At 48.2% G+C, this 144,179-nt stretch overlaps 1 protein-coding gene across 1 annotated transcript; it reads right to left on the bottom strand.

The window, feature by feature from the left end:
- Positions 1 to 27,891: 27,891 nt before the first annotated feature.
- LOC149343959 (uncharacterized) lies at positions 27,892 to 90,773 on the bottom strand. The gene is made up of 15 exons (XM_089547110.1): positions 90,493 to 90,773; positions 89,684 to 89,751; positions 88,529 to 88,958; positions 85,910 to 86,364; positions 80,472 to 80,597; positions 77,563 to 77,805; positions 76,977 to 77,057; positions 75,794 to 75,967; positions 71,654 to 71,988; positions 70,133 to 70,320; positions 67,409 to 67,582; positions 63,853 to 64,111; positions 60,610 to 60,760; positions 29,462 to 29,575; positions 27,892 to 28,205 (listed from the first exon to the last, which is right to left on the bottom strand). Exons 1-15 carry the CDS (start codon positions 90,771 to 90,773, stop codon positions 27,892 to 27,894), a joined length of 3,393 nt encoding a protein of 1,130 aa, XP_089403236.1.
- Positions 90,774 to 144,179: the final 53,406 nt, after the last annotated feature.

Raw genomic sequence — 144,179 nt, forward strand, 5'->3', positions numbered from 1 at the left:
GCACATATGTCGAAATCAGCGCCGACGCACGTCGAATCGTCCCTGGCAGCAGCAGACGAAGTTGCGTTCCTTGATCCGTCGGCGCATATCCCAGACGAAAAGGGTGAACTCGTAGGCGATGAACACTATAAGATAGGATAGGATAGGATAAGATAACTTTATTTGGCTCTAGCACAAGTGTTTTTTTGTGTGGTCAGATGAGTCCATCCGCAACGGTCGGTTGCCCCTATTCCAGGGCTCCGCTGGATGCTGCCGTCAGCTGAGCTCGCCGTATCAAACCGATCTGGTCAACGCGGCAGTCGCTGGAGAGCAGACCCTCCCATTGTTCCACACTTGGGTTTTGTATAACTGGGACGGTGTCGACTTTTTGCAATGCCCATGTGATGTGATACAGTGTAGGTTTTTCATGGCACCACGGACAATTATGTGCGTAAAGCGTGGGGTGAATTTTACTTAGTGTCTTTAGATTTCGATATGACCCCGTTTGAAGTTGTCTCCATGTGACAGCCTCTTCTTTGTTTAAAGATTTGTGCAGTGGTGGGTACCGCATCCTGCTGCCTTTGTAGTTGTTGAGTATGCCGAGTATTCGTGAGGTACTGGCAGGGATTCCGCAAGGTCGTTGACGTTGGATGCTCGGTAGTTAGTATATCCTCGAGCTATCCTGTCCGTCTCTTGGTTTCCTGCCACCCCCGTGTCCCCCGGTACCCAGGTGATCTTATGTTTGGTCGGCTTGTGTGGTTTTGCATGTGTTTGTTGCGTCTTGCAGTCTACAGAGCGGAGTGTGCGGAGCGCTCTGTGACCGACTCTGCCGCAAAGATAGTTGCGGCAGGCTGCTTGTGAATCAGTGAGAATTGTCAGTGACCGCCCAGTCCGATAGCCCTCCGCTGCCGCTAGAGCGACGGCCGCTTCTTCAGCCTCACCTGTCGAGCAGTCTTGCAGTGAGGCGCTGGTAATCTCGTGTAATTCCGAGTTGACTACAGTTGCCACTGCGTTGTTGGTGCCTTGTCCCCTTGTCATTGCATATGTGGCAGCGTCCACATACTGTGCATCTGAAATATTTTCCCGGACGAGCCCGACCACCACCTTATCCTCAGCTGGTTCACGCATACCTGCTGTTGTGTACATCGCTTCAGGCGCAACACACTCTGGCTGAACGCAACAGGACAACTAGTTTTGATTTTTTTGCTTTCTTGAGGAAGAACTTACTTCATGTCCTGTTTTCCGGCAATAAACGCAATAAAGCTGCTTTGGCTTTCAGCGACAGTCTGCAGCCTTGTGTCCTAAACGATTACAAAGGCGGCACCTTACCGACTGTCTATTTGATGGAGCATCGTGCTCTTTCGGAATGCCCATCTCGAACGGATCTTTGAACACAGACAAGTTTCTCTGCCGCTGGGCCTCTAGAAAGTTGTCTGCTGCCTCAGCCAATTTGTCAAGCGTCTTGCATTCTCTTTCTCGGAGGAAAATCGCCAGATGAGTATGGCAGTTCCTCATGAACTATTCGGCCACCACCAAGTCCCGTAAATAATTGTACGTTGTGGCCGTTCCCGACATATCGACCCATCGATCGAAAAGTCTGAGCAAGCACGCTGCGTATTGCTTGCCTGTTTCTTTATCAAGCGGCTTACTTTCACGAAACCTTTCGCGATAACCCTCTGCTGTGAACCGAAAATGTTGGAGCAGGGCTAGTTTTGCCTTATCGTAATCCATTGAATCTGCTGGAGATAGTCGACCGAACACACGGAAAGCCTCCCCAGTCAAACACATACTGAGTGCTGTAGCCCATTTTTCTTAAGGCCAGCTGTGCCCTTCTGCGATACGTTCAAAGCGTTTCAGGTATGAATCCAAGTCATCCCTGCGAGCCTCGAAAGGCCGGATCAACTTATGAGGGCTAACCGCTGCTGTGGGCCCCGGTGCGGATTCTCAGTTACCTCCACCAGCTTCTGCAAGCCTTAATTGGAGCTGCAATCTACGCTCCTCAGCCTTTGCTGCAGCGTGTTGGGCTTCTGCTTGGGCCTTTTCGTGCTCGCGTTCGGCTTCACGTGCAGCACGTTCCTTCTCCTGCTCAGCGGAAACCCACGAACGCAGCTCGGCATCCCTCATCCTCAACTTTTCGCCTAACTCAATCGACTACTTTAATGTTGCCATCGTTTCTTTTTACAGACTCAAGAAAGGAAAGGAAAAAAAAAAACACGGCTTCGTCCTGTCGCGTACGCGAAATTGTCGCGAATCGGATGGACGCGTCCCCGACTGCTGAAGGGGGACGCTTTCGCGTGCAGGTTCGAAGAAAAGAACAAAGAAATCAAACGAAACAAAAACGAAGCCGTGTTTATATGTTAAAGGAAAGGGAGCTAATAGAAAAAGCGAACACACCAAGGAAAACAAACACTATAGGCACGCGTAAGACACTACAGATAAAAAAGAGAGAGTTCACCGGCTACAAAGAGTCCCAGGTGGTGCGGGAATGCCTTGCAGGTAGCACAGACGCGGGCTGGCGAGTTGCGATGCGTCGCTGGCGTTGCGTTCAGTGAGGCGATGGCAGAGAGCCAGGAGATGAGGAACGGAGATGGATACGGGCGACGCTGACAAAACTCGTGTCAGGAGGAGGAGGAAAAACTTTTATTCCTATTTACAGTGAGAGGTCGATGGGGCGAGCCGGAAGGGCCCGCCCCTTACAAACACTAGGAGGGATCCCTAGTCCGGGATCCCTGTAGCTTCCGCAGCGGCCCGGGCTCTAGCTACCAATGCCTGTTGGGCATAGAGTTCGGAGCAGCCGCGCAGGGCAGCTTCCCAGTCCTCTCGAGTGGGGTGGAGGTGGGGTGGGTAGGCAGGATTGGAAGGGCATGCCCACACCATGTGGTAGGTGTCCGAAAACCCTCCTCACAGTGTGGGCACGCGCCCGAGAAAGAAGAATTGAAGTGCTTAAGTACTGCCGGGCACAGTACAGTATTGGTATAGAGGCGGAGAAGCCAGCTCTCCTCCACCCTGGTGAGGCCTTTACAGGGAGGGGGATAGAGACCATGAAAATTTTGATAAAGAGAGGTGATCTCTTTAAAGGTGATGGCCGGATTGAAATTGAATTCTGGATCAGGCTGCGGATGAGGCGACGCCCGGTGAGTAAGCGCACGGGCGGCAGCGTCGGCTGCCTCGTTCCCCTCAAGACCCGCATGAGCCGGAGCCCACACGATGGTACGATGAGTCGGAAACCCTGTGTATTCGCATGCGTGGAGAATTTTGAAAGCAAGGTCTGGAATATAACCTTGCTCAATATTGCGGCAGGCGCCCCTGGAGTCCGTAATAATGACTCGGGACTCTGGATCTGCGGCGGCCAGTGCAATGGCGATCTCTTACGCAAATATAATGTTTGGGGAACGGAAAGTAAGGCCCTGAACTGTAGTGTTTTGGTGGATGACGGCCGCCGTGTACCAACCCCCATGGTGTGGGCCGGCCGCATTCACATAGAAGACACCTGGCTTATGGCCATATTGTTGAGAAATAGCCTCCGCCCGCGCGAGACGGCGACCATCATGGGTGTCTGCAGTCATGTTCTTCGGAAGGGGTCGCACCTGGAGTGCAAAGCGCCAGGCTTCAGGGATGCGGACCCGTTCTTCTGTATGTGTTGCGTAGGATATGTGTAAGCGGGTCAGAAGGCGGCTCCCCGCAGGTGTTTTGCTTAGGCGCAAGTATTGATTGTTCAGATGAGCTTCTCGTAACTCCCCAAAGGTGTTGGTCATCCCCAGACCGAGGAGACGCTTGTTGGACGTCGTTATGGGGAGGTCGAGCGCTCTCTTATAAATCTTGCGGAGAACTACTTCTAAGGCATTCTGATCGCATTTGCGTAGGTGGAGGTAGGGAGCCGAATATAAAATCCGGCTGGTCACGAATGCATTGGCCAGCCGCAGGGCATCTTTGCATCGTAGTCCCCCCCTTTTATTGGACACCCGGGGGAGCATCCGACCCACCTGGTCCCCCACCTTACGTAGCTTGTTCAGGGTAGTGTCTATCTTGCGCCTATGATGAATGAAAAGCCCCAGTACCCGGATCTCCTCGTGTTCAGGTATCGGTCCGCTAAGTAGGGAAAGGGCAATTTTGGTTGTGCACTTTGAGTTGGGGCGTATGTGCACAAATTCAGATTTGCTCGGGGAGCATTCAAGACCACAGCAACGAGCGTATTCGTCCACAATAGCTGCCGCTTGTTGCAGGTTGCTCTCGATGTCTCCAACCGATTGTTGTGTTGCCCAGAGGGTGAGGTCGTCCGCATACAGAGCGTGCTGCACACCGGCGACCTCTGCCAGCTGGGTAGGGAGCTTCATCATGGGCAGATTAAGTAGTAATGGCGAGAGGACAGCTCCCTGTGGGGTCCCTCGTGTGCCAAGTTGATATGGGCCATATTCTGTGTCTTGCAGCCGGATATAGGATTGGCGATCTGTAAGGAATTGTTTGATATAGTTGAAAGTATTGCGCCCACAGTCTGTGTCAGCCGCCCCCAAGAACTGACCAGCTGCAGCAGGAAAACTGTAGCCAGGTTCTGTCGACGGCGTTCCACAAACACCGTACGCTTGTGCAGCCTATTCCAGGAAACCTTGGCTGCTGCCTCTTCCGACCTCGAAATGGATGCAGTAGGCCTGCGTCGTTGATTCAGAGAGGTCCACGGCAGCACAGACCCGAAGTCTGACGGCTGCCACCTCCACGCTTGAGTGAGGCTTAATGGTCTTGCGTCGGTGATCCAAGGGAAGTCACTGGCAGCTCGAACCCAACGTCCGACAGCTGCCACTTCCACACTTGAACCAACACTTGTGCTGCGGTGTCTTCCTCAACACCTCGGTTTGCTGACACGTCAGCCTTCCGCTCCTCGTGCCTGGCTCGCGCACACCATAGGCACGCGCACACGCGCAACGCGGGGCTGGCACGCACGGCTCTCCGCTGTCCGACGCATCACTGCCGACACGCCGCGTTCCAAAAGTCCCTCGACAGTGTGGTGTGAACATCACAGATGTATCCCTTAGCGAGGGGGAAATGTTCATGTTGTACATATTTACAGCTTCTTGCACAAATTGCACATATCCCTGATTGCGTGAAACATTCACAATGTACAGTCTTTGTCAAATGTAACCAGGCTGCATGGTTTACTTCTAGCTCGCGCAGTGGAGTCCTTACAGCTTCCCTGAAGCTGAAATGGTTTGGTTTGGTTTGGTTTATGGGATTTAATGTCCCAAAGCGACAAAGGCTATGAAAGATGCTATAGTGAAGGGCTCCGGAAATTTCGACTACCTGGGGTTCTTTAAGGTGCACTGACATCGCACAGTACACGGGCCTCTAGAATTTCTCCTCCAAAGAAATTCAAGCCGCCGCGGCCGGGATCGAACCCGCGTCTTTTGGGTCAGCAGCCGAACACCTTAATCACTGAGCCACCGCGGCGGCCGAAGCTGAAATGGTCGTTAAAGGTAAGGACTGGGGGTCTGCTTATCTTCCAGCACCTTTTCATATTTAGGAAAGCCACAAGGGCTCCACTATACAAGTTAGAAGCAAACCATGCAGCCTGGCTACTTTTGACAAAGACGGTACGTAATCACAATCACACAAAAACTGCAACCCTGGAAATTATTTACGAAAATAAAGAGAAATGAACACACATCTTGGACCGGTAAAATTTATAACTTAATGTGCGAAATTAACCTAAATTCCATCACCTTCATGTAAACAAAAATGCATTGAATGTAGATAGCCCCCCGAGAACACAAAGTAAGTTACTCGTTTGGACACCCAGGAACACGCTGAGTGGCAGACACTGTGAGCAGCCGGCAGTCAGTGAACAACAACGTTTATTGCTGATAGGAAACGGGTTTATGAAGAGACATGAGGGTGACGTAACAGGTCACGATGCTAAGCCGCTATCATCGTGACGTCAGAGTGACTCAGCTGTGCTACATCTTTCGTTTCCAAAACAATTAGTTTCACGTCCCTCTGGCAGTGGGTAGCGGCAGGGCTGGAGACGTGTGCTTCGCCGTACCTCTGGGGGGTCGTGTGTGACCGCTGGGTCGTCAGACGCTGGAGGATCGTCTGGCCGAGGGGTTACGTCACGTATATTCTCTCGTGTTCTCCTCATTACCTTGTCGTCTTCCGTTTTGAGGATCGCGGAACGCGGTGTCTCCGCTGGCCTTAGGAAGACAGCAGGTGCCCAGGTCCGTTGAAGCGTGTCGTACGTTGTTATCTGCTGTCTCTGCGACAGGGGAGGGCCGGGAGGCAGGTGTCTGGAGCTAAGGTTGTAGTAGGTTCTCTAGCGCTGGCGAATTTCCTGGAGTCAGTTCACGGTTCTGCTGGGCACCGTCTCTGCAACCAAGTGTTCTGCCGGTACCGGGAGCTGAGTTCTCGTCTGCCTTCCCATAAGCCTCTGCACAGGAGACTTCAGCACAGGATCCCTGGCGATATTGCGCCACTCGAGTAAAGCCATTTTCAAGTCTGGCGTCTTGCACGAGCACTTTTTCAGTAGCTTCTTAGCCTCTTAAGGCTCATTCACACTTGCGAGTCGCAAAGGGCGTGCGACTCGCAGTCGCTTGCGACCAAGCAGCAGCTCGACAACACCGTTGTTCACACTTGCAAGCGCGACCAGCGGGTCGCCTTTTCGTTAGATTCTCGTTTGAAGCGAAAACTGTCGGGAATGACGTTGTTCGCGCGCTTTCGAGAGTTTCGCCTGTTTTGGCCGCGCCACCTGTACTCGCGCTCGATAGTCTAAACTGCTATTCGCAATGTAATACAACTACCCGAGCGAAGATTAGGTTGTCGTGACGGTTTTGATGTGCACCGAGGTCGTACAAGCGTCACGATGACAGAGGCGCGCTTCTCTGTAGGGCCGGCCTACCAGCCTGCAGTATGCCGGCCGCCGCGGCGTCACAACAATGCGCAAATATCGCTTGTTCGCGTTCATACCAAGCCCTTGGGTACAGGAATGTAAGAAATGAATCATTTTTGAAGATGGCTGGCCAGTACCGAGTTGCTGGTAGAAGGGATAACAGCGACAAAAGCAAATTTCTTCCCAGAGCCGCTTTGCTGCTGCTGCACCATGCGGCTCGACTGTTGTCTGCTAGCTCCGCTGCTGAAGGCGTCGCGGAAGTCGAGCATGTCTTGATATTATTATGATACAAGGTCCACAATAAAGTGGTGACAAAAGCAACATCTTAATTACTAGCGCTGGCTAGCATCCGATGCGCCCTCAGTTGCGACATCGATATGAAACCGGCTAGGCTTAGCGACGACTACGGCAGCCCGCTGGGAGCAGCGCAGGTCGTCGCCCGGCGCGCCCGCGAGAGGTGTCGTTGCCGGAAGCTTGGCTCGCTCGCTGATTGGTTCAGAGGTTTGCGACTCGCAGTCGCGAGGCTGAAAAATCGAGCACCGAGCGACTGGCCCGCGACTGTCGCTTTTCGACCAGGGCGACCGTTTGCGACTGTCGTTTTTCGACCAAAACAGTCGCGCGACCTCTGCGACTCGCAAGTGTGAACGGGCCTTTAGACTGCCCTCTCAGTCATTCCGTTAGAGCGCGGATGATACGGGCTCGAGCTGACGTGTGCAGTACCCAGCGTGGTTAGAAATGCTTTGAATTCTGCGCAGTGGAACGGTAGGTCGTTGTCACTGCACAGCTTTAAGAGCATTCCATGAACAGCGAAAATTTCCGCACACCATGATTTGAGCAGTTTCGCTTTCACATGTTGGAATTCACGTACTTCAAAGAGGAATGAATAAAAGTCAACGATTATGGCGTACTGCTGGCAACCGTGAAAGAACAAGTCCATTCCCACGGCTTCCCATGGTTAGCAAGGTACTTTGTGGCTCAAAAGTTTCATCTTCGCATTGCGTACTTGATGCGTTTGGCAGATTTTGCAAGCTTTGTAGTACTGGTAGATCTCTGCACACATGCTTGGCCAGAACAAGACACTTCTCGCCCGCTCTTTCATTTTATTCGCTCCCGAATGTGCGGCGTGAAGAAGGCACAAAATTTCTGCTCTCTTCGAATGTGGTATGATTACCTTATTAGTCCGAAATAACAGGCCGTCCTTGGTGTGTCTCTCCTCCCGGTATGACCAGTATGGGCGGACGGCTTCGGGGACATCACGCTTTTCGTCCCGCCAGCTTGTTTCCGCATATACACGTAGCTGGAGCTGAGCAGGATGACCATTGGTTGCTGCAAGGAGGTCCCTGGGACGTTCATTTGAAGCCGAAACACAATCTAAGAGATTTATTTGAAACCGCTTGGCAGAAGCACCTGTGCTATCGTCCTTTCTTGAAATAACGTACCAGTTCGCCCCCGTGTCTCATGTGCCGAGCCCTTTCAAGACTTCTGCAAAAGGCTGTGCTGGCGGGTAGAGTTGGTCATGCTGAATGTCCTGCAAGCGGCTGATAAACCCCAAACGTTGGGCTGCTGTACCACTCAGTGTTGCCCGCACGTCCTGCTCCACAATGAAAAATGTTTCTTCGTGAGCTTTGTCGTTTGCAGAAAGCAACAGCCGTACTTTTCCACGGGAAGTGGTTTTGTGCCCCCAAAAAATGCCGTAAACGTGACCAGCAAGTCCGTTCTGGCTCATCTGGCAGTTTTCTCATGTCCTTTCTTGAAATAAAGCAGCAGTTCGCCCCCGTGTCTAATTTGCGCTTCACAAGGTGTGCCTTAAATGTCCACAATCGCACTCCAGTTGTCGGCCGTCAGAGTGTGCACTGTCAAAGTTTCCAAGAAGTAATCCTCGTCTTCTACATGCAGCTCCCGCAAAACTTTTCTTACCTGTATCGCACCGTGTAAATGCGGCAACGACTTGCATGCTTGTGTGAAGTGGTTCCGCCTGCCGCATTTCTTGCAAGTTTTGCCGTTCGCGGGGCATATTCCGCTATGCTGCGTCTGATAACCGCATCTATTGCAGACGTAATTTTTAGCCGCTACGGCTTGAACTCGTTTCTTGGGTGGTTCCTGCCGCTTCGATTATCTCGCGGAACTGTACTTTCCCTTGTTCTAGGGCACGGCAGATTTCGACAGCTTTTTGATAGTACAGGTTCTGAGCGACCAACTTTTGCTGCAAGTTTCTGTCTCGGATGACCAAAATAATGCGGCTGCGCAGCATGCAGTCTTCTAGCTCTCCAAATTCGTAGTTTTTTGCCAGTATTCGTATTTCTGTCAGGCATACACTGAAGGTTTCATCTTCCATTTGGTTTCTTGAGCCCAATCGGAATTTGTGAAATGTTAGGTTGGTTTCGGGCTTATAGAAAACCTCAAACTTTTTTAGCAGGACGTCGACATCGTTTTTGTCTTCTCCTTCTTCAAACTTGACCTGCTGTACGCCTTTGTAGCTTCTTCATCAACCGTCACTAGCAGTGTGGCTGCCTGCACCTCTTTGCTGTGCTTGTTCAGCTGGGTAGCGGTAGAAAACAACGTGAACTCCCTCTTACACGTTTGCCATCCTAGCCAAGCGTTGCCTGATGTGTCCAAGGGCTTCGGTGGCGGAAGAAGGGACGCTCGCGTCGACATACCGACTCAGGACCGCTGCCAACATGTGAGCAGGCCGGCAGTCAGTCAAAAACAGCGTTTAATGCCGATAGGAAATGGGTTTATGAAGAGACAGGAGGGTGACGTAATAGGTGACGATGCTAGGCCGCTAGCAGCGTCACGTCACAGTGACTCAGCTCTGCTGCAGGCACAAGCCTCTCCAGCAGAGCATTTCACTCCCTGCGATGGCGGTCGCGCAGCTCTTCTGCCTGCCTTCAAGCAGCAAGAAGCTCCTGGTGCCTCCTCTTTCTGTTCATTTCAGCATTGCCCATTCGTACTACCAAGGAGGCCAGCATGTCCTTGCTTGAGCTGTAACGCCTTCTCTGAGCAAGAGGGGATTTTGAGGTCCGCTGGCAAGAATGGCGACCAGTGCTCACTGGATCTACGTCGTCTTCTGTCTCATTTTCCTCCAGCAGCCCTCGCTATCTCTGCTCGGTCCAGGAACGGCCTGTAGGCTAGTGGAAGCAGATTAACATTTTCATGTGCGTGAGACGACAGCGTTGCACACTGCGACTACATCAAGTGCTTTTGGAACAAAGTCCTTTGTAGCGCATTGGCAATGTTACAATACACCAGCAGCACATGGATGATTCCTCAGGTCCTTTGGTGTTATGTCTGCTCAGAAGGTCTATAATGTGTTCAGCTTTACGTAGCATCAGTGGCGCAATCTTGATGAATTCGAATTCAGTTCTTTGTGACAAGAAGGCTACTATAGTTGTGCAGTTATACCAGCATCGTTCTTCAGGGCATGCAACAGGCGTACATGAACAGAACTTACTCTTCTGGTGTCCGCACCAGGCCCGGTCCAAGAAGGTACGGAGGATGCACTGCATGGCTTCTGTCAAAGACCTCCGCCAGTATGTAACCACACAAGTTTCACGCTGCTCTTGCTAGCACGCAACAGACAGTGATCCTGCTGGCTTGGCAATTTGTACACTGTTAAATGTTTTTTACACTCAAACTTTCGATATATCTAGATGTTTTCTGCCTCACTGGGGGGTTATAGTATTTTCTATATCATGTTTCATTGCCAGTGTAATTTACTTATAAATAAGCAGAAGCAATTCACTTGTGTCAAGGTCATCGTTTCGAGAAGCACCGAATTTCTTTCTCTCGACCGAGAAGAATATACCCAACGCAAGTGTTAATTTCTGCAGGCGTTACGTGGTTACATATTCAAGACCGCATGCCACTCAGTCTTCAAAGGGACATGCCGCCTGTCATGGCCTGACTGCCTGTTGTGGTGGCGCAGTTTGAAAACGCCCTCTTCAGAGTGCGCCACTTGTTCTCGACATGACAGGTCACGATGCTGGCCGGGAAATCCTTATTGAGATTCCAGGCCAGCTCCTCCCACATGACGCACTGGGGCTTCAGGCGGTTCCTCCTGTCTGCTCAAAGCGTTATGTATGCTTCGATCAGTCGGAGTACTTTGGCCCTCGCCCACAGCTCCTCGGGTGGCTCTACGTCAGCCGGACAAGCAACGTATGGCTCAGGCACCTCACGCATGACGTCAACCGGTGGCTCCAGGGGTGGTGGGCCGGCAACGGTGTCTGCGACGGATGGCTCGGTCGGCTCGGTGCTCTCCTCTGGCCTGTCGTCTACACAGACGCGGAGGCCGTCTGCAAACCAGAGCCCCAGTCAAAGTGATGCAAACATATGCACACATGACGAATGATTCCAATCTGCTTTACACACATCGCTTACCGTCTGTTCCATACAGCGGCAGGCCGTTCTAGAACAGCTGTCTACCGTCCTCATCAACTAACGGGTGTACCGCCGTCTGCACGCCGGCAATAAGCACAACTTTCACCATTTTTTTTCTCTCGAAAGAAAAACGAGAGTTAAATGCGAGCATACGAGACCTAAAAATCCCGCCCAAAATGCGAAAACCTCGCGAGACGTATCGCGTGCATAGCCGAACACCGTTACTGAGGAAACATCTCCAGCACACTACTCACTTTACTTGGGGATACAGGTTTTATATTCCGCTATATTAGACTCCAGATGAATTAACACTTTGCTGATTAGGCTACAGACGCTGCGTCGCTCGTCCCTGTCTGTTCTCTCTGCGTCCTTGTTTTAGCACTTCAAAAAATGTCAATTCCTATCACCGAACTGTACGTCTGTCATGCTGTCACTGGAGCAAGAAGTCATCATGATATTTAAATCGGGCTGCCGAAAGCATGTCGTCTGTGGACGTTTAATAAATGTGGACATGAAGAGTGCGATGGAAGTCCACTTATATGATGTCGATCGAGGTGCCGCTCCAGGCTGTGTGTATGGATGTTTGTTCAAATAGGAAAACCAACCACTACCATACCTTCTTTGCCAGCATCACTGCAGGACAAACTAGGTGGAATACATGACTGACAGTGGGGATTACCTAGGCGAGCAAGAAGTACAGAACAGAGGACGTGTCCAGGAAGCTACTACTGTGTTCCTTGAAACTGTCAACTTGGCTATGAGAGCTTTCTGGGGTCCCATGAGGTCACCAGATAAGGCGAATTTCCGTGCTGGTGCAGTTGAACCCCGAATTCAACATCAAGTACAAAAGTTACAGTCAAAGGTCGCATTCCTCTACACTGAACGGGCTGAAGGTCCGTGTGCACACCTGTTAATCTAACGCTGCCTGACTCAAACAAATATTTTGTCGACCCTGTGGTTTTTTTACACTTTAATGGCGGCACCAAAATATTTTTTCTTTTTACTACACACGTCATTTCATTTCATGCCAGAAAACCGTGGCGCGCGGCACAGTGCGGAAGGTTCCCTTTGAGCAGGGGCCTCTCGTTGACACCCCCTTAAGCAAAGTCACGGTCGAAAACATACGTGGAAAAGATAATGTCGGTGCTGATTACCTCAGCCGGGTTTCAGAGCTCAGCACTCGCCAACAAGTCGATGTTGATCTCTAACGATCAAGATGCTTTCGCTTTAAATTGTTTATGGAGTCAGTTCTTCCATGTGTGTCTACATATTTCTTATGCGCGCCTGTATTCCCCAGTATTATCTCAGTGTGTTTATGCTTGTATTTCTCAGTATTATCTCAGTGTGTCTGTGCTATGAGACATTGGAATGTTCTCGTGTCGCATACGGCGAAGCATGCGCGACTTCTGTTTTTGGAGTGCGGAATGTTATCAGTGTAGAGCGGTTTATTGGCACCTTCAAGCGCCGGCGACGAAGACCCTGGCGCAAGAAGTCTAAGAACGAGCGAGGCGAGGGACCGGCACACAAGCGGCAGTTCTCCAGCACGAGCCTCCTACGGGCGGCGCTAGCGCTTCGTCGTCGTTGGTGGCGGTGCTGTATCATCTTCTTCATTCCAACTGCCCCGGCGGAAAGAGGGAGCCATCCTGGCGACTCAGGGCGAGGAGACGACGAGAGGGCTGTAATAAGGCTTCAAGCGGCTGACATGAACGACGTCGCGACCACGGCGGCGATGGTCCAAAGAAGGTGTCACCGGTTCGATGATATAGTTGACAGGTGACGTACGCTCTAAGATACGGTAGGGACCAATGTGCCTGGCCGAAAATTTGGACGCAGCCGGAACAGAGAGCCAGACCAATGATCCAGTGGAGAAGTGTGCAGAGGGCGTGTCTTGATCGGACTCATGTTTGCGGAGTCCTTGACGTTCGGCGGTGAAAGAGCGAGCCAACTGGCGGCACTGCTCAGCATGGCGGGGAATGTCAGAAAGGGAAGTATATTCTGAGCTGTCGGGGTTGTAGGGAAGGATGGTGTCCAGGAGGCAGGAAGGCTCGCGCCCGAATAAAAGAAAGAAAGGGGAAAAGCCGGTGGTTGCCTGAGATGCGGTGTTATATGCATAGGTCACGAACGGAAGGACTTGATCCCAATTAGTGCGGTCGGAGCTAATGTACATGGCGATCATGTCCCCAAGAGTTCGGTTGAATCGTTCAGTGAGGCCGTTAGTATGAGGGTGGTAAGCAGTAGTGGTACGGTGGACTGAGTGGCACGCATCGAGAAGCTCGTGAACAACTTCAGACAAGAAAACACGGCCGCGGTCACTGAGAAGTTCTCGTGGAGCGCCGTGACGCAGGACGAAGTGATGAAGAAGGAAGAGGGCGACGTCGCGAGCAGTAGCCGCAGGTAGGGCAGCGGTCTCAGCATACCGAGTGAGGTGGTCCACGGCAACTATAATCCATCGATTCCTGGAGTCGTGAAGGGGAGCGGCCCATATAGGTCAATGCCCACACGATCGAAAGGGCGAGCCGGGCACGATAATGGCTGTAACCGGGCAGTCGAGGGTCGAGGTGGCGACTTCCACTGCTGACAGGCTGTGCAGGAGCGAACGTAGCTACGAACGAAGTTGTACATGCCTCGCCAGTAGTACCTCTGCCGTAGTCGCTCGTAGGATTTTAGTGATCCAGCGTGAGCGCTCTGAGGGTCGGCATGGTAGTGCGCACAGATCTCAGACCGAAGGTGTCGAGGAATCACGAGGAGCCACTTTCGGCCGTCCGGTCGATAGTTGCGGCGGTACAGGAGATCGTCGCGGATGGCAAAATGGGAAGCTTGGCGACGAAGAGCTCGAGGGAAGGAGGACGTAGAGTGGGCACGAAGGACAGCGAGCAGGGACGAAATCCATGGATCCTGGCGTTGTTGATTGGACATGTCGATAGCAGTGAGCGCTGCGAGTAGGGAATCAGGTAAGGGGGAAGAGGGCGCAGGAGAGTGCAGTGGCGAGCGTGACAAGGCGTCGGCGTCGGAGTGCTTGTGGCCCGACCGGTAGACTACGGTAATATCGAATTCCTGAAGACGGAGCGCCCAGCGGCCAAGGCGTCCTGAGGGATCTTTGAGGGAGGCCAACCAACACAAGGCGTGGTGATTAGTAACGACGGTAAACGGGCGGCCATATAAGTATGGGCGGAATTTCGTGAGAGCCCACACTACGGCCAGACACTCCTTTTAAGTCACGGTGTAGTTCGACTCTGCTTTGGTGAGAGCACGGCTGGCGTACGCAACAACGTATTCAGAAAATTCGGACTTGCGCTGGGCCAGGACAGCACCGAGGCCGAGTCCGCTTGCGCTGGTGTGCACCTCAGTAAGAGCAGTGGGGTCATAGTGCCGAAGAATAGGGGGCGAAGTAAGAAGGCGACGGAGCGTAGCAAAAGCTTCATCGCAGGCAGAGTCCCACGTAGACAGGTCGGCGGGACCATTGAGGAGTTTCGTAAGGGGCGCGACGATAGAGGCGAAATTAGGGACAAAGCGCCGAAAATAGGAGCAGAGGCCCACAAATCGGCGCAGCTGTTTCGTAGAGGTCGGTTTAGGGAAGTCAGCCACAGCACGGAGTTTGTCAGGATCAGGTAGGACGCCATCTTTGGATACGAGGTGGCCGAGTATTGTCAGTTGCCGGGCGCCAAAGTGACACTTCTTGAGGTTAAGTTGAAGGCCAGCACGGGTGAGGCAGCTCAATATCTGGCGCAAGCGCTGGAGATGCGTCGGAAAATCGGGCGAAAACACAACAACGTCATCTAAATAGCAAAGACAAATGTTCCACTTGAGGCCGCGCAAGATGTTGTCCATCAATCGTTCGAACGTGGCGGGAGCGTTACACAGACCGAAAGACATTACGGAGAATTCATAGAGGCCGTCAGTGGTAACGAATGCCGTTTTAGGACGGTCGGACGCAGACATCGGGACTTGCCAATAGCCGGAACGAAGGTCCAGAGATGAGAAGAACTCGGCGCCTTGTAAGCAGTCAAGGGCGTCGTCAATTCGGGGTAGCGGGTAGACGTCTTTGCACGTAATTTTGTTGAGCCGGCGATAGTCCACGCAAAATCGTATCGAGCCATCCTTCTTTTTCACCAGGACAACTGGGGATGACCAAGGACTGGCAGATGGCTGAATAATGCCGCGTTGTAGCATGTCGTCCACTTGCTCAGCGATGAGGCGGCGCTCGGGAAGGGACACACGGTAGGGGCGCTGGCGGAGAGGAGTATGTGTACCAGTTTCAATGTGGTGTTCGACAGTGGTCGCACGGCCCAAAGAAGAGGACTGGTGGTCAAACGATGAGCGAAACTGATTGAGCAGGACAAGAAGCTGCGCGTGTTGAGCTGTGTCGAGGGCGGGATCAATAGAACGGTCGAAAATGTCCGAAGGCAGTGGGTGATCGGGAGGAGCGCCACGTGGGGTGAGGGCAGCGAGGTCGAGACTGGAGGAGGGCGCATCGGTGTCTAAGGAAGAGATGAAGTCAGCGGTTTCAAAATGACGTAGGCACTCGCCACGAAGCAGGGGAAACGCAGAGAATGAGGTGTTGGAGACTAGGATTGCGGCAGCACCGTGGTGAATGTCGATGACGGCGAAGGGAAGAGAGAGACGTCGGCGAGAGGCAAGGAGGGTGGAAGGCTTGAAGAGAACGGTGGCGTCAGAAACAGAGGCGGCGCACACAGGGACGAACACAGCACTCTCAGGGGGAATATCGGTGTCCTCGGCAACAACAAGCTTATCATCACAGCGAATCGGTGGTGCGTCGAAAAGTGTATCACAGAGCGGAGAAAAGACGACATGCGCACGGGCACAGTCAATGACGGCGCTATGGCGGGATAGAAAGTCCCAGCCAAGGATTACGTCATGGGAGCTCGCACGGAGGACTAAAAATTCGACAACGTATAAAACATCGGCGATGACGACGCGGTTTGTGCAAGCGGCAGAAGGATGAACGGGCTCGGCGCTAGCTGTACGGAGGGAGAGTCCAGAAGACGGGGTCGTAACTTTTCGAAGCGAACGGCAGAAGTTTTCGTTAATCACAGAAACGGTGGCCCCAGTGTCCACAAGCGCAAGTGTCGGTACGCCGTCCACAAACACGTCAAGAAGATTTGGCGGTGAAAGGCGAGGACTTGAACAGGGCGATGATAGCGCAGTTCGTGCCCCAGGAACTGCGGCTGCTAGTTTTCCGAATCGGCGGTGACGGTGCGACGCCTCATGGGCGACAAGGAGCGGCGGCGAGGGGACGGCGATCGGTGGGAAACGTAGGGCTGACGACCATGAGCGCGATCAGGTGAGGTGCCCCGATGGGGTGGTTCGAAAGATGGGCGAAAGGTGCGATCCGTAGCGGGGTAATCCGGCATGGGGTGTAGGGGTGCAGGCAGAGTACGTCGACAGAGGCGGGCGACGTGGCCGGGACGACCGCAGGCGTAGCAGATAGGTTTGTTGTCAGGTGTGCGCCAAGGATTGTAGGCAACGGGCGCGAATCGGTGCCGGGGAGCAGCAGGCGCAGACATCGCAGGAGGAGCGTATGCATAGGCCTGCGGCGGCGGTGGTCTTCTGACAACGTCGGCATATGTGAGAGGCACGGGTGCGGGCGCAGGCGGCACTGTTACTGCAGGATCGTAGCTCAACGGGGCGGCAACAGGAGTGGGCTGGATTGGGAAAAGACCGGACTGGGGAGCCAAGGGTGCCGGTTGCCGAAGACTAGGAAGTGCATCGGCGACCTCCCGCGTGATGGCGTGCCGGATCTCAGGACTGATGACGGGCGGTGACGGGTGTTGATGCGATAGGAGCGAGAGTTGCCTGGCTACCTCGTCCCGCACGAAGTCTTTGATGGTAGCGAGTAATTCATTGTTGATGCCCAGGCCGGAGATGGAGTCGGCAGGTGGGGAAGAGCGACGAGCGCAAAGGCGTTGTTTGCGCAACTCATCGAAACCTTGGCACAGGGTGTACACCGAGGCAACGGTGGTGGGGCTCTTCGCCAACAACATCTGAAAGGCGTCGTCGTCGATGCCTTTCAGGATGTGCTTGATCTTCTTAGCCTCGGTCATAGCCGGGTCAACACGCTTGCAAAGGTCTACTACATCCTCAATGTAGCTCGTGAAAGTCTGATTGGTGTGCTGAGCTCGGACACGCAGGCTTTGCTCAGCGCGCAGCTTCCGCACGGCGGGACGACCGAAAACCTCCGCGAGGGTGGTCTTTAGAACGGCCCAGGTGGGAATGTCGGCCTCGTGGTTTCTGAACCACAGGTTAGCGACGTCGCTCAGGTAGAATATCACATTTGTGAGCTTGACGCGGTCGTCCCAGTTGTTATGGCGGCTCACCCGTTCATACGACTCCAGCCAATCTTCCACATCTTGATCGCTGTGGCCGCTGAAAACAGCGGGGTCTCGCTGCCGGACGGCACCGGAACAGATGACTGGCTCCGGCGGGGGGGCTGGCTGTTGACTGGGGGGCTGCTGACCGGCCTTAGACATCGGGATGGTGCGACTGCGAAGGTCCACGGTGATGGGAAAAGGTGACCGCAGCAACCTCCACCAAATGTAGAGCGGTTTATTGGCACCTTCAAGCGCCGGCGACGAAGACCCTGGCGCAAGAAGTCTAAGAACGAGCGAGGCGAGGGACCGGCACACAAGCGGCAGTTCTCCAGCACGAGCCTCCTACGGGCGGCGCTAGCGCTTCGTCGTCGTTGGTGGCGGTGCTGTATCATCTTCTTCATTCCATCAGGAATAACATTCTTGACGCGGGGGTGGTGAAACAGAATTCGCGCCAGTCCCGATTTTCCCCAGCGGCGGTTGAGCCCGGCGGCGGGGACTCCGTCTTAAACATCCCCACGCGCAACCCCCCCCCCCCCCTCCTCACGCACACATTTCTCGCTGTCTGGTCTCCGACGTTGAGAAAGCAGTTGTCTGGCCAGTGACCTCCTGTACGCGGAATTCCGGCTCGGGCGCCAGCGGGGCCGGCCGGCGCTCGGCGAGGGACGTTTCGGCCCGATAGTTTACGTATCGTCGCCGCCTCTGATTCGTCGGTATCGGGCCCCGGGCTTTCTGGGGATGTTGGGGGAGAGAGCGGGACACTACGGGGGGACTGTGGAATGTGGCGGAGAGCAATCAAGGTGGAGATCTTGAATGTGGCGGTGTGCTGGCTAACCGCACATGTGTGTGAAGTGTCAGCCGAGAGGTTGTCGGCCTGTCGCGAAGTGTCTGGGCGACAAGTAGCGACTCCGGGGACCCGACATCGACAGCCCGACGCCTATCTCGGACCGGACCTCAACCACCCGAACAGCTAAGCCCCGCGACTCCCACTTTTACGAGCTATACCCTAAATTCTTTCTTTTAAAAGTGACTTGCATTTGTATTTCCTCTCGCCTGTCATACTTGATACTGTGTGTCAAAGCTAAAATTTCTTCCGTCTGCCCTGTGTTTACGCTGTGCTATTCTTGATGATGATGAATTGGTGAAAGTTTTGTTCTCCTTGTTAATTAAATTATATTCTCTCATTTCCGACTCCTGTGTCGTGCCTCCGGTCAGCAGGTGGTCAGTCCGGCGATAGGTCAGGACCTATCGCCGGTTAGCCACTCGGACCTGCATAAGATCTGGCACCTGGGTGGAGGTGTTTGTCTCTCCGCCCCTAGAATTGGTAACAGAGAGTGTGGAGCCCATTAGTGGCGTGCTTCCACTTCGTGACATACACATCCTGGAATCGCCTGTGCATTTCGCACGCCAGCGCCGATTACGTGCGCCAGCGCCGATTTTTGGGCCCACTTCCCAGAATTTAGGCATCATCGCTCTTTACTTCGAAACAGTGGCAACCAGTCATTTCCGGTGAAGGCGTCTTGATTTTAAAATTTTTAAAATTATTTCTCCCAGCCTTAAATGCATATTCTTATCTCGGGCAAATATTCCCATTCCCAGAAAGGCCAGGAATATCAATTTCGACTTCAAACAATAAATAGATGCTGTTTGACTTGGAATCCTGTAAATACGCTACAATAAGGAGTCAATCTTGCTGCCTAGTGGCCACCTCATAACACACCTTGTGGTGCGCGCTGCAGCGTTTTCCACATCTTGGCCAGCAATGCACTCACCCAACTGTGAGCATAGATTTTGATTTCGCAAGCCTGGTACCGTGTTAAATGTGTACTTGTGAAGTGTCTTTGTGTGCGTGGTTCCACATAAAAGCAGCCCCTGCATTGACAGCTCCCCTTCTGTGCGGAAGAACAGCACTGTTGCTTTTATGAGGTCATGTGCCGATTTTACTGGACCCAATTTCGTAAAACTCAGTCACCAATGGAGAGTGAGTGTACCTAACATCTTTCACTTCTGCCACATTGCAGCCCACTCACCCTGAAATTGTCCTCACCTTAATACTTGCTTGGCTCTAAACCTCTGCATTTGTAATTGCTGGCGACAACTCATTTGCAAGCAAGCCAATGCGCATGTCGATCGCTAGCTGCAGAATTAATCTGTTCACGAGGAAAGAGCGCTGAAAATGCTTTGGCCGAGCTGGCCAAGATGCCAGCAATGAAGACATGAAATGTATCATCCAGGAAAACACCATACAATCGACATCACGCGGTAACTTTGTCATGTTGCCTATGACATGAGACTCCGTACACCGCAATTACTCTAGGATGTATGTCTCGGGTGATCTCGCCATTTTTGTGTAAACTTTTTATTTATTTATTTATTTGGGAATACTGCACAGTCGCCTGACTCCAAGCAGGAGTGGACACCAAAAACAAATACAAGAGTCAAGAATACACAAATACAAGAAACAATACAAGAATAGAAGTACAACTTTACCCCAGCATTTTCAGGTTTGTAACGAACTCTTGCGCACTGGGACTGTCGACAATATTCCTAGGTAATTTATTCTAAGCGCGTATGGTTCTCGGAAAAAATTAATACTTTAAGGTATAGTTTTGGAGGCTATATTCACGAATCATTTTCCCGTTATCAAAACGCGAGCTTGTGCGTAGAGTGTGAGGGGTAATAATGAAATTATGATTGTTGATGTCTGTTATATTGTTATATGCTAAATACAACTATTTTAATCTGCATTCGGAACGCCTCGCCCGTAGTGTGTCGAGACCAAGATAAACAACCATTTCTGTCACGCTGTCAGTGCGTTTATATTTATTGCAAATGAATCTGGCCGCGGTTCATTGAACCCTTTCTAACTGGGAAATATTTTTCTTTGTATAAGGGTCCCATAGACGCGAGGCATACTCCAGATATGGCCGGACCAACGCTTTATAAGCTGCTAGTTTCACGTGCATGGGGGCTTTTGAAAGCTTGCGTCTAATAAACCAGAGAGATTTAAAGGCTTTGGTGCAGACTGTATTAATATGAAAATCCCAACTGAGATTGTGTGTAACTCCGAGGTATTTAACAGACGGTGATTCCTTAAGTGCAGTGCCATTTACAGAATAAGAATGTGGTAAAACGGTTTTGTTCCTGGATATACAGAGGACTAAGCACTTATCAGCGTTTAAAACATGTTACAATTTGCGCACCAACCTGAAACGTCAGCAAGGGCTTTGTTAAGTTTAATTGGGTCAGTTGCACATTTAACCGAGGTGTAAAGAACGCAGTTATCTGCGAATAGCTTTATCTTAACATCACTGTGTATGACTTTCACGATATCGTTAACATAAATAAGGAATAAAATCGGTCCCAGAACCGAGCCTTGTGGTACCCCTGATGTCAACTGCAGTGCCCCCGAGCAGTACTTGTCAACTTGGACGTACTGATACCTATTTTCTAGGTAAGCCCTAATGACCTCGATAGTCTGCTATGTATTCCCATGTCGTAAAGTTTCTGTAATAATTTATTATGAGGCTCTATACCACATGCTTTCGCACAGTCCAAAAATATAGCATCAATCTGTTCTTTGTTATTAATCGCGAGTGAGATATCATGGCATGCACTAAGCAGCTGCGTTAAAGTCGACAAACCACGCCGAAAACCGTGCTGTGCGTCTGATAACAGTTTTTCTTCGAGAAATACGGTCAAGTGTGGGCAGATTATATGTTCCAATATTTTGCAACTAGTTGAGGTCAAGGAAATTGGACGGTAATTGGATACAATCAGGCGATCACTTGACTTGAATATGGGAATGATGCGAGCACCCCTCCAGTCTGCCTGAAGGGAACACTGTGCTAGTGACGCGTTAAAAATGAGGAACAAGTAATGCGAAATCCATTCCGCGTAACGGCGCAGGAAAACTGTAGGAATGTTATCGGGGCCGCTGACTTTTTTAGCGTCAAGGTTAAGGAGCAAGTTTAAAATACCTTCCCGACGCACAATGACATCAAGCATAGAAGAAAAACACCCAGCAGGCTCGGTAACAAGATGGATATTCTTCTGGGCGTATACGGATTGAAAGTACCTGTTAAATTCATCGGCAACTGGTTTTGCCTCTGAGACTGGGCAGCCGACAACCACCAACGAAATACTATTGGATTTGCTGCCACCTATATACGTTCAAAATTTGCCTGGTGCTTCTTTCATGAAATTGCCTAAAGTTATAGTGAACAAAGTGTCCTTACCTTTTTTGACCTCAGTTTTCAGCGCTGCGCTTAGAGTGTCAATAGCAGGGTCTCGAGACCGACCTGATCGTCTCATTCTCTTAAGCTTTCTTTTCACGTGTATTATCTGTCTCGTAACCCAGGGGTTTTGTTTCTTTTTCTTAATCCTGTCAGGAACAAACATGACAATACAATGAAGACAAATTTGTTTGAATTTACACCACAAAACATTCACATTTACGTCAACATAAAAACCGTCTAAATTCATTTCTAAATAGTCTGGGATGCTCCCATCGTCTGCCGTGTTGAAATCTTTTACAACAATCACAGGCTTGCTTTTGCCAGAAAACCTTTCAAAGGAAAAGGTGCAAAATACTACGTTGTGATCAGAGAGCCCGTTCATGACATCAACAGTGTCACATTTGACAGCGGAAGTTATAAGCAATAAATCAATAATATGCCTAGTGGTTGCAGTTATTCTGGTAGGGTTAGTAACAATTTGAGCTAGACCACATGAAAATGCAGTGTTCAAAAGAATCTCTGAGTGCCTAACTTTCATGCCCATCGTATTCACGGTTGACCAATCGATGTTCGGCAAATTAAAATCCCCAGCTAAGAAAAACTTTACGTGCTCGCCCCGGAAACGTTGTACATAATCGTATAGTTGCTCGAGAAATGCAAGATCTGCCGTAGGAGGGCAGTATACAACACCTAAAGCTATAGAATTGCCGTAAAAATCAATTTTACAAAAGATGCTTTCGTGTTTAGGAATAGCTGGCAAAATTGTCACATTAATGTTCTCCTTAACTACAATAGCAACTCCACCATCTCGGGATTGTCTGTCACATCTAAATATTTTATACGATGGGATGATGATTTCATTATCGAGCACACCGGCGTGCAACCAGGTCTCCCTCAGCAGCGTGACATGCGGGCCGAGGTCATAGAGCAGCGCTTCAAATCCGACACTTTTATTCACGATACTCTGCACATTTAAAGAAAGTAACCGTAGATGACAAGTGTTATTTCCTGGTCATTTGGATGCCCCGTTTGCGGCCATTCGCCGGGTTCTCACTCAATTATTTTCAGGCAAAGCCTGTTTTCGTTATATTTTGCAATGCGGTCGTCTGAATCTGCACCGGGCCCCACAAGCTTCCGTCTTTCGTTTCTTTCCTCATCCCACACGTACGTCACCTTGTTGAGAACTAGCTTATCGTACTTGAGATACACTTTATCTTCAGGCGGGAGACTGTCTTTAACGGGCGACCATAGCTGCTTTCTTATTTTTTGAATTTTGAATGAATAATCCTCCGACAACGAATAATGAGTGTCCTTTAGTTTCTTTGCATTTCTCAGAAGCTCCACTTTTTCATTGTAATCAAAAAACCGCATTATCACTGGGCGCGTTTTGTCTGGCCCCTTTCTTCCCAGTCTGTGTATGCGCTCAAGACTGTTTACTTTTATTCCTAGTTTCGTTTCAAATATTTCTGTCAAAACAACATACCTGAGCGATACCACAGTTTCGGATGCAGATTCAGCGATTCCGTAAACGATCAAATTATTGCGTCGATTTCTGTTCTCAAGATCATCTATTTTTTTTTAGAAGAAATTCAGTCTGCTCACTGAACTTCGAAACCCGACGCTCACACTCTTCCACCCTTTCTGTGGTCTCTGAAAATGACAGCAGCTTCTACTCAACAGAAGCCAGCCTTCTGTTCAGCAACATGACTTTCCAAGCTTTCCCGCATAGACTTAAGCTCATTTGAGGCCTCCTGTTGTTTGTCAAGAATAGCTGCCAGCTGTTCAGAAACCGCAGGGCCAGGGCCAGGGTTCATTTCAATATCCCCACTTAACAGAAGAACAATAAAGCACAAGAGTCAAAAACAACTCGCGACACATTCACACAACACCCCTGGGCAAGGGAGTATAACCAGACTCAAGGAATCGCTCTTAAACTCGTGACTACTTCATTTTCTACTAACCTGCGCAAAAAACACGACCCAGGTTAGCCGCGTCTGCATTCTTTGGTTGGTCCCTTGCCCACTGATGAAAAAAGCTTGAGGGGCGGTGCCGGACGGCTCGGGTGACGACGATGTTGCTCCGACGTACCTTTGCAGAACAGGAAAATGTCCGAAATTCGAGGCATTTCTTCGAGCCCGCAAGCTATCACTGCCGTCGAGCGACGCAACTTGTACTTGCTGAAGCTTGAAGATTGGTGATAGATTGCCAATGTGGAATTCTTGAAATGTCACAGGCTCATTGCACGCAGCAAGAACCTGCGCAAAAAAGACGACCCAGGTTAGCCGCGTCTGCATTCTTTGGTTGGTCCCTGGCCTACCAACTTGACCTTCCACTAAAGGGCATTCTTGGTCGAGGCTCTATGCACACATTTTTACTTAATTTTTGTCTTATATTACGCCAACTTACAAATAAGAGGCAGTAGTTCAGTTTGCTTATCAGCATTGTGTCCATGTGTTCTGTATTTTGGTTCGCTTCGTACTGTTTACAGCAAAGAAACATTCCATTTAAGAGGCGGACACTGGTCTTTGAGACTAAAAATTGACCAAAAAATAATGTTCCAAAAATTACATACCTCTGTACAGTTTTTCCTTCAGGCAATCATTATTTTCAACATAATATTAAATTCAGATAATGGTATAGGCTAAATCTGTGCGGGGCCACAAAATTTAACAGCATGAAAACATGGTAGTCTTAGTATGTTTATATCAACATCTAGGACAGATAGAGACGTCATATTGTTTGTTAAGGGAAGCTGAAGGCACAGTGTATCAATAATCAAAGCAAAATTGTTCAATCGCGCTTCAAAAATTTCTAATTTGCAAAGTTTCTGGATGCATGACATTTACACCTAGAATGTTGATATTCGAAGTGCTGTAGAGTTACTAATTAGGGTAAAATGGAAAAATGGCTTTGATCATTGCACTCCTCACGTAACATACTATGCAGTCAACGATTAAAAATTAGTTTTTATGGACGCGTTCTTTTGCGCTGAGGTACTAATAAATGACTAATTAAAACGATTTATATTGGGAACTCTGTAATTTATGAATAAATTGAAATTGGTTTAAGAAAGCGAGCAAAGAGAGTTTCATTAGGATTGGACTAAACAAAGGGACCTTAAGGGTCCTTAAGAGTAACGGGGTGGATTCCAAGAGAAAGCAAACGTAGCAAGAGACGGCAGAAAGATAGGTGGGCGGATGAGATTAAGAAGTTTGCGGGGATACAGTGGCGGCAACTAACAAAGGACAGGGTTAATTGGAGAGACATAGGAGAGGCCTTTGCCCTGCAGTGGGTGTAGTCAGGCTGATGATGATGATGAAATAAAGTGAAAATAGGCCTAAGACAGTGCCCCCCCCCCCTAAAACATATGTCAGATGTGAAACAAGTGAACAACACTATATATTTTTCCCACGAGGGCGTCTTTTGTGGAAATGGGACCATTGTGACTATCTCATTTAGTGTATGCAGTGGTGCGGAATTTTTTTTGTGGCTGTGTATATAGAGCCAGTGAATGAAAAAAAAAGCACTCAATTTTTATTCATCATCAACCTGACTACGCCCACTGCAGGACAACGGTCTCTGTCATATCTCCTCAATGAAACCTGTCCTGTGCCATCTGTGGTCACTGTATCCTCACAAACTTTCTAACCTCATCGGCCCCCTTCTATGCTGGCCTTCTATTCGAATCCAATCCACAACCCTTAACGACCATCACCTTTACTGTCTCCTTATTACATGCCCTGCGCACGCCTGTTTCTTTTACCGTGACTTGACTACGTTGTTATTAACGTTTGTTCCCTCACGCACTGTGCTCTCTTCCTGTCCCTTACCGCTAGACCTATCATTTCCCTTTGCATAGCCTGCTGTACTGTGCTCAATTTAGGTTCAACCCTTTTCGTTACCCTCAGCGGCTCTGCTCCTCAGGGGAGTAACAGCAGTGGGACTGCTGAACTGCCATTCATGCTTCGGAGTGCCTGCGAAGTGCACTCCATCTCGCTATTACGTTTATATACGCCTAAAAATTAAACTACTTTCACTGCACGACAGCATGCAGAGCTTAGACAAAGTATGCACATCTATTTTCATGAATGCATTGACCACATAAGGACACACATCATAAGCACACCAGCGTTACTGCAATATGTGCATGCCATATCTAGAAAGCAAACTCACACGCACATGCTTACAATGTATTGGATAACCACAAGTAGGAAGAAAGCTGCTTTCAGCTCATGCAAGAAACCATGCAAACAATACACTGCACAAGTGGCATACGCACCTGATCTAGCAAAGCAGAAATCTGTAATTACATGCTAATAGTGCAGTGGTATGCAAGCAATGAAATACCAGGATTCCAGTTCCTGAGTGCTGTGGGGAAAAAAACAGTGAAAAGGTCACACACTGCGATGGTTAGTCACTTCATGTATTTTTTAGTCGTATTAGACAGTATCATGCGAGTACAACGATAGCTTGAGCGCACATTTATGGCAGCAATAGAAATGTATGCCAAAGAAGCATTTCACGTACATTGGCGAGGTTTAACGTTGCGAAGCAACACGTACGTTATGCGGGACGTCATAGTTGAGGTCTTTGGGTTAATTTAGACCATGTGGGGTTCCTTAACGTGCGTTGATACCGCGCAACACATGGGAGTCTCTTACGTTGCAGCTTCATTGAAACGCGGCCGCTGCAACCGGCATTGAATCCGACTCCCTTGGTCGAGTAGGCAAGCACCCTAACCGCCGAGCCAACGCGGCAGGGTGCATTACGTCTACACACAGATGCTCAAATGTATATCGCAGCAGCTTGCTTTAGAATGCTGTTAAGCATTAAACAATTATACACACATGCAAACACAGACCTTCGTTCTAATTGTAGCGATGACTACAGCTGATTAGTGAACGTTGTTTGTGACAAAAATACATTCTGTATTCGCACTCGTAACGTTCTCTACCTCTGATATGTAGCAGTGAAATCCTCACCAAGTAAACGATACTTCCCTAATAGCACTGCTCATATCGCACAAAATAAATACAGTGAAAGTCCAGGTGGACGAAAGAAACATATATCCGACACTTACGATGGACTACGTCGTCAGTAAGCATTTCTTGTACTCGGCTCCGTATAGACTCTCGGTCCATCGGCGACACTCGGTATTGGTGCTGGGATATTGGGCTTATATCCTCGTCGAAATTAATGCGGTGTTTGTCTACTGGGATCCGCCGTACCTTTGAGGACGTGGCGAAGCACTCGGCAAAATCCCGAAGGAGGTCTAACAGGCGCTGCCTCTGACCCGCCGACAAGCCGGGATAGATGTTTACGGCTGACAGAACGATGGCTGTATCTAGTCCTGCTGGCGACGGCGATTCCAGAGCACATATTTCAGCAGGCTGAACAAAGCCGGTAACCTATGGAACGGCCGTTCCTTTCGCAATGGGCTGAAACTTGGTCCCGAAGCTAGTAAGCACGTGTGTCGCACAGCGATTCCGTAAGCGAACAAGCACTATTGCAGCGCAGATAACCTTCACGAGCAGAAGGCTCACGTTTCTTTCCGCCAGAACATTGCGGTCACCGGGTCACTTGCGGTCACTTTGCACTGGTACCATCATGTTTCACCGCTGCGGCACGAGTAATGCCGCGTGCTCACGAGTAAGAGCAGACGGCGAGGACAAAGTGGGCGTGTGGACGAGCCAGCCATCTTGTGCAGTATTCTCTGCTGTGCCAGTGCGCATGTGGCAAGTCTTCGGTACAATATTAACAAGGCACGGCTGCATTTACACAACTGAGATGTATCCAACAGCGTGGGGGAGATGTTCATGATGTACATATTGACAACTTCTTACACAGACCACATATATTTCTGTTTGCGTACAATAATCAAAATGTACATAGTCATAACAATACAAGAAGCCTCATACCTAGAAGTTATTTTAAAAAAACTAAACACAACTGAACACATATCTTCGACCTGCAGAATATATAACTTAATGTGCAAAAGGAATCAGAATTTCATCTCCTTCATGTAAACAAAAAATGCATTAGATGTGGATAACCCCCTCCGAGAACATAAAATAAATTGCTCCTTTGGAGACCCAGGAGCCTACTCAATGGCAGACACAACCCTCTCCAGCAGAGCATTATGCTCCCTGCAACGGCAGTCGCGGAGCTCTTCTGCCTGCCTTTGAGCAGCAAGACGATCCTGGTTCCTCCCCTTTTTATTCCTTTCTGCTTTCTCTAGTGGTAGCACCAGCGAGGCCAGCATGTCCTGGCTTGCGCTGAAACGCCTTCTCCGAGCAGGAGTGGCTTGTGAGGGCTTCTGGCTAGATTGGCGACCAGTGCTCACTGCATCGGCGCCGTCTTCTGTGTCATTGTCCTCAGCAGCCCCTCGCCCTCTCTTCTCGGTCCAGGAATGGCCTGTACGGCAGTGAAAACAGAATGACAACATTTTCATGCGCGCGAGATGGCAGTGTCGCACACTGTACAGTTGTCACTACATCAAGTGCTATAGCCTTTGCATTGCTTTGCCAATGGTAGCATACACCAGGAGCACATGAATGGTGCCTCAGGTCCTTTGGTACTATGTCTGCTGTGAAGGTTGGTAATGTGTTAAGCTTTATGTAATATCAGTGTCCTAATCTCGATGAATTCAAATTCGGTCCTTTCTGACGAGAAGGCTACTATAGTTGCGCACTTACACCAGCATCGGTTTTCAGCGCGCGCAACAGGCGCGAATGAACAGTAAGTACCCTTGTGGTGTCCGCACCAGGCCCGGTCCAAGAAGGCACGGAAGCTGTACTGCGTGCCTTCCGCCGAAGGCCTCTGCAGCTATCTGGACATAGGAAGTAGCAGGTAACCACCCAAGTTTCATGCCTGCTCGTGTTAGCACGCAACAGACTGTGATCCTGCTGGCTTGGCAATTTGTGCACAATGAAACGCTTTATACAGCGAAGCTTTCGATATATCTAGATGTTTTCTGCCTCAATGGGGGGTTCTCATATTGGCTGTATCATGTTCTACGGCCAGTGTAATTAACTTTAAGCACAAGCGATTCACTTGTGTCACGCTCATCGGTAGGGCAAGCACAAAAATTCTTTCTGCCGACAGAGAAAAACATACCAAACGCAAGCGTTAATTTTTGCAGACATTACGTGGATGCATATTCAGGGCTGCATACGACTCACTCTTCAAAAGGACACCTCCGCTTGTCGTGGCCTGACCGATTGTTGTGGCGACGCACTCTGAAGAGGACATTGTTCCGACGGTGCCTCCAGAACTTGGGAGGAGGTCACGATGCTAGCAGATAAATCCTTGTTGAGGGTCACGGGTCATGATGCGCTGGGGCTTCAGGCGGTTCGCCTGGTCTGCTCGAAACGTTTTCTACGCTTCAATCAACCCGAGGACTTTAGCCCTCGCCCACAGCTCCTCGGGTGGCTCGAGATCAGCCGGACCGGCAACGTTTGGCTCCGGAAAGATTGGTGGGACGTCACGAATGGCTCCAGTGGTGGTGGGCTGGCAACGATGGCTGCGTCGGAGGGCTCGATGCTGTCCTCTGGCCTGTCGTCTATACAGACGCATAGGCCTTCTACAAACCTCAGCCCAGTCTAGGTGATGCGAACAAATTCACACATTACGAACGATTCCGATCTGCTTCACATATGTTACTTACATACCTTCTGTTTCATACAGAGGCAGGCCGTTATCAACAAGCTGTGTACCTTCCTCGTCGACTAGTAAGTACACCGCCGTCTGCACGCCGACAATAACCACGGTCTTCGACGTGATTTCTTTTGCAAGAAGGTGGAGTTAAACCTGAGCACACGAGACCTGAAAATCTCGCAAAAAATGCGGAAACCTCGCGCGGCATGTCGCATGCATAAGTAGAAAACCTTAATTCTAACCCAAGAGGATTCGAACTAGTGACCTCGGGATTCAAAACCTATTACTATATCCACGACGCCACGGAGGACGGAGCGATTCAAAAGGATTCGAACTAGGGACCATGGAAAACCTAGTACTATATGCTCTGAGTACTATATGCTCTGAAGTCCGCTCTGAATATCGCTTTGCTGACCACAGCATCACCTCAAAATTAACTAAGAAGTTGGAGGACGCATAAGCTTCGCCTTTAAGAGTGGGACGCGACAGCCGGTCGCAGCCTGTCAGGGAGTCCGCAGAACGCCATTGCCCATTCGGCGCGACGCCTAGCCCGTTGAGTCTCCAGGCTCTCAACAGACTCAATGCCACGAACGCCATCATAGCTTCTGCGCCAAACGAAGGGGCAGCAAGCCACAAGCTTCGCGGTGAACGCGCCTTCGGTGTGCGCTACGTTCGCCGCTCACCGCGTGATTCCTGCGTCCCCGCACGGCCCCAGTGCGCCCGAACGAGACGAGCGGGAGGCGCTGCCGTCGCGTGCTGTTGAGGCAGTGGCGTACATTGCGAGGAGGAGGTTTTAGTTGGCGCCGTGTGATCGGGTTACTTGAGCGCCAAGCGAAGAGGGGTTTTTCACTCACGGCCAAAGCCGCCGACGACGACACCGGCTTTTCTTTGACACGGGGCCCTTAACGCTGTCGCGTTAAAATTATAGTCAATTTCCGCGTCGGCGTCGGCACCGGTTCTAGCGGACCGCTGCGGGCGCCAGGCAGGCCGCACCGCTACGGTGGGCTAGCGGCAGCTGCGAAGCGATTCCGGCTAGAAATTTGCTCGTATCACAGCAATTACTTCTACGAGCAACTCGGTATTGATCAATGATCCCCAAAAATGAAATGATTTTCATAATTCTCTATTCCAGCGTTTATGATTTACGTCAAAAGCAATCTTAAGCTGATTTTTATGACGCCGCCGGACGGAATTCAGGCTGGCCGACCGGCCAGCAGGCTCGATCTACTTCCCGTTCGCACCAGAAAAGACGAAACAGCCATGCTATCAGAAAGGCTGCTTCTTATATTCGAGCAGCGAAAGAATGCCTGCGCAAAAGCCGAGCTTTCGGCAACGACGACGTCTGCGGGAGCGCCGGGCGCCCTGGTCGTCGCTAAGCCTAGCTGGTTTTGAATTGATGCCGCAGCTGATGGCGCTTCGGAACTATCCAGCACCGTAATAAAGGAACTACTGTATGGACACCCCTTTACTGCGAACCCGTCCCATAATAATATAAAGTTATGCTCGATTTCCGCGACGCCTTCAGCAGCGGATATAGCAGAAGCCACGCGAGCCGAATCAAGCAGCAGCATGATAAATTTGCTTGTATCGTAGTTATGACTTCTACTGGCGCCTCGGTATTGGCCAACGACTCTAGCAATGATACATCTTTGACACTCATCTATCCCAAAGCTTCTTTCATCGTAAAAAATCAGTACTATAGCGGAAACGAGCTCGCGTTTGGTGTATGTTTGGCAATAATGGGCAATGGTAAGTTGGAGATTTCGATTGCTGGGAGTGCTGTCAGGAAGCAATAGCCGCGTCAGACTCTTTTCGGGCATTTTGTTATCCCTCCTCAAGCAATTGTACCCGTTGTCTCGAATAAGGAACAAGGAAAGAAAATAACCGTGTGCAAATGTTTGGTCTGGATGCCGTAAGTAGCAGGAAAGCGCCTACACCTCAAAGTATCCGCTGACGCCGGCAATATAACTCTGCGAACTTTCTGCATAGGCCCTGAGCCCGCCGGTGCCCTCATAGCTCCCCTTACTACTGATCACACATCACCAATGCACCGCTTCAGTGCGGTGTAGCTTTCGCACTCGGCACGGCTTTTGACTTTTCAATAGCCTTATACAAAAAATCGAAACGGAGGCAGTAAGGCGAAAGGGTAGGCAATGACATGTTTGCGAAAAAGTTGTGCAGCCAATTTCGGATCCTTGTAAAGTATTCAGCCGTAACCCCGTCTAGCTTAAATATGCAGACCCCCGCACATTTTTCTCCTCCATTTCGGGAAGGAACTTATTCTTGAGCATTTCAGAATGCAATACTGCAGTGACTGTCTGTTAAAGAAAGTACCGGCGAGTCCTCCCCACCTTCTACACAAAACCACGATGCGCGGGGAGTGAATATTTCTTGTGAAAAAATTTCTGGTTGCTCTACAATGAAATGCTGTGCTCTACTTCTTCATTCGGCAGTCTAGGTCAAAAAGGCTTCGTCTGTGAATAAGACAAACACAAGATGTCATCTGCCGCCTTCTTGTTCGTAGGGACTTAATGGAGAGAACTCTGTGTTGTCGGAATAGAGCGGCCGTCGGAGGCACACGAAACCAAAAACCTGTGAAAACATAGGCGACGATTTATCGTTTATTTCTGTGTGCACCACTCTTTATGTGATAATTTCACTATGGGTTTTACTGCCAGGAGCGATGAGCCTTCCTTGTGTATTAATTTCAAAGATCAGAAAGCATCTTCGAACTAAAAGCGTTACTCCCTCATCGACTTAGCCGGGACGTTCCTTGTCAGGCTTAATGGAACGATCAATGTCCTGCGTGTATGCTTCCCGCCTTGCTTTAGTGTGATTGAATACACGAGCAGAATACTTTTGGTATCGCGACCTGGGTAAATTGGAGTGTGTTTTCGAAGGCAATGTTTTTCCAAGCCCCGATCAAGACACAAAAGGGATCGTAACAAGCAGAAACGCTGTGCTTAGATGTGTATGAATTGTGGTTTATTTTCCCGTTTAAAAAAACGTTATGGAGGCGGCAGGACAACACTCCGCGGCCTGCATAGTTAGTGAGCCGTGAAAAACGCAGGTCTAGAGATTGCTTTATTTGCGGCTCCGTGGTTTTGTCGGACTGATGAACGTGGCTCGGCAGCAGCCGACGCAAGGCCGGCCGTTCTTCTTCCGTCCAGCACCTCGAAGAAGTCCTCTGTGGACTACAGCGTTCACACACAAGGATTCTCAACGAGAGTCGCGCTCCCGCCGGACGTCCACCTCTTCCAGATTCTCGCATCCTCGAACCAGAATCTTCAGCGACTCGGCCTTGTTCACGGTGCAGGAAGGGAGTTCCAGTGCCCGCAACGAGATAGCGTTTATCCCAAGTCAACTGAGTCGGCAAGTTGCATTTAATGTGCTGCCACGGCAGGCAAAGCTCGGTAACGTGGTATAGGAAACAGCCATGAAAAGGGGTTGGATAGTGTGTGTGAGGATCGGCACTAAAATATTGGGAAATGGCAACTGCTGGATGAGAGCAGGGCTATTGAGATAGACATGACATGTCGCCAGTTGACCAAGAGCCTAGTCGACTTGGAGAACAAGGTGGCTGGGCTCTCGTGTGTAGCCTTCAAAGGTTAGAACTGCTTCCCAGGTCCTCCGGAGAGGAACCTCCTGGAAAAATAGATCGAAAAATGTAGACAGACTTGCCTAGGAGCACACTGTCCTGGTACAAAAGGTTGGATGCGCAGATAAAGCTGGATCATGCTTTCGGCTTTAGGATGTATTTCACATGCAGCACTGTGCGTCGACGATCTGGAAAATTGGGCTACGCTTCCACCGCCTGGAATTTCGAGCGATTCTGGCTGCGAGAAACGTTGGCACGAGTACTGGAAGGTCGTCAATCCTGGTCGGAACAGCAAGAGTACTCCTCTTCCCGCTTGTTTAACGACGGCGTAAATGTGGAGGTGGTATAGCTAGCGGCACATGTGTAGGCAAAGTTACAAGGAGCCGGCTTTTTGACGCGTGGCAGCCACCTTCACGTACATGTCTTCGAGATTGAATGCTCCCAACGTGGGCCTGGCATCCATCTCCCTCGCGGCGTTGTTCAGCCTGGATACGTTAAGCGCTCCTCGTGAAGAGTTCGTTCTAGCTTCCGCACCCCTCAGAAGTTCACTGCGAGCAGGTGAAGCATGTAGATGAGCTTGACGACGCTGCCAGAAATGTTCAACTCTCGATGTTCTGCCAGATGGCGACGAAGCTAAGGACGGCACTGGTTGGCAGGACTAGACAGCTGGAGATACTTACGAGACAGTGACTGGCTGAAAATTGTGCACCGAGGGCATTATCCCAGCTTCCACTCGTCCGTGTGACACTTCAACGTAAACATGCGGTCACGTCTGTAGGGTCTGCTCGCGGGCAAGTCAAATCCCGCGCCGCTCACCGCGGGTAGTCTGGAACCCTTCTTCCCGAGTGGTGGGGCGGGGGGAGAGAGGCGAGGAGAAAGCCTTTATAAGGCGAGACCGGAGAGGCTCGCGGTCTCTTGCTCTTGGACCAGCCCTGCCGAAAGGACCACCTGACCCAGCTGCCACGACGACGACCGGCCCCCCTGATGTGAGAATAAACCCTTTGTACAAAGTCCTGCCTCGAGTGACTGCCTGTGCGCCCCCGCGCAGAGGAATTGCCCACAAATAATGGCGCCCAGCGTGCGGCTTTAATTAACACCTTGTGGACGATTTCTCTGCCGATTTTGGGACGTGCAGCCAGACTCGTGGCAGGCCCTCTTTGTTCAGGGCCACGCCGGACCGATAGGGTTAAGGAGCGGGTCAGGCGGAATGTTCGCGGGGTAGCGACTTGTGTAGTGTTGTAAATTTGTTAGGGGTTTTGTGTTATTTATGTAGTTTTCGGGCGTTTTGTGTTGTGTATTTCCGCGTGTTTGTAGATAGATTGTTGTGTATGTGAATGTTCTTGTTGCCATGAGCAGTTAGCCGGTGCGGCCGGACAGTTAGCGCGAACTATGCCTCCCAGAAAGGATGTTTCAGCCACGGCTTTGGATGGCGGGGCAGCCGGTAGTGAGACGGCCGACGCGGCGGCCGTAATGGGGCAGGTGACTGAGATGTTTGCCGCATTGGCCCGTCAGCTCGGTTCGGTGGCTGGCGCCAACCAGGCCGCAGCATCGGTAGCATCGGCGACAGCATCGCGCCCGCGGATAAATATGGAGGTCCCCTCCTTTTCCGGGTACACGGACGCGAAATCAGTCCACGAGTTTTTGCAACAACTCGAGGACTACCAGACGGCTCTGGGCGCCCCAGATGACGTAATGCTAGGGCAGGTCCTGCCTGTAGCACTCGTCGAGAGCGCGGCGCGATGGAGGCGCTGCCAGCCGACTTTTCAGTCGCTGGCGGACTTCAAAGATCGTTTCCGCGCCGAGTTCTTGCCGCCTGATTATGAGCGCCGGATGCTGGATGAGCTCGCGTTGCGCACCCAACACCCAGAGGAAAGCCTCCTCGAGTACGTACGCGCAATGCAAGAGCTGTACAAGAGGGCAGACCCGACGGCAACCGACCGAGATCAGGTTGCGCGTGTGATCAGGCAGTGCCATCCACGCTTCAAGCCGTATCTGCGGGGCCGCAGTTTTACAAACCTCGAGGCCCTAGCGCAGGAGGCCAAGACCGTGCAGGCGGATTTACTCGCCGAACTGCGCTACCGGCCGCCCCCCAGGCCGGCCGAATCGCTGGAACCGGGATGCGCATGGGATGGAGGCCGAGAATGCGCGATGAGGGCTCGGCGCGATGAGGGCTCGGCGCGCCGAGGTAATGGCCGTGGAAAATCAGGCGGAACCCCCTGTTGTCCCTCGTGCGCTTGACCCGTACGCATTCGAGCAGCGGCGTCGTGCCGATCTCACAGGCCACGCGCGGAGCGAGCGTCGGGAATGCGCGGAGAAAGGGGAGAGCCGTCCCCAACCGCTTCGTGGAACGAGGGGTCCTCCGTCTACGCGGCGGGTGAATGACCGGCTTTGCTGGAATTGCAACCAGCCCGGCCAAGTGGCACGCGAATGCCAAGCTAGGCGTATGCAGGGAAACGCCAGGCGCTGGCGGTGATGTCTGGTGGCAGCGGCCTTTCATCGTCAGCGGGAGAATTTCATGGTTGTCAAGGCGCTAGTCAGGAAAAGAACTCCCGCGCCGGCGACGGGGAGGCCTTTGTCCCGCTCGCCTGTAGAACTGAGGGAGTCGTTCCGCGCTCAAGCCCTTTTATGCTAGTGCAGTTAGCGGGTCGATGCTACTCTGCACTCGTAGACACGGGCTCAACGCTGTCACTGGTCGGTGACGAGGTGTACGAGGCCTGCCGGATAGGTAACATCCGTGTCAGACCGGCCGAAACCCCGTTAAGCTTAGCAGCTGGGGCGGCAAAGGCAAAGGGAGCAGTGCGTCTTACGATGCGTTTTGACGGCAGAAAGCGGAGACATCGCTTCGTCTATCTGCCTGGCTTGTCGATACCAGTAATTCTGGGAAGGGATTTTCTCTCGAGCGAAGGCATTGTGCTCGACATGGGGGAGAACGGCTATCGTTACAGCCAGCTCGCCCCCCTCATTCCCTTCGAAAGCGCATCCTTGCCCGGCTGTCCGGCACAAAAGGTGGTTGTCCACACCTGTGCGACAGAAAGGCAGGTGAGCTCCCTCGAAACGCTGAGAGACGGTGGCCCGTTAGAAGCGATTATTGCGTCTTTCTCAGGACCCAGTAGTCAGCGCCGAAGGCTCGCGGAAACTTTACTCCCGTTTTCGGATTGCTTCACGGAGAAACCGGGCAGAACCGACCTGCTTCAGCACGAGATTCAGACGGGTGATACGCGCCCTTTCAGGTGTAACCCGAGGCCGTTAAGTGCGCATAAGAGGCAGCTTCTCGACTGTGCCCTTGACGAGATGATTGACACCGGTGCGGTGAGACCCTCACAAAGTCCCTGGGCGTCACCAGTGGTTCTAGCACCCAAGAAAGATGGATCGGTCAGGCTGTGTGTTGATTATCGTAAGCTCAACTCACTGACGCCTACGGTTGCGTACCCTTTTCAGTCGATCGAGGCTGTGATGTACGCGTTAGGGAACGCGAGGTTCTTCACAGTCCTAGATGCAAGCAGAGGGTACCTGCAGATTGAGGTGGCCGAAGGTGACATTGAGAAAACCGCATTCACCTGCCACCGCGGGCTCTTCGAATTTACTCGACTCCCGTTTGGTTTGTCTAACGCCCCGAGCACGTTCATGCGACTGATGGACATCGTGCTGGGCGATGCAAGGTTCAACTACGCCATGGCGTACCTCGACGACGTTGTGATATTCTCACAGTCGTTCGAGGAGCACCTCATTCACCTGAATTCCGTTCTCGATAGAATGAGACGTGCCGGTCTAACCATCAATCCAAAGAAAGTGCAGTTGGCATCGAAGAGAGTGAACCTCTTGGGCTTTGTCGTGGATGATGGCACACTGAGACCAAATGATGACAAACTGCAGGCAATTCTGAACTACCCCTGCCCCATGGATGTGAAAAGCTTGCAGAGGTTTTTGGGGATGGTTGCGTTCTACAGGCAATTCATCCCGCGCTGTTCGGAGCTTGCAAGGCCGCTGAACCTGCTGTTGCGTAAAGGCTCGAAGTGGGTCTGGGGCAAGGAACAGAGTGACGCATTTGTTGCCTTGGCTCGCGCGATAGCGAATACCGCTAGTCTGCGCCTCCCCGACCTGAACAAGCAGTTTGTCTTGCAGACAGACGCTAGTGACTACGGTGTTGGAGCTGTTTTGTTGCAGGAACACGAGGGCAAACTGCGCCCTGTCGCGTTCGCTAGTCGCACGCTCACATCGGCGGAGCGGAATTACTCCGTGACCGAAAAAGAATGCCTGGCGATCATGTTCGCATTGTCGAAGTTCGACATGTACCTAGACGGAGCGGTCTTCACCGTGCAGACAGATCATCAGGCATTGTCTTGGTTAAAGAGGCTCAAGAACCCCGCAGGCAGACTCGCGCGATGGGCGCTGACGTTGCAACGTTACGCGTACGCCATCGAGTACCGCCGAGGCAGCTTGAACAAGGTGGCCGATGCTTTATCGCGCGCACCATGGAATGCTGGCGGAAGCGCTTCAGAGGCGCAGCCCAGCTTTGTAAAAAGCGGCGTCACCGCTGTTGGAGAGGAAGAGAGGGCGGACGGGAGTGTCGCGCCCTGTTTGGAGAGAGAGGAGACGGACAAAGGTCCCGCACGGTGCTGTGACGGAAGGGAAACACAGCAGCTCGTGGCGGCGACCGCTCGCCTGCCTAGGAGCGAGGCAGAAAGAAATCTGTCTTGGGGAGTAGCGGTCAGTAGAGAAGAGCTGATCGAGGCCCAGAAAGCAGACGGTCTTTGCCAGCGGGTGCTGAAGGAGCTTGCGAGCAGCGCAGCTTGCACCGGGAACGCTGAGGGCAAGTACGACGCGTATCTGCTGGGCGATGATGGCTTGCTGCTCCGCTATATTCCCCAACTTGACGAGGAAGCGGCGATAGCATCCCCTTTCCGAGTCGTGGTCCCGAGAAGGTTGCGGAAACGGTTCCTGCAGTACTTCCATGACTCAGCGCTGGCAGGCCATGGCAGCGGCAGTAAGACTTACGACAAGTTATGCCGTGTCGCGACCTGGCCAGGCATGAGAAAGGATGTGCTGGGATACGCCCGTACCTGCCCGGTATGCCAGGTAGCCAAGCCGCGGGCGGGCAAGCCCGCTGGCATGATGAAGGCGGTAGTTAGCAACTACCCGTGGCAAGTGGTCGCGTGCGATATCATGGGACCCCTCCCTCGGTCCGCGCGCGGAAACCAATTCATCCTGGTAATAACGGACCACTATTCCAAGTGGGTTGAGGTTTTCCCCCTTAGGAAGCTTGTGTCGGAACGAATTTGGGAAAAACTGTTGGAGACTTTCACTCGTTTCGGTTTCCCTTCCGACCTGATTACAGACAATGCTTCGTATTTCACAAGCAAAGTCTTTGTAGACTCCTGTCGGGCGCTTCAAATCCGCCACAGGAGAACGAGTCCCTACCACGCTCAGAGCAACATAACCGAGCGGGTGAATCGAAATCTGAAGAGCATGCTGGTCGCGACGACCGAGCAGCACAGAGATTGGGACGCGCGGCTGTCCGAACTGGCGTTCGCTACAAGGACAACCGTGAACAGGTCAGTGGGTATTACACCCGCTTACTTGAATTTTGGGAGAGAGATCGCTTTTCCGCTAGAGAATGCCCTACTCGACGCGGCGGGGCCTGCGCCCCCTCCGCTTTCGCAGTACGCGGCAAGGCTCCGGGAGCGCTTGGAGGTAGCGCAGCGCGCAGCCCGCGAAAACCTCGATGTCGCGCGCATGGAGCAGGCGGATCAGTACAACAAAGGTCGCCGTCACGTCGTTTTCAACACGGGCGACTTAGTACTCAAGAGAACGCACCCACTTAGTAACGCAGCGCGCGGTTTCGCCACGTCGCTAGCGCACAAGTGGGCTGGGCCGTACGAAGTTACGGCACGGACTACGCCGCTCACCTACCAGTTGCGGTTGTTGACAAACGGCGAAACCGCCGGTCCGGTGCATGTCGCTGATTTGAAGGCTTTCCACCTTCGCAAGGACGATGGCTGCGAAGCGGTGGAAAATCAGCGCGATGCGGCGATCTCACCCCCGGGAGGACGAGCAGGTAGCGGTGCGGTTCGCAACCGACGCTACAACCTGAGGACCAGGTAGCACCCGTGTCTCTCGATCAATTATCACTCGCAGTGCTCTCGCCCTCTCAGTATGTCTTCTAGGAAGCTCCAGCGGACCGACGCCCGTGGCTCGGACTCCAGAAGGCAAGGCAGACCTCCGTCGAACGGTGGCCGCCATCAAGGCGCGCCACCCGGCTGGCGGCAGGAGCCGCGCGAGTAGCGCAGGTTCCACGGCCGCGGTGGCCCCCACCGCCAGTCTAACCGCGCGCCTGCCCACTGGAGAGAACCTCCCAGTGGTGCAGGACAACGCAAGAGGGCCGGTGACGACCAGGCGCAGGGCCCCCCTCAGCACCCAGCCGGCGCTTCGGCCGCCGAGCAGCCGCAACCCAAGCGGCCCAGGGTCCTGCGGCACGTGGCCACCTGGACCACGGTCGCCAACGGAGCGGCCATTTCCTACTGCGCGCGGTCCAGGTGGCGGGACCAGGCGCAGCCCCTTCGCGGCGGTTACCTCGAGGAAGTGCCGCTGCCTTTGCGCGGCCTGACCCTGGAGGAGAGGGACCAGGAGCCCCCGGCCGTGTTTAGTGACGAGGAGCGGGCCGGCCTGTGTTCCCTCTGCGGCACACTTGTTGTGCACCGGCCCCGCCACGAGGCCGGTGCGCTGCATAGAGCGCGCAGGGAGGCGGCGGAGAAGCTCTTGGCGGCTGCAGCGCCTTCCCCCGCTGCGCCACTGCAGAGGGGCAGCCCGGAGGAGGCGGCCCTCCGCATCCTCCAGTCCAGCCGCCCAGACCTGCTGTCCCCGGCGGCCGAGGAGCTGTGGAGGGCGCTGCCGGCAGGGCCCCCAGCGGAGCCAGGCGCCTCGCCCCCCCAGGCGGCTCGTGAGGAGCCCGTCCAGCCAGCGGTGAGCGGCCCCCCGGCGAGCACCCCTCCCCCCTGCGACGACTCTATGGACCCGGACCCGGAGGTCATCGAACGCCTGCTGGCGGACCCCGGGACGGACGTTTGAGGGGGGGGGGAGATGTAGGGTCTGCTCGCGGGCAAGTCAAATCCCGCGCCGCTCACCGCGGGTAGTCTGGAACCCTTCTTCCCGAGTGGTGGGGCGGGCGGAGAGAGGCGAGGAGAAAGCCTTTATAAGGCGAGACCGGAGAGGCTCGCGGTCTCTTGCTCTTGGACCAGCCCTGCCGAAAGGACCACCTGACCCAGCTGCCACGACGACGACCGGCCCCCCTGATGTGAGAATAAACCCTTTGTACAAAGTCCTGCCTCGAGTGACTGCCTGTGCGCCCCCGCGCAGAGGAATTGCCCACACGTCTTGCCTGCAGGTCTTGAAGGTGGGAGCGGCTTGACCAAATGCAAGCAGGGAGACTTCGTCAAGAATGCTGAATATTCCCTCCCACTGGACGTCCGGCAGGGTGTGGATGCACGCCATGGCAGGGGACAGCTCTGGCATATATGCTGCGTAATTTTTAGCAAGGAAGCTCCTTCACACCAACGAGATGTGGACAATTTATGGCAGCGAGGAGCATGGTTTCATCCTGAAGATGGTTAGCAGAAGGACGTCAAATAGTCGACGCTCTGCTCAACCCGATGACAACTTCCAGTTTCACTGAGTACTAATACAGCTGCGGAAAGAGCGAGCGCGGGGACAGCGGTGCAGTGCAGCGACTGGCTATCCGGGCTCGAAGTCTCTGTTCTTGTAGCCGATGCAGGTGGAAAAGGAATCTGTTAACCACACGAGCAGCCCGGAAGAATACGAGTATATGCTTTTTTAGCAGCTTAGCTTCATTTAAGGACGCTTGCGATAAGCGCGGTGCGCAAGAGACATGCGCAGTTGTTGTATTCGATCGCGAGCATGATAGCGCTTTGACATCTTCCCTTGTTTGAAAAAAAGCGCAAACAACAAAACAAAAACAACGTGCGAGTTTTATGAACTTCTGTAAGCTAGGCTAGGTTTGCTATAATTTACATTATGGTAGTGGATAAAGCAGCGGCTGTAGACATATCCGTTCAGTTCTTGGAAGGGCGCCTTGAATTGTGTCCGCATGCGAGCCACTTGACGTGGCATTCTCTACGGGTTCTGGTTGGGGTACAGGGGCATGTGCCACGATATGCTCTCAGATGAGGTGCTCTATCGTGCGGTGTAACTCCTGTCCGCTTCTGTAACGTTGGCCCTGCAGGGCCAACCACTATGGCTGGAGCCCACGTTCTGCTGCATTTGTCGAACACGGACACCCGGTTTCCAGAGCGAAGGTCTAGTAGACTGCGTGTCGCCCTAATGTAGCAACGCTTTGTATTCAGAATTCAAAAGGGAAATGGGTCGCCATGCCTTCGGGTCAGACGGCACGCCACTACTTTTCAGGAAGAGTACGATTCTACTCTTCTGTAATGTTCCCGGTTGAATCCTGTAGGCAAGTAGATCATGAAGCACTGACAAGCGTTGAACATGTATCTCAGCGAAACAGGACTTGTAGAAAACAAGTGGTAGCCCGTCAGGACCGGCAGCAGCGAAGTCATTCATCCCTTGTAGTACCAGGCGAAGCTCTCAAAAGTTTACTGGGGCCGCATAGTCTGCCACGGCGCTCTTCAGGTATACATGGTGTGCCTGAGCAGTATTCACGCAGAGCAGTATTAAGGTTGTCTATCCCTGTGCTGTCAGCTGAAAACAGGTGCGTGCAATGCGTACTGAAAATAGCCTTGATGTCCTCAGCGCTGTCAGACTGCAATCTAATCGGTAATTCTACAAACGGAATCGTTGCGAGACCTGGCACGGAACCGCAGCGGACTCTGCGAAGCACTGCGGGGTCCACAACTGGTCTACCATTGACATATGTCTGTGCTGCTGTTTGAGAGCTGAGGCGGAGAAAAAGTTCATTGCGCGCTTGCAACTGATTCAAGTAGCCCTACGTGGTGAAGTAAGAGGCCTACCACGGCGCACAATGCGTGTTATTCGAAGAATGTCGTTGATACCTGCGGGTCTATCCCTGCCAGCTTTAATTAACTCTGCGCGCCAAATCGCTCTCAGAGCATTTGTGATATCCAAATTCCACACTTCACTGGACGGGGTAGGCTGCTGAAAGTGCAGCCTCACCGATCCTGAAAAGCGGTCAGAGATGCGTGGAGCATCATGCGGAAATGCTAGGACATCACAACTAGGGGCAAGCACATCCGGCAAACAAAAACCCTCAATCCAGCGCATGTTCCTGCCACGTTGCCTTGTGGCAACGAACTCTCGCGGTGTAAATCGGCCCACGCGTCCCTAGCCTGAAATTACGAACAAGCAGCTTTAATGCTCGTGCCCCTCTGTAAGGTCTGCCTTGTCTGCGACCGCTTACATCCCTGTAGGGATATTCAACACAGTTGAAATCCCCGCCTATGAAGGTTGCATAGCTGTCAAACATGAAGGAATCAAGAGAAAAAAAAACTCGGATTTGAAATAACGCTGCGCAGGAGCATACACAACAAGCGCTCTCACACGCCTGCCATGCTGGTTGAAGTCCACTGCTAAAGTGAGTTCATCGGAGCCGCAAATGCAGTGGGCACCGCCGTGGAAATGTGGCTTGAAAAATACGACTCCAACGCCAGACAAATCTATCTGTGAGTGTGAAATAGGCATCAGCACAAAAGCGGGAACAAAAAGACTGAACATCGTACGGCGAACAAAAATTGCACTCTTGTAGGAAAAGAATATCTGGCAACGCCCACAATCTCCCTCTGCTTGTCCAGATTTCTTAGGCCCTGAGCAATCCGGGAGAGAAAGTGGACTCCCTTCATTGTAAGAAGAGCGCACGCGGATAATCTAAAACTGAGGAAAAAGAAGAAGAAACATAACTAAGGCCGTTTTTCTAAGGAGAATTGTGCCCCGACTGCGCGGGGCACTGGAAAACTTGTGGGGCTTCCTGCTCTCTGGAGAGCTCTCGCTCTCCGATGTCTCAGGGTGGCCCCTTTTCATTGTCGGACGATCACAGTCCATGGGACTGTTACCCGTAAGCGGGCTAACGAGGAGGCCGAGTAGATTTTTCAGGTCTATTTTGCGAGGATCAGTTAGTAGTCTATTCATTCGGACGTCCTGTTGTAAGCTCGCAGGCATGTCGTAGCCAGCAGACGAGACATCGCGTCCTGCTGCCCGGAAACCGCGTCCAGATGGGTGGTGACGGAGTCGATGGGGACTGGAGCGCTTCCATCGCTGTAGCTGGTGGTCTTCCGCGATGACGAAGCTGCGCCGGTCGGTTCCGGGGAGCTCTGGTCTGTGCCCTCTACGCTCGACTCTTTGGATGTAGTGGACTGATGTGCACGAAAGTTATTGATTCATCGGTGTCCTTATTTTCTGTTCGGCTTCATCGCCAGTCTTCTCATCGATAGTCAATTCGTCGGTCTCAGAAGCTTGTTCTGAGTCACTGTTAATAGTGTAAACCGGCGCCTCCGCTGAAGGTACGGATGCGACTTGCTCGTCAGCAGCCGCCGCTGCTGCGAATGACCGTGATCGCGCGCAGTCGACGGTAGCGTGGTACAGCTATTTGCACACCTCTGAGGCGTGCCCGAACACGCCGCACCTCGAGCAGCGGGGGGTGTGGCAATCTCTTCCAATATGGCCGGCAAGGCGGCGCCTAGAACACAGCTTCTGCACCCCTCGATAATCGCACATGGCCATGTATCCTTGAACCGAAAGAAAGTTCGGAATTCGTTTCTTCATTTCAATTCTTGCTACTCGAATGCCCGTGCCAGTTTGCGGACGGCCCTTAAATGCGGGTTCATACACTTGTGCATTGCGTATGCTGAAAAGGGCGCTGCACGCGGCGCATCAACCACCCATAGGGTCACTCGGAAAAGAGACAGACAATTTTCGGGCCTGCACTCACAAGCCGACCGAGACGCCGTTGAGGATAATAACGCCCCAGGTCTTGAGCTTCGAATCTGCGCTGGTCGAGGCAACGGCCATGCCAAACTTTATGCCTCTTATGTGCTGGAGGGACTTGATACCGGCACGGCCGGTCAAGGTTTCTTGTGCATAGATGAAATCTTCAACAGTGCTGCCCTCAGGCGCTCTCAAGATGAAACAATACGCCTTGTCCGGGGGTGGAGCGTCCCAGGCAGCACAACAACATTGGCCGAACGTCGCGCAAGTGTTGGCAAAACTTGGCACGAACATCGGTCCTACACTGGCATTTGGGCCGAGCGCTACCACTTTACACATTGGCCTTACTTTCATGCCAGTTTTGGGCCAACGCTCGGCCGATCAAGCGGCCAACGCAGTCCCGATGTTCGTTCTGCAGCATGGACCAGCAAAGGTCTCATACTGGCATCCAACTTTCAAACATTGGTAGCCAACTTTCAAACGTTGGTAGCCAGCTTTCGAATAACGGTTTCCAGCTTTCGAATATTGGCATCCAGCATTCAAATAATGGTTTCCAGCTTTCGAATAATGGCATCCAGCTTTCGAACGCTGGCACATGCAATTAACCCACTCGCCAATGACCGGCACTGTGGATAGATGTACATACATAACATTCTACCTAGCAAATATTTATAAATGAGGGTGCGAAGAATTCCAGAAAAAAGACCCGTTTATTGCTTTGAGTTACAAGAATCACGCTTCTAGCGCACACAGGATGGTTTGCGCTACCACCAGCCACCCTGGGGAGTAAAGAAAAGGGGCCCAAGAGCATGGTGGCAGAGGCTGTGGGAAAACAATTTATTTTCAAGTTTGGTGAGTGCCGATCAGGTTGGACAAAGCATCTCGGCAAGCTGCTGCGGCACGGCTAAGGCATCCATAAAGCGCTCAACGGAGCTGTCCTCCAGTGAACTGATCAGTCATATCCGAAGTAATCGTTGCACTCCACTTGCAAGGGGGCTGCTGGACTGCATTCAAACAAATTCCTTGTCCAGTTCTTGCACGATGGCCTCACGAAGTGCCAAGCCTGCAAAGAGAAGCATGATGTCATGGTAAGTTGAATTATGGCCATCACAGAACAAAAACGAACATAACATAACAAAAATAACACCCAATTTTGTGAAAAACAGTCATCGTGAAGACACTAGCAACATATTTTACAGGATAATTTTTAATTTATTCTTAAGAACCAGCCCCACATTAGTTGCACAAAGTGGAATTTAATTTACTAAACTTCCCTTATACCAAATGGTTTAATTTAGTTTAATGCGTCGTGTCGCACTCCCAGTAAATATATTCAATGCGAGATAAGCAAATTAATGTGATATTGAAAACAGATTAATGTATTATTTTGTTTTAATATCATAACTCGTATCTCTAAATTGCGAGGTAATTTTTTATTCCAGTAAATATGCACAGGTTGTAGCGTCTCTTCCACATGGACGTCAAAACAACATTTTTGATTAGTTTTATTTAATGGGGTCAAAAATGCGGCTTGCGACTTTTGACGAAATACGCTGAACGCAAGGAACTCAGGGCACCTTTGTTTTACCTTAGTTGCTTCGCATGCATGCTATAGTTGGATTCGAAACTGCAACTTGAAAACCACACAAAAATACTAGTCTGATAGTCCAGAGTAATGCCCTTTTTCATTGCGAGAGAACTTGGGTAAAAGCTTTAACCAGTAATTGCGGATTTTCTATTGAGTCTGCAAGAGTAGAAGGCAAAAAGAAACACTACGGAAGTATTACACATATCCTTACCAACTAGTCTGCAGTGGAAAATTAATTAAGCGGTTCTGATTTCCGTCGTGCATAAGCGGTAAAGGACATATTCCCGAATGCATCCTATGTCAATTCATATGAGTTCCAACCCGCTGTTAGCCAAAGTAGTGAATCTTTAGTGAGTTCATCTCACCAAAGACGAAAAATTAAATTCTCACCATTCGGCCACAAATCCACTGCGCACGACGTCAAGCAAGCCATTTCGCAATGAGAGTGGGTACACAGAAGTCGTCCTCGTGCTTTTTGGCCCGCTCTCTTCTCCTGCCGAAAAAATAAAGGCGCATGTAGTCAAAGCAACATTTACTACAAAAACCACTTCAACTTCCAGACGTATATCAAGATAAAAGAGTTTTAGTACTTACAAAAGATCTTGCAGGCGGTACGAACAGCGTCGGAGCTCTCCTAATATATGAGTGTGGCTTTTCGCGTGCGCAGACTATGAACGGTGCTAGCTCGAGTGTGCATGCATTTTCGTCGCGTTGGTTTGCACGTGGTTGAGCTCCGCCGTGCAGTCAAGAATGTCTTTTTGTGATGAGTCGCGCGGTTCCAAGACGAGCAGTGGAGACGATGGTGTGGGGGGGGGGGGGGGGTTGGCTGGAGGGGAGAGAGTAATTTTCCTTTACACAGGTTTTGTGGTTCCGAGAAAAGTCCTCGAGCTGAAAGGTGGAGACAGGGAGGTGGAGGAACAGCGAAGCGCGTAGCTGCGTGCGAGGGAAAACAGGTTTGAGAAAGTGACAACCAAAAAGAAAAAATAGCGCTTCGCGGGGTGGGGGGTTAGCCCGCTCCCTGGAAAAGGGCACGGCCGGGAGAACAGGTGGGGAGATATTGGACTTGAAGACTTGAAAGAGAGAGGGAAAGAGGCCAAAACACGTGAAAAGGGTTTGGAATTTTTGGAGAATGAGTCACATGGCCACAGGCAGTACAGAAAGCAATATCTACAAGAGAGAAGTGGATGGGAAACACGGAAGCGTCAAAGTATTGCTACAAAGCTGCAGCAAAAGCCTGAAAATTTTGAAGTGAAAAACTTGGAGCTTCAAGATGCATTTCGCCAAAACGACTTGAGACACTCGCGTATTTTGTGGGGCCGTATGATGTGGCTTCTGTCAGTTCAAGATAGCTTAAAATGTTACCACATAACAAAAATATAAAGCAAAAAAAAATATCCAAGCAGAATGCGCGCTCTTTCATAGTTTCATGTACCGTACATGCGCCAAACAAGCTAGGTTAACATGCGTCTAACGCCAGTTGTCAGTCCATTTATTCAGTGGTCGTCGAAAAATCCTCAAATTGTTTGTTGGGGTGGAAGTTTCGCGCAAAAAAGCAAAAACAAACAAAGGCATGTTGAATTGTGGTTCGCAACTACTTTCGACGGTTTTCATCAATAAAGGTCATGTTCGAAAGAAAAAAAAAACTTGCGAGTAAATATGCAAGGACGTGAGCAAGAGCTATAATGCCCCCAATGCAAATTACGCAACAGAAGTATAAAATGGTCAAAAACAACAATTTCCAACACAACGATTTGCAGAAAAGGAAGGAAATAGCAAATCAGAAAACACGGGAAAGGCGCGATCACAGGGCACGACGTAGGGAAGCGTAGGAATCGCTTAGCCCGTGTCCGCGTGCGTTTATGAAGCACCCGCCTAATATTTCACGAGCGCAACGCATAATTCGAAATTACGAGGCGACTGCTTCGTTTCTGGACGTTGCCAAAACTGAGCACAATTTCGGTTTAGCGAATGCACTTGCGCTAATCTATTACGTTTGTATCGCGATCTCCCTGAAGCAGACACCAGCTGCGCACTGCGGCAGTGAATTCCTAGAGCAAATAAAAAAAAGTGATTTTTTTATTCCAAAAATTTAATCAAATGAAACATTTGATTTTTGTTGAAGGCACCTGTTCACAATTTTTGTTGAAGGCGTCTCGGGTGTAATCAGAACGTTAATTCTGATCAACAGGACTTCGATCGCAATTCTAAACGTATTATTGCTGCTCACTGCGCAACCAGAGTGCAGCTTTTCCAACGGAATCGCGGGTAGCTTTGCTCACAAACTGCAAAAGTGTTCGGTTAAAATATAATACTAAATAAAACCAAATCTTTGAACTCGCATGTTTTAGTGCGTTCGAAAATTATGAACTGCCGATATGGTACTCGACAATAAAATTAATTTTGAACCCATTTTAATGGATGACACAATGTTTACCAACGTTTGCCAGTATACTTTGAACACTGGATAAGCGGTGGTAATCCTAGGCCAATATAGCCAGCTCCCGGAAATGGCATAGCCAATTCTGGCAAAGAGTGGAACAACACTGGCTAACATGGCCCATGATAGCCATGATTCGATGATGGCACAGCCAGCAATGGCAAACAGTGGGGCAATCCTGGCTAACCTGGCCCATGATAGCCAGGATCTAATGAGGGCTCAGCCAATACTGGTAAAGCGACGGACAACCAGGGCCATTGTTGGATGTGCTAAGGAGTGGCACAACCAATATCGGATGCTCACTGGCAACTCTGGGCCTAGTTAGGGCCACGCTTTGCCAGTGGATTTCAAATATTGGCCCGCCGTCGTGTGCTACCTGGGGTATGCCATTAGATGGCAGAGCGGAGCCCTGGCTCCCACGTCGTAACGCTGTCGTGCCCGGGTGGTTGGCTGCTGGACGGAACTCCTGGACGGTCCGACGGGCAGAATTCAGGGTCCGCCTTGAGGCTGAAGAGCTTGATGCAGACGGGCAGAATAACGGCGCTCGTTTGAGCAACAGATATCGCAGGTGCAGACGAAATCCTAGCGATGTCATTATTGGTTGACCTCAATATGGTGGCAGTATTTCCCAATACATTCACCAAAATTTTGAGCAACCGTTCGTTGTATACCATTCCATATGGTGTCATAGCACTTGTCTTTGCTTATAATTTGCATGGTTTAGTCAAGTTAGAGGCTAGCTTGCGACAGGAGTTTCGACCGATCACATATGCACCTTCAATTGTGTGCCTTGTGAGACTCCATTTTCCCTTAAGGTGCTGTTGAGGTGTCCACCGAGATGTGAAGTTGTGTGTCGGTGGTAGTGGTAGTGGTGTTAGGTGCCTTCACACATAACCACAGTGATGGTCTTCATCTCCTGGGTGGGAAGTGAGTGCTGTGCGTGCCGAAACAACAGTGTATGCAGACGCGCCCACCGGCTGCTGTTGCTATCGCTACGTCGAAATGCATAAAAATTGGACGGATCAATTAAGCTCTGTCCTAAGGGTAAGACGCGATAGCGTAATGTGTTAATTCCCATATATGCAGAAGGTCATTCTCTACTTTACAATTATAGATCACTGGGAGTCCTCATTCCCCTCCTGGTGCATTGATGGAGCCGGTAAACGATGAGCCACTGCCTTGCGATGGCAGTTTCACCAAGTGGCGGTACTTGTGCCGCCAAGCTTGCTCTTCGCCAGCGACCAATCTTTACTTTAACTGCCACCTGCCACGATGGGCAGGTTAATGTTAAGTGGGCAGCTGCAACCGGGAAGTACAGCTGGGAAAGAAACGCCGTGGAACGACGAATACCACGTGAATGGGCTTCGTAGCCAGTTGAGGTCGTATAGTTTGTGCGGCGCGAAGTTGAAATTGGACGCCAAAAGTCTTGAACACGTCTTTCAAGTGGTCACAAAAAAACTCACCGAGCATTGGAAGATCGAGCTGTTGAAACAGATCGGCGGGAAGATACGTCTTCAAGAAAAGCTATTGCCAGATCTGTAGCAGGGCGCTATTCATGCACAGGTAATCTTCCACTTGCAAAAATCAAGCGATGGGTATGGGCGGGTGGAATACCGACAGTTAGAGACGCGAACTCTCCTCAACGTCAAATGGCTGCTGCTCGTCCTAAGATGCGTCCATTACGAAGATGCTGGAAGTCGAGGGTATGGGCTTCGGTGGGCCGGTTCCATGTGTGTCATGTCCTCGGTCACCAATAGCGGGCGGAAGGCTTTGGTGCGGAGTGCAGAAAACGTCCTACTCATATTAGGGCTCGAAACGAAGCCCTCTACCGAGGCATCGTATGCGCAAAGCCACCTGCGTTTTGTTTTTATCTTCGGATGACCGCACTTTTAGGCGCAGCCGAAGTGCACTATACAGGAGCTTGGATATCACGTGTGCTTTGAAGCCGTAGCCTACGAGCTAACCATCCTCAAATATAAGCACCATAAGACGATAACCAACTACCAACGCAATGGCATGCAGGTAAAATGCGTTGCTTGCATTCGGGAGGTGGCGTGTGCAGCACCCACCGGTGAGATATGTAGCCCAGGTTGGTCTCTGCCTCTAAGGCAGGCATGTTATGGACCAGGGCAGGACACTGCGCCCCAGCTGCCGCACCTAGGCCGCAGTTGGGCTGGGAGCCGGAGGGAGAGGGCAGGTCAGTGCAGTCTCACTTTATATTTTGATCTTTTATGATATTTTTTATACCAGAGATTGTCCCCGAGAGATTTTGCGTGTTTTATTGCGGCGTGCATGGATGCCACCATTGAAATGCGTGTGCATGACGTCACAGCCAATCGTGCAGCCAGGGAGCGATTACAAACGCCGTGGCACCAACGGCCGAATATTCTACAGCGGCAACTATGGCTTGACGTGTTGTGTTCCATAGCGCAGCAAGAAGTCAGGGGACAATCACGAGCGCTTGCGTTCGTCCCATGAGCTCTTGCTGCGCTATGGAACATAACGCATATCCACTAGCCCGAATTATCACCTTGTTCACGTGTTGGTGGCTTAATGGTGCCAAATTGCAAGCGTTAAATGAATCACAGTAATTTTTCGGGCTCTGGGAGGCGAGCTTAAAGCAGATCACGTATTCCCAATTGATCTTCCCTGTCACATTTTGCGATTTAAATATCGCATTGTGTTTCTTTTTAGAGTTGCACTTTAAAGTGTGCCGTCGGAGGGAGGATGGTCCTTAGCTCGAGCACGACGGCGAGGAGACCGCCATAGTGGTAGCACTGTCTTTCATACACGACACGGCCAGAAGTGATGAACACCACGCCGGTCCAACATACTTGAGACCCACAGGCTGCGTGCCGCGCCTTCGCGAAGAGTACTATATCTTTGTAAGCTGCGCGCGCTCTCACCAATCAATATCGATATATTCCCCACTGTGGGCATCGTTTGGAAGCGTGGTCATGCCTCCCTTCCCGGCAACGAGAGTGTGCTCGCCCGAGCAGCAACCTTCCGGGCGCTGTCGAAAAAAGCGGAGAAGGCATCGGACACAGAGGGTGCCTTCACAGCTCTCGCAAATTCACACTCACATCACAGAATACTACTGCAGACAAAGAACTACACTGCCACCACCGCACCCAACACTGAACAAGGCCTAAGCTGTGGCGTGGCGTCAACCTCATATTCACACGTATCCACATGTACATCACAAACACTAGTTCCTCCCCGCCCTCTACCCGGACAAATGCCCTAGCTGCCAACAAAACCTGCCTACGTTGTATCATTCAGTTTTGGGCCTGCACGACACCACCCAGGAGCGTTCCATCCATAACCCTCCCCACCCCTTCCTCCTGGGAAGGTGCCCTGTTAGGCACCGACCCAACAGGGAAGCGCCGGCTCTTGGGCGTGCCGAGAAGAAAGCGGTGGCTTACGAGGTTATGGACTGAGAGCCCTTGTCGTTGAGACCGCTCTGACCCGCACGAACTCGCAAGACCAGCGACAGCTGCTCGGCCTGCAGGATTACGGCGTCACATGGAGCCCGGGACTGAGGGTTCCTCTCAAGGCGACGAGCGCAGTATATAGTTTTATAGTAAAAGTTTTTACTCCTCCTCCTCCGCCTCTTTTGGGTCAGCAGTCCAGTGCCATAGCCATTGAGTCACCGCAGCGGTTTTAGTATATCAGAAGTGGGCGGAAGCTCATCGACAAGGGTCAAGTTTACAAATCAGTTCGTCAGACGTTAGAAGTGATAGAGAAAAAATGTGTCCAGGAACACTTATCTCTCAGATCAGTGAAAGCATGCCTTGAATGGAGACCCTTGACTTAGGTCTATTGCACTGTGTCTATATTGTCTTGGCACGCACTTAATGACGCCAGTCTAGACTGTTGTAGAGCGTTTAGCACTGAAGAAGAAGTTGAAATAATTTAAGCACCGCAGCCGTTAGAATCATATGACCAGCCCATGTACCGGGTGTTCCTATAAACCGGAAATCAAAGCGCCAAAACATAAAAGGTGACGCGCTCTCTTGTGCGTGGTCGTTATCTAACTAATCTCGTACAAGCTGTCCTTACTGCTTCAGCGCTTCCAATTTTATTATGTTCACTACGCTGGGATCTGGACGTCCTGTCGCCACGTTTAGACTGTCGCACTTCGTAGAAAACAAACAGTTTCCTGTGAGAAATAACGCAATAGTCAGTGGTGGTTAGTACGCCTGTAGATGATTTTGTCTGTCCAGGTGTTTTTTGCAAAAATCTCTTACTGGATACTTTCCCTCTGATGACGTACGAGTAAAAATGTGGCATCGCGTTAGTAACTAAATAAGAGTGCCGAAGAAAGTCTTTGTGTGTGTGTCACACGCAACGTTATCTTCGAGGCATTATTGAAGGTTGGGATGACACTGCTGCGCTTGCGAGTAGCGCTGCTACTAAAATTGGAGAGGATTCTAACGTAATTTTCTTCTCTGCTCCAAGTATTTTATGAAGCGATCTCTATATACACTTTCACCGAGACGGGGTACTTGTTTTCCCTGCTTAGTTTAGTTAAGGGTTCATTAAAATTAGTAAAAATTGAGCCAATTAGCATATATTTCGCATCTGTCTGTGCTCAAGGTTCGCTATAGGCACCGGAGGTGAGCGCTGGTCGTGCAGGTGGCCAGTGCGGATTTTGCTCAGTGTGTACGTAAACACTTCCTCCTGCACTTCTTACCTCTAGGCGGGTAACAAAACCTTATCACAGTGCACCACTAGGGCCCGATGAAAAACGACGCTTGCTAGCATCAGACACATTCGTCAACTGCCGAATCCGCGTAATGCCAAGCACTAAATGGGAAAATGGCAGGTCAAGGGAAAGAACAAGCGCTGGCGGCATAGTTACACATAAAAAGAATTATCGATGTGTGCGCCCTGACATCTACAATGCAGGCGCAGTTAGCTGTATCACTCGAAGCGAAGAGCATTGCTGGGGCTAGAAGAGTGTTATTGTGAATTTACTGCAGGTGGCATGTTCGTTAAATTTTCAGTGACGGGTCCGCTGCTGGTGGCGCATGGCACCAGCGCAGACGAACTCAGCAGCGGGACTAGTGCGCATGGACTTACGTTTTTAACTACTGAGGTATGACCGAAATCATTTCTGACTAATTACATTAAACTCGGTTCGAATATTCTACACAAAGTTTCCAATCCCGCTACAGTAATATAGCACGCTACACCGTAGTGAATGAGAAGTTTTACCAGTTTACCTGAGTGACTAAGCAGGCAGTAATGCCAACGAATGGGCACAAGTTTAAGCAAGGCCGCTGTATTCTGTACAGCACTAGATAAGGGTTTCCCACAACCTTTTCCTTCTCATAGCGTTGATGTAGTTGGACGCATAGATTTATGTTCAAATATTTATTCGTACTCATTTAGCGTTCTAGAACCATTAATTGAGGGATAAATGTGCTTGCACTTCCGGTCTGAAGAAAAGGAAAATGAAGGTTGGTACTGATAAGAGGCAGGTGCTAATTCGCTGCGCCAGAGATCCGACGAGAACGAGACACCTTATGTATTTCCATCTAATCTTATGTATTCATATGTTATATTGTTACAGGTTCTATTTACAAATGCTATTTACAAGACAGATCGACCAGAGCCTGGTGCGCCAGCGGCAGGATACTGGACTTCCTCTTTTTCTTCCAGCCGCCGCACGTCTTCTTTGTTCCTCAGAGCCCATGCGCAGCACGTTACATTTCCCCGTTAGCAGACGAAGCCCTCTGGGCGAGTCAATCAATCGGGGTCCCGAGAGTGGAAAGGCTTTAGCCGTGCGACATGCACGACCTGGGTTGTTCTTGAGCGGCGTCCTTGCGTTGATTGGGGAGAGATGACATAGTTGAGGTCACTGAGGCGAGCAACAACGATGAACGGGCCTGTGTATTGGGATAGCAGCTTTTCTGATAAACCACGCTTGCGTAGAGGCGTCCACAACCATACAACGTCACCGGGAAGGTAGGAGACATCCTTGCGCCGGCGGTCATAACGCTGCTTAGAGCGATCCTGCGATGCCAAAGTGCGTATCCGGGCAATCCGACGGGATTCTTCAGCGCGACATAGTGTGTTGGCAATAGAAGGCTCGGTGTCGAGACAGAAAGGTAAGATGCTGTCGAGGGAGCTTCGAGGCGGACGTGCATAAAGAAGGAAGAATGGGCTGTAACCAGTTATTTCATGCCTCGACGTGTTATAGGCGTATGTAATGAAGGGAAGCACGTCGTCCCAGTTCTTATGGCGGGAATCGACATACATGGCCAGCAGGGTCGTGAGTGTCCGATTGGTACGTTCAACCAGTCCATTCGTCTGGGGGTGGTACGGCGTCGAGTGGCGAAAATGGCATGAACTAAGACGCAGAAGCTCTTCCACAGCGTCTGCCGTAAACTGGCGACCGCGGTCACTGATAACAACTCGAGGAGGTCCATGCCGGAGGATGACAGCACGAAGAAGAAAGACGAGACCTCAGCAGCGGTGGCGCAAGGTAGTGCGGCGGTCTCACAGTAACGGGTGAGGTGATCAACGCACACTATAACCCAGCGGTTACCGTTGGACGAGCGGGGAAACGGGCCGAGCAGATCGAGACCAACTTGTTCATATGGTGTGCTTGGAGGTGGCACAGGATGCAGGCGTCCAGGCGAAGAAGTTGTAGGAAGCTTGAACCGCTGACACTGCACGCAGGTGGCCACGTAGCGCTGAACCATGTGACGCATTTTTGGCCAGTAAAAACGTTCTTTGATGCGGTTAAGGGACCTGGCAAACCCCAAGTGCCCAGCCGTGACGTCATCGTGCATTGCCTGCAGAACAGAGGAGTACAGAGTAGCCGGAACGACGAGGAGAAAGCGCGCACCTCCAGGCGAGTAATTCGTTCTATGGAGTAAACAGTCGCGAATGCAGAAAGGGCTTGCGGATGCCGGGTCACGGGCTTCGGCAAAAAGCGGCGCCAAGTGCTGATCCTTGCGTTGTTCCATCTGGAAAGTGACAAGATCGGGAAACTCTTGGGAAAGGGCAGCGACATAGTCGTCGAAGTTTTCATCATCGGAAGTAGCAACCGTGAGCGGCAGCCGCGAGAGGCAATCTGCGTCGGCGTGTTGGCGGCCACTTTTGTAATTGACTTTTGCGTAGATTGACCAGCCAGCACAGAGAATGATGGTCTGTGACGACTGTAAAAGCACGTCCATAAAGGTACGAACGAAACCGTTGTACGCCGAAAACAACGGCGACACTCTTGCTCTGTTACAGTGTAATTGCGTTCCGACTTGCTGAGGGTGCGACTTGCATAAGCGACAACGTGTTTATTGCCCTCATGGCGTTGGATAAGCACAGCACCCACGCCGATGCCGCTGGCGTCAGTGTGGAGTTCAGTCGCTGCTGTCGGGCAGAAATGACGCAATATTGCCCGCGACGTGAGGAGAAACTTGAGCTGCCGAAACGCGGAGTCGCATTCGGGAGTCCAGTGGAAAGGGGTGTCTTTATGCAGGAGACTTGTAAGCGGGTAGGCTAAATCAGAAAACTTGGGAACGAAACGGCGAAAATATGAGCAAAGTCCTAGGAAACCCCTGAGCTCTTTCACTGATTTGGGTTCTTTGACACTGCTTACAGCTTCAACCTTCTGCGGGTCGGGCCTGACGCCATCCTTGTCAACGAGATGACCAAGCACAGTAATTTGGCTTTCACCGAAGCGACACTTCTTGGAGTTCAGCACGAGGCCCGCTCTCTCTATGCAGTCTAGGACAATGGCTAAGCTGCTGTTATGTTCGGCGAAGGTCCTACCAAAAATAACAACATCGTCCAGATAACACATGCAAATTTGCCACTTCAGCCCACGTAAAAGCGTATCCATAAATCGTTCAAAAGTGGCAGGAGCGTTGCAAAGGCCGAGTGGCATAACATTAAATTCATACAACCCGTCAGGTGTCACGAATGCTGTCTGCTCTTTGTCTTGCGGGTGCATCGGGACCTGCCAGTACCCGGACCGTAGATCCACCGAGGAAAAGTAGGAGGCTGAGTGGAGGCAGTTAATGGCATCATCAACGCGTGGGAGCGGGTAAACATCCTTCTTTGTGACAGTGTTAAGCCGGCGGTAGTCGACACAAAATCTCCAAGTGCCATCTTTCTTTTTGACAAGGATCACGGGAGCAGCCCACGGGCTTGAAGATTCCTGAATGATGCCGCGGTGCAACATGTCACGGACTTGTTCATCGATTATCTGACGTTCGGAAGGCGAGACGCGGTATGGCTTCTGTCGAATCGGTCGTGCAGATCCAGTATTGATCATGGGATGGGTACGGGAAGCTGGAATCGGCGGTGGTTCGTCGCGACTGAAGTCAGACACGTCCGCATGCTTAATAAGAACGGCCACTAGCACCTGGCGGTCGCTAGTGGGTAGAGATTTGTTGACCATGGCTAGGAATTGAGAGTCGCTCAGATCGCGGCGTCTAGTTGGACAAGACACGTTGTCAGTGGTCGCGGCAACTGGTACAGAAAAACGTTCTTAAAAGCCAGCAAGTTTTAAACCACATGGCAATACTGCAGGTTCGTTGGAATTATTGACAGTCCAAAGAGTGGCATGGCCCTTGGTCACATGGACGACGCTGCGGGGTACTAGTACACTTTTCTTTGCACAGTTAAGGGAACAAGGTTCCACCACCGCAACGAAGGCATCACAAATCGTACTCGAGGATACAACAGGAACGAATATGGCAGACATTGCTGGAACGACGGTATCTGCAGAGACAGAAAACACTTGGGCAACCACTGGCGAGTCTTCTATGAGAGCTGACCGAAGGCCAGGACTTAGTGATATGCCACCACTGCGGAAGTCGAGAGTAGCGCCGCACTGGTGCAAAAAGTCAATACCGAGGATGATGTCATGCGTAGAACGAGGGGGCACCGTGAATTCAGTTCGGAACATGTGGCCAGCAACCACTACATTCACAAAACAAATACCAGTCGGAACCAATGATTCTCCCCCTAAACCCCAGAATATAACAGCACGATCCCAAGCGAACATTATTTTACGACCCAGACGGTTCTTGAAAGTTGAGCTCATCACTGACACCGTGGCACCAGTGTCCACTAAGGCCATGACGCAAATACCGTCCACTAAAACTTCAAGGCGCTTCTTTAACATAACAATGGGCAGAGGAATTGGCATTATCGATGATCCGGCGACCGCACCTCCATCGGCCGCACACGCTAGTTTCCCGGTGACGGTGGGGAACGACGTTGGGGAGAAGGCGAGCGGCGAGAGCGGTGCGGAGGTGGAGTCAGACTTCGGTCGGAGGCAGGGCAGTCGTTCCGTGGTGGCGCGTAACTGGATGGGCGCTGAGACGATGTGAAGACACGGTCATGAACGGGCGTGTAAGGGATCGGTAGCGTTCGCGGGGGTCATTGGAACGCGGCTGGGGGCACTCAAAGCGGAGCGTCTCCTTTCTTGGAACGCGGCCGCTCGCGAACGCGCCGGGAAGTACGGGTGTCCACCCGCCCCGCGGAACCGATTCGCGCACGTTCTGGCACGAATGTGTATTTGTGTTTGTTTTTATTTTTATTTTGTGGTGGAGAGAACGTTCTACTCCGCACATGCTGGCACGACCGTTCGTTTGTTTTTCTGGAAAGGGTATTACCCTACGGTAGTTGGAGGGCTGACCATGCTCTCGATTAGCCAATGATATGAAGAATGTAGAATGATTGGGTGCTACGGAATGTGGGCCGGGCCTTTAGGGCTTTAAAACTGGGCCCCGGAGCCGGAAGCGGGGTTCTGCGCTAAGGTGAGATGCTACGCATCTTCGGCAACGCCGAGTAGGGGCCTCCCCTAGTAATAGCCAGATCCACCTTTTGGTTGCTTGTCTTGTTGCCGTTGTATCTAACTTCTATATTCTGTGTATATTTGTATATAAATCTTCAGTTATTGCCTTTTTCATCCCTGCGTGTGAACTCATCGAGAGACCGTCTCTGACGGGGCACCCCTGGTGCGAAGAAATAAGCTTCAGTCTTCGAGTTATCAACCGTCTCTGGCGGGGCACCTCTGGTGCAAAGAAGAAGAAGAAGAACCTGATCTTTACTGGGCGCATTGAAACTCGGGCGAGGGTACGACAATTGGCGCTGGGAGCGGGAAAACTGGCCCCGGCGACGGCAGAATCTAGAAATGTGACCGATCATACCACAGCGGTAACAAAGTGGTGGGTCGGGGGGGCACTCGGGATAACACTCCTCGTAGCCAGTGTCGAAACGACCATCGTACTCCGGCTGCAGCAGGTGGCGTTGCGGGCGAGCTGGCGCCCTGGGGCCGGGTCGGGTGATCCGGGGAGCGTCGCTGTAATCAATGCGAGTAGCACTGGTAGGGGCCTGGCTATACAAACTCCAAGGGGAGGAGCGGTAGGCGGGAGCCGCCTGCAGAGAACAGCTCTCATACAGGACTTCACTGCGGCGCCCAAGATCTTGATGCCGGGAGAGTTCGTCACGCACGATTTGACGAATGACGTCAAGGAGAGTCGCAGCATTCACAGGCTCGTGGAAATCCACGCTGGCGACGGTGGTGACGTTAGGCAGGCGACCGAACTTAGGAGTAATTCGACGCAGTTTTAGAGCTTCAAAGGTGCGGCAGTGCTTGATGATATCCGTGGGCGAGTCTAAATTTTCTTTACTAATAAGAAAGCTGTAGACGTCATCTGCGATGCCCTTGAGGAGATGACCAACGCGATCTTCGTCGGACATACTGGGATTAACGACCTTGCACAGCTTGAAGACCTCTTCAATGTAAGTCGTGCAGGTCTCTCCAGGCACTTGCGCTCTCTGAAGCAAAGACTGCTCAGCGCTCTTTCGTTTGGCAACGGTATCTCCGAAGCAGCTGCGGAGCTCTTCCATGAAGCGGTCCCAACTGGTTATAGACGCCTCATGGTTTTCGAACCAAGTTAGCGCGGTGCCATCGAGAAAGAAAACGACATTGGCCAGCTGAAGAGTGGCATCCCAGCCGTTGTATTTGCTCACCCGCTTGTAATTGGTGAGCCAATCATCCACGTCTTCGCCAGCCTTCCCGGAAAACGTCCGCGGCTCACGGTAGTGCTGCCAAGCGGGCGTTGTTGTTGTTGTTGTTGTCCTATAGATAATGGCGCGTTGCTGCGCCGGTCCGACGTGCTTCGGCTTCTTTTCGCATTTGCAGGGGCAACGGTGGCAATCCGGCGATTCTTCGGCTGCAGCGGTTTCGAGAGGGGTCCGTGGTGATCGACCCAGCACCTGCACCACACTGTTACAGGTTCTATTTACAAATGCTATTTACAAGACAGGTCGACCAGAGCCTGGTGCGCCAGCGGCAGGATACTGGACTTCCTCTTTTTCTTCAAGCCGCCGCAACTCTTCTTTGTTCCTCAGAGGCCATGCGCAGCAGGTGAAAATATGTTCCTAGATAGAGCTGTAGAAATCTTCTGTCGCAAATTAAAACATCGAGTAGCTTCGCGCTGCCCTTCGAACACAGTGGGCCATGATCGATAGGTCTGCATCCCTAAAATGTGCGCTGATGGAAATTGGACGTGATCCAGAGAGAACAACTATGTACAGTTTCTGCTTAACTCATGCTTATCTCCAATAAACAATCCAACGGCGGATATCAGCCGCTCGTCACCAGCGCCTGATGCAGTGCTTAGCAAATACCTACTCGAGAGTTCCGTAACTACGGTTACAAAACTTAAACTATCGCTATTTGTGGATCTATAGAAGGATGCTCGTAATCTTTTCATGCGGGAGTGCTCACTTGCTACTACATCGTAAGTCAGTTCGGAAGACTGCATCGCACGTTTCTTTGCAATACGAGTGTTTATCACTGAGTATTACTTTTGCACTAGCGAGCAAACGTCGAACTTCTCGCTTCTCTCACTAGCATGGTTAGGCCAGAAAGCTGTACTTCCATTTAATGGATGTTGTAAAGAACCTCCTTTTTTAATAACTACACATTTAATGTTGTGGAAATTTTTTAGGCATTTTAAAATATTTAGATTCCTTAACACAGCGCAAAAGACACGAACAAAGAAAGAAAAGAAACACACAGGGCTGACTTACAACTAAATTTATTCATGAAGTTTCACGAAATATTCAAGAAATGAATATTTAGATGCTTCATATGGTCATAGTACAGGCTCTGATGGTAGCCAGTTTATTATACTAGGTCCGAACTGCACTTAAACGTGGAACGAATTGTGATTAACCAAAGAGGTTTTTTTTTTAGTATAGTCACATTAGAACAAGTGCGTGTGCTAGACATACGGTTACGCGCTCAGCAGTGGCATGCACGGCACACTTGCAGTGTCTTTCAGTAGCTTTACATTTGGAATAGGCACGCACAAAGCAATACAGTGTGTACCTAGTGCGTTGGTAACGCAATCGTCCCACTTCGGCAACAGGTGCCAATAGGGGTGATTTTGGAGCGCACGAGACACTTTCTGCTCGTGAAGAACCGACGCGGAAGAGCAATTAAATCATGATAAAAAATGACAGTGGCTTATGAACACTTGCAATACGTGATGAGGGGAATATATGCGCATGATATAGCATTACTAAGTTTCCACAAAGATCTTGAAACACATGTCCCGGTAGACAGAGGTATGTCAGGCTCCGCCAGGCATGCCTCTTTTTCGAGCGAATCCAATGAAGATCTGCTCCAAATTCGTGTCCTGAATCAGGACACGAGAGAACGTGAACGACTGCTCGAGCTCTTCGATCTTCTCAAACATCGCGCTCCAGGGCAATTTCTGCGTGATGTGGTAGTCGTGCACGTTCTGGAACGCAAAATATAAATAACTGTCAGCAAAGTGCAACTTAGTCTGTGATACGGCGCCGCTTTCATGATCTGACAGAGAACCCCAATTACTGGTATTTGCCAAGCCTCTAGTGATAATAATGGGCGACCTATTACTGAAATTCTAACAGCCGTGGTTACTATGTGGCTTGTGAAGCAGGAAATTGTAAAACGTAGCTAGTGTCGTGCGGAATGCGGTTACTGCAAGAATGGCTTAGGTCACGAGAATTTATCTCGCGGTCATACCAAATTCAACAGTCAAATCCAAGCAGCGTGTGACATGCCGATACCTCTGCACTGATCAAAAATCATGAGAGCGCTGACTCCTAACTTGTCTCCGAAGGAAATGAAAGTACAACCGATCCCCCCCCCCCAATAAAAAAAAAGTTAAAACTGTTGCATGAAATCGTTATACATTATATGCACCTATCGAATATCGCACTCAATTGATCGACGACATGCACACGCTGCTAGACAGCATCTGTTCGCTCTTGGTCTCTTACTACCGCCTGAGCAGCTTTTCACGTAACGTCGCCAGTTATGCAATAGATACACTAATTTCGATGCGGTTGCAATTTCACTGAAAGTGCGCCAATATCGAGAACGCCACCAGCACAGCAGCGTTTAAATCAAGGCAGCCGCAAAGCTATCAACACTGGCTGTCTTCAGTGTTGCTAATGTACTGTTTCGCAAGACGCATTTTATTATTTTGCGTGCAGATTCTTCGCTTATTTCACGCGAAACGCTTCGAGCTCTCATTGTTGCCAAATTAAAGCGAATATCGAACGAGCCTGGAGCCGGATAGGAAGGAGCGTTTCTTCATAATATTCCTAAACTGTCAGCCCGAATCGTATCCAGCGGAAAGAAATCTGCAGCTCTGAGAGGGATTCGAATCGGTGGCAGCTCAGACAAATCAACCTCGCTTACCACTCGGCCTTAGACCACTCGGCCATCGCCGCATCCTCCAGCACGGCGTGCATAACTGGCAGCCAATCGCGCTGTGGTGTCTACACGGTCGCTTTCAACACCTTTAATCCGTTTGTTCTTCTCCGCGAATTTTAGCAATGGCTGCTAAGAGACAGATTGTTTTTGAGGAAAGTAAAGGTACAGTCTTCAACGCATATGTAGCGCGTGCTCACGTCAGCCTCTTCCTCAGAGGTAAGCATTGGACAGACTCAACATCATCATCAGCATGACTACGCCCACTGCAGGGCCAAGGCCTCTCCCATGTCTCTTTAATTAACCCTGTCCTTTGCCAGTTGCGGCCACCGTATCCCCTCAAACTTCTTAATCTCATCCCCCTACCTAACTTTCTGCCGCCCCCAGCTCCATCTCCCTTAATCCAATCCGTTTCCTCTAAGCACCAGCGGTTATTTTGCCTTCACAATGTATGCCCTGGGCAAGCCCATTTCTTCCTCTTGATTTCGACTAGGATGTCATTAACTCGCGTTTGTTCCCTCACCCACTCCGCCCGCTTCCGATCTCTTAATGTTACACCTATCATTTTTCTTTCCATGGCTCGCTGCGTTGTCCTTAACTTAAGCTGAACCCTCTTTCTTAGCCTACACGTTTCTGCCCCATAGGTGAGTACCGGTAAGATACAGCTGCTGTACACTTCTTTTGAGCGATATTGGTAAGCTACCATTCATGATCTGAGAGAACCTGCCATATGCGCTCCACCCCATTCTTATTCTTCTAGTTATTTCCCTCTCATGATCCGGATAAGCGGTCACTACCTGCCGGTCACTACCTAGACACACTGGGCCGGTCTAAAATAACAATTACTTCTCAATTTGATGCCATTTTCAAAATTTCTGCCCTTAGCAATTGGATATACCGATTCTATGCCCTTGGCTTCAGTCAGTAATCAACAGTGGATGTGGGGCGTGGTGTCATTTTATCTGATGAGGAAAGGCAGGAAATCAAAACGGCATGTAAACGGTTGGAGGCTTTACAATATAGCAGCTGTGTTGCCGCACACAAAAGCCGGCGAACCTTAGCTAGCGCTGCAGCACGCTATATCAAGCTCATAAAAGCGGCTGATGGTGGAGGTTCCAAAACTCGGGAATAGCTACCGCCACCTATTATCAGTCATAGAGGGCACTATGCATTTTCTGGGATGCATTTCATGCAGTCTGCAAGAAGTCTCGAACATGGGATCTTCCGTTCAACTCTGCATTTTATGAACGCAGCCAACGACGAAAGTGACGCACACTGGGAGGAAAACAACAAGAAGAGGGAAACGTTGAGCAGTAGTATCACTCCTTCCCCTCCAAACAACCACTTCTAAACTAGAAACACCGTCAAGCGCTCCAACGATTGAACTATTTCCCGGTACATCGGTGCTGACGCAGGGTTCCATTCATACACTATTCAATATTCACCGCGGCCGCACACTGTTGCCGAGACGCGATTCCGTAATAAAACAATTTTCAGTAATCTTCATATATCCTAAAACAATCAGCATCTTACTATCATCTTACTATCTTACTAATCAGCATACTAGCGAACGGTTGAGTGTTGTGGCAAAGCTGAATGCCTAATAGTAACACTGCATAGGATTTGAGCAGAATTACGCGTACTGAAATGCATTTCGGATGCTGTTTACAGTTGCTCGTACGTCATGCTTATTAAACTGATCACTGCCAGGACAGGCTGCTCTGGGACAATTATCATGCATCAGGGATTGTAAGCTTGGACGCTTCCCTGATGAATGCTAATGGATGAACGCGCAAGCACATGAGGAAAAAAACGCTGTACCCTCCATATCCGCAAACAAAACGCAAATTGCATCAGAGCCCCGATCCTCAAGGAAAACCTTTCTCACCGTGCGAAGTTGAGGCGATACTGAAAGGTCAGTGAGAAACGCGCCTGAGTAGAACAGAAGCAACTGGCCCAGACGGAAACATTCTGGACCAATTCTATCCATTTTCTCTTTTCCTAGATTCCCCTCAAGAGCTTCCCCTTAACGCACTGAAGTGAAGAACAGGTACTCGGCGAGCATATTGCTAAGAGTAAAATACAGTCGCAGGAAAACAAATTTGGCCTTTAACAGGGCCGGAAAAGTCTCACGTCGTGAGCGCCAAGGCGAACCACTCCGGGGAACAACTTGGCCACGTCTTGGTCAAGCGCGCGACCAGTCTTGTCGCGAATGGTGGTGTCTCCCTCCCCTCGGCCTCGGTCGCGTGACACGGGGGTGGGTTTCAGCACCAACTGCATGGTGTACCCGGTGCCGAACTTGTGTCTGAGGTGCTGCAGGGTGCCCAGGCAAATCATCTGCCCCGCGACCATGATGCAGAGCCGGTCGCAGAGTGCCTCGCTCTCCTCCATGCTGCGAACACGGTACGGTTAGAGATGAGCGCACGCGAAACCAAAAGATATGAAACTCTCAAGAGAATTTTATTGGACCCCATGAGTTGGATTCCCTCTTGATCTCGTGATGTCGTAGAGGGAAATTGGGTTAAAGATGATGATTGAAGGATTCTTGACGTCTTGCAGATTCGTTTTGCTCAATCACATTGCAAGAGGACACTTTAGGAGAGGTTAACTTTTTATAACAATTAAAAGCACAAAGGAGTATACAAGCAAGGAGAAAACATATTTACACTTGACTGGCTCGCAGTTCTAGGTGACGAAACCAGCCCTCGGTCCTGCCGAAGCAGCTGGTTTTAAAACCAATGTCCCCGCCCTCGGTGGGAGAATAACCAATCAAGTACTATACAAACATCCACCCAATAACTTATTGGGGAAAGGAAAATACCACAAATCAGCAGTTGGGGAAAGAATAACACAACCAATGAATGAATGGGGAAAGGAGGTAACTCATCGCGACACTGTACACATATGCACACTTTCCACCATCACGATTTCGGATAATTATGCTTTCCCGCTGCGAGCTTCGCGAACACTCGCTTTCCCAACGTCCGGTTGCCGCCAAGTTCGAGGAACGCCATTTCAACTCATCTGTTTTGTCGTCGTCGCTCCTCATGCCTGCAGCTAGCGTGACAATATGTCAAAGCATGCCGCTGCAGACATGGTACAAAGAGCCACGCACTGTGGCGCGGGTCAGCCTCGCCGTACACACGTGCACACAGGATGCCGCCTAACGACTGAGTCCATGAGGGGAGTTTGACGTCTCCTGTAATCCTCCGCCATTCGGCGCCCCCTCTTCTCCCGCCGGGTTGACTGACCCCTTCCTGTGTGGTTGTGCGGAGGGCCCAAGAAAAAGGGACTTAATGGGCATTCCCATAAAGCGACCGGATGCAGCAAACAACATACGGCACCGCGAACTTCACTCCATGGTTACACGATAAGGGACCACAGTCCCTCAAAAAATACAAGAGTACAGTTCGCGACTAGTGTCGCTCGATGACGGAAAAGCGATCACTCAAGACACGACGGCGACTCCTGTCGCCCTGCAAACAAAAGTCATTCACTGCACGTAATAATGTCCACAGTGTCCATAATGCCCGGATGCCGCGGGGGAAGCACGCTCCCTAACAAAATAAGAAACGCGCAACAACACCGCGCACTGCACACACTCATATGAAACTACTGGCGTCACGCTATTCATGCCACGCCCAGCGTCACGCTCCAGGCGAAATGCGCCTTACCACCTGTCGGAACACATTACGTATGACTACGCTGTAATAAAAAAATTACGAGGAACTTTATCGGCTAAAGTGGTGAAAGACGAAAGCCTGAATGCTGCATTCTGCTACGCGATTGTTCACATCACATTCTCTTGCTGCGCTATTAATTAACTGCTAATTAATAGCGCTTAATTTTTTCCTTCAGGAGTGGAATGCGACAGCGTGTTGTGTCGCTGCCAGGGAGTCCACGGTACGCCGCCACCCGTTCGGCGCGATGCGTTGCCCTTTGAACGCAACGCTTTTTGAGGAAAGGAAATGGCGCTGTAATTCTCTGTCATCTCGGTGGACACCTTAACTGCTCTTTACAGGAAGGGAGGAAGTGGAGTGAAAGAGAAAGAGGGCCGTAATGAAGAAAATAAAAATTGTATTTCAGGAAAGGAAATTACGCAGTAGCTGTCTCACATAACTCGGTGGACACCAGTCGAAAATTGTATTTGATGAAAGGAAATTGCGCAGTAATGGATGGATGGATGGAAAACTTTATTACGCAAGCGAGTTTGGACCGTGCAAGGTCTCAGGGCCACCGCACAGACCTCACATTACGCGCATCTGTCGAGGCCACGTAGGGCCATGGCACTGGCACGCCGGTTCACACAGCGAAGTTGCGTGTCCGGGTCCTGCGACGCAAGGAGGGCCTCCCATTCTTCCCATGTACCGATGGCGGGCTGTGCGCAGTAACTGTCTCACATATTTCGGTGGACACCCGTCAAAATTCGCGCCCAGTGACCTGACGACCATTTTGACCAATCTGAAACGCGGACAAATTTGCTAACACGTCTTGGTCACGACGGTATGAGCCATTAAAGGCTTTCGCCTTGATATGTGATGGACCCTGTGCGAAGTTGGCGGAATGCATTTCTAGCAGTGAGCGCCCGGAAGTGCGCCCCGCGGATTGTGCATCAAAAATTGAGGCTGCATACGAAAGCGCATGCGCAGGCTCAGTTACACGCGCACGGGCATGCACAAGCGCGCGAATGACGACTGTACTGCAAACGCATTAAAAAAAAATAACTACCGTAGTTATTCGAAGCAGTGGCGGTGCCCACCTTAAGCTGCTCAGCCATCTCAAAAGCTCCTCGTCATTGATTTTGCATGGAATATCAGGAATCACCCTGACTCTCATCACGCTGGTTATGTAAGCGTGACTTTCGCTTGCATAACCAAGGTGAGCTGAGCTAAGCCGCAGCAATTTCTAGCTGTGACGCTGTTAGAACTGGTTCTATTTGGTCCGAACCGGTTCAAACAGGAACGGAATGCGCCTTAGGGGCCGAACCCGCAACTGAATCCGACAGGCGTGAACCCAACCCGAACCCTAAAAAATTCCGGTTCGACACGGTGCTCTGGTTCAAGCATGGCAGCGGCAGCCACGTTCCAATGGAGGCGAAACGCAAAAAGCACCCGTGTGCTGTGCGATATCAGTGCACTTAAAACATACCCAGGTGGTCTAGATTAATCTGGAGCCATCTGCTACGGCGACCTTCACAGTTTCATTCGCATCGCGATGTTAAACCCAACATAAAGATAATTTCCACAATGGGTACTGCTGTCTCGAACACATTAGTCACTTCCAATTTTCGGAATTCCGCCTATACGGCATACGGATAGGATAACACAATAATGATCCTGTAAATGGCCACTGTTTTAGCGGCTTACGACAGTACAGTAGCAGCAACCACAATACCAGCGGTGACCTCCTTTAAGTAGTGTGTCATCAAAATGCGTTAGAGCTTTGAAGGTATGCCAAATTCTCCGGCTTAAAATGTTGACCAGAAATCTTAAATAATCAATCTAACATCGCTGAGGATACCGTGGTCACATTAGGAGGAGGAGTTTGACGCAGATTTTGCTATGGCACATTTATTGCAACGCAGCTTCCCTTGACTTTGCCGCTAGAATAACCGAGGCTAACACAGGTAACAGGCATTCCTCGCCCAGAACTGTCTACTGACATGCGCGCTTATTGGTCAGCACTGTACCCTTGAGAGGTGAGCAGGATGGCTGTGTTGGCTGCGCTGCGGATCGCTGCGAGATTGCCGGAAAGGTTGCCCCTAGCGACGACGTCGATGCCGGCAAAGGGCTCGTCGAGGAAGACGACCCTGTGCTTGCCCATGATGGAGAGCGCGACCGAGAGCTTCCTCTTGTTTCCGCCGCTTAATAGAGGACGGAAGAGTGGGAACCATTATGAAATCAGCCTTTCTGGTCACTTACTGACAACCAGATTCAAGCCTAATTCTTCTATGTCAGATAACAAGCCATGGACGCCACAGACTCATGAACCGGCACACAACAATACTTGCGAGAGACATAAACACGCACACCCGCGCGCACACACAAAGGGAAGTTGAGGGGCTCACGGAAATGGTAAGAAAACACCAGTCATTGAGGTACACGCCAGGCATTTGGGAACGTGACAATATTCATGGTATTCCTATTAACGCTTTCCTTAACGAGTAAAAAGTAATGGCAGAGTGCGTTTAGATACAAGATAAAGATATTTTTACACAAAGAACACCACGTGCCACTGTAGGGATATGAACCCCATGATCGCAGATGCGGCGTGCTGCTCTCTCTGAGTTTACAGACACACACACACACACACACACACACACACACACACACACACACACACACACACACACACACACACACACACACACACACACACACACACACACACACACACACACGCACGCACGCACGCACGCACGCACGCACACACACACACACACACACACGCACGCACACGTGCGTCTGTGGCAGAAGGCCGAAACGTCAAGCGAACTACAGTGCTTCCCCACGTCTGCTTTCTTCAAGTGCGTTACCAACCTGGCCCTAGGAACTGTTTAGTATGTCCTCTTCACGCATGCCGTATTGCCTGTTGGTGATGAGGGAGATCATGCGTGCGTCTTGTAGCTTTATTGCTCTGAGCAGGGTCTAAGTGTGAAAACTGCGTTGGGTGGATTGAACCCTCAGCTCAAGACTCTCATTGCTGTCTTCTCCGGTATATGCGTTCCTTCCTGGTTGACCTCGAGTCTCAGGTCCTCGCTGGTTGGGAGAGCCCGTTTTGCTTGCCTCTACAGAATCGCAGCAGATCTGATTTCTCGATCGAGCATGCGAGTCTTCATTCTCCCAGGTATTGCTCTGCACAGGAAGCCGGTTCCTATAGCCTTTCTTCCTTCTGCCCGAGGGAGCCCCTGTTTGTCCAGACTGTTATGTCGTCCGCATACATGGCGTGCCTGATGCCTTCGATCATCTCTAGTTTTTCAGCTAGGCCTATCATAGTAGTATGGGTGAAATGACCCTTGGGGTGGGCCCTTGTTTGGCGTGCGATTTTTCTCCGATCGCAGGTCTGCAATGCCGATGACTAACAAATATTCCACGCGACCATGCGCTTGCGCACAGCCAGAGGAGCTCTGTTGAACGCGGAATTAGTGAATGTAGCCGCATTCGGCGGTGCCGTGAACGTGACGGGACGGGAAGTGTGATTTGGGCGTTTCCCGAAAAGTAGGAACCAGTGATTTGGCTGCGCTCAGTGTGAAAAACAGCAGGCGCGTTGGTTCGAGGCAGCTATTAGCAGCTCAAAACACTAAGCCGCGTTCCTAATCGTCTATAGGTCATTACGTCTGTCGGGCCGGAGAGATCACCAGTTTCAGAAACAAGGGAACACACTTTGCTGAAGCAATAATGCGAATTTCTCCCTTATTGCAAAGCAATCCATTGGGACATAAATGCGCCACATGTGACATCCTAGACGCGAAACGCTGTCCGCCGACTAGGAACGCCTAGAAACGACTAGGATTGAATTGGAAGTCTTGGTAAAATGCATACAGGCCAAGCAGTTTGCTTCTAGGCTGTTCAGTGGAGCTATTATTGCATCCACGGAAGTCTTAAGTTTGGAAGGGGCAATGACAGGGTTTCCACTCACCAGCAAAGTATTCGTAAGACTGGCGACGCGTAGCGAGCACCGCAGTATCGCCCACAATGAAAACCCTTGGTTTCTTCTCTTATTACAAAGGGAGTACACACGCTTGACGCCCATAAAACACCTGCCTTGGGCTTATTAAAATCAGCAGCAGTCCGCGCTGTCATGCGGTGTTTCTATGCTCGTATACGTGTTTATTGCCCCGTGGGCTATTTTTCCTGCCTTGAGTGGCCATCTCAAGCGACCTATCCTGGCTTCAAGCAACTCTGCTATCTATATTAGCGCGGGTAACACACAGGGTGTAATTAACGTCGCCATTAGGACATTAGGATGCCTGCTTCGTATTTAATACGCGTCGATAAAAAACTTTTTTTTTTCATTTATGCAAACAGCCATTATTACCAGTCTCCATACGATGGTTAATAACATGATTTGTTCTATTTAGAAAAGAGAAGGATTAGAGAAACACACAGAACACACAGCGCTAAGTTCGGCACACGAATCAAGTCGATGCGTTCCGTATCTAAATCGTCATCGAATCGTGAAACGCCCTGTGTAGGTTGCCCGCTCACTTGTGGACCGGAAAGCAGATTGCTACCCTCACGCTTCGATGCCTCCAGGATAAGAGGACCGCATCAACAGTTTTATCCTTAGCTCGACAACAGGACGAGGCTGTATTTTTGGACAAGGGAATGCACTTCACACTGAGAGCGCCCTGAGTAGCGTTATACAGCCGCCTCACGCCCGAACACTTCTATGGCTGCACTGCAGTGCCCACCTGTATAGACCGCAGGGCTTGGGAGCGTGCTGCTCGAGGTCTGTGAGCTCTATGGCGGCCCGCACTGCTCGTTCGATGTTCGGCGCGGGAATTCCCCGCAGCTGCGCCAACAACCGCAGGTGCTCGATCGCGCTCAGCTTCTCCAGGAAGGCGTTAGACTGTGGGCAGTATCCGATGAACGACTGCCACTGCACAATGAGACCGCAGGGCAGGTACGCATAGATTAGTATCAAGGTTTAATAGTTGCTTAATTTCATTGCATCGGCGACGTTACACTGCCCATATAAATTGCAAAAAGGTGTCTCAGAGCCAAAAAATATAGGAGGAACCCCGTATACGTACTACGTACTAAAAAAACATAAGAATGAAGAAACAGCAGTCGCAGCATGAAAAAATAAGTTCAAGCGTAAAAATTGACACTTATTAGTAAACACAATTCGCAATAAAATATGTGAAGTTAGGTACAAGAAATAAGATAACGCTAATGATTTAAACAGGCATAATAGACGGGATTTTATAAATTGATTGGGAAACTTATTCGAAGCTGAAGTTGCGCAAAAGCTTTGCCGTAGTCAGCCCCTTGATAATGTGATAAGTGATTATTCACAGATGAAAAGGGTATCTGTTTGTGGTTCATGGACAAGTAAAGTGGCCCGCAGTTCTTTTCGTGAAATTTGAATGCTGCAATACCAACACTGCCCTAAACTATCTTTGACTGTATACTGGCTGAGCCTGAGCCGCCGCCGCGGTGGCTCAGCGGTTATGGTGCTCGGCTGCTGACCCGAAAGACGCGGGTTCGATCCCGGCCGCGGCGGCTAGAATGTCTTTGGAGAAGAAATTCTAGAGGCCCGTGTACTGTGCGATGTCAGTGCACGTTAAAGAACCCCAGGTGGTCGAAATTTCCGGAGCCCTCCACTACGGCGTCTCTCATAGCCTTAGTCGCTTTGGGACGTTAAACCCCATAAACCAACCAAACCATACTGGCTGAGCCTGGGACGACATGAGGTTGTTTCCGACTACGCTTTCTGCGTCCATGCCGGAATCGCCGCTGAATAGAATTTCTAATGCTTCCGCATGAAAAAGCACGAAGTCGACTGTGTTTTCAGTGGAGCAACAATTTTAGTTGAACTTTACGTTTCTGCCCAGTAGGTCAGTACCAGACAAAACACAACTGTTATTCACTTTTCTTTTCAAGAATATTGGGAAACTGCCGTTCATTATCTTTACGAATATCCATCGAGGAAAACGTATATAACCTTCTAATGACTGCTTTTCTAATGTTTTAATCTCGTTCCATTCCACAGCTCTTTGGATGATGTCACGAACCTCTGGACCGGTCCATGTTTTCTATGCCCACCAACGACGTCAACAACACTGGGTGCTCTACTGAACTGGACTATTAAAACCATTACATTGAAAGCACAAAGACGACTGTGTTTGCAATGGAGTAATCCAAACTTCTGTGCTACCATAACGGTGAGGATGCCTCCATGGTTCCAGAGGACAGCCAGCGAAACTCACCCTCCTGGGAGAGGCGGAGAGGCTCACGTCGGCCATGTAAGCGTCCCCTGCGCTTGGCTCCAGTAGGCCCGTGAGCATTTGGAAAGTGGTGCTTTTGCCTGCGCCACTCACGCCGAGGAGTCCGAAGCATTCGTCGCGGCGCAGCGCCAGGCTAACACCACGCACCGCCTTGGCTTCCTTGAACGACTTGTACAGCTCGCAGGCCACGAGAATGTGACCCTCGTTCTCCAACTCCGCCGACGCACCGTTCGCCGCGAGTCGTTTGGATAGCTCCTTCTCGGCACGAACGTCTTCGTCCAAGCCGTCGCCTCCTTTTATAGCTGCCTTGCCGGATCCTAAGAGGCCAGATTGAAGACCATCTCTGAGACACGCCAGACTAAAACCGTACTGCACGCCACATATACACACGCGGTTCCGGTTGTCTAAACTTCGTTCGCACTGTAACATTTTCTTAGATAAAAAAGCGCAGCATGATCTCGCAGAAAAGACCTATATATAGGCGCTCCAAAACGAGGAGCTATTCAGGGAATAAACAGCCTATTACACTCGTACACCATATGCATAGCACAAGAGCGCACTGGTTATTCTTATTGCATCTGCTCAAAAAGATGCTCCATGCCGTTGTAACTCTGAGATTTGAATGCCGTATGGCATATTGAAACGAGATATAAACTGCAAACCATTTTCTTTTACATAGCGGTTTCATATTGTGAAATAGATATACATATACATATACACGCGTCCCTATCGCATACAATCCACTCGAATTGAGAATTTCAAGAAAAAAATTTAGTGCCCATCAGTTGGATTGATGCGGAAGAAATTCGAGAGCATTCTTCTTTCACTCCCCAGTCTATTACTGTTCTTGTTGAATTCACGAGGTCTGTCAGAAAAGTATCCGACCTTTGGCCGAAGAAATAAAACTGGCATAACTGGAGCCTTAAAAACCTAAGGGCCTTCAAAGTAGTCTCCTTGGGACTCCACACACTTCTCCCAGCGTTGCTGCCATTTTTGGAAGTATTCCGAAAAGGCCCCTTTCGGAATGGAGTTTAGCTCAGCTGTCGCCGCAGCCATACTGTCCTCTCTCGACTGAAATCGCGCTCCTTTTAATGGGCTCTTAATTTTGGGAAACATCCAGAAGTCGCAGGGGGTCATATCAGGAAAGTAAGGAGTCTGTTGATCTACAGGAGTCTGGTTTTTCGCCAGAAAAGTCTGAATCAAGTGCGAGGATTGTGCAGGAGCATTGTCGGGATGGATGCGCCAATTTCCTGTTGACCTCAACTCCGGTCTCTTCCGCCGCACAGCACGACGTAGATGACGGAGGACATATCTGTAGTACTCTTTGGTCATTGTTTGACCCTGATGGTTGCGTACTCGTGGTGTGCCCCACAGAGGGAGTAAAGGAAAGCAGTCAGCATCACTTTGACATTGCGGCACACTTGGCGGGCCTTCTTTGGCCTTGGTGACGTGGAATGCTTCCACTGTGACGACTGGGATTTGGTTTCTGGGTCCTACCCGCATACCCAAGACTCGTCACTAGTGATTATGGCGTCGATGAAGTCGGGGTCACTGTTTGTGGAATCCAGTACGTCCTGTGAGACTTCAATACGAAGCTGCTTTTGCTCCACCGTGAGCAGCTTCGGCACGAATTTCTCTGCAACTCTCTCCATGGCTAAATCTTCGGTGATAATGGAATGTGGAGAAATATTGCTCATGTCCACCCCTTCCTCAATTTCTCGGATAGTCACACGACGGTCCTGCATCACCACAGCGTTCACTTCGGCAATGACCTGGTCATTTCGGCATTTTGATGGCTGACCGGGACGTGGCTCTCTCTCCACCGATGTGCGGCGGTCTTTGAACCGGTTTCACCACTGCTTAATCGGTGTGCTGTTCATAGCATCGTCACCAAAAGCCGTCTGAATATTTCCAATGGTTTCCACTTCGCTGTCGCCCAGTTTCTGGCAAAATTTGAGGGAGTAGCGCTGCTCCTGTCGCTCCGCCATTTTCCTTGCAATAGAAAACCGACGAGAGCACTGCGCACTGCCTCACTCAAACGCTGCATCCCAGCGACTCACGTTATCGGCAGGCGGGAAAAAATTCGTGCATGCTCACGAAGGTTCAAGGTCGGCTGATGCAAGCGCGCTTATTTCATATACATCAATTGTTCGCAAAAAAAAATAAAGTTGGATACTTTTCTAACAGACATCGTAAATTCTGAGTCCATTGTCTTTTACTCCCCAGTTTATTCCAATTCAGATTACATTCCCATTCTCGCCACGTAACTACGTACAAATGTGTTACATCGTTAGATCGCGGCTAGTCGTCATACCACTGCCGGCGCAGTAGCCCAGCGGTTAAGCGACGCGCCAATGCATTTCTAGGCGGTGTTTAAAGCACATCCACCAGTGGGGTAGTGAGACCAAGGTTGCTCTTCTCGAGCACTGCCACAAGGAATAGCTCCCTCAAGCCAAAAGGCTGTATAATCTGCGTGTAGGCCTGCTGTTGTCCGAGTCATTTTCATTTTTGCTCAGTCGCTCTTTGTCCATCGTCTTCCTGCTCTCTGCTACAAATGCAGAGAGCAAGGGAAGAGGTCCAGGGGAGAGAGTGTCGATTAACAAAATAATTTTGGGACTAATAAGAAAATTTAAGAAAAAAGAGTCCCGGCCCGTGCCACTGCGTATAGCGGGCTTAGGGACGATTGACAATGACAATGAATAGGTTGGGGCGACCTAAAAAGAAATAAAAATAATAAGCCCCTGCCTGCATTGACGACTGACAGGTGGAGAAAAGTGAATTACTCTAAACATCACCTGGCAGGTAAAGGCTTTATACAGAATCTGCCGGAGAGTTGTCGCCTTTATGGCCGTCCTAATGCGCTCGCATGAAACGTCTCTCTAATGTGCCTAAAGAACACCAAAAGGAAAACACGTTATTTCCGGTCGCAGTGTCGAATTCGTAGTGCGTCGCCTTTTGTGCGTATCTAAGCAAAAGAGCAGCGCTTGCTCGAAAAAGGAAGAAACAGAGGCCGTTACAAAAGGCTACAGGAAAGTCTGCGACAATAGGTAGCCAATACTTGCATTGGACATGGTTAAGCGCTGATCAAGGCGACAGCACGTTCTACTGCAATGCAATGTAGCTAGATTGCTGCTGATGATAAAAGCAGTGACTGCTTCAGCCTAGTTCAGTGTATGCTGCAGAGGACTGATCAAGAAGCCATGCAGGTATTACGAACGCGGTGTGGAGTGTCAACAGCGGCCAATCGGGCAGAAATTTTTAGGGCGTGTTCACTTAAGCCGGCACTCTGCGATTTCGCCGTACTTTGTCTGAAGCCTGTCTGGGTCTAAGCCGCGCCAGTGGCAGCACCTGCCATGGTGGGGCAGTGGCGGATCGCATACCCGCTGCACCACTGCGCCAGGAGTGGTATTAGGCCTGCCATCGATAATGAATGACGATGACGAATTTTATGGAGCAAGGACATCCGTGGCCGAAGAGTGTCATTGCACAATACGTTTTCTCCTACTGAAGGTGGGTTCAAACATCCATTTTCCAAGCATTTCACCATAATGAAGCCGAGTTCCAGGTAGGGCAAAACTTTTACCAATTGTATCACCGGTGGGTGACCGGCGACACTGGAGATCGAACCCGGCACCTCCCGCATTCAAGGCGGGTGCTGAAGATTGGTATATCAGTGGAAAATAGATAATGACCAATTCCGCATATATGAGCATTAACCCATTAACGCTATGACGTCATGCCCTTAAGGCGGAGCTTAAGTGCCCCTCCACTTTTACTGCGCAAGCATTTAGTTCCCCAGTCACCGTCTACACCGATATTTGTCTGAAGCCTGCACGACTTTGAAAATAGAGCTTCTAACTGAAATCAAAATTGAAGTCAAAACCTAGGTGCTAACGCACCTATTTTGCCTTTGGTGTAACCGCACTAAACCGTCCGTAATTTCTTTTCTGTCCGCCGCTACAGCTCCGTATTTTTTTAAGCCGTAATCTTGCGTAATCAAATTTATAACCACGAAGATAGGCAAAAAAACAACTGCAGGTATACCATCCTGCCACTCGCGCCAGAATTTGTCAGCAAGAGATATGACTGTACATGATATTGGAAGCCGCAAAGAGAACAAACCTCCGGTGGCGACTGCAGCAATCTTGGCGGCGTATCCGGAGTGGAGGACGCTGAGCACGATGAAGAGGAAGACTCCCTGGCAGACGAAGTACAGCACATCCGTTAGCACGCCCTCGGCGGAAAACGAGAAGGCACCCGGGGCGTGCAGCTGAGCGTGCGGGTTTTTCACCGCTCCTGTTAATAACAGGCGCACGGCGGCAACGATTAGGCTCGTTCTCCAGGTGATTTAAAAATAATTCGCAGCTTTCAAGTGAAGTTTTGGCAGGCAGTCTGCAAGTCCTTTACTCCTTTACTCACAATAAAACACGAATTAAAAAAAAATGATTACTTATATGTGTATAAAGTTCGGCCAAAAGCACTGCTTGCGCCCTTCGATAAAATTTATTTTGTCAATATAGAATAGCAGTGCTAGTGATGTGCATTCAGAGAGTTTTATGATTTCCGGGCAATTAGGGAAATGGGCTTTGGCGAAAAAGGAATTTTCGCTGAGTTTCAGGCAATTATAAAAGTTAATATTGCGGCACTCATCCCAAATTCACTACGACTTCAAGCTGCTGCAGAGAAAAAGGGCTATAAATAAGAGTATTTATATCGGATTTTGGGAATTTTCGCTTCCCTCATGGAACGTCAGTCGGCAGTGCAAAGGACAAGGTCTGTAGAAAAGCCTAATAAGGTCAGTTGGTACTCCGTTCTCGTAGTTTTGTGTGCGCTTTGTTGTCAACAGCTGTGGAAGAGCGCGGTTAATTTATTCCAGGTCGCACTCGCGCAAGGAAAAGTTTCAAAATATGTGAGGTCGCAAAGAAGCTGCTCTTAGTGGAACGTTCTCTCTCAAAGAGGGGGATATTGTTAGTGGCCTGAAGAATTGTCATAGCAGAGGGTTTCGTTTCCGCATTGCTGCTGCTCAAACTTTTCTTACTAAAATACTAAAATTAAAACAAGCGCAGACGCTCTCAGGTATTTTGTTTTTTTTGTGCTCATTTCTAATCAAGCCAGTCATTATGATATTTTAGTCTATAGGGTATAATATCCCAAACGACTCAGGCTATGAGAAGCCGTACTAGAGGATCACATATAATTTTGACCAGGTGAGGTTTTTTAACGTACACTCACTTCGCACAGTACAGGGGTCTCAAACATTTTGCCTCTATCGAAATGCGGCCGCGGCGATCAGGACCGCACCCACGTCTTTCGGGGTAGTAGCCGAACGCTATGACCACTGAGCCACCGTGATGGCTTACTATCGCAAGAAACACATCCAGCAATTCTGCGCAAAAGCAAATTTGAATAGGAAAGTTTTCGAGCGCAATTTTTTCATATATTGTAAGATCTTACTACGATATATTCAATATATCCGCCATTCTGCAGTCAGCAGGCTTGCATATTTTTGATATTAACGTTTCAGCTGTCGTTAAAAGTTTTCCCCATTGCTCTTTTTATAGAAGTCTTGACTGCTCAATACGAGCGAAGAAAAAACTGCAAAACAAAGACGATGGACCATTACCTTCAATACTTCCAGAACTGTAGCATTGCAATTTTCCAATACTCTAAATTTTTCTCCTAGAATGTCGGGCATGACCTACTGTACATTCACTTGGGATTCGGCTTAAATTTTTAACTGCCTGCTGCATACCGACATGCTGCGAGAGAGAACCAAAGAAGCACCCTTGCTTTTCAACCGGCTGCTGTGCCCCCCAAAGAGCGAAACGACCGTGGTAGTACAAATGGGCACGGCGGCAATCGATGCTGCGCCTCTTGGCCAGACAACTTACGCAAGCAGCATTCGCCGAGATAAGGGCTGTCCAGGATCCACTGGCGGCAAGAGTCTAGGGTCCAAGGCGTGCTCACTGCTGTGGCTTGGAATGTGGCGCAGAGTCGCGCGGCCGGCTCCAGGTTGACAGCGTTCAGGGCGGCCTCGTTAAGCGCGAACGGGGCGCTCAGCATGAAGGCCGGGCGCAGCCACCACGCGGTAACACGGTATCGGAGAATCTTGTAGGCGATGACGGCCACAGGCGCTGAACGATGGGCGCGAAGACGACGGTACTCATAATCACAAAACGTGGTGCCGAGCTGGGGTATTTGGGGCTAGCTTTCAGACAACCCGCGTGAACTGCTAAGTCGGTATTCATTACGAAAAGGAGCATGGTACGCGCGCTTAGTTCAGATAGACAGCACATTTAATTTGTACTGTCACTTACTTGTACCTTAATTGGGCGGATACATTCTATCTGCCAGAGGATCCGATATACATGGATAGTTTAAAAAAGAACAGGCTTAGATACGCCATACAGATTAATTTCGGTTTGGGACATTCCTTAGGGTAATACCTCAGAAATATGTTTATAAGCTGAAACAGCCATATGTAAAACTCATGTAAAGTAACTGTTAAGAGCGGTTTTGCATTCATACCTTTTATTGAGTTCGCCATCAGAATGTACGAGTTATAGGTGCTGTGTCTATGGCATAATAGAAAGAATCCGCGAGTATCGTTTCGCGTAAGACCAAAGGATTAGTGGCAAATTGCGTCAGTAAATCTCTTCTTTAGCATAAGTCACTCCACGGCCCAGTGTTGAAAAGGACAAGAGATATTTTTTCCACCTAAAGGATTACTGTTAATATCTGTCTCTTCGCGCCTTATATAAGAGTAACGAAAGGTGTCGAAATATTCTGCAACATAACTGCTAATTTAGAAGAACGTCGATTTGGGCTAGATGGTGCATTATTTGAGACCGAAATGGTAATACCGCTGCAATAAGACGTACAAAAGAAAGACTGACACAGGACTTGCGCTATCCTGTTCCAGCTTATAGCGCATGTCCTGTGTCAGTCTTTCTTTTGTACTTCTTATTGCAGCGCTATTACCATTTCTCTCTCAAATAACTGCTAATGTTCTAGATTAACTCTTTTATAGTATGATTAGTTTCCTGTGCGGCGATTTTTTTTTCATTGGAAATCAGGTGGAGATGTACCGAACGTTAAGGCCGCTGAAGCCATGGAATGGAGACGTGAGGAAAAGGACAAGGACATTGTCTCGTGTGGTGGCCCCTGTTAGTTGCTGAAGGTGCAAGACAACAATTCGATCGAGGAATGGTTTTGGGTCGTTTTCCGGCGATAGATCTGGCATCGAAACCAAGCACTGGTTAATTTCTATGCAATCATCCACGGGTGCACGGACGCCCTGGCGTAATTACTGAACGAGCAAAAATGATTCAAGGTGCTTTCCTGAGCATCTAACGCACTTTTCGGCAACATCGAACTCGGCCTGCTCCGGCTCAGTAATACTTCGAATCCTCAGCATTTGAGATGGCGGCTGGCTAAGATGCTGTCGAAGACGGTCGGCGACATTCAGGAGGGATGAATCATCGCGTGTACGAGGACTTATTGAAGTTGCGTTTTCAGAACGAAGCCTGCAAAATATGCGGTTCGCCTGGTAATTCCAAGATGGATCTCTGTGCTTATCTTCGTTGAAATCTACTCTTGCAATCTTTTGTTGTTATCTATTAGAAAGCAACCGGTGGGTCGAAATATCTGCGTAATAATGGCGACACGAATAGACCTTACGTGCTTGCGTCGAACCTTGTATTAAATTACGAACAGGTGACAGCAAACGCCGTATGGGGTCTCCGAGGAATCGCAAGCGGCCATTCGCTGGACTTTCCACAGCAACCGCCGATGGAGTCTTTTTCTCCCTTCCTCTTCCGTGGATTTAACCGGCTTTCTGCCCCGCCATGGACATGATTTGCGTATTGAACGATTCCCAAGTTTGGAGTGCGTGAGGGTGAAACCAGTCTCCCAATAGGCGAGTAAATACGCTAATCGGTAACAGATTTGCAGTAACGCTGTCCTATATTCAAGCGAAAGGACAAGAAAGTTCTCTGAAAAGGTGCTCGACCAATAAGCTTATCTATACTGGCAGCCAGGTAACAGAAAAATGTGCTGAATATCACCAGCCCCAATACACATCTTTCATAGATTACGAAAACCATTTGATTGTGTGGATACATCTGCAGACATGCAGGCATTGCGTAGCCACGGTGTGGAAGAGGCATACGTGAAGAAATGTTACATACAAATGGCTACATTCTTCAGCAGGAAAACTTAAAATAGTAATGAGACGAAAGGGGGGCCACCAGTATGACAGTCTCTCTAGTGCCGTTCTCGCGTGTTTATTAGATATGTTCAGACGGCCGGAAGGGGTAAGTCTGCTCAAACATTGGCCCTTGTCGCGTTATTTCTGCACATACTTTCCAGAATCTCTTGAAACCTAGTTGCTGGTGGTTGTCGTGTTGGTTGCTACAGATTCACAAATGAGTGCTGTGAAATAGAGATTGATTAGCGCAACCTATCAGTGAAGCGCTGTGCTATAGACACGCAACATGTGGACGTCCAGAAGGCTTTCTACCATTCAAGGCCCTTGAACTAATTGCTAAACCTTTGTACATGGACGTATTATCATTTTGTTCTCAACAAAAATACCTTTCGCGGCCACGACGAAACCACAAATCTTCACCTCAGCTTCCGAACGTCGTGTGTGTGGAGCTACAAAGTTGAACATTGATGCGGAAACTCCTCAAACGCTCCTTTTCTACACAGCGGAATAAGCGATGTCTACTCTAGTGGCACTTAAGACGGGAAGACAGTGTTGCATATCCCTACACTTGTACGAAGTGATCCGTCTTACCTGCGAGGACGAGCAGAACGAAGGCGCAGGAGTAGGCCCCGCCCTCGGAATCGAATAAGAGCGCCATGAGGTACGGCTCGAATATCGCCACTGGAGCGAACGCCAGCATGATCACGTAGAGCGCCACTGCGAACATTTCATTGCAAAGTAGGTATTCCGTTCGCAATGCGCTCTTCATGTCCGCCGCCATTCGACAAAAAACGTCACAAGGACGCGTAATTACCCAATGTGTTGGCAATGCGACTCCATGTCTGGCGATGTCAATTCCCTCCAGTCTATGGGAATTATCAGCTCTAGTGACGTCACTTCCATTCAGCCAATCATGGAATTTAGCTTCCGACGGCGCAATTTCTTCCCGATCCGGTTTTTAATGCTCTCGCATTCCGTGTTGCGCACAAAACATAGCCCAAGGTAAAGTGGTTGTCGTGTCTTGGGAGGGGAACGACACTGTAGCCGAGGTGTAACAAGAACTGGGGTTTATTGACAGCCGGCCGTCAGACCGCGCGTCCCGCTGGTCGACGACTCCCCGTGAAAACCAGCACGCATGTGTTTATATCGAGATACAGAAAGGCAAGGGGGCGGTGCCCAAATACCGGCACGTGGCCGTGAGTCCGCCGTTTGCTTATCGTGATACAAACTCTACAGTGGTGCACTACAGTTCGGTTGGGAAGCGACTGCGCTGATTGAAGCGCTCACGACAGTACGTCGGTGCAAGTGCGCAGTAAATTTTAGCTTAATATTTAAGCCATCAACAATATCCGCGGTTTTCACGCATAAACTCTCTTGCATATAAACATTCTAATTCGTATTTCCACTGCTTTATCTCGCATCTTAAGCTCCGCAAGTTTTACGGGAGAGTGTTGGGAATCATACAGCCTGTGAATGAGTTAGCTGTAAGCTAGAACGAGTTGACTGGCTACTTGGTTTTCCATGGTAAATATACAGCGCAAGGCTCAAAAACAAGGGACAGAAACAGTAATACACACATGGGAGCTGACTGTCAATTGAATTTTATTTCAGAGCACAATCAATATGTAGTCGAAGGAGGGGGCGGTACATGAAGATAAAGGGGGCGCGGTAAACAGAATTCCTGGTAGCCGCGTGAATAAATTAAAACAAGGTACAGATGATTAGTACGGTAAAAGGGCTAAATAAAAAAAACAGTGAGGTGTAAACGACCATTACGCAAACAACGTAAATGACATTGAAATTTCCGGTACCCTTGTGAAATACCACGAAATGTGTTATTATGACTTCGCGTCTAGCTTATGAGGAATATGTCATTATCGCAAAAGGACGAGATCATACGCCAGGGAAATACTCGAAGCCCTCGAAATGCATCATGGCAAGGAACAGTGTGCCAGCACATCTCTGCTTTTGCGCAAGAAAAAGATGAAATTCCTGGGCACGGCCAGGCATGCATAGTGAGTGCGGTCAGCGGCCTCGAAATATTTTACCTTAAGAAATGTTATCACCAAAGGCTTGCACACAGCGACTGAGAAAGTGTTAGGTCTCGGTCTTCATAACACCCTAAGTGAGATTATTGAAGCGGTAACCGTCTCGCAGTACGAACGACTAACGGCTACACCAACTGGCAGACACATTCTGTCCACACTCGGCATAACATACGAACGACAAGGCGGACCAACAACTGACCTTCCCAAACATATACGCCAGCTTCTGGTCATTCCTCCACTACATCGGAACATGCACCCCGATTTCCACGCTGAACGTCGTGCAGAGAGAGCCAAATCATTAGGCAAACGCTTCCTTAATGATACCTCTGTGGTATATGTTGATGCAGCAGATTCTTCGGCTGACAAGATGGTAGTTGTAGTCACCACGGAATGTGGTACACTCATAACTGGGGGCACTATACGCACTCAGCACACACATGTTGGAGAAGAAAAAGCCATTGCTCTAGCCATTGCGGGATCCTCGGCAGAAACCATTGTCAGCGACTCAAAATTGGCAATACGTAACTACACGTTTGGAAGAATCTCTCCACAAGCAGCACGGATTCTGTTAAATTATCAGCCCACACGGCGCATTCGCCTAATCTGGACGCCTGCTCATGCCTCCCTTGCTGCTAATGAGGCGGCTCATAACCTAGCTCGAGAACTATCCCGCCGAGCTGGGTCGTGCAGTCCACCCGCCCTATACTCCGGCAAGGACAGGTTGTTTTCTTACAGAGAAATCCTGCAGCACTACAGGCTTGCAAGACTCAGATTTCCCTCAGCAGATAAAACGCTTTCCAAGCTACAGGCCAAAGCCTAGCGTAAACTTCAAACTAACACCTATCCAAATCCCCAATTGTGTAGTTTCTATTCGGATGGACTCTACTCAGACAAATGCAAAAATTGTGATGCGAAAGCACATCTAAATCATATGATCTGGAACTGCCCGCAGTCCCTACCCGCGAGTCGCTTCATTACCGACTCTGATCATTGGGAGGCTCTATTGCTCAGCCCCGACCCACGGACCCAGATCAAGCTCCTCCAGCTAGCTTAAGACGCCGCCGCTGCCCAAGGGATAGCGGCCGCCGTTTAAGCGGAGGGCAACTTCGGGTCGCTCCTCTATATCCGCTGGAAATAAATTTCCACCACCACCACCAAAGGCTTGTTTCCTTTATTTCCCATTTTTATAGCCCCTTTTTGCCACTTTTGGCACTACTTTCCTACTTTACACTTTTTTTCTTGTTTACGTTACGGCCCTCACGGCTTTAATCAATTTTACTGCTTTTACCACTTTATCGCTTTTATCGTGTTCATCATCCATGACTCACGTTTTTATTAATTTACACGACTACTCTGAATTGCGGTGACCTCCCGGCCTGAATCTTCATGTACCACCCCCTTCCTCAACTGCACGTTTATTGCGCTTTCGAAAAAAAATTCAGCTGACAGTCAGCGCCAATGTGTTTGTCATTGTTTCTGTCCCTTGTCTTTGCCTTGCGCTGTATATTCACCATATCTGTTAACGACTGCCCCCCCCCCCCCCCCCCCTCCCCTACAGATAAGGTCGCGAGAGAGTGTCCTTGTGGCCAGCGAATTGGAGAGCCTCACTATGATAGGCCCAGAACTGGGACTTTGGCTCATCTGACTTGGATATGGTATTTGGCACAAGAAAATAGTTTTTGAAAGCGGAAAATAATCTATAAGCCTGTCCACTTGATTCTTGTCAGGCAGGCTGCGTATTAGAAAATAAATGGACACGAACAACGAGAAACGTTTTCTTTAAAATTAAAGTACGCCATAAAAAACATCAAACCTCTCTCTCAAAAAAAAAAAATAATAGCCATAAATCTTCTACCGCTATGCTCCCCCGGGCCGATTATATTTCGTTGCATCTGCAGTGTGAAAAACACATTGAAGACCTCGTTATTTATTCCTTAGAGCATAAATTAGGGATATTCAATTGTTTTTTTTTGACAAGGAAACATTTTTACACCGCATGTGCCGCTCCGCACTGCTGTTCAAACATTTCATGAAGAGCGGAATGATTTTTGAGGTGGTCCAAAGCACCGTTATCGGCTTAGTTTTTTTCTCCTCGCGATAAGTCGGGAATTTAAACACTGCTTTCTTGTGTTTTCGTGTTGTTTTCTTTTGGTGGTGAAATGGCGGTGCGATAATTTAAAACACAGCGGCCATTAAATCATCGCCAGTTCATCGTTCACTGCGCCTCACTCTTCGGTTGGCAGCCGCGTAACAATATTTTCGTATCTATAATATTTTATGTCATGTTTCGGATATATACTAATTGTTGTTTTAGCATGCTCTGTGGTTTGATTGATTTAGGAGGGGGAGATGGTAGAATAACTTATATTTCGCAATGTTTCAACCATACCTGCGATTTCCACTTTTGTTTTCATTTCCTAAAACCACCCACTCGGTGAAACCGTGTGCATGATTGAAATATTTTAGGAAATGTGTGCGGTCTCGCGCGGCTTCTCAGGTACGCAGCTTCCACGAATTCCCTCAAGCTTAGGAAATTCAATGAAAATCCTTAATATTTGACAGTAATTTTACTCCAAAGTGCCAAAGGAAACAAAGGCAAACTTCCAAAGGAATAAAGTACAAAAGAATAAAATGCAAACTTAGTTTTGGTTTCTGTAGTTCTGGTTTCTCTTGCTGTGTTCTTAACGCTGAGTTACGTTTTGATAATACCATTTTCATACGTACGATAAAAATTCTGTAGTCAATAATAATTTAAACAAAAATTCTCGTCTTGGTAAGAATAGCTTACCGACCTAATTGGAACAGCTTTTTTCGTTTTGAATCATGGGTGGACAATCTATCACATTTCTCCTCATTGTAATGTTGTGCTTGCTAGGCTCCTGACTAATAGATACCCATTTCTAGGCGCCGTGTGGTGGTCGATTCGCTTCCCTGGCGATAGAAACTCATACCGCACCAACTGAAATACTGGATGATGAAGCATAAGCTGATATAGGATAAGGGCTAACTTCCCTTTGCGATGGCAGTTTATGGCCAACACAGTTTTTGTTCTGTGACGGCTGTTCTAAACAGCGAGTTTAGTTTTGATCATTTCCATGTGCTGTTGACGATAAAACTTCAATATCACATAAACACCTCAACAATACTTCTTGACTGTATCAGGATAGTCTACGAGGTCCCCATTATGTTTGCTTGCACAACCTGGTTTCAATCTGCCATGCTTTCATTCAAAGCTAACTTTTGAGACGTGCTACCATGTGGTCGCTAGCTAAAGTCCGTACGGCTGATGTTTAACACGCGCAAAGACAGCCAGGCCGCACGCTTCGTTATGCATTGTATGTCTTTCATTGTATGCAACTCTTTAAAATGAGTGGGTAATTATGTGGGGTTCAATGTCCCAAAGCTGAACACGGGCTATGCCAGACACCGCACTACAGTGCTGCATATTCAATTTGGCCGCCTGGGATTTGTTCCGCACAAAGCCACCGCACAGCATATGAATGTTCTTGCATTCTATTTCCACTCAACTGCGGCCGCCGCGGCCGGGATTCGGTCCCGCGTCCTAGGGCTCAGAACCCGAACGCCACACTCTCTAAAGCACCACCGCAATAGGGGCAAAAAAGCCAAATATTCCAGCATCTGTGAACTGTGCTTTATACGTAGGATCAGAGAGGATGCCAGCATGATCTCTTCTGCGAAGCGCCACACCGAAAGCCCAAAGGGTTGCATGCGATCAGTGTCTACCAACCTTATAAATAGAGTTTTAGCGCCAAGCCTACACGCAAGACAGAAGACAACAGAAGCGCCCCTTGTTGTCTTCTTCATGTGTATTCTTGGCTCTAAAATTATTTTATATTGTGCGACTACCAACTAACCCAGCACTTAACTCTTCAAAGTGTCGGCAGACTTCAGTAAGTTAATGACAGATTCGATCATAAAAGCGAAATCATGCTCGGAGAACCAATGCGACTCGCAACTCACCAATGGTGGTGACCTGTAGCTCCGCGTACCAAAACGCGTAGATGGTGAAGCAAACACCGAAGGGCACCAGGTACAGGAAGAGCAGGTCGAACAAGAAGTGGCTCAAGACGTAGAGCGGGCCAGAGACGCCCGTCATGAGCTGCAGGTCGCGAGCCCCGCTCAGCTTCTCTGCCACGGGGAACGAGACCACGGTACACGCGGCCAGGCCCAGCACTGCCGCCGGCCAGCCACTCCAGAATTCGTTGTTGCCCACTATCACCGACCTGATCTTCTCCAGCTCCTCCTCTGCGGGAGGCTTTGCCTCGGCCGTTCTTTCGCGGTTGCTGTGGAAGGACACCTGGGCGCTGATGCGGGCCGTCGGCGAATTCGAGGAGGTCCGAAGCATGGCCGTGCCCAGGAGGTTCAAGAGCACGTTTCGTGACACGGGGCTCGCCGGGTTGTACCACCCTTCGGCGCTGCGTCGTAGAAGGGTGAAAGGCGCCAAGAAAGTTCATCGTGAGAGCCGCGCGTCGAGAGTATGAATGCTGGATTGGCTTCAACTGGGTACACTTCCAAACGTGAATCAGTCACAGTGGCAAACGTTTCCCTCGTGCCTAAGGTGACCAGCTCTGAAGCCACTTTAAGATCTACTCATTCTTTGAAAAGTACTTTCCTGGGCTTCGGCATGTCCTTTGTCAACACCCTGCGTTCCTTCCTAAAAATAGAGAGCTACGCAACATTTGAGCACACGTAGACGATATTCAGCAGTATCTAACTGGAACCAAAAGCGAAACAACAGCATGCCCACCCTGCTTTTGTCCGTTACCCTCTTCGTGAGTAAAGCTGGTAACAACAGACTCTCATGCAACAAGCGCAGCTTGTACAAATGGCCTGCAGTCACAATAGTCACATTCGACTGTTTTTGTCAAAGCTATAGTCTTGAGATATCCCAAATTGTGGCCGGAATGTTAGCCAGAAGCGTGGCTTCTCTCACTGATATTTGTCCCGAAAAGTTGTTGTATTCAGTAATGGGCTACGATGGACGAAGGAGGCGTACAGTTCGAAACAGAACCTCGTGCTCACATGTGTCGCGCAAAGCAGAATTATGGCGATATTGCAGCTGTGATACCAAACGGAAATGATTTAAGGTTGTGTGCATAAAATACATGTTATGGAGTGACAAAAATTCCGAACGAAAGAAAAGAAACATTAAGGTATTTTGTAACATAACCAACAGAAAGAACCAGCCTGATAAAAAGAAAAGTGAACAAAAACACCAGAATCAGAAGCTAGATTCAAAGGGGCTGCGTTAGGCTTAAAGGTGTACCCGAGAGACCTGGACGCGAGCCTGAAAGAACTGAATTGTTCTCATACTGCTCGCTTATTTGCGGTAACAGCCAAATGTTCTACTCTGGACAACTATTCCCTCCATGTAAAGCACAGATATATTTCATGGGAACCAAAATATGGAGCTATTTATAACTACAGATGCGGCCTCAGAGTGCTTAGTTTCAAATTCAAGACACGGCATTTGAATTCGGCTTTGTGTCCACCGCGGTCGCCAGAGGTATAAGACTTCACCTTCGCCATTCCTCTCGCTTCATGCGGCTGCGCTAACTATGCATGCTCAGTTGCACCAAACATATCGCTAACCTAATAGCTTTAGGCAAGGTCAACGCCATGTTGTAAGAATAGTGTTAACGCTCCTATTACATGTGATCTGTCAGGGTGCATGGATTATCTTTTAGGATTAGGTGTTCTCTACTCACAGCCATGCCGAATAACCTCAGAAATTTTACTCGTTTCTGAACGCTTTAATCCACAACTCTACCTTGGAACTCCAACAAGCTTTGGCATGAGGAATTTCTCTCTCTTGCAGCATGTTCCTGTACGAGCACAGGCAATGTTATTTTCCTCGATGTAGTTGATCTCATACTCCGAATACTGACCGCTACCTAACATTGGAATATTTCGCACGCTAAAAATATCAAATGCACCTGTTTTCACATTATGTGGGGGACTCCTGTAGAGCGGCTCTACGCGCGCCGCGAAGGGATTATAAATGAGCGGGCCCTTTTCAAAAAGTTTTCACTACAGCGTACCACCTCCTCCTACTCATCATAAAAGCACGTCTTCCTGTGTAGGAAACCCAGTGGATAGGGACGAGGATCTTTTGAAATTTATAATTTACGAGAGATTAATTAAGAGGCCCGCGGTATATGTTTGTGTGAGCGTCTTTGTGACAGGAAAACCTAACAACAAATCGAGCACCAGACCAGGAGGAATAAAGAGGGCATTTCACACATGCCTTATCTGCTCGCAGTCCTCGCTTTGTGTGTGATGTGTTCTCTCGAGCGCTTTCACCTAGTCCACCCTGAATCGATATTGGAAGCAGCTTATTATCAGCATTTTGTCAAAGAATATTCCCTTATATGAGCAAGAACCAGACTAATATTTTTTAGCAGGTTTCCCCAAGAAACGTACAGCTTTATCAGTTGGGACAACGCTGTACTAAATATAAACTAGCTGCCTGAGCATCACAATGATGTTCTCTTTTATATTTCTCGCACCTGTACTTCCGCCTGGCGGCGTTCGCCGCATATCAACTGTCTTTCGTCTGAGACGAGATGAAACAATCACCTGTAGCCGTAGTCCACGAAGCCGTAGGCGTAGTGAGAGTAGTACTTGACGAAATCCTTCCGGGCGAATGCCACCAACTCTCTCTGCGCGTCCTTCATACGAGTGACGGAGGCGCCCTCCAGCTTGGCGAGGTCCTTGAAGTGGCGCGAGAAGTTTGTCTCTGGCGTCGCCTGCAGGAAGCAGCGGGCGCCACCGAAGTGGGCCTTGCTGCTCACCTCGAGGCTCACCGCCTGCGCCTCTTCTGCCGACGGCGCCTTAAAAGCGGCGCACCAGAGGAAGAACAGCGCCACCGTGAGGATCCAGCCTAAGATGGCGAGCGGTGACCGCGTCCAGTAAAGCAGCCGCTTGGCTAACAGGGCTTGCATTCGCTGTCCGTTGTTGGGAGACGTGGCGACGCCCGTGCACGAGACCACAGTCTCTTGCTGCGAGGCTGCAGACCAATGTGACGCGTCACGTGGGTGGCTTTAACGCTCACCTTACAGGAATCACGGACAGTTGGCTTAGAACGACGCCAGGGTCACGAAGCGTTAGCTCTTGGGTGCGATATAATGCTGTCAGTTTCATTTGTCACATAAATTTCGTCACTTCAGGTAAACTTACTTTCTGGACTATAAAAATAGTTAACGAGGATGTTTGCCGTACTGAAAAGCCTTATCTTTAACCACGGCACACAGTGTACACGAAAATATGGACCTTTAAGGAATATATTTTTTTTTCGCTATTGTCAGGTAACACAAATAGCAGTTCAGAAAGGAAAGAATAGCACCTAAACACAAACACAACGCTTGAACGACGCACTACACATCATCTAGCTCAAATTTAAGTTCTTCTAAAACAAATAGCATTTACGCTAGCTGCCTTTGATGCCTTCGCGGAGATTAACTTTAGTTTTTTAAAGCGAACTTACGATATGAACATGCCGCAAAAATTTGATGTATTAAAACTTCAAGTTAACATACTTCAAATTAATATACGGGATATCGATACTAATTTTCTGCTCCAATGTATAGACTACTGCACGCACCTAAACTACATTTATGCTCAGAGATAAAAAGACGGCCAGCATTACAACCATTTCAGATATCTGAATACAACAGATTTTAATGCATCATGGAATTCCATCTCTTTAGTGAAACAAGTAAAATCCAAACTTACTTTCAGCAGACCTGGCCTCGACCTGCGAGCCATCCATTGCTACTTGTGCAACCCAAAGCTTGCTTATTCTGAACAGAAAGAGAAAACCCAGAAACCAGCGTGACACTATTGCATTTATTGTGTTAGCATTCATAAGGCTTTCTGCCACCTGAAAAAAAGTTTCCGCTGCTGCTCCCACTCGTACACAAGCTGGACACAAAAACAAGGTAAATAAGTAAACAAGAAAGTAAGTAATTTAATCCGCAACAAAAGGAATTTTGCGAGGAGGGCAGGTAAAAAGCTGTAAAAACAGCTTGAGGAGTACTGACCTACCAGCATACACAGCAGCACAGCAGCGTGCGGCGAAGGCGATACACATGTTTATACAAGCGATGGCTCGGGTTGCATCAAAAACGCAAGCAAAAAAGGCAGAGAGGAAAAGAAAACAACAGAGGGCATTACCGTACAAATAAGACACGCAATCTTTAAAATGAAATTGCGACCATATCAGTATTTGTTTGCATAAAAGGGTGAGTTAAAACCATCGGCAATGGAAGTAGACGAGGGCAACATCTGTACTGGCTCTTTGTTTCTGTGCCTATGTTTCAGCTAAATGCCGTGCAGCCGAACAATTTCAGTTAGCCCTACATACGTTCGACATGCATGAACGCACTTTTTGTGGCGCCCTTCTTACGTGCCAGTGGCACTGCAGTAAGCGGTTTTACTTCCCCTGGAATTTCGCTTTAATACCCAGATGCCATCCGAGGATACCCAATGCCTCTATCTGCTGAACAAGGGGAAGAATGACGGACAGATAAGCGGTGACTTACTTTTTATACGCGTCTGTCATAGTAGCCACAGTGACCCGGAAGCTCTCGATGCCCAACTGCTCGGCCTGTACCTCCAGGGTGCGGAACATGGCGACAAAGCCGGCGTGCTCCAGGGTGTGCAAGCCTACCGACACACTGCCCGGCTTCACGTCCTTGATGACCGCATTGGGAGCGGCCTTCCGGATGACACTCAGCGTGTCGAGCGTTTGGAACTCACTCGGCTTCGTGCTTAGGTGGACTGTGTACCCGACGCCTGCAGCACCAGAAAGAATGAGATGCATTGTTGTCCACCCTGCTCTTCGGACGTCGCCCGTGTCTCTCATTCCGAAATGGCTGACAGGAAAATCTTTGCACCGTGCTCTCATCGATATACCGGGCGTCCCAGCTAAATGTAACCACCCTTTTAAAAAAGACGAAGTGTCCTAGTACAGTGATACCAACTGAAGGTTGTTCAGAGTCGCATGGCCTAGTCTCGAGTATTTGTTTCATTCTTCAATGTTAATTAATTAGTTAAGCTTAATTAGCTAACTTTTTAATTATTGACTTCAGGAAAAAAGTGTCAATGGAAATGTTTTAGATCACCTGGAAAAACCGCTAGTAGTGCTGTTTCCGTCACGGTACGATTTGCGTAGCTTTATTTATTGGCCTTAAAAGAAAGTTATCTACAACTTATCCATTGACACTTTGTTCATCAAGTCAATAATTAAAAAGTTAGTTAATTAAGCTTAACTAATTACGTAACCTTGAAGAACGACAAAATACTGCAGACTAGGTCACGCGACTCTAAAGAACTCTCAGTTGGTTTCAGACGGCTAGGGCATCCCGTGTTTTTTAAAAGCTTGGTTACATTTAGCTGGGACGCCTGGTATATGCGTATGTTGCAGGCTGAATAGCGCAAGGAGAGCGTGTGGTTACCCTACGTATCAGACAAACATTTGGCTGCTCAGACAGAAACTACGATTTTGGAGCTGATTATTAGATGACGCGTAATCACGAGCGCGGTCAAGACTGGGAGAGATTACGGCACAACTGGAAGTAGAGTAGGTTCCGTTACTGACCCAGCCTCTGAGGGAATCGCTGGCCATTTCGCTCTTTGTATCGTTAGTAACCGCGGACTATTGGAAGGTCTACATATGCAATTTAGAGACTACGCTGCCAGTAGACACACGAGCTGTGGAAGCAAGGACACAAAGGTGTACATCATTCGTTGAGACACCAAAGTACCAAGATGAATACTTGTTATAGCACTCTACGGATGCATCACGTATTTGAATAAAAATTTTCGCCATTCTCATCCTGAAGCTATACATAACGTGTTAGTTTATGTTCTAAAATTGCGGAGGACACTTAAAACTATTTATGTGGTGTGAATGCAAAAGCATTCGTGTCTCGTCATGGGGTTACAGTTGAATATATTTGTACACTACTTAGTTCTATTCCGTAACTAGTACTAATGTGTAAGATGCCTGTGGGGTTAAGACCTTTAGGGCAAATGCGTTTGACTTAAAGGCTTCCACTCTAAAGGCCTTTTTCCAAAAAGCCTTTTACCTAAAGGCTATTTGGTGTCTTTCTACAGACCAACAGCGATGTGTCACGTAAGCAAGATGCGGTGGATTGTTATCGACGGCCATTTACAGAAAATGGCGAATTTTAAGACCATTTAAAGCAGTGAAACAAAAATAAGGCAAAAAAGCCGAGCATGATACCACCCCATTTCAAAGGCAACGCACCATCCATCCATCCATCCATCCATCCATCCATCTCCATCCATCCATCCATCCATCCATCCATCCGTCCGTCCGTCCGTCCGTCCGTCCGTCCGTCCGTCCGTCCGTCCGTCCGTTGAACACGTTGAAAACACGTTGAACACGTTGAAAAATTTTCAGGTAGGTTTGGTGGGACAAAAATATGGCTTTTGCGGCACAGTATTACTATTGTTGGCGGACACCAGAAAATCGGTGAGTTGTCATAAATAGGAAGTTGATTAACTAATTTTTAATACTTAACTTTTTAACTATTAGAGTTAGGCGCCTAGTTGTAATTAGAGATATGTAGCCGGTTGTTAGTAATAGACATATCAGTTTTTAGAATTTCGAAAAGTTGATTAACCTGGCCGCTGTGACTCGACAAAATTAGGCTTTTTCGACTCGTCACGTGGACTGGAGGGCTTACTTTGTCTGCATGCGTGAGAAAGCACATGTATTTTCTCACGGTCCAGTCAGATTTTGTCGAGCCACAGCGGCGAAGATAATCGCCTTTTCGAAATTCTAAAAGCTGATATGCCTATTACTAACGACCGGCTACAAATCTCTGATTGCAACTATGCGCCTAAATCTACTAGTTGAAACACTAATCATCAAAAATTAGTTAACCATCGTACTAAAGAAGATTCATCGGTTTTGTGGTGTCTGCCAACACTGGTAATACTATGCCACAAAAGCCACATTTTTGCCCAAAAAGCCTATTTTTGAACATTTTTGAAAGGGTTCGCTGAAACATCCTGTGTGTGTGTGTGGGGGGGGGGGGGTGCGTGTCATGCAGTCCGGAAGAAGACCGCACCAACAACGAAAAGTTCACAATAAATGCGTCTGAGAAATGCTAACATCGCTCAACTTTTTCCCTGCGGAAGCCAACGGAAAATACTTTCGTATTCCTATATGTATATGTGATTTCTAAAACATAATTGCCCTCGGTGCTGTGGCTCGACAAAATTTGGCTATTTCATGTAGTCACGTGCACTGGAGTGGTTGTTTTGCCTGAATGCTTCTCAAAAGCGTATTTCATTTTGGCACGGTGTTAGCAAAACTTGTTGGGTCACAGCAACAAGGGTTATCAGTTTTTGGAATACGAGAAACTGATATGGGTATTTACAACGACCGGCTACAAATCTAATTGCAACGGATTGCCTAATGCCGACTGTTAAAAGGTTAATTACCAGAAATTAGTTATGCCGTCAACTTGTGAAATTTATTCAGCAGTTTTTTAAAGCTGGCCAGAGCATGTATCATTGCTGCGTCGCAAAAGCAGCCTTCATACCTCAAAAAACTTATGCACAAAACTTCGGGTTCACCTTCGCTGAAACACCTGGTGTAGATAGCATATATACCGGGTGTCCCAGCTCTATGTAACCAAACTTTTAAAAAAGGCGAAGTGTCCTAGTCCAGTGAAACGAACTGAGGGTTGTTCATAGTCGCGTGGCCTAGTATTGAGTATTTTTTTAGCTCTTCAAAGTTCATTAATTAGTTAAGTTTAATTATCTAACTTTTTAATTATTGACTTCAGGAAGAAAGTGTCAATGGAAAAGTTTTAGATCGCCTCGAAAAACCGCTCGTAGTGCTGTTACCGTCAAGTTACGATTTACGTAGCTTCATTTACTGGCCTTCAAAAAAAGTTATCACGTGACCAGCTGGTTGCTCACTTCTCTGCCACAATATGCACCCAAAGTCTCACCGAGGAGAGGACTTCAGAAAAAAACGATTTTATTCTTTAAGGCGTGTCTTGGGACGTGAAGTGGCACAGTTGTCATGTGGAAGCTTTTTCTTATTTTGCGGGTTATGGTTAAAGGCCGGTAAAAAAACTACTTTACGTAAATATTACTTTGCTGCAAATGTCCCAGTAAGCTGTTTCTCAAAGCGATCTACAGCTTTTCCATTGACACTTTGTTCCTCAAGTTAATAATTAAAAAGTTAGTTAATTAAGCCTAACTAATTAGCCAACCTTGAAGAACGAAAAAAATACTGCAGACTAGGCCATGCGATTCTAAACAACCCTCATTTGGTTTCAGACGGCTAGGACATACCGTGTTTTTTAAAAGTTTGGTTACATTTAGCTGGGACATCTGGTATATTGTGACCACAGAGCCACCGTCGTCTTCGGAGAACTGGCTGCCATACTTTCCAGTGGGAATAAAGCTCGCTCCGTCATAAAATTCACAATATACACACTGCCTACCGTTGCAGCCAGCCATTCAACTAATGACCGGTCACGAGAGGTTGCTCTCGAAGAGCAACCTAGGTCTCACAAGCGTACCGAAGGCAGCAACTGCCTTCGCAGGGAAGTGGCGCGTCGCTGAAAGACTGCACCCCTGCCCCAGGACTGGCATGAGGAATCTATCATTGTGAAGTAGAGATTGGCTAATTCCGCATATATGGGCATTCGCCCCTTATCGCTCATCGAACTTCCATCCGTTAACAATGGATCTGAACACCGGATCATGAGTGAGCGCCAAAGTGCTCGCCCACATAAGTCGCATATAGCGTAGCTACGCAAATTTGACATTTTTTTTTAATTTGCTTGATTATCTTAGAAATTATGCACACATTTCAAAACGCGAACAATGAATTTCATTTTATGAGGATGATAACATTTCGGGAGAAACAGGTTATGAACAACATCGTGGGAGAGGCAATATTTTCGCGCACGGCGCTATTTGCATGCATCCCAATGACGTACGAATGAAGCCGTACACAAGCCACGCTGGTTATATTTTGCTAGATAAAACTGAAGTTGACGAGGATATCTAAGGCTTATTTGTGCCGTTGCGAGGGGGTTACCTCTTCCTTGAAGAAATTTCAAAACTTGCACTAGTCTCAAGTGAGGTGTCTCAAGGTTTTGTTCTCCGGGACTGTGAAGCGCACCTGCTGGAAATTTGAATATTAGATAAGTACCAGGGTACTAAAAGAGAGCGCCTTTATCATATAAGGAATTTAAGCTCAATGAAAGTTGTCCCAAATTTAGAGCTTTGTTTCAATATACCGTATAAATTAGTCTAAGGGCTCCAAATTTTTACTTTTAAATTCTGCTGTAAATTTTCAACGTGCGGCCCGGACACGAACAAACAAACGTATCAACTTATTTTTTTTCTGAGTTATCCAGTCCAAAACCGGTGGTGCCGCCCTTAGGAGAGACTATACGGTACCAGTGTTTTTCACGAATCAGAAGGAAAAAAACGTAGCCCATTTTTCTCCACATTTTTGAAACCAGTGTCTAGGAGGAGGAGGCGAAAAAATACTATGTAACGTGCTACGTTGTTGTTCCCGAGAATGATATGCAAGCTGAAATCCGTGCCTTCTCGACAATCGGCAGAAGCGCCCAAATGAAGATGCGAAAGCAACAAATACGCTGTCCGCTGCAGTAAATTCGCCAATATGCCAATACCTAATCACATTTTTATGCACTAACACTGGTCTGTGATGTAAGCAGGCTGCGGTGGCGATGAAAGCTGGTGCCTGGTGCCGGTGAAAGCTGCGAGTGCGGCCCACAGCAATGCAGGTAAACAAAACATTGTAATGTCACAATGCACATGTAACGTCGTCCTTCGTAAAGAAATTGAGCACATTTGAGGACAGAATGTGAAACTGTAAAACGTCAGTTCATAGCTAACATGTGTATAAAACAACCCAATTAACGGTTTATAGAAACTTTTTTGCACTTAATCGTTTTGTTCTAGACTCTACCCAGCTTTTTTAACGAAGGATGGTCTCATTTTCATAGTTTCGAATACCTCTCTTAAGCAAAAGCGACAATAATTTAAACTTAAATATGAGAAAATGCCGGCTGAAACCAAGACTAATACCTTCCGATGTTAAATTTTTCCGCAAGTAGTCCGAGATTGTAACCATCCATTTATTACAGTTCAGCCTGCCTTGGATAAATTTGTCAAGCTAGCGGACAGTTATGTTCTTCCATTTACTTCGGCATGAATCTAATTTTTTTCTTCTTTACTGCTAAGCTTTCTTGTAATGTATTTATGATATGCAAGTGCCATTCTTGTTTTATGACTTGATTACTTCTTTGACTATGGCCCATGTGTTGCATGTGTATCATGATATTGTTAAACTTCAAACTATAGTCAGTGAAACTATTTGCACACCATATGTTCTTGTACACTCCTGTAAAAATCTCGAAAATGGATTGAAAATCTCAAAATAAACTAATAAATTTCCATGGGCAGCACCAGCACCCGGCGACAGCGGCGCTATCGTATCCTACTGACGTCACAGACTGGTGGTGGTATATAAAATAATATTAAGTATTCTCTCCATTGCTGATAAAGGCCGCAGTCTTCGCATGTGGAATCAATTTAGAACAGTGGACGGCGTGTTTGCTGCCTTCCCAAATTCATTTTGGGGTTTCTACCGATGCTCCATAAAGCCAAGGCATTGACCTTAGATAAAAGTGCTAGACATAATAAAAAGCAAGATGCTCTTTTGTATTCCTTTTCGCCTCCCTCTGGAGAATCGTTTCACAAAGGTTAGGAAGAAATAGGATAGATGTTTTTTCTCCGATTTTTGAAAACTGTAGTGAGTTCAAATACAACAGATTTGGTTTCATGTGTCTTGTGTTTACATTTCTTGTATAACGACGAATCCCAGTGCACTTTGCAGGAGCTAGATGCTTATCCATTCTGCAAATCTGAAGCAGGTATGTCTTATAGACGCGCAGCAAAAATATCTTAGAGATAGCTTCACACGACACTTGAGGCCTCTTTGAAACTTCTGCTAAGCAGCGGCAACTTCTTCGCAACGGCGGAAATAAGCCTGAAATACTCTCACCTTCACCTTTAGCACGCTATGTATACTCATCGCAAATTGTATATGGCGATTCGTTACGTCATGGCAAAGTTGTGAAACTCTGCCTTCCCCACGACATTTTTCATAATTTTTTTCTCTCCAAATATATCACTATTCTCAGCAAACGAAATTTACAGTCTGCCTACTGAATAATTAGTGCATAGTATGTAAAACAATCAAAGAAATTGAAAACTTGAATATTTGAGCAGTTTTTCTCTCGAGGAATGAGCATTCTTCAATTTTGTTGACATTTGCCAATGCCGTTTTCTAGGTAACCGTGCTTCTGACCAAAATATTTCAATTTCCTTGTCAGAAATATGTTTTGGCGATATCTTCCTAACCTGGCTGCCTTTAATTCTCCTGTACAGATTTGTGGGGCGTTCCTCTTGGCCGCAGAAGGCAGATAATGAGTGCCGTCCTGGAAGCCACGAACGCAGTTCTTAATCTAGACAGTGGAAATTAGCCCTCGTGCCGTACTTTGGGCCAGTTCTTTTCTAGAGGCAACCTGAGACCCCTTTCTCGCCGTACGGCGCCATCTTTGAAATAAGACTGTGTGGTGCCCATAACAATAGGCGCTTTTCCTTTTTGGACAGAAACGTTTAACAACAAACACATTACTCGCGGATTACCAGCCCTGAGTTTACTAGTAGGGCTATCTCAGATTGTGAATGGCGAGCAGAATAAGAATAGATCGGGCTAAGAACCCTCACAAAAAAAATTCAGGGGGCACTTTGGCTCTCTAAAGTGCTGCAAGGCGAAAGCGTTTCCTGGCCACTGTTTGTTTTTATTTACTTTTTATTTTTCATATTTTGTTTCTATTTTTTATTTGCTCTTTTTCTTAATTTTATTGTTTTTATTTTTATTTCCACATCTTATTTTTATTTTGTTTATATTGCTGTTTATTTTGCTTATTTTTATTTTTGATTTTCCTTTTCTTGTCTTTACTACTTTTATTTTATTCATGAAGCCCTTGCATTCACTAGATGCGCCTTTATTCATGCTGGAACGTTGAGCATTTTAAGCAGTGGCGCCGAAAGGCGGACGAATCTGCCGACGCGTCTGTCGACACATCTGCCGACGCGTCTGCTAACGACAGCATGAGGCATTAAAGGCTTTCGCCTTAAAAATAATTATTTCATGCTAAGCGCGAAGGAACCCTTTCACAGCGCATTAACCGTACGTAACGGTAGCGCCAGCGAACTATGCACCACGTACCGCATGCCTTCTTGAGGAAGGCAGGCGAGCCGGCGCACAAGATCTTTCCTGTATTCATCATCACTATGCGGTCTGCCAGGACGTCGGCCTCTTCCATATCGTGCGTCGACAGCAGGACGGTAGAACTGCCGCGCAGGCTGCCGATCAGGTCCCAAATGCTGCGACGCGTTTCGGGGTCCATGCCCGTTGTCGGCTCGTCCAGGATCAAGAGCTGCGCGTTTGGTTTCAATCGATCACACCTGAGCGATTTCATCAGAGCTTGGCTTCATTCACACTCTGATTTTAGCAAACGCTGTCACCTGGGCATACGGAAAGGAATGTGCGTGCACTTCGGAAAACGAACAGATAGAAAACACCCGATCGCTTCTGTGCTCTGTACACACATGTGACAGTGATCAGCGGTGCAGTCTATGATCTTTGCGCAATAGAGGTAACAATGACTTCAATATTTAGTTATACAAACAAAATCACCGCTATGATGATCCAGCGGTTCAAGCCATCGTTATGCCTTTGGCGCTGGCTTCCAGTCATGGTGCTCCTGAGAACCCAGATGCAAGAGAGCCGCTAATTTGAAGCGAATTCCTGACCACGAGGATATAATGCCGAATATATAAGATCACTTTTTAGGGGGTGGCGAGAGATACCAAAACGTCCTTTAATCAGCTAACTACTAATGCACGTCCTTAGAGCGCGTCGGAAGAGAAAGCAATAAAAAGAAGAGAAAAGAAGTGCAGCACTTCGCTGCTTAGCGCAAAACAATTACCGCCGAGAGCGGGTTTACTGTGGGTGGAGCAGTGGCGCTTTGCGTTTTTGCTTACCTAGAGCAGAGTGGTTAAACAAAGGTGCGCTATGGGGTGCTAAGTAGGAACAGTAGTAGAGTGGCCATAATTTGCAACTTTTTCATAATTGCTTTCGAGCACGACTCGGGCTTCTCGGGGGAGCGGTCATGGAGCTATGAGGACTCCCAGAGATATATGAATATCAAGTAGAGAATGTCCGATTCTGCATATATTGGGATTATTCCACTGTGCTACCGCGTCATACCCTTAAAGTGGAGCTTACGTGCCCCCTCCAATTTGTTTCGCGAGATCGCGCAAGTGTTACGAAAAACAAGCATACGCTATTTTTATTGTCTATTCATTTCGCCCCTTCTTTAATATCCTTTACGGTATAGCCCACGTGTCCGCCCACTTTAAGATTGCGACCGCGCCTTTCCTCGTAAATTTCTGAACTTTTGGTGCGAAATCATTAGAGGGTAAACGTATCACCTATGCCCCCCGTTCCATGGTGGTTACCTTGGGCTTGGTGACGAGCGAAATGGACAAGCTGAGCCGCCGTCTCATGCCTCCGGATAGTTCATCTGGGAAGAAGTACCGCTTGTCGGCCAGTCGCATGGAGTCTAGCGTGTCGACGACGGTCTTCATGAGCAGCTCACGGCTCTGGCCCTGGAGCTGTTGGGCGTATGCACAAGGTGGGACTCAGTACAGATTCTGCCCATAAATACCATTGCAGCGAGTTTTAGCAACGGAGAAATAAACGCCAACTGAAAAATCATTGATGAGAATTTTCAAGCAAGACACGAAGCGAGTGCTATTACTGCGATTGAAGCGTGGCAGCCATCACAATAACTGCGCGCCACGACGCGCGAACTTAGTAGCTCCAGATCAAAGTGCCATGCATCAAGAAAGTGTGCCCGTTGGTTTCTGTCTCCGAAACATGTACATTTTGAGTTGTATTGGCGAAGCTAATCGAAATGTTAATCAATAGCGGCTGTCAGAAGAGAGAAGAAATGTCGTTAAGTGCCATTTCGAATTGTAAAGCACCACGACAAACATCAAAACATCGCTCAAGTATATTCATGAGTAGAGACCGGATTTTAGGCAAATGCCTATTTTTTTCAACGCTTCGTAGGCGCACCACTTTTACATATGAGCACGAATTAGGTGTTGACAATATGTTTAATACTCTTTTTATAGTGCCTATAAATGCCTATTTTGGGGCTCAGTGCCTATAAATGCCTATTTCCGACGTCGGTACCCAAAAATACCGTATTTTACAGAAAAGGTGCCTGAAACACGCTGTGGTTTTGCTTTCAGATTCTGTTTGCTTTCGAATCCTTTTCAGTTTTGAGTAGAACACACACGTGGCAACATCAGATGACCTCGTCAGTTGGCTCTGGTTAACACTGCACCTACGCCGGCTGTGTACAGAATACCAACCACGTCAGCCGAAAATATCGAAGCAACCTTTTTCCTATTTTCTGCCGTTTTAGCGTGGCAGCTTGTTGATGACTTTGGCTGTTCAAGTGGTAGTTGACCAGATGGCACCACATTTCGGAAAGTATACGGACTAAGTTATAGGTTCGTCCAAATAATTCCCAGTTGGTTCCAATTGAAACCATCTGTAAAATGTTCCATAAACCTGCCGGAAACAGTTTAACTGATTAAAATTTCCACCTGGGTAACCTCCCTTATTTTCGTTCCTTGTGCCCCAGCCGCATGCCATCTTCATCAAATGGCATTTGGCGGTAAACTTGTTGGAGCTGGCCACAATAGACAGCTGGCAGTCGTGCGTGCATACGAAAACGCATTCGTGCACTCAAACCATAGAGCAAATGACTCAAACAATGTTTATTTAATGCTTGCATATATGCCACTCTTCCGGCGTCGCTCCCGCGCCATATTCCCTCGATCCTTAAATTGAACCTTAAACCGTCATAAGCAGTTTCTCAGGTGATGAGAGTGCTCTAGTCAGGAGGGCTGAAGCTGCCCTCTCTGAGGACAACCAGCAAGGAGACCTCGCGTACTTGTGCGCTAACTTCACTTTTCTTGCGAGCACTATAAGAAAATGGAATGTGGGGGTGTAATGCTCACTACCAACATTGTATTAATTGAGAGTGTACAGCAACGAATCGCTGATCTTCCTCGCGGAGAAGTTGCCGAGAAAATCCGCGCAAAGTTGCAGTCCGTCTTGGACAAAAACGACGGGTTCTCAGTCCTCAAGCAAATTTCAGGAGTACTTACCGGTGAACATTCTATGGTACCGAACAGTGTAAAGCCATCCTGTAAGCACGCTCCTGTAACATCCGTTGATGTTGAGCGTTCCTTTTCAGCGCACAAGCTTGTTCTTACTGATAAGAGGCATAAATTTGAGTCCATCAACCTGAAGATGGTGCTTGTCTGCTACTGCTTCCATAGCTTTAACAGTGATTTCTAGATGGATGATGTTTATTTTACCATTGCTCTTCGTGAATGTACGGAAGCCCACGCAGAACTATGATTCTTTTCGGCATATTCCGCATCAAACAGCACTGTGTGTAACATTTTCTAGCATCTCGTGTTTATGGTTTCCAGACCCTTCTAATGGCAAGCACCATTTGATAGTCGCGTGGCCCCAGACACGTGAAACCAAAAACTATAAAACACTGTTTACGCAAATGACAACATATTTATTAATTTTTGAAGCATCGTGTATTCCTGCAATAAATAAGTTCAATTCCTGTGTGAGCGAAGACTGAACTCATTTATCATGTGCTTTGAACTGGCAATGTTTCTATCAATTTTTCATTTCATTTTCATTTCAATTATTGATACTGTCAGCCTTTCTCAGGCTATTACAGGAGTGGAAAACCTAATAAATTCACATTCAAAACAAGGTACATTTCACAACTGCGATATCGACACAAAAAAACAAAGGAAAAATCAAACAGTAGATAAGAATAACGCATGCAAGTGCTGAGGCAAAACTATTACATTGGTGTACTACGGTCCAGGTAAGATTTTAGGCATTCTAGAAAGGTGTCGAGGGAGTTAATATTTACAATGGACTCTGGTAGCATGTTCAATTCTTTTAATAACACGAGGAAAAAAACTGTACTTAAAACAATCGTTATAAGAACGCGGCACAGGAATATACATGGAATGGCGATGCCTTGATGTTTCATTAGGGTGTATTGTAAAATATGGTGATGTGTTGATATTCAAGTGGCCATAGATTATAAGGTAAAGAAACTTCAGCTTATCTACCTTAGTGCGGTATTCTAAACTTTTAAGGTTTGCTAATTTACATAATTTGGTCGGTGAATCAGTTCGGCGATATTTATTGAAAATAAAACGGAAAGCAAGTTTCTGAACTTTCTCAATTTTTAATTTGTTAGACGCAGTGTAAGGATCCCAAACAATTTTACCATATTCAATTACAGGTTTAACAAGGGTGTTATAAGTGAGTGTTTTTACATCGGGAGCTGCGTTACGGATTTTGCGTCTTAGTGCCCAAATTGTTTTGCGTGCCTTAGAGCATATATTATTTATGTGAGTATTCCAGTAAAGGTTAGAAGTCAAGGTTAAGCCGAGATACTTATGCTGATGTACTCCTGTTAAGGTGTTCATTGTTTTTACTTTTGTACACGACAAGCGAATTGTTTGTTCCGAGGTATACGAAAGTGTTTTGAAATTGTTGGTAACCGTCCCTTTTGCTCTGCTGAAGCGTGTGTATTGTACGAAAAGTTGCGCGACAGCCTTAAAAAAAACGGCTTCTAATGTTCGCACCTTGCATAAGGTCCCAAATCATTCCTGTTGTGTTTTTGTTTTATTCTACGGCAGATATTGTGCAGTGAAGTTAGGAACTGTGTGCACTTTTGATAAAGTTTATAGTGCCTATTTTTCTCCGTTAGGTGCCTAAAATGTAATTTTTACTGCCTATTTATGGCGCCTAAAACGTGCTTTTTAGTGCCTAAAAATCCGGCCTCTATTCATGAGTAATAAATTGATTGTCTCTTTAAATGTCATGACCAACTTTTGAATTGATCTGTGATAGTCAAACCACTTTCAGTGCAATAAAAACGTTACTTACTGCAGACTACCCACGCGAATCAAAATGTGGAGAAAACTGCGCTTCTAAGAGGGGTACATCATCCTCGATTTCTAGGTGTCCAGTGCCTTAACCGTGTTTCTGAGCATGCGTTAGCGGGCTGTGTTTGAAGGCGTGCACCACCAGTGCTTCAATAACCGTGAATTTCCCGGTTTATACTTGAGAGGAGTGAATGAAGCGTTGAGGACCGTTTATTGAAAGGTTAAATAAATGATTCTCACTGCAATCTGAAAAAGACTCTGCTTTAGCAAAAATAACAGCCTTTGCAGCAACCTTCTCATTCAGCTTAATTCGAAGCAACAGAGCATGCACAAGAAGCCTAGTGATCTACCAGGAAAGCTGGAGAAAATATATCGCTTGATAAAATCGCTTGGAAGATATACGTGTCTGGCGTTGTGCGGGAGCTGACGAATCCGGGAACGCCTTTGTGGCCGTTGAAAGTGGAAAAAAAGGGAGTAGAAGTCAATATAGTGGCTCACCTGGCCGTAGTAGGTGATGTGCTCCACGACAGTGAGATCAGGGAACAGCACGTCGGACTGCTGACAGAAGGCAGTGCTTTTGGGGCCTTCGCCTTCGCCGCCATCGATCTTTATGGAGCCGGATGTTGGTCTGAGTAGGCCTAGAGTTCGGCATGGAAGAGACAAAAACGCAATATGTTTACGCTTAACTGAAAGCGAAGATTTCAGCCTGTGGATGGCGATTGGTCTAGTCCACTACACGACAAACGTCGATCAAGGAAGCACGGATGAACACCGAATGGGCATAGGCGTGAGGGATCTTTGATTACTGCATTTGTTCAGCGCTTGAAAACCGAAAAACAGATGAGGTAAAACAAAACGAGTGTATTACTTTCCATTCACCGCGACTTTGTACGCCCTCCACGATGGCTATCAGCTGCCGGCGACGGCGGCAGCCTGCAGTCACTGGGGCTATAGGCCATTGACAGAGAGCAAATATAGCACAAAAAAGCAAAGAAATTATCTCAGTCGCCTTCTCCCCACTCCTCGTAACGTGATACGTCGCTAAACCGAAACTTTTAGATCGAATGCAGATAATATCGGAGAGACTCTCCCAAAAGGACATGTAAGCTCTGCGAATTCATGCACCGGCCGTGACAGCTACTTTAACATGAATACCGTGTAAGCCAGGACGAAGTAAACACTCATAAGTGGACCTACCCGGCCTTCGCTGCTTCCATTCCATTCGCCAGCCGAATACATTTAGAGAACATCCTGAAACATCGCATTTATCACAAGGTTGAGCTCAAGAGTCTGGATCAATCTGGTCTGGTCTATATTAAGGCGTTTAACGCGTGAACTACTCGGGTATATTTATAAACGGTTTAAATGCAGATGCCCTGCCTTCGGGAAACCGTTGCAGCAGTTTAACTGAAAGTTGTTGGATTTGCAGCTTAGGTTATACCATGTCAGCTTCCGAAGCCACAAAAGTATCGCAAATTCCACAATAAATGCTAGAAAACAGAAAATATGTGTTTCAGCATTTACTAACTGCATTTTACCGCGTAGCTGCTCCCTGACAAAAGGCATCAAAAGCAAAGTGCACCTATATAAAACCTCGATCTTGTTATACGTCGACTGATATCAAATAAAACATAAAGGAAACTGTGATGCGCATAGGAATTTAGGGTTAAGTATTACATTGTCTGCTATTTCAGCTCGGAACAGCCTGAGCGTTCATAACTGCGGAATATTTGCTACAAAACTGCGCTGATCAAGCTATAGTTGAAAAATGTTGCAAGCTAATAGAAAATCAAGAAGTGTGATTAACAAGCGTGGAAGGTTAGACGCATTGGTAAGAAATGTTTGTGAGAACTGGCGCAGCAGACACGAACACGTATAAGCAGAGGACGCACACTCAAGCCCCACATTTCAAGAAGATAGGTGCGATAGCCCAAATGACCACGTGTGCTGTTACGGTATGAACTGAACAGAAATGCCATATACATTTAAGGGGATGTGTGCCAAGTGAAAAACAACTTGGCGAGAACGATTTGCAAAGCAACAGGCGAGAGACCAAAGCCACCAAGACAAGACCTTCAAAAAACCAACAGGAGCACCTGCAAATGCTATGCGTGGTTTCATGATTTGCCTACCGCATCTAGCTTCCGTGTGTTTCCGTCTCTTTTTTTCTTTTTTGCTCTTCATTGCTCTTCAGTGCCTCTAAGTTGAACCTCAGAGTCACTGAAGAACGCACTGCACACCAGCCGCTCGCGGCACACACTGGCTGTGATCACTGAAGCTCCGGACAACGTGCAGAATCCCAAGTCTATAGTTTAAGTGTTTTAGAAGGTTAAATGCAGAGCAACTGAATTTTACCAGTGCTTGCGGCGAGCCCACGGACCTGCCGATAGGTCTGGCCGCTATGGTGAGTGGGAGGGTTAACGTAGCTTGAGTTTACATATAGCCACCACGGCATCATTCACGGGCTTTGAAGCTCGAAAGGGCGATATATAGATCAAGCAGCGCTTCAGACCTCACATCCCAAAACCGGTAGCTGCACTTGGATGCTTCTTCTCTCATGTCTGTATAGGACGTACTAACATGTGTTTTCGCCTCGGTTTGAATTATAGACTTGCTTTGGGTCTTCCGATTGCTACTTTCATGTAGGGAGCCGTCTAGATCGCATTATTAGGAAAAATTTGATTTTAGATGAAAACTGCTTACATCATCGGGCAAGGGTCAAAAGTGTGCTCGATCAACTTTTCAGAAGTTACTTATTAGAGGGAGAACAAGATGTGCTCTCTGACTTAAATATATTTAATACAGGCGTACCTCACGATTCCATTTGCGGCCTAGTTGCCTTGCTATATCAAAGCCCTTTCTCTGTGCCGTTGATGCTGCTATGTTAGCTTGTGTTAAAACAATTCTCTCATTAACAGAACATGTCACTTCTGACCTCAACATTATTTTAGTCTGGTGCCATCGCAATTGCTTATAGATTAACCCTTCTAAGACAGCATTCATGATATTTAGCTGCAGTCGCAAGGCTCCAGCAAGTATTCCATCGAATGCCCATTCTATTCAGGTGTGTGGCCAATGCGCCTTTCTTGGTGTCACTCTTGACGGTAACCTCGGATGCACAAAGCACATCTTAAGTATCAAACACAAATGTGCTTTCGGCATCAGGGAAATACTGAAAGCACGTCCTTTTTTAGTCGAGATTTAATTTCTATTTACTACGCAGGGATTAATATTCATTTTACTTACTGCATCACATGATGAGGAACACATACCCGCCGCATCAATCCAATTTCAGCATCTTCAAGATCAAGCTATGTCTATGACAGCTTACAGCTCATACCGTAACGGTGATCTATCACTTCTACCCGATCACAACACCTTACAAATCACTTCATTGATTACCTTTAATCTCGCAAGCCTGTTCTATAAAGCTGTGCACAATACTAAACCCTCCAATCAAATCAGCAAGGAGGTCCTCATCATTACTAAACAAAACATTTGCCAGAAATAATAATTTTTACTTCCAGCCGCTCGCACAAATTATGGGACGCACACGACGCTTTTCGCATCTTCACAAATTTGGAATAACCTGCCTTATCATGTTAAACAATTCCCATCACTGTTACGTTTCAAACACCAAAGATTATCGGTTATCTGCTATAGCGCAACATTTCTACCAAAACAAGTTTTTTACTTTGTATACCGGCCGGCTCTTATTTCACACCTGTCATTTCATATATGTGTCGCTAAACATTATCAGCAAGGCTGCAAACACTCATTGAAATTCACTCAAGCCATCCCATACGGCCATAAAGAAAAACTATATATATTCCACAGCTATACACCTCAAAGCTTTGCAGCTATGCAGCTATACAGTTGTACAGCTTTGTAGCAGTTTGGCTACGCTTGGGTGGATGTCAATGAGTAATACCCCCGTTGTTATAAATCTACTCCAGCGTGGGGGATTGCCCTAAATATTTTCCCGCGCATTAATTTCATGTATTTGATTCCAACAGCCTCGTATCAATTTTTCAAACTGCTTATTAATTTGCTGTATTGCATTTTATGTTTTTTTTTTCGTATGGCTACGTCTGCTGTTCTTCCAGTATTGTCGTGCAGATGTTTATAGGTTTATTTATAGCAGGTCACACTATAGCCTTGAGCTCTGGGGCCTCCTTCTGTATCGTTTGTAATAACTGTCTCTTATGACTAAACATTCCTCTCCTTTAAAAAATAGCGCTCCCGTTCGGCGCCGGCTGAGTATCATTCCGCAGCGGCCCTACTCACCAGCCAGAGCGCACATGAGCGTCGTCTTGCCGGCACCGTTGTGTCCCACCAGCACCGTCACCTGAGACGCGTAGATCTTGAGGCTGACTCCGTCGAGCGCGGTGGTCTGGCCGAACATCTGGGGAGTGCATGAGGAAGCGTAAACGCCGAATATACACTCAAGGCTTCAGTCTAGCAGGAGTTCCATTCAACGACAATATTGGTTTTGGAAGGGCTACCAGTGCAGGCTGTATCAATACGAGGCTGGTAAATTGGTTTTTGAGGAAAGAAAATAGAGCAGCATCTGTCTCACATATCTCGGCGGACACCTGAACCGCGCCGTAAGGGAAGGGAGGAAGGTGGGAGTGAAAGAAGAAAGAGAGAAACAGGTGCCGTAGTGGAGGTCTGGAGAATAATTTCGACCACCTGGGGATATTTAACGTGCACTGACATCGCAGAGCACACGGGCGCCTCTTGCGTTTCTCCTCCATCGAAACGCGGCCGCCGCGGTCGGGTTCGCACCCGGGTACTCCGGCTCGGTAGACGGGCGCCTTACCACTCAGCCACCGCGGCGGAAATACGAGGCTGTCCCTTGTGAAACTGCTTTCTGTACAGGTGTTGCTCTGCCTGAATGAACAGATTATGAAGAATGAACCTCTATGGCCTAGAAGTAAAGAAAAAGCAACTCTTCACTGAGCTCCTCCTTTTGTACCATGGGACAATTGGAACTAGTCGAGAACTGTGTGATGAATATAGGCTCCTCGAGTTTTACTCTAGTAAGATGGTAGCACTTTTAGCTCATTAATACCAGTTTACCAGTACTCCTAATGAGGGAAGTATATAACAGCTGTATCTCACGGTAACTCACCTATGGGGCAGAAACGTGGAGGCTAACGAAAAGGGTTGAAGTCATATCGAGGACAGTAGTGGGGTAGGGAAAATAAAATATGACTAAGGTTAAGAGATGGGAAGAGAGCATAATGAGAGAGCATAGGCAGACGCGAGTTAATGATATTGTTACGTGACGGCCAGCCGAAGAATGAGACGTGGTGAACGATGGCTATGAGATGATTTAATGGCCGCTGGCCTAGCGCGGGCGCTCCGTCCCGCGCCACTGCCAGCTTCGTCTTCGTCACACTACCCGGGGCCTCCGAGCGATGGTCCCGATCGGTGACGAACAGACGGCGAAATGGCGATGGTCTTGAGTGAAGGATCGAACAATATGTAGAAGATGGTGCAGTGCTGGCCGCCGCGATGAGAAAGATGAGAGAATGAGTCCCGGTCCACGAAGCATCCGGCCCGTAGGGTGCCAGGAGCTGACGGCCGAGGTCTCTGGACGCACCGAACGGCAGAGGCAGGGGGACGGTGTCTTCACGTTTGGGTCAGTGCGGTCTTGGGTCGGTGCGGTCTTGGGTCCGTCGGGTCTTGGGTCGTCGTGTAGTGTGGTCCGGGCGGGGGACGGGGCTGGGGTGAGCGTCGAGGTCAGTTCAGGTCGGGCGGGCTGGGGCACGGCCGTGCGGCGCTGACCAGGTACTCACGGCCGAAGTCTACGGCAGGCCCAGGACGCCGAAGCTCCGTGACCAGGATGGCGATGAAGGGACCCCAGCACCTCCACCAAATGTTACGTGGCGGCCAGCCGAAGAATGAGACGTGGTGAACGATGGCTATGAGATGATTTAATGGCCGCTGGCCTAGCGCGGGCGCTCCGTCCCGCGCCACTGCCAGCTTCGTCTTCGTCACAATATAGCAGAAATTAAGACGACACGGGCATGAACAGGGCATGTGATTTGAAGGTAAGATAACCGATAGTCCCTGAGCATAACAGAGTGGATTCCTAGAGAAGGTAAGCGTACAAGAGGTGTCCAGTCGGAAGATGAGATTAGGAAGCTCTTTGGGATAACGTGATCACAGCCAGCATAGGACTCGGTTGATTGAAGGGATATATAAAAAGAATGCTGTCCTGTTGGGCGCTTTTATTTTTCTCTTTTTAAAATCCTTTCTAACATATGTCCTGCAGTGGGCGTAGGAAGGTGATGATGATGGTTGAAAGTGCAATATATGCGATTATATTTTAATCCTGTGTTCGAAATGTACCACTAGGCGGTCATGAATACGCGCTGCAAACCAGGTAACGTAATATTACATGCGGAACACATATAAGGCTAAAAAAGCTGTTCGGTACTCGAACAATAAGCGGAGGGAGTAGAGTGACCTAAAGAAGGCGTCGCGTCATGCACGGGATAGCGGGACTCCGGAAGTCTCAACTTATCATTCGAATTCGTGGCTCCTGGAGTCGTGTTGAAGGGACACTGAGGATAAGTTCAAGTTTGCTAGTATGGATACAATACGGCATTGCAGCAGCAACAGACTACCGCGACAGAAAATAAAGCTTTTGTAAGCTAGAAATAATCAGGAAACGAAGTAAAGGTGGCGCCATTACGGGTCGATTTCGTGCAGTAGACAGTGCGTTTGTACAGAATTTATTTAAACGCTGATCCCACAGGATTTAAACGCTACAGCAGCCTGAACTTAAAAACGGCAGCAACCAGTTATTTATTGTGGACCTCACAGGTATTAATGGAGAGGCAGGATATTGTTTATTAATATTTTTTCAGTCATAAAAAATTCATTTGCTGTTGGACAAACATTACCGTACCCAGAAAAAGCTACAGAACAAATTTTCACTTACAAGAAGGATTGGAAGAAGTGGTCCTCAGCGTTCCTTTTATGGATATCTGTTTGCCTCTGGCACTTTAATGAGAATATTCAAAAAAGTGCACCTCCATAGCTTAACACAGCAAAGTTCACCAGCTACGTAGAATGACGAACGTCTTCTCACTCTCTTTTTCTGTGGAATAAAAATTTGCCTCTTCCGAGAAGTGCTTCCATAGCTATTCGAGCCTCTTGTCTAGGATTCCTCGGGTCACCGGGTGTAAAAGAAAACACTTCATTCCAAAGCTAACAACCAACAATGTTACGAAAAATTTACTCTCAACGGATCTCGCTGGAAATCTCTTTAGCAAAGCCACGCCGACACTCTATTTTTTGGCGCCGCTAAAGCAGCTGTTTATCGTATGTTTTCATCGGATTGTATTTGGCGGCGTTCTAAAATGTTTTCAAAAATCGTCGCCATCATTAAAGCGCAAAATTCCTTAAAGCAAGAGCGGAACTTTTCAGCTGGGCCCTGCTTTCCCTCAACCGCGGGCACCTACTTGTAGCAAATTTTGTTATCTTCCCTTTCTTCATAATATCCGTTCGTCATTATTACGCTTACATTATATTATAGTTAATCTGATTGATAAAAGGCTTTCCGTGATGCTTATTAGGTGTTTTTACCAAGTCGATTTCCAAGTGTGTCGTCTCTCCTTCGTCCCTCGTCTGCCAGCGCTGCATGTTCAGGATGTCAAACTAACTTGCCCAGCAACACACCCTGCTCAAGTATTTAGAGCGCAGCTCTTAGGCGCCCGTTCCTTGTTCCACATCGGCGTAGTCGGCGTAACAGTGGCGTGTTGGCACGTAGTAGCAGAGCACAACGCCACCTGCCACGGCGACAGCGGAGGAATGGACAACCCGAAGATGGCTGCCAGTGCAAGGTACCGCAGGGTGGCTATAGCGGAACACGCCTCGTGCCGGAAGTCTTTTTTTCTATTTTATCCTTCCGTAATGCTTCATACCTAACGCCCCACCGTTAGCCCTGTAGCCGAATTGCGGAACCACGCATCGGGCTAAAGATCGTTTCCGTCAGCTGTAATATGCCGGAAAGCCCATCTACGGAATTACGCCTGGGCCTCCCCAAACTTATGGCCAGCTGTGACATGCAGAGAAGCCCAAATGCGGAACTGCGCATTATGATCCCGAAGAAGGGGCCGAGTCGAGGTATCACCAGCAGGACAAGTGATCATTAGAATATCCTACATATTTGGTTGTTTACTGTATGTAGCCCGCGCACATCTGGCGTGCACGGAACAAACGGCGTGGCGACGACTGGGACTTCGGATAACGGGCATATTTTGTCACTTGAAGTTCGAAATAACGATGCTCCAAATAACGCTTTTTTAGAGTCATTTATGCGTAGTGAAGAGGAAAGCACTATAAGCATAGATATGCTGAAAAAAAATTAAGACGCACTAGAAGCGACACTAAGCCGGCCCAAACATGGCGGTAGTGTTCGGAAAGCAAACCTTAACACTCCATAATCGACCGCTATAAATCAGAATGCGACGTCGTTCGCTGCACACCAGGTTTATCGCAATCATTTCTAATTACCTCTGTTTGTCAGGTGATGTCATGAAGTTAATTGCTTTGATAATGAGTTTTTGATTTTATCGAGAAGTAAATAGACAATCGCTGGTTAATTCGTTGCTTTATTCACTTTCACTTTCACTGCGACGTAGAAAAGTTCTCTCATTTTCATAAAAGCATGCTTTAAAGTGCGGCTCTATGCCCGGCTGCAACAAAAATTAGCGAGCGTTTCACAGGTGTCAGCAGTTTGCGCGGTCTGCTTACCTTGGTAAGGCCACGAACGTCTACGGCCACCTCGTCGTTCGGATGTTCCTGAAAACGTTCTGCATAGGGCTGCTCCAACGGAACTTCCTCGCTGACGGGAAGCGTACGACCAGGAATCCAGTAACCAGGCTGCATGTGAGGAAAACGCCTCTTTGAGTCATTGCAGTTCAAAAGCCTTATGGCAGAATATGCAACACTTGTGGAGTTTGCCTGTCCATATTGACTTCAGTGTCTGCGTGCCCAAAACATGGAGCAGAGCAGTCGATTTAAATCGAAACATTTCCTTTTGGTAAGTTCTGCGCATTGCATCATTGCTTTGTGAAATGTGTTGTGATTGTATAGGGACGCTTCGTATTTGGTTGCTTTGCTCAGGAGACGTGGAACTAAATCCTGAGCCTAACCGCAAGCCAGTAGTAGAGCGAGAGCCCGAAGAAGCCAGTGACGATGACACGGTGTGCAGTCGTCGACATAACGAAGTTATGACTGCGCTATTACATATCAGAACCGCTTGTGAGGCGTCGGCGGCAGCTCAAGCTAAACTGACGAAAGCTGTTGATGCTGTGAGGGCTAATCAGGAGGGTTTAGCGAAGGAGCTATCTAACCTTGATGCACGACTCGCGTCCGTTGAAACCGAAGTCAACGCTGTTGGCAGCCTAGAAAAAGAACTGCAGTTAACAAATGAAACAATCAATGACTTAAGGCAACAAAATAGTGCACTCTTTTTCCGCATCAGTGATCTTGAGCATAGGTCACGCAGAAATAATTTAATACTCTATGGTGTCCCTGATGATAATGAAACCTGGCAGGAAACAGAAGAAAAAATAACTAATTTGCTTTCCTCTAATATTGGCTCGGAATTGAAACCTGACGCTATAGAACGTGCCCACCACCTTGGAACCTCATTTGCCCATGGTAAGTGCCGACCTGTGATAATAAAGTTTTCTCATTTTAAAGCGAAAGAATATGTAATGGCGCATCGTGCTAATCTCAAAAGTAGTGAAATTTCTATTTTTGAAGACAATTCTGCCGCGACAAGGCTCGTTCGAAAGAAGCTGATTGCTTTCGCAAAATCTTTGCCTGGATCGCCAACTTTTAAGCTTCGTTACGATAAGCTGGCTGTGAACCAAAAGCTCTATATTTATGACCACAGCACAGATAGCGTCCAGGAACTGCCCCCACCGCGTCATCGCTCTCTTCCTGAGAGTGCGACTCGTGGCTCAGGTGCATGCGCATCGTCCCCTGTATCGGAGATTGCTGATACATGCGCTTCCCGCGACACTGTGAGTCCAAATCGCGCACGGCACAACTCATAACAGTCAGCGAGGGGAAGTGGTTATCAGCGCCCTGTATCTGTTCTTTGCACTAGCATTCGGAGTGTTCTAGGCAAAAGAGACAACGTATGCGCAGCTATCAATTCGTGTGACGCTGACTTGGTTGAACTCACGGAAACATGGTTAAATGCTCGTGTAAGCGACAGCGAAATTTTTGTTCACACGAAACCTTTCAATATTTATCGTTTTGACCGGGATGGAAGGCAAGGGGGTGGAACTTTGCTCGCTGTTTCTACCGGTCTAATATCATTCTTTATTAATATTACACCCAATATTGAACCTGTCTGCTGCGGTGTCATGTTGAACAATAAAACACATATCTTTGGCGTATGTTATCGTCCACCCAACGCAGAGATCTCATTCGTTAATGAACTGCATGACGCTATTAACGCCATTCCAGTGCGGCACCTATCATCCTCAGTAACTCTTCTAGGCGACTTCAATTATCCTACAATAAACTGGACATCAGCACCACCATGTTGCACACCGTACTCTTCCCATTGCCAAGCGTTCATTGATACATGTACTCTTTTCAATTTTGCCCAAGTCGTAAACGGTCCCACGCGTATAGTCGGCAGTTCTGCAAATCTTATTGACCTAATTCTTACTACTAACTCGGATACGGTAGGCATAGTAAATATTTTGCCTGGACTTAGTGATCATTCTTTACTTCATTGTATTCTTAGCTTTACTACATCGGCAGCCACGAAAAAACGAAAGATTATATATGATTACAACAAGGCAAACTCCGAAAAGATAAATAGTGAGCTTTCGCTTTTTCCGGATGTCTATCGTGACGACTTCGAACATCGTTCTGTTCATGAAAACTGTGAGCTATTCACAAACCTTGTTTCGAATCTTACACAGGCGTATATTCCGAAGAAAACAATACCCTCAAATTCACAAGCACCATGGTATAACACATACTTCAATCGGCTTTCTAACAAGAAAAAGCACTTATTTTGCAATGCAAAATTGCGTCAAATGGAGCGGTGCTGGCATGCGTACACTATCGCGTCCAACGATTACACTCAAGCTGTCTCTACTCCAAAATCAAATTTTCTGAAGGACACCCTGGCATCTAAGATCAAAAATAGCCCTAGAAAATCTTGGAACGTTGTAACTAACACTCAAGCCCACACAGAGATCTCTTTGGTTGACGGGAACGGTTTACCTGTGCCTAGTCAAGAGTGCGCGTCTATTTTACTCTGAACTTTTCTTCCAGAACTAATACTCTATTGCCATTTTATCCGTCCTCTGATTTCGTATATATGCTACCAATAGTAATAGATACAGCTGGTATTATAAATGTTATTGACGCTCTGAAATATTCATGTCCTTCTGGTGTTGACAGCATATACGCAAGATTCCTAAAAAAAATAAGTTGTATTCTTCTGTAATTTTGTCAAAAATATTTCAACAGTCATTAAACACAGGCGTTCTCCCAGAGCAATGGAAACAGGCGAACGTGATTCCACTTTATAAATCCTGTGATAAACAATCACCCCTTAATTATCGCCCTATTTCTCTTACCAGCATACCATGTAAAATTCTCGAACTCGTCTACTACTCACAACTGGCTAGTTTTCTTGACTCGAACTTTTTCTTTAATTCAGCACAGCATGGTTTCAGGAAATCATACTCTTGCGACACGCAGTTATTATGTTTCACAAATTCCATGCTGACCTTTATTAACAATCGTTCGTTGGCTGACTGTGTCTTCTTAGATTTTTCAAAAGCGTTTGATAAAATTAACCATTGCCTTCTACTACTTATACTCAGGTGCCTAAATACTGACGAAAATCTCCTGCGCTGGATAGAATTTTTTCTTAAGAAACGATCACAGTTCGTGTTTGCTAAAAATAAGAATTCACCATTAACTCATGTCGCTTCAGGTGTGCCACAGGGTTCCGTTTTCGGCCCCCTTGTTTTCTTAGTATATGTTAACGACCTCCGTAAATGTGTTACTTTCCCTATTTTTTTCTTCGCAGACGACCGCGTCATTTATCGCGAAATAACTAGCCCTACCAATGTTTCTAACAAACTGACCTTAATAACATAGCTGAATGGTGTGACACGTGGGCCATGGATTTAAATGTTAAAAAATGTAAGTCATGCGAGTGTCACGCAGTAATATCATCCCTGCTTGCTATGTATTAAATAACATACTTTTGGATCCCGTTACTTCTGATAAATACTTGGATGTGCATATAAATAATAATCTTAGCTGGCAGCAACATATTGATTACATTATTAACAATAGTTATCGCATGCTTGGATACTTGCGCCGCAACTTTTCTAAGGCTCCTGTTTCTTCTAAACTAATTATGTACAAGAACCTAGTTCGTTTTAAATTAGAATATGCCTCTGAAATTTTGGTCCCTGAGTTTGGCGCGCCTGACATCCTCACTAGAGATGGTTCAGAATAATTCAGCACGTTTTATTCTTTCTACTTGTAACCGCACAAGCAGCATTACTTCTATGAAACTAACACTGTCACTGCCATCTCTTGAGATACGGAGGAAAGTGTCGCATCTTTGCCTTTTTCAAAAAATTTATCATCATAGTCACCTGAAACATTCATTGCTCAGCCATCTTATCGCTCGTCACGCATCGACCACCCTTGTAAAGTAAACGTCATCACTTGCAAGACCAACACCCTTTATCATTCGTTTCTTCCTCGTACATCGGCAGAGTGGAATCGCCTTCCGTCTGACATCGCATTAATAAAGGATCATGACTTATTTCGTGCAACAATTTCAAGGTACCTTATAACTGCTTCTTTACGTCTCTCCTATCATCCAGTTATCTTGTGTCATGTTCCTTGTTTTTCTATGTGTGCACCTGTTCCATTTACGATTATTCCATCTGCTGTGCTACTGTATACTTTTGCCGTTTATTTCCGTATTCAGTTAATATTCCTAACACGTATTTTTTTTTATTGATGTGCTTCTATTTACTGTTCCGTACTAGCCTTTTCGCTTGGTTTAGGTTTTATTGTGCTCTGTTTATTCTCGCTATATAATGTATGTACCACTCCCCTCTGTAAAGCTTTTGCGCTGGAGGGTAATAAAATGAAATGAAATGAAAGTGTCTAAAAAGCGTGCTCTTCACCTGTGCTCTTGGTCATGATGCCTACGAGGTCTGTTAGGAAAGTATCCGACTTTATTTTTTTTGCGAACACCTGATGGATATGAGACAAGCGCGCTTGCATCAGGCGACCTTGAACCTTCATGCGCATGCACGAATTTTTTCCCGCCTGCCGATAGCGTCAGTCGCTGGGAAGCAGCGTTTGAATGAGGCAGTGTGCAATGCTCTCGTCGGTTTTTTATTGCAAGGAAAATGGCGGAGTGAAAGGAGCAGCGCTACTGCAACAAATTTTGCCATAAACTTGGCGACAGCCGAGTGGAAACCATTCGAAATATTCAGACGGCTTTCGGTGAAGATGCTATGAGCAGCACACAGTTTAAGCAGTGTTACAATTGTTTTAAAGATGGCCGCACATCGGTGGAGAACGAGCCACGCTCCAATCGGCCATCAACATGCCAAAATGACCAGGTCATTGCCGAACTGAACGCTATGGTGATGCGGGACTGTCGCGTGACTATCCGAGAAATTGAGGAAGAGGTGGACATGAGCAATTTCTCCGCACATTCCATTATCACCGAAGATTTGACCATGGAGAGAGTTGCGGCGAAATTCGTGCCGAAGCTGCTCACGGTGGAGCAAAAGCAGCTTCGTGTTGAAGTCTCACAGGACATGCTGGATTCCGCAAACAGTGACCCCGACTTCATCAACATCATAATCACTAGTGACGAGTCTTGGGTGTACAGGTACGACCCGGAAACCAGATCCCAGTCGTCAGAGTGGAAGCATTCCACGTCACCAAGACTTAAGAAGGCCCGCCAATTGCGCAGCAATGTGAAAGTGATGCTGCTTTCTTTGACATCCTCTGTGTGGCAGACCACGAGTACGCACTCTACACGGTCAAAAAATGACCAAAGAGTACTACAGGGATGTCCTCCGTTGCCTACGTGATGCTGTGCGGCGCAAGAACCCGGAGCTGAGGTCAACAGGAAATTGGCGCACCCATCGCGCCAATGCTCCTGCACATTCCTCGCACTCGAACCAGATTTTTTGGTGAAAAACCAGACTCCTGTAGTTCAACAGACGCCTTACTGTCCTGATATGGCCCCTGCGATTTCTCGCTGGTTCCCAAAATCAAAAGGCCATTGAAACGAGCGCCATTTCAGACAAGGAAGAACATTATGGCTGCAACGACAGCTGAGGTAAACTCCATTCCGAAAAGGGCCTTTTCGGAATACTTCCCACAATGGCAGCACCGCTTGGAGAAGTGTGTGGAGTCCCAAGTAGACTACTTTAAAGATGACTAGGTTTGCAACGCTCCAGTTATGCAAGTTCTTTTTCAACGGCCAAAGGTCGGATACTTTTCTAACAGACCTCGTATATCCCACACACTTCTGCTTTGGAACTTCAATTTCTGTGTTTAACTTTTCTTTCATGGCCATCTGGTCTTTTTACTACTATCCGTATTCCGGTGCCTGCAGTGTGACGCTGAATTCCTCTGCTTCTCACGAACTCACGACTACTATCCTCGGGCAGGCATATCGCCATAATCTTCTTGGTCGAGCCCTGCCCGCTTGCCCGCTTGCTCGCTTGCTCGTCCGTCCGTCCGTCCGTCCGTCCGTCCGTCCGTCCGTCCGTCCGTCCGTCCGTCCGCCCGTCCGTCCGTCCATCCGTTCGTTCGCTCGTTCGCTCGTTCGCTCGTTCGCTCTTTCGCTCGTTCGTTCGTTCGTTCGTTCGTTCGTTCGCTCGTTCGTTCGTTCGTTCGTTCGTTCGTTCGTTCGTTCGTTCGTTCGTTCGTTCGTTCGTTCGTTCGTTCGTTCGCTCGTTAGTTCGTTCGTTGGGATTTTAAACGCTTCTTCATTTTCAATACGCTAAGCAAGCACGCACACACACATGCATGCTACATAGTCACCATACATCCGCATTTGATAGGCCCACATTAGAAAAGCAGGTTTGCAGCACCCCTGAATAACTTGATCGGAGAGGACCTCGCTAGAAAGGCTGCGTCTGAGTTAGGTTGGAAGCATTTTCCACTCGTTGTTCGCATTTTTAAGACTGTTGCGGTACGGCGTAAAGCTTAGGAGCAGTCAAAAATGCTCCAACGCAACTATTGCAGCCAGCGGGGAATCATAAGGACGTGTTGCTGAGCCAAGCACGAAGGTAACGCGTGCTGCTGCTGCTGGCAGTCTACCGGCACGCAGCTGAACTCGCGAATGAGGGCGCGAACTTTGCAGCATCGATCTGTTCTGTTCGCACACAGAGCAGACGAATGCACGGACTGAGTGCAGGCAGTCTGAGCATACTGCGAAGTAGGTGATCTGACTTGGCTTACTCCGCATTGTGTAGTAGTTGTTCTTTCCTGATTGACATGACGCATACAAAAGAAAAGGGAATGGCCAGGGTTCCGTGAGTTAGTTATTTTAGTCCGGCTATGCTCGTCGTTTGTGTTTAGTTTTTGTCTTCTTTGGCCTGAAATTATAACCACGCTTCATTTCTTCGGCAGTGCTCAGTCAGCTCCCAGTACCCAACTCGCTGCGGGATGCATTGCTGCCAGGTGGAGCGGCTTGAGGAGAAATCCCCAAGCTCTGCAGTTCGAATGCGTTGCATGACAAGCCTCATGGGGCTAAAATATGTCGTCGGACATAATTCGCCCATTCGCTGAAGGAAAGTGACGTCACCAGAACGGAGCACTCGCATTTGCTGAAGCTAAGTGAGGTCACCAGAACGGAGAATTTCCATTGACAGAATGAAAACGACCTCACCATTGGCTTGAGGGAGGAATAATAAGAAACGGCTTCAACAGCTTCTAATGTCATCGCATTGCCACCACATATTGGAGTTAAGTACCCCTTAGAATTTATTTTTGTGCACGTCTTCATTTGAATTTATCATTCAAACATAAGTTGGTGCTTTCAGTTGGTAGCAATTCTTCTCTGGAGCGATGAAACAACGCATACGAAAACATAAAGGTGGCCATTTTCGGAAAGTAGCAGCTAAATTAGCTCGCGCTTCGGTTTCGTCATAGCAGGATCTCCGCAACAGAAGAGAGTTCGTGCAGTATTTTTATGAGTGAATTGCATGTTATGAATTCTTGATTTCTTAATGCTCATCGAAACGTTCACGCAAATCATGCTGCCCATGCCAGCGCAACTTAGCTCTCTGAATTTCAGTTAGGGGCAATGTCGAATAGTTATGATCGTGACTGCTAGCAGACGGTGCCGGATAGCTGTTGAAATTGTGACCAGCCGCAGCACAGCCGGCGACCGCGTGTTGGCCAAGTACAGACAACGTCGCGACCATGTGTTGGCCAAAATACTGACCACGTGTCGACATCCCGCTCTAAGAAAAGTCATCACTTTAAAAAGTCAGCGTCTGAGGCATGAACGCCTACATATTAATCTCACAAGACGCTTGTTTTTCTGTGCCTGCTTTCGAACAGTCTTGTGTTTTCACGGAAATCGAGTGAAAAGAAAATCTTGCAGATGTAAAGTAACAAAAGCGTAGGACAGAATAAGACTGAACAAAAGCTGAAATTCTTCGCTCAGCTTCGTTTTTTTGCTCGAAATCTGCAAGATGCTCTTTAACCAATTAGCCCAATACGCCGTACTGTGGAAATATAGTTAATTCCTTTCCCTAAGAGGAAGACCTAAAAGCGTCTCAAACCTTGTTGTGAACTGAATCGAAAGAGCCTGAAATATGACCCCCCCCTCCCCCCTTTGGACCCACTGCGAGTGAAATCTATTGTACACTGTGCTCTTTGTGCATCGTGCGTCAGAATATGTACATTTCGATCTTCTCTTTTCACTCTTTTACTCCACTAGCTAGGTCTTTCCGGACTCTTCACAAAGGGTCGGTGATCTGTGGGATGTTATTATGGAGCCCTCAACTGCGGCATCTTTTTCTCTATTTCTTCTTTCACTCCGACCTTCCTCCCTTCCCTCACGGCACGGTTCAGTTGTCCACCAAGAAGTAAAACAGTTGGTGCACCTTTCATTTTCCTCAAAACCAACCTTGAGAGCCCGCTTTCGAACTGGTACCCACTATAGCGCCTGTACGTCCACAGGGCCCGGCATCCCCATATAGCCTGACGTAGTCACAAAATCGATGGCGAATCTGAGGGACGGCTCAGCTTCGCAATAGTTAACGACGGAGGAGAAAACCGACAACAGCGCGCCATCGAGTCGTTTATATTATACCGGCTGCCTCACCTAAAATTAGTCGGAACTTTAAAAAAATTCTAGTCTCCAACTCCAAGCACAGTCAAACCAGCTAAGTGCAGTTGACAATCGAAAGGTGTTGTTTTCAGTAGAAAAGACCAATAAGGAACCTGTTTATTATTGGCTTCAGGAGTAATGAGCCAGTGCAGAAGATGCAGATTGAAAACCTTGCTGAAATGTTTACATAGATGTACCATTTACGAAGCTTTATTTCTCAGTCTTAAAAGAAAGCCAACCAAATTACCAAAGCTACCACATGTGACATGACATCGCACTCCCAGTGCGCACGCAGAGCCATGGCGGGGACACCGCCCCGGAGAAAAACAGATTTAATTCTTTTATAGGTGTCTTCGTACGCTCTAATAGCACCACTGCCAATTACCAGCCTTTCTATTTTACGAGTCTTGTACACGGCCTCGAAGCAAATTTATTTAAATGGCTCCTTGGCGCTAACATTGCAGCCGGCTGTTTTGAAAGGCGATCTACAGATTCAGCACTTGCACTCTATTCCAGCCACCAATATTTAAAAGATAGCTAAATAATTTTCAATAATTACCCTCCATGAGAAACAAACACTGCGGACTGAGCCATGCAACTCTCAAGTGCACTCATTTGGTTCCATTTGCCTAGTACCCTCGCACTTTTAAAAATCTTGAATATTTTTTTTATTTCGGGATATACGGATATGCGGCCATTCTGGCATACACTTGGGCTGCGCACCTCTCTCCCTCGTTTCGCACTCCACCCCAGCTCTTCCTACTCGCACTCCTCTGTGCGGACGCTGCGCCACAGAGTCGGGAAGATGTGCCACTAACAGCTGTCGCTGTTGAAGTATTAAACACGAATGCATGCCACATTGATCGAGTGTCAATAGGTTTTTTATTAGCGCAAGAAAATCAGGCACCCTTTCTTGAGTTGGTGTTAGCGGTAACACTAATGGATATTTTTCATATTCAAGGCTGCTGGCAGAGCAATTGATCATCACCATCAGCCTGACTATGCCCACTGCAGGACAAAGGTCTCTTCCATGTCTCTCCAATTAACCCTGGCTTTGCCACTTGCGGCCACCGTATCCCCGCAAACTTCTTAATGTCATCCGTCCACTTAACTTTCTGCCGCCCGCAACTACGTTTGTCTTCTCATGGAATTCACTGCGGCACCCTTTAGGACCAGCGGTTATCTTCTCTTCGTATTACATGCCCTGCCAAAGCCCATTTCTTCCTTTTGACTTCGACTAGGATGTCATTAACTCCCGTTTGTTCCCTCACCCACTCTGCTCGCTTCCGATCTTTTAACGTTACACCTATTATTTTGCTCTCAATACCTTGCTGCGTTGTCCTTAAAATGAACCCTCTTTGTTTGACTCCACGTTTCTGCCACATAGGTGAGTACCGGCAGAATACAGCTGGTGTAGTGGATACTTGTTAACTGCCATTCATGATGTCAGAGAACCTGCCTTATGCGCCCGACCCCTTTCTTATTCTTCTAGTTATTTCCCTCTCATGATCCGGATCAGCGGTCACTACCTGTCCTAAGTAGACATATGCTCTTACTACTTCCAGCCCCTCGCTACCGATTGCGAACTGCTGTTCCCTTGCTAGACTTTTGAACATTACTTTGGTTTTCTGCATGTTAATTTCTAGCCCCACCGTTCTGCTCTGCCTGCCTAACTCACTGATCATGCTTTGTAGTTCATGTCCTGAGTGACTTAGCAAGGTAATGTCATAAGAGAATCGCAGACTACCTCCATTAACTCTTATCCCCAACTGTTCCCATTTCCTCCCGGAATACCTCCTGCAAACAGGTGGTGAGTAGCATTGCTGAATAGCAGTTTACTGTCATACGTTTCGAAAATTCACTGACTATTAACTTACGAAAGGTAGTGAGACTGCGAAGAAAGAGTAAGTGACAAAGTGGAGGACCTGCAGTTATTGCTGCAGAGGAACATAAATACGTGACACGCGCCAGTCACGAATTCATGTACAACCTTGCGTAGAATTTGAGATGAGGTCGGTTCAACGTTCCATACCGAATATACGTGTTTTAATGCACACGCTTATACAAACAACTGCTGTTTTGCATACAGCTTAAGTACATAAGTACAAGCAATGTTTGATAAGATATGCGACATGCGAAGTTCCTAAAAGCATGTCTGGTTACGCAGTGTCGTAGGACCAACAAGTTTTACCGACGGTAATGGTCCGAAATCGTCCAGAAACAAAACAAGCGCTCACTATTGCTAAGTGCTTTTCTCCGCCGTGTGAGTTTTTGCAGTAATGGGCGAGCTCAGTATGCCGAAATAATCGTCGAAGCCGGGCAGAAGGTCGCAAGTGAGGTATCTCTGAAAGCTCCCTCAAGTATATAAGTGTGACTAAGCGAATTACAGCACCTAAGATATGTAATTCCGTTTGATGTGGGTAACTTTCATTTCTTTCAAGTCCAAAATTAGACTGCCCCATTCAGCTTCCGGATTGTTTATAAAGAGTGAATATTTTTTTCTTTACAGAACAGTCCAAAGCTATTTCTGCTCGACTGTAACGCTATCCGGACGATGTAAAGCGCTTCCGTAGGTAGTGTAAGATATGCAGCTAATGTCTGTGTAATTGTGCGTACCTAGGCGCTCCGTACATTGTGGAGTTCCAAGGTCACAAAGTTCTATAGAATCTTCGATAACCAAAGTCGCTGAGCTAAAACATTAACGTATACCAAATCAGTCCAAACTCGCCCTATTAGCCACATCGCCTTCGTTTTGCGGTGTCTGTCTGATATTGTTGAGAATAAACCAAACAACCGAAAGCACGTAGCAGAATACTCCAAATGGATATTAGGCTGCCAAATTCGAGCTGCGCATTACCCCCTAATATGTTGCTACCGCTTTTGTTTCGTTAATCGCAACGTTCATTTTTTTTGTCGGCCCTCACTAGGCACCCACCATGAGGCAAAACAGCGGGTTCTGCGGGTACTCGGTGGCCCACGGCAACACGTTGCTGAGGTAGAAGAGGAGGAAGACGTTTAAGGCGCACACGCCGAGCATCACAGACAGAAGTTCGAACAGGGTGACGCTGTCCAGGCCCATTGCTCGCCTGAAGAGGACGCCCCATCCGGCTCCGCCTGCGTGCAAGAGAAGCAGCACGGAAAGCAACGACAGGTCGGCTCAGCAGCAAATACAAGTTTTTCACGGAGTGGCTTCTTGCGCGCTCTTAACAGCTTCGAAAGCGTAAAGGGCAATAGGCAGGCAAGTACCCCGACGCACCAAGGAGACACTCGAGGGAAAGCCCTGAAAGCGTAACATTTCATATTGTGGACCAGCGCAAAACGGACAATGGGCCAAGAAAAGAGAAGACGACACGGGCGCTGTCTAGCACCTGAAATTTTATGAAAAACCATGTGAAATATATAAGGTACGAAACAAAAACAACAAACAAAAATCAGAACCACATCGAAGATTACACAGCGGATTTACGACAGTTATTTCGCCTCGACCTCAGCAAGTGATACGCAGAATGAGGGTGATATAAGTATTCGAGGTTACGCATAAAAATAAAATTTTTAACTGATTCTAGCAGATGTACAATGAGGAGCAGATGGGTAGGGGACGGGCGTGGTAACCGCTACTAGTTCAAATGTCATGACCGTAGGCCGCAGGCACGGTATGAGCGGCTAAGCGAGATCTCAGGCGTTTCATCCTTTGCGAGGGATGCACAAGTTTGTTGGAAGCTGCTAAAGACCACTATTTTGAGGTTTAGTGCGAGAAACCCGTAGTTTTCACTTCGGTTGCGTATGTGGTAAGGCAGCGGAGCCGCAGTGCACCCAAGCACACACTGCCATGCCGAGCCATTGTACACACACACAAACGGTGACGTATGGCGCAGCGCGCCACTCCGCTCTGTTCTCCCCGGTAGCGCTGACCGACAGGCGTGGTTCGGTTTTGTATGCGCAGGGTGAAACGTGTGTTACTCACTGTGACACATATATGACGGTCGCACCGTTTTTTCTCTTTCGCTCATGTCCACTCGGGGCTTCTGATGTGCCCTCCTACCGTTTTCCATTGTACTGCACGCCTGTCACCAACGCTGATGATGCAGTATTTTAAGATTGCGCTGTGTGGGTGCGGGTGCGCTACTGAAACTATGCAATCGGCTGAGGTGGCACAACAACTATATCGCTCTGAGATCACAGCTCTTTACCCCAGAGCTCTTTCATACTACCAGTTGCGAAACTTCCCTTATAACGGAGGTCAGAGTTGGACAAAATTCGGGCCTTTAGGGATTACTGCCTGCCGTCAATCGCTCAACCTGCATATGTGAAGACTTTTTATAAACCCACAACCGCCTTGAAACAAAATCAGCGAAACTTATGCACTAGATAACATCCATTACTATAATAGTCAAAGAGATAACTGAAATGTGGAAAAATAGAAAATAAATGTGGTATGGTTTTAACGGGTTTAAACCAAGTAGACGTGCGAAATCATGTGTTGAGCCTCGTTGGGTCATGATTTTCCTTTGTGTTTAGCTAGTTGTTATTTTATTACAAGGCGGCATCGGCTGCGGCGCTGGCATAGTGCTCTAGTACACTGGCGAATGCACAGTGCTGTCGTGCAGTTGCCAGCGAAGCTGATCTGTTCGCTCCGCCGCGAGTTCAAAACCCAGACGCGGCAATATTTTATTTCTACAGGTTGTACAAGGTCAACCTCAAGGTCAAGCTTCACATAATATTCTTTGTTCGGACCATGTTAAGTAAAGTGAATCTCAAGGTCAAAACTTCAATCAAGAATTTTGGTTGCAACTGTGTTGAGTAGTGCTTCGCACTCAGAACTCTGTTCGGACGACGGTGCCATATATTGCAAGACATTTTATTGGCCCCTCTTAGATGGCGCAGCCATCTGTAAGACCTAGAAAGTGGCTACTAGGGCTGTGCACTTTTTGAAGCCGTGTTTCCAAACTTTCCGTTCCTCGGAATAATTGTTTATTCCTTGCTTACTTCCAACTGGTATAATCTAAGACATCTGGTTCACTTCGCCATTTGTGTTAGAGAGCACTTCGTGCATCGAGGAGAAAGCTGGTCGCAGAGCGAGCTAAATGCAACACACCAAACCCAAACTGAGCACTCGACCTCCTTTCATTTAGGACTGCTAAGAAGAAGAGAAAGTTGGGAAAGGAACGACGCACAAACGCGATGATATCCGCATTTTTTCGTCCTATGGTTCATGCAAGTGAACGCTACCGCAGCTGCTGTCGTCTATACTCGCAGATTACCCAGGGTGAATTCCCGGTCGGCTCTTTCGCGTTCTTTTTCCTTGCTTCATAGCGGCGCTACGAGGAGGGCACCTGTAGTTTTTCACAGAGTTGCTGGACAAGAAATTTGGAAACTGGATGCCATATACAGTTGCGGTTACAGAATATCTGAGGCGTCATGGAGCCACTACCTGATGCGACAAAAGATAGCCTGCAGCCTCTCGTTTATTTCCCACTTTCATATATAAGCTGAAGCACTGGTGCTGCGTCCTAAGAAATCAAATAGCACGCCACACCACTACCTAGCCTATAGGACTTCAGTGCCATCTAAGCCATCTTTAGAGCGACATTCGGAGTTCACGACATAAACTAGACGTTTTACTCTAAACTGATGTTCAAGTAACCGGAGCGAGCACTAATCCTTTCTTTGTTTTCTGAGAATAAAGACTGCTTGAACTGCTTCTCGTCACAGGTGCCTAATCTCGCACCTGAAAAGACCGCAAAGTTATGCTCGCACACGGCTTGATGTGTAAAGTGTCATGTTTTATAAACAACAAACATTTCTCAAATGTGCCATGCACTGTAGCGAATTAGCACTTTATCCTGCAAGCGCCCGTGTACATCGATAAAATACACACCGAACAGTCAACTCTCGATTTATGGAAATTACATATTGAAACACTCGCAGAATCTCTCACCCTCGTAGTCGTCAAAGATGGCTAAGGTCCTCAGTATTTCGCTGCCAGCAATTTGCGGATATATGGCAGTCCTTAGCTTGCTCCAGCGATTCTGAAGCACGAATTTACTGAGGGCTCCGGAATGTCCAAAGGTGACCGCGTTGTCGAAGCTCGGGATCAAGAACCCCACTATCACACCAGTAAATGCCGCTGCCCTGCCTGCAATAAGAAAAAAAACGAAACAAAATTAAAGATGACTAGTCAAGCCCTCAACTTAGTGGAATAAAAACGTCGGTTAATGTGTTTCCAGAAGCTACCACTACGAAGCAAAATTAAAAATATACAGTAGTCAAGCCCTTAATGGGATAAAAAAATCGGTTAATGTGTTCCCAGAAGCTTACAACACGAAAGCGTTAGGTAGCTCATCACATGAAAACCCAGCATCCCCAAAACCCACGTGGCGGCGTTACAAAGCTTGCGGTTGAACAGAATGGTGTGACGTCGTCCAAGGCAGGACAATAAGAAATGTTAACTAGTAATAGCCTCTACTAGTACTTCCAGCTATACCAACTACCGAGGAATGGAATAGAATTTGCTGTTTGGGAGGGGTAGACGGAGGGCGCCAGTCGACGGCTGTCGGCCCCTGTCTCGGTTCGGAGAGGTCATGACCAGGATAGCTCGCCGAGGAATTTCAACTCAGCTGTTGTGTTGCGTTTGTACTGCGTTGTAGCGGTCGCTCCGGCGCCGTTTAGCGATCGGTTTGCCATAGATTCTGCACTGAATAGTTTAAGTGCCGCGTTGTAGCAGACGACTGCTTCTGCATCGTGAAGCTCATCGATGATATGTGAGTAAGCCTGCAGTCCGTGAAATGTGCCGGGAACGCGATCGAACTGAAGAACGCAATCTGAGGAAGGCCAAGTGTGCAGGTAACTCTACCAGGCAGTTAACTGTTAAAGGCCAAAACGGGCCAGCCTCTCTCCAGGCCTTACCGCTCCTGTGCAAATCAGCTTTCGCTGTGCAATGTGTTAAGCCTGTAAGCTTTTTCGGCTCACCTGTATCAACTTTTTGTCGCCATGAAGTCACACCATTTGCGCACTGAATACGCAAGCCGTCAGGTGTTTAATCAGAGTTGTTCATAACTAAAAAGGTCGCGCATAATACATTCTCTTGTTAGGCTCACTGGCGTGTACAAGTAGCCGTGTTCTCTTAGTTATGTATCCATATTCCTATCGCCTCCATCGACTTACAAGTGATGTGGGTGGTTAAAAAAAATAAGTTAAAGAGAGAAGTGGGATAATGAGAGAAACGACACCAAATTGAGGGAGCCCATTATTAACGTTGGCCTCTCGAGGTGGTGGCACAAGCGCCGCGGCCCTGCAGTTCTCTATGGTACAAAAAGTATCTGTCGTAAAACAAGGGACATTGCGCAAAGTACGCGCGGAGTTTGAATGTGCCCTACAAAAAAATTAACCGCTTGAACATCGCTAATAAAAAACACAGCATTGTGATTTATTTACTGCTTCATGTGGGGTTCAGGTGACAACGTGCATAACAACGCAATCGATAGGGAAGAGTTCATTAAAGGCGTTAACGCAAACAAGAGAAGGTGAACACTTTACATCCGCATGTGAGGAGTCTCCCTCGGCTTAGATATTGAGAATATAGCTCTTCCACATTCACGTTCGTGAGAAAAAACTTTTGGTTGCGGTGAGCGCATCCGCACAACTACTTTCATATGTATGGTTAGCGAACTCGCAGCAATGATTACGATATTCCCTACCAATACGGTATACTGTCTTGGAGCGCTCATGTTCTCGTAGTTTCCTTAACACATTTTGTGCTGCCCTTTGCTCCATGTAATTATTTTTTATAGTGTATAGGAAGTCCCTTGGGGATTTCTTAACCGTAGTACATCTTCCTGCTTTAATATGTCAGCAGACTCAAGACACTAACATCATCGAGTTCACTTGCAGCCACGAAACAATGTCGAGCAGATGTAGCCAGTTTTTACACAACTTATGGGAGGGCGGTGGTGACCCTTCACCACTGGAATCAAATGGCCAAGGCGAGCCCACTAGAGAGTGTACTTGTGCTCTAACAATGGCGTGCTATATACATACCAGATGGTAGATGGCTCAAAGGGCCAACAGTTCTTTTTTTCGTATCCGAGGTGTATTGCGCCCACTCAGGAAGTTCCCTTCACTAAGCCCTAACAATATCAGATGCAAGGTAGACGACTTTAGCATGGGTTCTCTTGTCTCGTCACAAAAACGCCTACGTCATTAAATATCCCATCAAGAATAATGTTTGCGTAATTTTACCAATTTGCTTGAGAGTAAAAATCAGACAGTTAGGCCCATCCGCACAACTCGGGCTCACCATTTGAGCACACCGCGGCAATAAGCATGGCCGTCACTATGTGACAGGTGTTGAAGACGGCCATGACGAAGGCCAGAAGTGAGACGTCAATGCGGCTGAAGAAGGTGCTGCTCTCTTCTTCCACGTTCCGCAGGTAGAGCATGAAAACCATGACCAAGACACTCTCGAACATTTGGATGGCGAACGCTGAGAGGAAGTGCCCGAGCCAGAACTCCGGCAGTGCCAGGCCATTCATTCGTTGTTGATCCTGAAATACAGCGAACGCTCAAGTTTTCCTGGCCATATCAGGTGAGGTCGAGTGTACGTTTCCTGAAGCCTAGAAGCTATTACGATGCTGCGTGCTCTGAGCAGTAACACTGCGTAGCCTGAAAGCCGCGGGTAGTTAACTCGTGGTCAAAGCCGTGCGTTTGCTGAAACCACCTGTTCGAAGGCAGGGAAGCAATGCGATCGACATATCCGGGCCAGCTTACAAAAGAGCCCATCTTATTAGGGAAGAACAGGCTGTATCTTTTGTTAGTTAAGTAAGAAAACGGTAAGCAGTCAAAAGTAAATGAAGGCGACTTTGTCAAAAAAAAATAATTTCTTTAAATCTAAAGCATAATGGTCCATGCTTGTTGGTGCACAGTGCAATTCGCAAAATCAAAATTAAGCTGCACATATGTATTCAAGGATGCATGAATTGGTGGGGAGGAGGGGCAATGATTAAAGTTTTTCGTGAATATTGTCTTGCATTTACTTTTGACGGCACCTGTACGCGTGTTCGCCAAATGCAGCCGGTACAGCCAGCGATGACAGCCGCCCATCGGCAGGTAGCAGCCACATTTAGGCTGGTTATAAATATTCATTCAGAACGACGGCTTGACATCGCCGCTATGGCGCAGTGGATTAGAGGCACGTGTTGCGTATGGAAGGTCGGCCGTTCGACTCCGCTCTCTGTACTGTAATTTTATTGTTTTTTTAATTTCATTTTTTTCCATTTTTTACCTTTTAGGTCGCAAATCGTGATGCTTAGTGGCATATAACGCCGTTTAAGAGGATTTATTATCCCTTTTAGGTAAGCCGTTGTGACAATCTTCAGTCAACGTGATCAATTCACCGTGGTTTCAAGCCATGTGGCTGTACAGGCTGCAGTTGGCGAATACGCCACCTGTACACCCTGGCGGATACTGAACATGAGTATGATGTCCAAACTTGTTTACCTCAGCAAACGTTATAGGGACATTTCAATAAAATGTCTAGAAACACTGTCTTACGCTTATGAAGTGAACAGAGCAAGCACACACACACTGGCACGAAGAATGAGAACGAACACAGCCCTATCAACTGAAGGATTTATTTCCGCGACATCAAGTACAAAATATTACGGGGGCACTTTGACGATCGAAAGTGCGCGAGGCGAAAGCCTTTTCCGCGCCGATTTGATTGCCTCCCTTCCTGATTGCATGCTGCTTGTGAATGAAAGACCACACTTCGGCTGCCAGTTGTTCTACAGACTTTACTGGCTGAATCATTCTACTGATGCATTGGGTGAATCATTCTGGCGGTTCATCGTCTCTGAATTCCATCATGTGTGAGTCGAAGTTCTCAGGCGCCAAGCGCATGCGCAGTAGGAACCACCGATGACGTCATCAGTTCGGTAAACAGCTATAGTGTGACAAAAGTGGCCAACAGTATGAGCAGTTGGTTTGGTTTGGTTTATGGGGTTTAACGTCCCAAAGCGACTAAGGCTATGAGAGACGCCGTAGTGGAGGGCTCCGGAAATTTAGACCACCTGGGGTTCTTTAACGTGCACTGACATCGCACAGTACACGGGCCTCGAATTTCTCCTCCAAAGAAATTCAGCCGCCGCGACCGGGATCGAACCCGCGTCTTTCGGGCCAGCAGCCGAGCACCATAGCCACTGAGCCACCGCGGCGGCATATGAGCAGTTAAAGGCGTTCGCCTTAATACACATATGACGCGAAACAGTTCGGAGCGTACACATCAAGAAAAAAAAAACACAACAACCAAATGCTCAGGACAGAGCAATACAATTGATTATGCTTCCCCCACAAGTGATAGTCCTTTGTCCAGCAGGTTAATGGGAGGGGCGCGAACACACGAATTTGCCAGCCTTCTTAATCTTCAGAGCCTCGATTGTTTCTTGCGTGCATTTGTCACGATTTCTTGCGACAACTCCGGCATTACTCTACCGCAGCACGCATTGGCTTTTCTGTTTTTTTTTGCCTCTTCGCAATCTCAGCGGTGAATACCGAGCTCACCAGGCTTACGATATCAAACTTTGTAACAGTGTTCTTTTAACTTTGAATTAGGCACTCTCCAATGTGTCCTACATACTGCCTAGCGCACGAAAGCGGAATGGAATAAACAACACCCTGATCACAGGCGCTGTTGGTGTTTCGTGATGCACTTATCTGTTTGCCATTTTCACTGTTTACTGCTAACCACATTGCGGCCACACGATCAGGCGCCGAGAACACCAGACCGATGCTCACTTTTTTCCCAGTTTTTTTTTCAGGTTGTGTGAGATGCCGCGCAGATAAAGAATCACCAAGACGCATTTAGAGCACGTGCCAAGTGGGCCGAGACAATCTAGAATAATCGACAGTATAAGGGAAACTTGCGCTGAAAGTTCCGTGCTAGCAGAATGAATAAAAAGAAAGTAATCATCAACAAACCTGAATGTTCTTACAGCTTTTGTTGCCAGAAGACAGGCTAGATAGATATCACTAAGTATGGGTGCAACACCGGAGGTACAACAAGTACCATATTTTTGGATAAAAATCGACGAATTCCATTCTGTTTATGTTTAGGTTTATGGGAGTTAAACGTCCCAAAGCTACTCATGCTCTGATGGACGCCGTAGTGAAGGACTCATGAAATTTCGACCACCCAAGGTTCTTTAACAGGCACTGGCATTGCACAGTAGACGGGCTTCTAGAATTTCGCCTCTCTCGAAATGCGACCGTCGCGGCAGGGACTTTAGCCGCGTCCTTCGGGTCAGCACCCGAGCGCCATAACTATTGAGCCGCCATTGTGTGAAAGTAGGTTGGTTTGGTTGGTTTATAGGGTTTAACGTCCCAAAGCGACTAAGGCTATGAGTGACGCCGCAGTGGAGGGCTCCGGAAATTTCGACCACCTGGGGTTCTTTAACGTGCACTGACATCGCACATTACACGGGCCTGGAATTTCTCCTCCAAAGAAATTCAACCGCCGCGGCCGGGATCGAACCCGCGTCTTTCGGGCCAGCAGCCGAGCACCATAGGCACTGAGCCACCGCGGCGGCCTGTGTGAAAGTAGATTCAAGGCAAAGAGAGAGCAAGTGTTAAAACCTTTCCACGGAGATCACGGTAGCTAAAGGGCAAGAACGCCATATATCGATTGTTACATTCACTGACACTCGTTAGCAGTTCGTCATAAGAAATCGAATAAAACAAATCGTTGACGTCAGCGGAAAAGGACAAACATTCTTCAGCATTTTTTACAATAAGACGGCTTCATTTTTTTGCACAGATGCTAGGCTTAGCAAGCTCGCATTATTTCTTGGTTTATTGGGGTTTAACGTCCCAAAGCGACTCAGGCTATGAGCGACGCCGTAGTGAAGGGCTCGGGAAATTTCGACCACCTGGGGTTCTTTAACGTGCACTGACATCGCACAGCAGACGGGCCTCTAGAATTTCGCCTTCATCGAAATTCAGCCGCCACGGCCGGGATCGAACCCGCGTCTTTCGGGCCAGCAGCCGAGCACCATAACCACTGAGCCACCGCGGCGGGGCGTTCGCATTATTTAGCAGCAATAAAGATACAACGAGAGAGCGCGGATTCTTCGGACAGGTTCTTACTTTAATAACAGAGGGTTACAGCCTATTGAAGTTTCCATAATATAGTCTTATTTACATGGTTTCGGTTGTGTAGGCTAAGAAAACGTGAAATAAATAAGTTCCCGACCATTCAAATTGAACGTTTGATTTTTCAGCAGCAGTTGCACTCCGAGGGGCTAAAGCAATGCTTATGGGACTGGTAACCTATTCAAAAGCTACCGAGAGTGCATACCGCGAAGTGGCTATAGGTAGTGAGTCCGATATTCTGAACCTCTTTGGTGTTTCCCCTCCTCGGAATTAGCTTCGTGCGCAACAGCCGCAACGATGCGCCAGTGTTTGGGAGATTTTAGAGCTTACAGATATGCACGCACACACGTTACAAGGCTGTTGGGAGCACATTTTTCAAACATTACGGTTATGTCAGGTTACATGCACCAGAAACGAGTGAAGGCATTAAGCACGAACAAAGGTTCAGTATAGCTTTATTAGAATTGGACAGACTAGAAGTTTAACATGTTAACAATAGTTTATTCTATTTAGTTCTTTTAGGAACCGACATATTGCTGCGGTGAAAAAGAGCTGAGACAGAAAGGAATATTGAAAGGAAAGGAAAGGAATACTGAGTCCGATACTTTTGCGTTAGCCTGTTGAGTTCCCTTCGCAAGATTGACATAGAGGTTTGTGTTTTCACGCCTCCGCGTTTTTCTGATGCACGTTGTCCTCGGTTCGTGGCTATAATGCTGTGTGTAATGTGTGCATATCCAATGCAATGACGGTTTAGAACAAGTTGAGTAAACGTTTCTTGTCGTCTAGCTGACTTCCATTATGCCGAACGGGGCTTCACATGGAGCGGCTTGTTGTTTACTTCGTTATCCGATGCATCTCCCGTTTATATTCTCATGTCCATTTATATCTCGCAGCCATATTTACTCTTGCTTGTGCCGTGATGAGCTTCCGCGGTGTCTCCACTCTCTCATGAAAATTTAATCCAACGTGACTCGAGGCCGGTCTCACCCATATCATACTGTCTTATGAACTTCCGCCGCTTATGAACTTGGGTGGCGCTGATGAACACTCTCAAGGTTAGGTTACTTGTAAACATAAATACCCCCGAAAGCAGAAGATTGGACAGCCGTCGCCGTAGCTCAGAGGTAGAGCACCGGACGCGTAATTCGGAGGTCGTGGGTTCGGATCCCACCGGCGGCATGTGGTTGTTTTTCTTCTGCTTTTCTAATCAATTAGCATTAAGCGATGACATATTCAGTAATATTCTAAATTGATCAACACCACAAATTAAATAAAATAAATTAAAAAAATCCCCTGTGCCCCTTGGTTTCTGTGGCTGTTGGCTTCTGTCGTATTTATAACGAGCCCCTCATTCCCCTTCCCTTGTTTGCTTAATTGCTTAGCGAGGGCCTCGGTTCTGGCAGCCTTGACGCCGTAGGAAGCATAAGAGGGTTCTCACGCAGCTTCCACCCTCTTCGTTCGATGACGTTCTACGTCACACCTGCGGTAACTCAGGACGTTCCACGTCCGCCGCTTATGAACTTGGGTGGCGCTGATGAACACTCTCAAGGTTAGGTTACTTGTAAACATAAATACCCCCGAGAACAGAAGATTGGACAGCCGTCGCCGTAGCTCAGAGGTAGAGCACCGGACGCGTAATTCGGAGGTCGTGGGTTCGGATCCCACCGGCGGCATGTGGTTGTTTTTTCTTCTGCTTTTCTAATCAATTAGCATGAAGCGATGACATATTCAGTAATATTCTAAATTGATCAACACCACAAATTAAATAAAATAAATTAAAAAAAAATCCCCTGTGCCCCTTGGTTTCTGTGGCTGTTGGCTTCTGTCGTATTTATAACGAGCCCCTCATTCCCCTTCCCTTGTTTGCTTAATTGCTTAGCGAGGGCCTCGGTTCTGGCAGCCTTGACGCCATAGGAAGCATAAGAGGGTTCTCACGCAGCTTCCACCCTCTTCGTTCGATGACGTTCTACGTCACACCTGCGGTAACTCAGGACGTTCCACGTCCGCCGCTTATGAACTTGGGTGGCGCTGATGAACACTCTCAAGGTTAGGTTACTTGTAAACATAAATACCCCCGAAAGCAGAAGATTGGACAGCCGTCGCCGTAGCTCAGAGGTAGAGCACCGGACGCGTAATTCGGAGGTCGTGGGTTCGGATCCCACCGGCGGCATGTGGTTGTTTTTCTTCTGCTTTTCTAATCAATTAGCATTAAGCGATGACATATTCAGTAATATTCTAAATTGATCAACACCACAAATTAAATAAAATAAATTTAAAAAAAATCCCCTGTGCCCCTTGGTTTCTGTGGCTGTTGGCTTCTGTTGTCTTCTCCATTGACAGTTTCTATAGAGCGTAAATTGCGGCTGCCAGTGATTCCACTGATCACAGTGCTGTCAGTATGCTCAGGAAACGGGTGAAACAATGCTGTTTTCTTCGTTGTCATTTATTATTTATTTTACAGCCGCTAGGGCAGCACAAGTATCGGCAGGAAAACTTGATTCTTAGTTTCGGTACTGTTGCTGTTTCCTCCCTACCGTGTTGTACAACTACACTTCTGGCATAAATTTAAATTTTTGAACCTTCATTTTTATCTTGCTTTCTGACAAGGTAACCTTCCAACATCAGTCCTGGTGGTGCTTGCTTTTTTTGCATGCGTAAATGAAGTCGTATGGGGCGGTAATGGTGAACTGAGTATATGTGCTTCACCGTTGTGAACAATTGCATATTAAAGATCGCTCTGCAAACTCTGAGAAACAAATTCACTGTTTAGCTCACGTGAAACTTAAGACACATCGCGCCTATCAAGAGGCAAGTAAAAGAACATTGTTGGTATGGAATTATACGCTGCAATCGAAACTGTGATTTCGGTAGTTTGACTGCAGGACTGATTTCAGCTTGGTGGATATGATGAACTAGGAGCTTTAACACTAGAGAATAGCGTCCAACTCCGAATTTGTTCCTTCCTTTTCGTCTATTTATTACAGTAATTATTATCAAACTTGAGGAGCTATTACGAGCCGTATTTGTGCGACACCTAGCCATGGCCAAATTTATAGCGTAAAACAGAGCGTCGAAGTTACACTGCAGATAAAAGCGTTACTCAGCCGATGCAGCACCGTATTTTTAGTGCGCATGACAGAGTACGCGCAGTCAAGTGTTCGGCAAACGGTAGATTTCTATGTAATCCGGGCATGCTATTTTTTCAAGTACTTCACTGGTTTCTTAAGTGGTGGACTAGACACAGATACTGGCCATAACGCAGGAGAAGGTTCGTCTCATGTCAGCTGTTGAGATTGTTTTCTCATGTCATTGGTGCTGACGCAGCTTCTGCGGGAGACGTCCCACCTTCAGCCCCGTGGAGAGCTCGGCCGTGATTGCGGAGATGCGGCGCATGAAGGGGATGCAGTAGATGCTCATGGTGAGCACCGCGGTGGTGGCGCGGAAATTGCGCACGTCTTCGGCGGGTGGCACCTCGGGCAGCGGACGCAGGGACAGCGACGGCATCTGAAGGAAGAATGGAATATTTCTGCCCCTGTCCCTTCTGCGTTATCCAGTGATTTCAGAAACGCTCGACGTTCATAGGGAAATGGATACGCGCACCGAATGCACGGCACTGCGGCGTTGCGTTGGGTGCAGATGCTGGCGATGATAGCTGCTTAGCCTCGGACGAAATGAAGACCAGAGTTCACTTGTTAGTACTTTACAGCTGCTACTTAGACCTGGTTGAAGACTTACAGTCGGTTTCGTGTTTCACACACTGCGCGTTCACTATTAGTAATCACCATTCCTGTACATCCCGCAAGGGGTGTATGAAAGTATATAGTACTGCGATTCATCGAAATCCCAACTCTCCAATAGATACGCTACTCTACAGACGTGTAGAATCGGTCCATCTGGTTAAGGAGTGATTTAAAAGGCAGTTGTAGAAGCGTACCGATATTTTCCCGTGGTTCCCGCTTTCCACATAAGAAGGGAAGGCAAGCAGTGACGTCACTAGGATTCCTGCCAGGTGTGCCATTTTCGCTGCTGCTGCACACCTCTTGCGGCGTTAGATGTCTCCTCTTTATTTATGGCTTATGGCACTTTATCTTATGGTTTGGTTTCCGGCTATTTAACGTTCCACAGCGACTCACGCTATGAGGGACGCCGTAGTAAAGGGCTCAGGAAATTTCGATCACCTGTGGTTCTTTAACGCGCACTGACATCGCACAGTGCAATTTAATTTATTTCTTGCCATAAACGTAATGACCCCGAGAAGTAGCATAAAATAGCAAGTTATTCTGTTTCTCCACTTCTGTCTCCGTCGCGGCATGCGCACTGTTCCGCAAACGAAAGCGCATCTCCCTTTCTAGGTAGAAAAATTAACAGTGTGTTGTGCTTTCTTCCAAAACTATTTTGGGGCCATGACCGCATTGCCCCCGTCTCCTCTCCCCTTCACCACCACCCATAAAGCTCGATTTACGCAGCCTTCTTAACGGCAGTACAAAAAGATGAGGCTCTCACTCCGTAAGAGAAGGAAATTTTAAAACCTAGATATGCGCGGTATGTGCGGTGTCCACATCGTGTTTTACAGTGCTTGCTACGAGGTGCTTTATCTCGTTTGCGAAAATATTACTCCGCAGTGCATCCAAAAAGCAAAAAGCGTCTCGCTCATGGTGCCTGCCATCTCTTCGTGACGTTTTCGAGCGATGCAAAGTTCACTCTAGTTTCATCACTGCTCAGCGGTGTGGTTCCCCGTATCTCGGACATCAGTTTGCGACCATTTTTGTGTCGGTGATGCGGCGGCATTAAAGCGTCAACCGGTATCATCATGCGTATTCTGCGTTCCAGGTTTTTGAAGAAAATAGCGTGCGATGCGCGACTTCTGTGCAAGCTAGAAATTAGTTCAAATGAGGTAGGCGAGATCCTTACAGCTGACAGAGCGAGCAGAAACTTTTCTCTCGCGGGCGCTTAAGCTTACCACAAAAAATGGCTCCTTCTCAGATTGCAGATACGCATAGTCAAGCTTCCCCTGCTCGTTCAGTGTGTCCTCTGCAATTGAAAGCGTCTGTTATCCTAGGAGAACAAAAATTCGTTTCGGTTACTCGTAATGGTACATATCGGAAGAAGAAATTTGACAGCGGTGGGTCTTGGAGGAACTCTCACTAGAGCCAATTTGCCACCGCATAGACATTCTCGTAGTTATTCGGGTTATGCGCAAACTTTCTACCTAATGAAAATGCTGTTAAGGTTTGCCGATGTTTGCCCATGTGGGACCAATAGTGGGTGATCTCGCTGAGTTGAGATGTCAACATGAGACAGTTTTAAAAGAGGTCCAAGGAGTACACGGTGTTACTGGTTCCGGAGAGATTTTCGGACAATGCAACAACTTTTCACTTTTAACGACGGCGTTTGAAGAGCGCTTATGACCGATGTTCTCACAAATGGCTCAACCACACTCTCTATAGCAACCGGATTTAAGCTATTCTCTATTTTCATGAAACTGCGACTGTTATCCCTTCCTGAAACATGGTAGGAACGCCGACGTCTCATGTTGCCACATGATACAAGAAAAATAATCAAATTAATACCAACGACGGTTATAATAAAATCCCTCATATTTTGCCATACGACGAATAGAAACGCAATAAAACAAGCGTAGCTTCACCAGGGCTCAGTGATGACGTGCCATGCCCTAGCCGAAAATTGCCTATTTCAAGTCCTCCTCTAATGCAGAAACTAGAGAGCTTAGTCCTAGGAAAAAAAACAAGAAGGTAATGTCGGTTCATAAAACTCCTTGAAACTCCGCAAAAAGTTTCTGTTCGCCAAATGTCACCGCCCCGAATTCCTTGCAAAAAAAATGCGAATGGAATGTAGCTGTCCGGGCCTATGGTGTCTTAATAAATAATGGGGTTTTTAGATGTGTCCATTCATGGATAAAGGTGAAAGTTCTCAGCCTAATATAATATGAAGTATTGTCTTGTCATGTGCTGACAAATTAAAATGCGGCATCCGCGCTCACGAGTTTCCGGTACGCGGGCTCTCTCATGAGCGCCTCTCATTAGGCGCTCTCTTCGCATGCACCCACTGGGTACGGTTACTCTAAAAAAGCAGCGGTCTTTTAACAAAAACTGCATTTATTACTACCGTTGTGTCCTTTACTCTTATTTTCTTGCGTCCTCGTCTTTCTTAGCTAAAACTTCTGCCGAATGAGCACAACACTGAATTCATGGGAGAATCCTGCCAAGTTGAGGAAGGCCTGCCACGGTTTCGAAGAAGCAGGTGTAGTACGAAAACCACAAACTTTATCTAGCGACTTGGACAAACTTCAAAAAACTTCCTTCAACTTTCATCAGCTTCATTATAAAAGACAAAGCCAAGCAACTGCTACAAGTGCGATTCTTGCATCCTAAACAAACTGCTCATTCTTTTAGCTCGAAATGCGGGGGTCTCTTCCGGCATGCCGATTCCAACATGACTGAAGAGAAAAGCATGAGCACCCTGAGGGGGGGGGGGGGGGGGCGTAAAGGAGAAACTGCCTGGCCTAATAACCAACGCACTAAAAACTATTGCCGAATTCACCGAAGGAGTGCCACCATTGAGAGGATCCTGGACGCTCGGACTAGCTAGAACAGCAGCTTGGCAAAAGTAGTCCTTGCCTGGATAGCTAAGAGATGGAGATCATTGCGCGGAGGACTCATTTTGCGTACGCGTGCGAAAGTTCGCAAGCATTGTCTGCTCATACCCCAGAAGCGCTTGGTGGGGTCCTTCCTTTCCAGGCGAAAGCTGTCGGCGGTAGGCAGAGGGAACCGCCTGGGCACTTTGGCATCCACGAGGTAGTGGAGCTCGTACCCCAGGCTGCGGTTGTGAGCAGAACCGAATGGGTAGAATTCGATGCACACGATGCTCCTAGGCGACGACGACTTGCTCCAGCGCCTGAGGCACTCCTTTAACACCTCGGTCCGCTCTTCTACAGCTGTGACCTCGCCTGGAATACCAAACGATACGGTGGAAGGGTGCGTAGCTTACGGCTGAAGCATTCCTTTTTGTTCTGTCTATGGAAGCACCCACCGCACGACAGTGCCACAATATTCAGGTAATGCGTTGAAGCACACTTGCACATTTATCTAATGAGGGTTGTAGGGCAGCAGCGGAGGTCGTCACTCCTTTACGGTTGTTAGTGCGCGGTAGCCTATATAGAAGTCCTATCCTTGCCTTACACGCGTTTAACGCTGCAGTTCAAGAAAGCTGCGACGGACGTGCAAGCAACGAACATCTCCGTCCTCCGTCACCCTTCCCGCTCCCTCTTGGCTTCCAAGCTGGTACGTATCGCTTATGTGTTGTGTTCTTAGCACACGTTTCTGCACGATGACGTTTCATGCCGTCCATGGCATTGCTTTCACCGTGACCGACCTGCCCTCTAAAAAAAAGAAAGCGTTTACAGATATAAATAGGGAATCAGCTGTCTTATGGCACACTCCTTTTGTGGTACACTCTAAACAGACGAGGGGCTTTACCAGACCAGCGAAATTAGCACCTCCGCTCCTTCAAAACGCGGCCACCTGGGAAGGGGGGGGGGGGGGGGGTGAACCCGTTCACTTCGGGTTAGCCGAAAGGAAACTGAAGATACTTACGTAATCCTGTTAGGTTGACAACGGCAGTGCTGTCGCCGCTTAGAAAGCGTAAATGCGTAAATATCTTAAATATAGCAGTTAGCTTCCCACATATCCTTCTGCATGTTATAAAACTGGCCTTACAGGTTTGTAATGGATGTGCAAAATGTCCCTTAGCAGGACGCAATGCCTAATGAGACAGGGGGGTCTCGTTACACCTATATGTAAGAAACTCCGAATTATACTATCTGGGGTAAACTCCATTCAGTACGAAACAACGAATACTGCCAAGGCTGCTTCTATAATACGGTGCGACCCGAAAAAAATAATGTTAAACAACTCTTTTACAAGCACGATCGGGTTGAATATGAGCTAGTGCACATAAAATGCGGTAGGCGATGAGTTCACGAAGTAGTGTCAGCTGAACGGGGCTGGAAACTGATCCCTTTAGCGCTGGATCCAAGGAGCGACGCTCAAAGTGTGTGGAAATTGGGTGCTTTGTGTGGCCGGATTCCTTTGGTATAAACCGCAAACCTCAGTTGGTTCGGTCCGCTCAATTTGCAAATGATATTGGGAGTGATAGTACCAGCCAATATATTTGTTAATACGTCTGTACAGTCCAAGCCAACAACTGAATTGTATCTAAAATGGTACTCAGCTATTATGGTTAGTCACTGAATGCCGCACCTCAATCCTACCTCTTATAGTCGAAGCCCCTTCCTTGACTCCTGATAAGGAGTATCATCAACGCATTGGCGTTGTTGCGATATCTAAGCTTCATATCACGTGACTCTGCCAAGCGCGTGACATGGCACGCCGAGATCAGTGAGGAAATTGTTGCCAACTGCAATCGTCTCGAACCTCACAACGGGAGTGGCGCATGTAGAATTTCTGTGAGCTGGGAGGGCTGGGGAAGGGAGCAAGCAGCTTACTGTTTCCAAGGAACGTGTGGAAGGCTGCCTCGATGAGAGCGTCTGTGGTGGCGTTCTTAGGTCCGTAGACGACGGTCTTCCTCTGTGACGTCAGGAGGTAGGCGGGGGCTGCGTCGCCTATGATGGGGCTTGTCTGCGCCTTCTCCTGCAGGGCGGCCTTGGCTGGTGCGCTGCTGGGCACGACGTAGTAGGCTAGCATCACCACGCTCATCACTTCCAGGGCCGTGGCGGGGAGGTGGCGCCGCAGCGACTGCAGCAACAGGTGGCGCTTCACCACGCACAAAACCTTCGCCAGTCCCATTTGGTACCGGTGTCCAGAGACTGTCCTGGCAGCAGCTCAGCGCGTCTCGGGTTAACTGGTCAACAACCGTGCACCACTCGAAGATCTGCTCTGCGAAGCGTTTGCATAAAGAAGCCGCGTTTTTTAAGATTGGTCGGACGGGCTCTATTCGAGAGACGGCACGATACTGCGGTTAACTGTTCGTGCATGCGTTATGGTAAGACAGAGGGCAAATGCAAGCGGAACTGACGACTTCTTATTGACAGGACCCGAATATCAGAAATCTACCCGCCGTTGCGTTTGCGCACAACGCAGCGAGAATAGTGCTTTATTGCACAGGAGTGTACGATGCGCTATCTCAGTCCGCCTTTTCTGCGATGGCGACTGCAGCAGCGCTGTTTATAAACGCCCCTAATACCTTGAGGCGGTGCTGACTGCCTGCACCCTGGCCAACGATGACGATGAAGCCCAGCTATGAATAGTCTAATGCTGATTCGATGGAAAAAAAAGAAAGAGCTATGCTGCCGGAATTATAACCTTGTACCTCACGATTAAACATGCGGGGACGTGTCCCAACCAGCATTTCTGCTTCAATAAGGACTGGCACGGGGAAATAGTGCGGCCGATTATGACACAGGATTTGAGCAAGGAACGTTTGCTGAACTTTGCCCCTCTTTTCTCGAGGTGAAGTGAAATGAACAGCCCTAATTTATACAGTAAGCAGGACTCCACTAGGAAACACGTGCTATATTAACTACTATATTCATGCGCTATTTCTTGTACAGTAGTCTACCCAACCCTCTAAAGAGCTCCAACGACGCACCCTAGAGCATACTTGTAGCATTTACGAGTGGACTAGGGCTCTATCGTGCTTTCATATCCCCAGATACCGTCATTAATTTCCCATATCTTACGAAGCTCTGCTGGGCGAGGAGCCACCCGCGACTTTCATAAATGCACAAAAAGCGCGCCTTGTGTGGAGGACTGTACAGAATCATTAGGTGATATACACAACAAAGGAAAGGATTCTGTTCGCCAATAACGTTTCGCTTTCGGACGAGTATGTTCGCACAATGATTATAAATGCCACCTATGATGAAGAAATCTATCGCAGCCACTCCAATCCATTACCCTTCAGGACACCTGGTAAGAAACTCGGTCACACATACTCGTCTGCTGTGCGATGTTGGCGCACGTTAAAGATGGTTCGAAATTATTCAGAAGCAGGCCACTACAGCATCCCCATTGCCCACATGCTGATTCAGTGTATTCAGGCGTTCAAGCCCAGCATACTTGCTGGTAAATAACGTAAATCGAAAATACGTCTCCATCATAAATTCATCCAACACTATATGAACAAATAAGCAGTCAAGAAACAATCTATGAACAAGAAATCATTCAACAAGTGGAATGCAATAGTGAAAGTATACGTAAAGTAGAGAAAGTAAAAAAGTATTTATTTTGATGCGCCTTAACGTCCGGAGGTGCGAGTTGTTTCAGAAGTGCTTGGCGTTCTGATAGGCAATGCTTTGCGCTGGTACGGAAAGCTGGTACGCAAAGTACTCAATGTTTTGCATGCACTATACCAGCAGTGCTGGTACAGTTTTTAGCACTGACACCAGAGTCTTGACGACGAGGTTTACGTCAAGCGGACGCGTACTGTACCAGCAGTGCTTGGAACACTACGAAAATGTGTCACTGCTGAGGTGGTCGTTATTAAAAAAAACAAAAAGTAACGTTCGACGTTGAAGAATGTAGCTGTGAAATGTATATTTCCGCTTACTAGCCTGTGCAGCCCGCCATGTATGGAGACGTGCTACTACAAAGCTTGCAGACTGCAACGGATATGTCGCTACGTTTTTGCCTCTTGCTGCGCTTTTTGACACTTCAGGCCCTCGACCACTATTTTTTGCAGTTTGAGCTACACGGACCATGAGGAAGTTTGATGGCGCAAAACCAGCTTTAGTGAAAGTGGCACTAGGTATTTTACGTCTAGACAAAGAGTGATCAAAACCCCCTTGTACTAAGCATTTCACCCCAGATAAGCCGAGCTCCAGGCCAGGAGAAGGCTTGTCCTTATTGTAATCGGTACGTACGTAACCGCGGGTACGTAACCGGTGGCCCTGGGAACAGAACCCCAGATATCTCGCATGTGAAGCAGATGCTCAAGCCACTTGGCCACCACTGCGGTACATTTCCATTAACGTGTGCAGGTCTTTCACAGCAGTGTCCTACATAAAGTCATCGAGAAACAACGACCGCTGTCTCTGCGCTAGTTACTCGGTAACGGCGACAAACCCCGGTGACTGCTGCAAACCTAGGCACTTTATGCATGTTCAAGAAGTCAATAGTCAGCACCATGGCCTGAATAATATTTCGATTTTATTAAAGTTTAACTAAATACCTTGTTCACCAAACGCTCCAGCGAAGGAATATAGGCCTTTATTATTTCTTTTGATGCGTATTTTAGGTTTTTGCTATGCTAATTTTAATTTGTAATCACATTTTGTCCGCTTTTTCAACGCTCACACCAATCTGTTACCTATGAATTTTATATTTAGCGGACATCCTAAGATATAAATCTCGAGGGATAGCGTGCCTTATACCGATTAAAATGAACAAAAAGAGAGACCAACGGAATATGGACAAAATCGTTTCTTTCTCCCGACCTACGAATTGAGGTAACGACTCCTTTGCC

This window comes from Amblyomma mixtum, chromosome 5, assembly GCF_055824585.1.
Source record: "Amblyomma mixtum isolate Tamu chromosome 5, ASM5582458v1, whole genome shotgun sequence".
Taxonomy (NCBI): domain Eukaryota; kingdom Metazoa; phylum Arthropoda; class Arachnida; order Ixodida; family Ixodidae; genus Amblyomma; species Amblyomma mixtum.

Excerpts from the sequence above, each read along its gene's own strand:
- LOC149343959 (XM_089547110.1), bottom strand. The coding sequence starts at position 90,773 with ATGCATCTCATTCTTTCTGGTGCTGCAGGCGTCGGGTACACAGTCCAC. Across the intron at positions 77,058-77,562 it reads TCTCGGCGAATGCTGCTTGC|AATTGCTGGATGTGTTTCTT; the intron begins GTAAGTTGTCTG and ends GCTTTTGCGCAG. Across the intron at positions 67,583-70,132 it reads AAGCCCTGCGGTCTATACAG|CGGCGGAAACAAGAGGAAGC; the intron begins GTGGGCACTGCA and ends TCCTCTATTAAG.